Below are 138566 nucleotides of genomic sequence, written 5' to 3' on the forward strand. Positions count from 1 at the left end.
TAACATCCATGCCCATCTTCCTCTATATATGGGATGGCTACCACAGCGTGGCCTGCCAAGTGGTGCCATGTCCACACCCAGAATCTGAACCAGCGAACCCAGGCCACCAAAGGAGAACATGTGAACTTAACTGTGCCACCGGGCCAGGCCCTCATACCTTTTTTAAGAGGTGTTGACAGTGAGGCCCAGAGATCACAGCAAAGGACCTTAGTTGGATAAGAGGACACCATGGGCCAAGGGGAGGATGAGAATTGTTTTTAGGTCATTTAAGCACTTTTACATATATGCAAAGAAAGGATAAATCAATGTAGAGACAAATTGTTTTGCTAAGACAATTAGGAAATACTTGTAAGTGAAGCTTGATTTTATTCCATTGCTCTCATTACCACTTTAGAATAGAACATTTGAATTCAGAAGATCTGGCCAGGTTTCCTGAAGTTGTATTCGGATACTTCTCTCCATCCATGATCGTCATCAGCACACCAAACTCTGAGTTCAACCCCCTGTTTCCATCGGGTAACGCCTTAAGAGACCTAGATCACAAGTTTGAGTGGAACAGAATGCAGTTTCAGACCTGGTGAGTTCTCAATGTTTTTGTTTACAGTCATGCGGCGCTTGACGATGGGGATGCATTCTGAGGAATGAGAGGAAGTGAGGTGAATGATGTAGGGTTAGGCCAGTATTAACCTTTGGTCTTCTACCCAGAAATGTAATGCCTTTCCATCTTAACTAAGCACTGTGGCTGTCACTTTTGCAGTTTGAGGTGGAACAGCAAAACCAGCGTGAAATTTTTTCCTGCTTCACAATTTCTTGCCTAGAAGATTCATTCTTACTGTAGATCTTAGCAACCTCAGCATAGAATTTTTCTTTCCTTAAGTCAGGAAACTGAGTTTTTCACTTAAAGGAAGCACTTTTATGGCTTCTTTGGCATATCCGAATTGCCAGTATCACTGCTCTTGAGCTTTGGGGCCATTATTAAATAAAATAAGGGTTACTTGAACACAGGCACTGAGATACCAAGACAGTTGATCTGATAACCAAGATGGCTGTGTAGACAATGTGAATACCCTAGACAGAGGGATGATTCACATCCTGGGCAGGATGGAGCAGGATGGCATGAATGAGATTTCATCACCAAATTTAAAACTTATGAATTGTTTGTTTCTGGAATTTTCTATTTAGTATTTTTGGACCATGGTTGCCCATGGGTAAATGAAACCATGGGAAGCAAAACTGGATTGGGTCAGGGAGGATGACGCTTAATATATTTAACAGTAGCTCTAAGTTTAGAAATATTATTCCTGTTTTGATTTCAGGGCTTTAGATGTGGCAAATCGCTACAATTACTCTGTGGAGTTTACCGGTGTTGGGGAACCACCAGCAGGAGCTGAGAACGTTGGATATTGTACCCAGATAGGGATCTTCCGGAAAAATGAAGCAAAGGCAACCGAATTGTGCATTTCAGAGCAGGACGATGAACACGTTTATGAACTTGTGAGTATCTTCCTGAAGTAGCTCCCAAGGCAAGAAGTACGTTTATTAGGATGGTGAGGTTTTTTTACGAGTCCCCAGTGGAGAGAGAAGTGTAAATGACCTTATTTTGAGGTTGACTCTAGGAGAATCATTCTTGCCCTACAACCACTGGCAGAATTGGTCTATGGCGGCTCTCGAGACTGCTTGGCCTTTTGCCATGTCTCAAAGCATATTACAGAGAATAATCTGCTGGAGTCTTAGAATGCTTCCAAGGTGTTGTGCCAGCAGCCCGCTTTTGTATTCTGCCAGGATCATCAGAAGGAAGGTGGAAAGCCAGCAGCACTTCCTCTGCAGCTTGGCTAAGGAAATGCCTGTCGGAACTGAGCCTTCATGCTTCTCAGACCCTTTTGGTTTGAGGAGGTATGATGAAGAATAAACACAATTTTCCTGTTTAACAGCATTGTTTTTTTAACTTTTCCCTGTAATATCAAGTAGGAATAATTAAGTTGGTGTGAATTGGTGGAAACCTGGCTGAGAGAGACTTTGCGCCTTAGAATTTTGAAAGCAAATCAGTTAATGTCCATCTGTGTCAATAGTTGACTTCCATTATAATTGGGGCATTTTTGATTCATAGGGTTTGACAATACGTACATATGGTTAATGTGTATATGCAGTTAATTCCTAATTGTGGTAAAATGTTTGGAAAATTTTCCTATATTAAGTGTTTTGTGTTTTTTCCCTTCAGTTTTATACAGAATTGTATCCGAGTTTACAGCAAGAAAAAGTGCGTAAATTTGTAGTGCTTAATGAAGTGTACCGACAAGTCTACCTCATGAGACGCAGATTTATTAAAATTCTGGATCCGCTGGCTGCCTCTATATTTAATTCAGCAGACTGTGACCCTGCAAAAGTGGAGGAGAGACGGCTTCTTGGACCACCAATGTTCACAGATGCCCGATTAGCTGAGATCAGACTCCTTGGACCACCCTTCACAGAAGCTGAAAAAACCGAGTTCATACTCCTTGGACCGGCCTTCACAGAAGCCGAGAAAACGAAGATAGTGAATTCTCCCAAACCTTTTTGTGTTGGAAATGAGTTTTGTGTACCCCTAGAAAGGCTTCTTGCTTATCCCAAGGTGAACCGTATATGTGACAGCATAGACACGCTAAAAATGTACATTGCTGACACAGTAACACTGAGCAGCGATGGTTCTGCAATGAAGGTTGACATACCTGATCATGATGATTACTGAGCCATCCTCATTTCCTATAATTCGGGGTCTTAACAGTAGTTGGGTTCATTTAGAATTTAAACTTTTTGTGTAGTCATAATTCAAGAAACTTTTTTGAAATTTCCTATCTTTTTTTTTTAATATGCTTTTTTAGCAGGTAGGTGTTGATAGTTTACAATGTAATATACTTATGTTTTTTGTGTTAGAGCTATATGTTGAATGTGACAAATAAAACATTTTAAAGAAAAGTGAATTATCAAATTGTTTTAAAACCTTTCCCCATGGGGTAAGAGTCGCTTTAAAAATCTTTCTAGGGTTCTCTACTTTTGGGCTTAATTCTAACCTGTAATACTTAGCCTAAAACATCATACAAAAGAGGAAGGCAGTTGTTTGAAGGGAACGGAAATCTCTTCATGACGCAACCACAGTCCACAGTTTTTGAGCACCCACCCCTTTTGAGAGCTTCCTGGTTGGAATTGGGGTGGTAATAGCAGTGGGAGAGAGAAACGCAGCTTCATACAATGGGGGAAAACAATGGTCTAAAGGAGAGGCATTTCTTTCTGAGGCACAGGAGTACAGAGGTAAGCCAACCATGCATGGCAGCTCTGGTACCACAGGGACCCATATGTCCATCTTGCTGTTCTGTCCGGGGTGTGCTCGTCAGCGACAAAGATGGATGATTGAGCTTTCGCTACCCCTTGCATATTCCAAACCAGCAGAAAGGAAAAAGGGACAAAGGGCATGTGCTGGCTGTCTGGTAAGGTTTTCTGCAAGTTAAACACCACTACTACTTCTTGACCAGATTGAAGTCTCATGGCCACACCTTGCAGCAAAGGAAGCTGGGAGGTGTACTCTTGTTCTGGGAGGCGGTGTGCCCACTTGGTGGCCTTCTGCCAAGGAATAAGGAAAGATAAGACAATGTGGCAACTTGCTACAAGTGGAATAGCCTGATAACTTGAAACAGGCTGAGGCTTCCTGGGTGCGGTAATTCTCAAGCTGAATATTTGGGGTTAATACAGTCATGCACTGCCTAACGATGTTTCGCTCAGTGACGGCCACATACGATAGTGGTCCCATAATAGGACCATATAGCCTGGGTGTATGGTAGACTGTACCATCCAAGTTCATGTCACTATGGGATTTACATAAGGAAACATCCCTAAGAATTTACCCCGTCCCTAAGTGACAGATGACTATAGGAGAAAGTGGATTTGGGGTGTGGGTGGGAAGAGATTCTAGAAGAGAACAGTCTATTAGTCACATGACTCCAGGGAACCAGCTGTTCTCTCCTTAAATTTCCTAGACTGCTCCATCAGATGCCTCCCTGCCACATCCTTACACTGATAATCCCTGCTGAAAGCATATGATCTAGAGATTTACACTTCTTTTCCCACCCCTCCGCACCTCACAAAAGGCCCCCTGCGTGTCCTCAAATTTCTAGGCCTCCCACAACTTTTGTCATAGGGCATCTTTCTTGTTGCTCTTTGTTACAGCTAAGATTTCTAGAGAAGGCTAGCTAGCCCTTTATCTTTGTTTCAAGTTTAATCACCTCCCAGATGCCTTTAAGTGCTCACGGCCACCCTGAGTGATGGAACCATCTCTTCCTCAGGGCCCCACCCAGTCTCTGTAACTCCAGTACCTGCATTCTTGGCATTTGTCTTGACCCCAACCCCCAATTTGATACAGACATTTCTTTGCCCATTGAAAGGTTTATGAATGCTTTAAGCCAGGGGTCAGCAAATGCTCTTGTAGGGTCAGAGTAAATCTTTTCAACTTTGCAACTGTTTCATACTGAGTTAGGGTGGAAAAGCAGCCAATAGATAGTATGTAAAGGTGTGGATGTGGCTGTGTTCCACTAAAATGTTAATTAGAGCTGCCAGATTTTGTCCATAGTTTACAGACCCATCGTATAGCCTTAACTCTTCAGCACTACAGAAATCAAGGCCTAGGGGCCGGCCCGGTGGTGCAGCCATTAAGTTCTCAAGTTCAGCTTCTTGGCGGCCTGGGGTTCACCAGTTGGGATCCTGGGTGCGGACGTGGCACCGCTTGGCACACCATGCTGTGGTAGGTGTCCCACATATAAAGTAGAGCAAGATGGGCACGCATGTTAGCTCAGGGCCAGGCTTCCTCAGCAAAAAAGAGGAGGACTGGCAGTAGTTAGCTCAGGGCTAATCTTCCTCAAAAAAAAAAAAAAAAAAAAAAGAAATCAAGGTCTTTCTAAAGGGAAAAAACATTAGACTATTTCCTATTGCTATAAATGCAGCCACAGTCAGGTTTGCTAAGGGAATTTTTAGCCCACTTGTGTGTATAATGGGGGCCGTAACCACATGGTATTCTTGTAAGCACTAAGAATAGTGTTTGGTCCATAATGTTCTGTCTGAGGTAGCTGTGTTAATCTTAGGAGTGTCAGATAATTTCAGTATCCATTCTGGAGAATAAGGCTCATTCTTGTATCCAGGCAGCCAATTTCCATAGTGAAGCATATTGCAGACCTGGAAAGTGAACACAATCATTCTACAAGGTTCTGAGGCAGCATGGTCAAACACCCAATTAGTTAAAAAAATAAAACTGGCAAACCTACCTCTTGTATGTATAGAATCTTCTCTGCTCTATGAACAGAATGGGTTGCATATTGTTAACCAGATCTCAAGTGTCTCACAGATACCTACAGAGAGCTGCTGAAATGAGTCTAGTCCTCTCCAGCCACTGCCCCTGTGAGACTTGCCATCTGCTGTCTCTTTACCACCCCTCCTGGGGCATCCCCAGCTCATTGGAAACCTGACCCCCAGGGCGCACTGCTGGATGGTCAGTCCTTTATCTCTGCATTTCTGAGCATAATTGTCCCGGAGCTTCTTGAGAAAGAGGACATAAAAGAAATTTTTTATTCTTGAATGTCTGAAAATGTTTATCCTATCTTAATATCTGAAATGTCACAATCATACGCCTTAGTATGAGTGGGCTTTTTCCCTCCATGTGGGGGGATGCATATCAGTAGGCCCATTCTATCTGGAGAAATGCTTTTATATAATTTCTTTAATAAGTCTTCCCTTTGCTCTTTTGTTGGAGAACTCCTTCTGGTTCTAGATTATGCCTTACATGTTGGGTAAAGCTGATTTGCCGTGTCATAAAACCAGGGCTCTGCGCTGCGTTAGGTCCTGTGGTTTGAGCAGCCTTTGGTGGCAGAGCCTCCGGGGGAGGAGGGAAGCAGTCTTAACCGCGGCCTCCGGCTGAAACCTGACCTTAAGAGGTTTGAAACCTTGGTGGGGAAGGTGGTTGCTCCTCCTCCTCCAAAAACAAACAAACAAAAAACAATCCTGCCAATCAAAAACTGCATTTTTTTCTATAATCTAAAAAAATAAAATTTTAAAAGTAATACTGTAAAAATTAACACAATTCAGAACTTTATAGAATTTAAAGGAAACTTTATAATAAAGACTTTAAACTTTTTCCTTAATATCTGGCCTCCATCGCCATCTTGGGAGCCTGCCTCTCAAATTCACTGCTTCTCTTGAAGGGAGCAGCCCTGCCCAGCATTCCTCATAGAATTCCTGTGGATAAAATGTCTATTTTTTGATATCAATTAATTACTTTACATAAGTGGTATTCACTATATATTTTGATGCACCTTTATCATTAGCAATATATTTTATAAATTCATTCCCAATCATTTGTACTCCATTCTTTTTAAAGATTACATGTACCTCTTTACAAAACATTAACAGTCACGCAGGTTCATGCTAAAAAATTCCAGACTGCTCATAAAGATGGAAAGAAGAAATTAAATGTTCCTCAACAGTTCACCTCCCCACCCCCCTCCATTTCATTCCCTAGAAACAACTGTCAAAGGTTTCTTATGTTTCTTCCCAATTAACTACAAGGGGAATCCAGTTTTGCAAGAACCAGTGGGCTTTTCGGGGGGCAGGTTGTTCCTTTTTCTAAGAAAACCACTTGAATGGGCCACATCTTTTTGTAAATATAGAGGCCTCAAGAACAGAAACTTAAGATGCCTTTGCTCCAAGGAATTAAACTGCACTGTACGGCAATGAAAAATGTGGTTCCGTAGGAGGCAGAGTTTTATCTGCAGATTTTCCTTGGAGAGAAAGTTCTCACCACCACCACCGCCATCACCACCACCTACCCCTCTAGCGTCGGTGTGAAATTTGTGTTACCAGATATTAGCTGGAACCTCCTCTGGCCCTTGAGATCGGAGTAAGATTTGTCTCCAAATTCCTATTTCCATGGTCTGGGCGACTCCAAAAGCCTTTTAAAGACTTTTGAAGCCTGTGATTTCCTCGAAGCTTGAGTTCTCACAGCACTCCCAGCCTTCAAGTTCTGTTTCCACATAATTGAGATGTGAAGCGCTGCCCCTCAACATCTCCAGGAGACTCACAAACACTTCCACACAGCAGCAGCCAGTCTCAACATCCCACAGCTTCTTACTCCTCCCCACCCTTTTCTCGCCTCTGTTTTCTTCTTTCCAACCTTCGTTTACTTACAACATACCCAGCAGTTGAGCTCTCTTTAAAATATGGCTCTTAGCCCCTGGGGCTCTCAATTCTGTCAGTGATTATCGGGGAATAACTCCAAATGAAAGTAATTCTCTCAGCTAGAGTTTGGGTGCCAACAAAATCACCTCGCTACACCTGGTCCTGTGGACTGAGCACCGGCATTGGCAAGGTGGGATCTTGATTCTACCTTCATGGAGGATGCTAGGTGTTTACTACGGCCAACGTGGTTTAGCACTGTATATGACACATATCTTTGGGGATATCCTGAAATAGAGAATACTTAGGAGTATTGCTAAGATCTAGCAAACAAGCTGGTAGGAGCTAGAAGTCATAAACTGGTACAGCAAATGTTTATTTCACCTCATTTGCAACTAGTTTTTGAAGCCAGTGTATGCTGGTTATACACCTCTTATGAAAATTGTCAATGTCCTCTTCGCGGTTATCTGCTGGGTTCTTACCGTTCCTGGCAACTTGTATGTACTCTTTGTCTGCACTGCTGCCGTTATCCCAGCCTACTCCATTTCATCCTGCATCCTGTGACGCTAGCTAGAATTAGTCAGATTAAGATCCGATCATTTTATTGGCTTCCCCAGAAACACTGCATTGCTCCATACTTCCACACCTCATCCTTGACTCTATCAGATTCTTTGCTTTCACTGAATAGGCTCTGTGTTTTTCCAGTGCTATGACTTTGTTCTGCCTCGTCCCTGTGGAAGCTCTTCGTCTTGCTGACCACCATGTCCTTTCTAGTAGGGATCCTCATCGAACTGAATTGACAGAATCTATCATAAATCCCATACTAAAGGAAAACAGTCTTACCTTATGTAACCAAAGTATGCAATGCTTCATAATCTTTTCACAAGTATTTCAAATTAGTACTGAAAAAATATGTGTTTTTCCCTTGGTCTTTATTCCACAGAATACAGGGGAAAGAAGAGTAGACACAGCATCACTCACATGCAAGGAGATTTGAACTGAACCACTGAAGTTCAATGCCAGAAGGTGGCACACTCTGCCCACTTAAAGTAAACACACTCATTTGCTGTGAGGACTTCTTGATATAAATAATACACAAAAACATTAGTTATGCCAATTTTCTCTAGAAGTTTAAAATTTTTTGCAATGCATACTGAGGAAAATTGCTGCTGAAATGGTTTAAAGATCTAGTGGTGAAGTCAATTTCTTTATTTTATCAAGGTCATAATAGTTTATAACATTGTGAAATTTCAGTTGTACATTATTATTTGTCAGTCACCATATAAATGTGCCCCTTCACCCCTTGTGCCCACCCGCCAACCCCCTTCCCCTCTGGTAACCACTAAACTCTTCTCTTTGTCCATGTGTTGGTTTGTCTTCCACATATGAGTGAGATCTTATGTTTGCTTGTCTTTCTCTGTCTGGCTTATTTTGCTTCACATAATACCCTCAAGGTCCATCCATGTTGTTGTGAATGGGATGATTTTGTCTTTTTTATGGCTGAGTAATATTCCATTGTATATGTATCACATCTTCGTTATCCAGTCATCAGTTGATGGGCACTTGGGTTGCTTTCACATCTCGGCTATTGTGAGTAAGGCTGCAATGAACACAGGGGTGCATAAATCTCTTTGAATTCTTGATTTCAAGTTTTTTGGATAAATACCCAGTAGTGGATAGCTAGGTTGTATGGTATTTCTACTTTTAATTTTCTGAGAAATCTCTATACTGTTTTCCATAGTGGCTGCACCAGTTTGCCTTCCCACCAGCGGTATATGAGGGTTCCCTTTCCTCCACAACCTCTCCAACATGTGTTATTTTTTGTCTTGGTGATTACAGCCATTCTAACAGTTGTAAGGTCATATTTTAGAGTTGTTTTCATTTGCATTTCCCTGATGATTAGTGATGTTGAGCATCTTTTCATGTGCCTATTGGCTATCTGTATATGTTTTTTTTTTTTGAGGAAGATTAGCCCTGAGCTAACTACTGCCAGTCCTCCTCTTTTTTGCTGAGGAAGCCTGGCCCTGAGCTAACATGCGTGCCCATCTTCCTCTACTTTGTATGTGGGACGCCTACCACAGCATGGTTTGCCAAGCAGTGCCATGTCCACACCTGGGATCCGAACCGGCGAACCCCAGGCCGCGGAGAAGCTGAACGTGTGAACTTAACTGCTGCGTCACCGGGCCGGCTCCATCTGTACATCTTTGGAAAAATGTCTCTTCATATCCTCTGCCCAGTTTTTGATCAACCTGGTTGTCTGTGTTTTTTTGTTGTTGAGTTGTGTGAGTTCTTTATATATTTTGGAGATTAACTGCTGGTTGGATATATGATTTGCAAATATCTTCTCCCACTTGGTGGGTTGTCTTTTTGTTTTATTCCTGGTTTCCTTTTCCTTGCATAAGCTCTGTAGTCTGAGGAAGTTCCGCGTGTTTATTTTTCCTTTTGTTTCCCTTGATCAAGTAGACATCGTGTTTGAAAAGATCCTTCTAAGACTGATGTCAAGGAGTATACTGCCTATATTTTCTTCTGGGAGTTTCATGGTTTCAGGTCTTACCTTCAAGTCTTTAATCCATTTTGAGTTAATTTTGTATATGGCAAAAGATAATGGTTTACTTTCCTTCTTTACATGTGGCTGTCCAGTTTTCCCAACATCATTTATTGAAGAGAGTCCTTTCTCCTTGTATGTTCTCAGCTCCTTTGTTGAAGATTAGCTGTCCATAGATGTGTGGTTTTATTTCTGGGCTTTCAATTCTATTCCATTGATCTGTGTGTCTGTTTTTGTACCAGTACCATGCTGTTTTAGTTACTGTAGCTTTGTAGTATATTTTGGAGTGAGGGATTGTGATGCCTCCAGCTTTGTTCTTTTTTCTCAGGATTGCTTTACTTATTTGGGGGTCTCTTTTTTTTTGAGGAACATTAGCCCTGAGCTAACATCTGCTGCCAATCCTCCTCTTTTTGCTGAGGAAGACTGGCCCTGAGCTAACATCCATGCCCATCTTCCTCTACTTTCTATGTGGGACGCCTACCACAGCATGGCTTTTGCCAAGTGGTGCCATGTCCGCACCTGGGACCTTAACCGGCGAACCCTGGGCTGCAGAAGTGGAACGTGTGAACTTAACCACTGCACCGCCAGGCTTGCCCCTTATTCGATGTCTTTAGTTGCCCCATATGAATTTTAGAATTCTTTGTTCTATTTCTGTGGAGAATATCATTGTGATTCTGATTGGGATTGCATTGAATTTGTAGATTGCTTTAGGTAGTATGGTAAATATTTAGGTAAATATTTTAACTATATTTATTCTTCCAATCCATTTGCATGGAATAACTTTGCATTTCTTTATATCATCCTCGATTTCTTCCAATAATGTCTTAAAGTTTTCATTGTATAGGTCTTTTGCTTCCTTGGTTAAATTTATTCCTAGATATTTTATTCTTTTTGTTGAGACTGTAAATGGAATTGAATTCTTGAGTTCTCTTTCTGTTCATTATTAGAATATAGAAATGCAACTGATTTTTGTAAGTTGATTTTGTACCCTGCAACTTTGCTGTAGTTGTTGATTATTTCTAATAGTTTTCTGATGGGTTCTTTAGGGTTTTCTCTTTATAGCATCATGTCATCTGCAAACAGTGAGAGTTTCACTTCCTCGTTGCCTATTTGGATTCCTTTTCTTTCTTTTTCTTGCCTGATTGCTCTGGTCAAAACCTCCAGTACTATGTTGAATAAGAGTGGTGATAGCGGGTGTCCTTGTCTTGTTTGTATTTTCAGAGGGATGGCATTCAGTTTTTCCCCATTGAGTATGATGTTTGCTGTGCTTTTGTCATGTATTGCTTTATTATGTTGAGGTACTTTCCTTTTATACCCATTTTATTGAGAGTTTTTATCATAAATGGATGTTGGATCTTGTCAAATCCTTTCTCTGTGTCTATTGAGATGATCATGTGGTTTTTATTTCTCCTTTTGTTAATGAGGTGTATCACACTGATTGATTTGTGGATGTTGAACCATCCCTGCATCCCTGGTATAAATCCCACTTGATCATGGTGTATGATTTTTTTAATGTATTGTATTCAGTTAGCCAATATTTTGTTGAGGATTTTTGCATCTATATTCATCAGCGATATTGACCTGTAATTTTCCTTCTTTGTGTTGTCCTTGTCTAGCTTTGGGATCAGGGTGATGCTGGGCTTGTAAAATACGTTAGGAAGTGTTGTGTCTTCTTCAACTTTTTGGAATAGTTTGAGAAGGGTAGCTATTAAATCTTCGAATGTTCAGTTGAATTCTCCAGAGAAGCTATCTGGTCCTGGGCTTTTATTTTTTGGGAGGTTTTTGTTTCAATCTCTTTACTTGTGATTGGTCTATTCGGATTCTCTATTTCTTCTTGATTCAGTTTTGGGAAGTTGTATGAGTCTAAGAATTTATCCATTTCTTCTAGGTTATCCAATTTGTTGGCATACGGTTTTTCATAGTATCCTCTTATATTCTTTTCCATTTCTCTGGTATCTGTTGTAATTTCTCCTCTTTCATTTCTAATTTTATTTATTTGAGCCTTCTCTCTTTTTTTCTTAGTGAGTCTGGCTAAGGGTTTCTCAATTTTGTTTATCTTCTCAAAGAACCAGGTCTTTGTTTATTGATCCTTTCTACTGTTTTTTTATTTCAAATTAATTTACTTCTGCTCTAATTTTTATTATTTCCTTCCTTCTGCTGACTTTGGGCTTTGTTCTTTTTCTAACTCAGTTAGGTGTAGTTTGAGATTACTTATTTGGGATTTTTCTTGTTTGTTAAGGTGGGCCTGTATTGCTATGAATTTTCCTCTCAGGACTGCTTTTGCTGCATCCCATAAGAGTTGGTATGGTGTATTTTCATTTTCATTTGTGTCTAGATATTTTTTGATTTCTCCTTTAATTTCTTCAATAATCCATTGATTGTTCAGTAGCATGTTGTTCCGTCCCACATATTTGTCCCTATCCCAGCTTTTTTCTTGTAGTTCATTTCTAGTTTTGTAGTATTATGGCTAGAAAAGATGCTTGATATGAATTCAATCTTCTTAAATTTATTGATGCTCCCCTTGTTTCCCAAAATATAGTTTATCCTTGAGAATGTTCCATGTGCACTTGAGAAGAATGTGTATTCTGCTGTTTTTGGATGGAGTGTTCTATATATTTCTATTAAGTCTATCTAGTTTAGTTTTTCATTTAAATCCACTATTTCCTTGTTGACTTTCTGTCTGGAGGATCTATGCATTGATGTAAGTGGTGAAGTCAATTTCTTAAGGTAAATGGTTGAGGAGACATCTCAACTTAGCTTAGTTGTAATTGCACAGGAATGGGGTCTAAACTAATTCATACAGGAAAGTCTCTGACACTCCTTATTATGTAGGTCCATATGGGATAGAGATCACTGACTCTGGGGATGTCTAAATTTTAGCCTTTCCTGTTTATATGTTTCCTAAATTTTTGTTACTCCACCAGATTTTTTTTTTTGGAGGAAGACTAGCCCAGCCCTGAGCTAACATCCACTACCAATCCTCCTCTTTTTGCTGAGGAAGACTGGCCCTGAGCTAACATCCGTGCCCATCTTTCTCTACTTTCTATGTGGGATGCCTACCACAGCATGGCTTGCCAAGTGATGCCATGTCCACACCCTGGATCCGAACTGGAGAACCTCAGGCTGCCAAACCGGAATGTGCAAACTTAACTGCTGCGCCACCAGGCTGGCCCCTCTACCAGATTTCATATCATGCAATTGGAAAGAGTTCATTTCCTTTCTTCTGTGTGCTGCTACCAGGTATATGATATGGAGATACAAGAAGGAAAAGGTAAAATAAGGTGAAAGAGAAAGAGAGTAGGATAGAGGGAGAAAGGGAGAGAAAAACTAGGTGTTGAGGAAAGGTGGTGTAAGTCATAACAAGAAGGCTGGGCCTGGGAACTCCACGCCTGAGATGTGAGCAGGGAGGTCTAGGGGGCAGATCCTCTGTGCTGGGGAGGAGGTTTGAGGGCTTCCCTAGAGTGCTCATACCCCACCCACTCTGCCAGCCAGTAGGGTGCTTTCTCCTTAACTCACATAACCGTTCATAATCAGCACTGTCCAGGGTAGCCATGAAAATCTGCAGAGAAAGATCTGGGTTCAAACTCATACTGAACCTAAAGTTCTTTATTAACTTTAAATTGCTATTTTAATTCGAACATCAGCAGAGGGAGTGTGTTGGCATTGTTTTTCTTCTCTGAGAGGACTTCTAGTCAAAGGGAAGAACAGTCTGTACAAAGGTGTGGTGACATGAATATTATTTAAGTGATGATCTTAACCTCTAATAGTGGCTCATTTATTGACCATCTTCTATGTGACTAACATTAGAATTAAGATATGTATGTAGGTGCTACACAAAGGCACATTTTGGTTTGATAAAACAGTTTGATAAAAGCGGCATATTTTTAACACTAGCTCATGTGTTCTTCATCACAACCTAAAAGCCTTAGTGGTTTAATCTCCACCCTAGATTAGAAAACAGGTTCAGAGGGGAGTTTGAATTCAGACTCTGGTCTGTCTGATTCCAAAGTCCATGCTCATTTCCATGCCCATGCCAGGGTTGCTTCAGGGTTCAAAGAAATGTCTTTCCCTGGAGGCAGCCAAGTCTGTGCCGTGCTCCCTGGTAGGAAAGAAAGGGAAACTCGCACGAAAAAGTTCTACTGGTCCTTTCACTTCTGTTTTTTGATCTGGGCAAGAATCTGACAGAATCTTAACTAAAATTTTAGAGTATAAACAACATTCTAAACTTAAGATAATTTTTATTGAACATGTATAAGATTCACCTTTACATTATTACAAATACTTTACAATAAAAAATTATTTTTTGTAAAAAAAAAGGGAAACATTTCCTGTATTTATAGTTGTACAGTTAAAACAAAGAAATATATAAATATGAAGGTCATTCTCCAAGTATCAGCACAGAATACTAATGGAATCACTTCAGTCAAGATTTTTTTCTTAAACATTTACATGATTACTACAACTGTATCAGCTTTCAGAGGATCAAGTAAATGCATCAGAGGAAGGTGATCCCAAAAATCAGACGAATTTCCAAAAAACAATCAAACTGAATATACCCTAAATGTCTTCCTCCGCATGAGATTTGGTCAATGAATATCAGGAATAGAATTTTCTTTGTTATATCCATAAGATGAAAATAAACATTTGTAAATGCAGAGTATGATGTCCATGTAAATTAAAAATTTTGCCAAGTTTGTCATACAGGGAGTAGCTAGAGACCACCCACACAACCATTTAAAATATACTGTGTATATATTATCCTATGAAAAGTCACATATATAAGGGAATAATAAGGCCTTTATTTCCAGAGCAGTCTTAAAATAGGGTTAATATAGGCATATTTCATCCTTTACATTTTTAGACTTCATATTCTTTAACATCTCAGCTATTAAAATTATGCACAGTACCTAAGCCAACATATGAGTAGTGGCATAACACAATTTCAACTACAGCACTTGATGATATTCACATGACGTACCATCTAGGAGAACTGACCAAGCATAACTTCTGAACTGCCCTAGTTAAAGACCTGTTCAAATATAATGCAACCCCATCATATGAGCCCAGTCTCTTTCAGAGCATTATTATATATACTGGAAGCCTAACACTTCAGAGTACTTCAATGAAGTATTTAATAGTACTGTCAGCTTGAGCTTGCAAAGCGGTCTAGTTAGCATGAAATCTCAAAGTCTAAAATTACTTCTGGATGTTTTCATTTATTAAAACTCATTGCTATCTGAATATGTTTTGACTGGAGGCTAGTAGGAGACTTATTTCCTTTTGCAACAAATGGACTAAGTGGTGGACCTCTGTGGCTCACAGTTTTCATGAAAAAAAAAAGCACATACAGAAGAATCTACTTTGGATATCACTACTCTGACAGTATTTTACTGGAATGGGATGGTGTACTTTAGGATTCTTGGTCAAGACTTTCTCAGATTATAAGTACTAATCCACATTAGTTGTTTGTATACAGGAGCCTTCAACACCACACAAAGAGGAGTTAACCAGCAAAGGGTAACCCGATGGCCCAGGGCCTTCTCTGCCCTTTGCACCCTTCACATCCTCTCTGGTCTCGGACAGCAGCATAAGTCACAGGAAGTGGGCTCCTGACCAGCCTCTGTATTTCCCCCAAACAAGGTATTTAAGACTCCTCCTTATCTGATCATAAATATATAGCTTTAAAATACCATTAATCTTTTTCTCTGGAACAGGATTAGAAAAAGAAAATGTTATACATCTGCAAATTCTCCGAGACTGGGTAATTTGAAATTTGAGTTAAATACTTAAAAGTCAATTTACTGAGATCTAATGTTTTAAATTTGAATTTCTAAACTCAAACTGGAACCAAAAGTGGATTTGGTATTTAATAAGCAGATTTTTTTCAATAGCTATATGGTTAAGATCTTAACAGCACATGCTCTAAAAAAAGAAAAACTAGAAAGTAAGGTGACACGTAGGCAACCTTTAACAAATATTTTGAAGGACTGTAATGAAATATGATTGTGAAGTATGCTGATGGAACACAAAATAGGGTAGAATAAATCCAGACTTTCACTGACTACACAGGATGTTGCCATCTTTTCTCTTCCTAATCAATGTTTCTATTTATTAAAATGTTTGTTATATACCGCATAAATCAAGATGTATCTGGTGGCTGCTAAAATTATAAAGGTATGATTTTTATGCTTTTCAAAAATCTCTCCACATTTTGTTTTTAAATAATAATTCTATATCATTTTCAATACCGACAGCTAGTCTTGTATAAAAGTATTGGGCCAGGAGCAGCCAAGGATGAGTAAGAAGGGCAGTGCCCGGATGACAGCACCTTTGACACATCTGAAGAATGTCCTCACTGAACCTCCTTACAACCTATTTCTATTATCATTTTCAAAACTGCAAAATCATTTGCAGAAGCGCCAATAAAAAATATAGCCTAGAAATAATATTTAAAATAGAAAAATATGTTTTTAAAACATGTCGTAATAAATATCTCTCTAAACAATATCTTCGTATCTCTATTAAAAACTTTGATTTTTTTCCCCCATAATACATAATGAATAGATCACTTGTTTATTCAGACAGCAAGTCTTTACCATTTAAGATAACATTTTTCTTGGGTAGAATAAAATGTTCGGGTCAATTTTATTTTCTTTAAAACAAATCTTAAATAAAGTGTAATGCATGACTCAAAAAACCTTCTCTCTCAACATTCAAATATTCTAAACTAGAGTGTCATCTCTTTAAAAATCTCAGAATCTGTTTGTTGTAAAAGTAGTGTTGGATTAATTTGGAATACCTGATCCTTGACATATTAAAAAACAAAAGCCCTAACCTGAACTATGGAAAATTTTCCATATCTCTAAATTTGGATATTAAAATAATATTTTCTTAAAAATAATATATTTTTCCCCTTATGTTGCCAACATGAAAATACCTAGACCAAAGCAATTCTATTCTAACATATTACCTTTCTTGGACATGGTGAAAGGAAGGACTGGGTATTACTGGTTCTGTACAATCTACATTTTTCTTCAGGGACCAAGTGATTCCAAGATGGCTGAGATTGTTGCACACAGAAACTGTGATGTAAGACCAGAAAAACTCCTAAGGTTCCTCTGCTGGGCTGTAAATCCTGATCCAGATCAGACACTGTTTTAAAAGCTCTATGTGATGCATGTTATACTCCGTTCTTACCTCAAAACAATGAACTTCTGACATAGTAAAGAAGGGAAAAGAGCATCTGATCAAGGGGCGCTAAAACAGAAAACCACAGGTCCACGGCAGAGACATCATGCAGCTGTCCTGTCTTCTATCCACCACCTCCTTGGAATAAGTTTCAGTTTCAGATAAGTCTCAGCTTACAGGGAAAAGGCTGCTCTGTTTCTGCCCACATCACAGTTTTCCTCCTGTTGTTCTAAATTTTGACTCTGAAATCAGCGGACGTTACTCAGTTAGATAAAACGGCTCTTATGTTAGGGTGCCTTCTGGTAGCCTAACATATCAATTATTAGACTTGTCTTGAATCTCTTATATAGTCTAGTGGGAGTCCTGCAATAAGTAACAATACAGACTGCATAATGATGGCATTATACCCATTCATGTATCTCCGACTTAAACATACTTGTTATTCGATCTATGACTGATACGTTTAGAATTATTAAGCATTCTACACATTTAAATTGTAGTATAACATTTTCCAAAAGCATGAACACCCACACTTTATATCAATTATTACATCAGAAAGAGTTAATGAACTTAGTACAATACTTTAGGCAGAATAATATGGAAGGTTTCCTTCACAGGAATTATAACTATCTTGACAGAATTTACAGGGTTTAAATTACTTTCACTTATTATCTCTCAAACACAAAATTAAATAATGAGAGCCCAAATCTGTTGAGCGTCTCTATCATAGGTTTTACACTTCAACACTGTCAGATGTACAGAGCTGTTTTCCCCACCAGGATGTTTTGAAAGAAAAAGGGGGCTTTTTGATACCCTGTGCAGCGACCACAGAAGCCATGTCCCTGCAGACACATGGCACGCTGCCTTGATGCTACCACGGGATGCTCCCTTTTGGTGGCAGAGAAAGGACAGCGGTGGGCACTTTCAGAGAAGAGCTCAGTGTTGGCTTTCCTCTTTTTTTTCTTTTTTTCTTTTAAAGATTGGCACCTGAGCTAACATCTGTTGCCAATCACTTTTTTTCTTCTTCTTCTCCCCAAAGCCCCCCAGTACACAGTTGTATATTCTAGTTGCAGCTCCTTCTGGTTGTGCTATGTGGGATGCCGCCTCAGCATGGCTTGATGAGTGGTGCTAAGTCCGTGCCCAGGATCCGAACCAGCGAAACCCTGAGCTGCCAAAGCAGAATGCAGGAACTTAACCACTTGGCCAGGGGGCCAGCCCCTTGGCTTTCCTCCTGATAGAAGAACGTGCTTCATTTTTTTTAATAGGTTCATTTTCTCATAAGTACTTGAGTAAAGTGCCTTGATTACTGAATTGCCCACATCTTAAACCCACAGGGAGGCTTCAGTTCACCAGCTTGACTTCTAGCGTTTGATCACAACTTGTTCATAAGCTCCAGACCCCATCCTAAAATAGGAGAAAAAAACCTTCAGAATTTTGAGCTGTAGTGTTTGAAACAGTTCTACTTAACCTCGTCTCTAAAGAGATAGTGCATTAGGTATTTCACTTCCACAACGTTTAAAGACATCACAGATAGAAAATGCTTGAAATCTTAAATGTTTATAATTAATACATTGGATTAGTCTAGTCCCTGATCCTCTCATACTTATTCCCACAATAAGCTAGGAATGTTTCCAAATTCTTACCCTAACAACATACCGGCAAACATGTTTATACATAAATCCTAACCCAGTCTCATCCCAGAGCAGCTCTTACACTGAGTTAATGGATGATAGTTTTCAGTTGCATTAGCAGTATGGTGTCTTAATGCATTTTCCTAGAAAATGCGAGAATTCTTTCAATCAATATGCAAATGCCTTTATGTGGTCAGTAATGTAAATTATACCTGTGCAATGTAGATTTGAAGGGAAAACGATCTTGAGAAGGCGTGTACTGCTTCACTGGCTTGGTCTGGCAGACAGCTGGTTGTCCCCCCAAATCTACTCTCCCCTTCTTCATAGTTTTAGCTAGGTACAGGCTGCTTGGCTAGAGGCCATATTTTCTAAATTCCTTTGTAGATAGGTGTGGCCACGTGACTAAGTTTTCCCTCAGGGAATGTGAATGGAGACCAACAAGTTCTGTCTCACTTGCTTAAAGGGAATTCCTTGCCTCGGACTGGTAGCAATCCAATTTTGACAACACAGGTATGGAGGATGGTGAAGAACAAAATGGAGGGTACCTGGGTCGACTTCTGAGGCAAAGCTGTCCTATTGGCCTGGCCACTGTATTTTTGGGTCTCTTTCTTATAGCAACTTTGTCTTTGACCTAATATGCCAGGTACTAACTGACCTCTATGAATGAAATATGGGGAATACTTAAAGACTTAAAATTTCCAAGCTTTGTGAATAAAGTACCTAGAGATATTTAAATTAAGTAGTGGCCTCATCAATAGAAGGGTTTTTGTTAATGTTGACACATCTAGTACCTTGGGCTTATGTTATAATGGAATGAACAGACATGCACCCTCTACTGTTTCTTGGTCTGGGAAGATAAAGGTTTTCTACCTGTAAAAACACAGGTAAAAAGCCTGTAAAAACACAGTTTTTTGACAGCAGTTGGATTTATTTTTGCATGAAGATCATTCTACCCTTTCCTTGTTCCCTCTTGAGTGATTAGGAGGAGAGTTGAAGTGGTGTTGCATGGAGAGTGGGTGTTATTGCTTACAAAGTTATCCCCAGGTACTCTTCTTCTTATCTGTCGAGATGTTACTCTGAGTATGCCAAAGATCAGTAAGACCAGAAGCAACCATCATGACTGGTCTCTACCCTTAATGGAATTTTAAGAGGAAATTCTAAAAAATGGGAGTAAAGTAGTGGTTACTAGTCTACCATGGACTTCTCAGCTGATTGCTCAGAGACTCCTGTTCATTCTGATTCATTCTAGAGAAGAAATAGGAAAATCTGCAACAGAACGCCAGTGACACCTACTCATAGCTATAGATAATCAGAACTCGAAGGAACCTTGGTGAGCACCATTGCATGCTGGCTTTTAGATGCCCTAAAAGGGTCTGCTTCTGGCAATGGTGGAGCAATGGGAATCAGACTTTCCCTCCTGCTTTAAATAACTAAAAAACTGGATAAAACATAGGAAATGACAGTTTCACACACTGGACAACAGGCAGCACAGAACTGGTCCTGAGAGAAGGGAAATCAATGAAGAAAGCTAGACAGCTGCCCCAGCTTGCTGCCCGAGGTCGCATACTCCCAGCCTGTGGCACAGGGAGGGAGAGCCCAACACAGCTAGGTGGTCTCTCTGAGTGGAGCGGTCAGAGCTCAGGGATGCTGGGGGCTAGAATTTGTAGGTCTGGATATCAGAAGAAGTGGGGCGGGGGAGGAGGAAATAATGGCTGGAGAATTTCCAAATTTGATAAAAATTGTAAACCCACAGATCCAAGAAGCTCAAAGAACCCCAAGCAGAAAAAAACACAAAGAAAATCACTTCAAGGGACACCATAACCAAACTAGTAAAAACCAGAGATAATGAAAAAAGCTTAAAAGCAGCCAGAGATGAAAGACAAATCAGAGGCATAAAAACAGAAACAAAAGCAGACTTCTTGTCAGGAATTCAATGTCCCAAAGGCAAGCAAAGAGTCACATGCAGAGCTCTGTCAGCAACCCTGGGCTGGCCAGGTGCAGTCACTAGACTGAAGCCGGGTTACTGCGGATAGTCCTCACAGAGCCTCTATCACTGGTCGCTCTGGTCCCTTCGTTCTCATGGGTTCCCTTTCTGAACTATGTTCTTGTGCCTCTTCTGTGCCCTATATAAATGGTTCTGGTTTCATTGTTGTTACCAGTTTATCTCACAGATTAGATCTAATGCCAACACATCAGCTTCTCTGATGAATACCCACTAGTTGTAGAGCCCTGTGTATACGAGTGTGGTGGGCAGTTCAAATAGATTAATCCCCAGAGTAACTCTGCAAGACAGATCTTTAATTAGCAAATATAAAGTACTTGAGTGTTTACTGCAGGCCAGATTTTGTTCAAGCATTTACATGTCTTCCCTCATTAAATTTAAACTGTGTAACTCTGATGAGGAGGGTTCTATTATCATCACTATTTTACAGGTTAGGAAACTGAGGCAGAGAGAAGTGAAGTAACTTATCAAAGACACACAGCTAATAAGTGGTGGAGGTTGGGACTGAATCCAGGCAGCCCAACTCCAGTAATGCAGTTGTCTTTTTGGTAGCAAGTGACAGAGGCAATTTGCCAAGATCATGGCTAAGATGGGTCATTATGGCTAAGCCAGGAATAAAACCCATGTCTGACTCCATGGCCCATTCTCTTTTCACTATGACACATTGTCTCTGACATTCCCCAGCCTTTCTGTGGCATGTAATATTAATTATCTACTTGAACCCCTAATTATCACGTTAGGCTTTCGTGTATTGGGTGATTATTCTAACCTTTAGTTGGGAAGGGAGTGGGAGCCAGAATTCTTAACTACATAAATGCCTTTATATCCTAGGTTCCAGATAGAAATTATCTTTCTTTCCTCTAAATTACACCACCACAAATAGCTAGCATATATTGAGAGCTTTCTATGTACCAGGCACTGTGTTAAATACTTTACGTAAATTATCTAACTTAACCTTCACAAAAATTCTCTGAGTTAGGTAACTTTTCATCACTCCCATTTTACAGGTGAGGAAAATGAGGCTTATAGAGGTTAGCAACATCAGTGAAGTCAACGGGGAAGAGTACGACTTGACTCCGAGCAGTCTGCTGAGACAGCCCATGCTTTCGTACATTTGCTATTTTGGTCCCTCTTGGTTGGAACTGTATCTTTTGCTGTTCCTCTTCCTAAACCAGTAACAGCTAGGGCTTACTGAGTATATCATGTCATCTATCCTTTATTATTTATTTATTTATTTATTTGAGGAAGATTAGCCCTGAGCTAACTACTGCCAGTCCTCCTCTTTTTGCTGAGGAAGACTGGCCCTGAGCTCACATCTGTGCCCATCTTCCTCTACTTTATACATGGGGCGCCTACCACAGCATGGCATGCCAAGCGGTGCCGTGTCCGCACCCGGGATCCAAACCAGCGAACCCTGGGCCGCCGAGAAGTGTAACGTGCGAACTTAACTGCTGCGCCACCAGGCCGGCCCCCCATCTATGCTTTAAAACAACCCCATGACGTTGGCATATGACCACCCTTTTCAATAGAGGTAAGTTCAATTTAAGTTAAATTATTTACCCCAAAAATGGTCTGGCTAGGATGTGAACCCAAGTCTCTTTAACTCAAAAACACATGTTCTCTCTACCATACATATCACTGTCCCCATAAATGTTACTTTTCTACTGGTCTCCTGCTACTAGTCTCTCCTTGCTCCAATCTAGCCTCCAAATTATGGCCCATTACTTTTCTAAAATACCAATCTGACAGTTCACTTCCCTGCCAAAGAACGACCACAAGCTCCCCAAAATACACATGATAAAAGGTAAATATTTTGTCATGGTGACAGAGGCCTTTTACAAGATGGCTTCAAGACCCCTGCCAACCTCATGTCCTACAACTCCATTTCACATGCCACTCTCCTTAGAAGAACTTGTTTATTGGCAATTCTCTAAGTAGGTTATATAATTCATAAGCCAGTAAGGTATAATGGTTAAGTACAATGAATGGGCTTTGGACTCAGAGACATGAGTTTGAACCTTAGTTATACCCCTTACTAGTTTTTTGCTTTTTTGGTGAGGAAGATTGGCCCTGAGCTAACATCTGCTGCCAATCTTCCTCTTTTAGCTTGAGCAAGACTGTTCCTGAGCTAACATCTGTGCCAATATTCCTCTATTTTTCTATGTGGGACAACGTCACAGCATGGCTTGATGAGTGGTGTGTAGGTCCAGGCCTGAGATCTGAAGACACGAACCTGGGCTGCCAAAGCAGTGTGTGAGAGCTTATCCACTATGCCACCAGGCCGGCCCTACCCTTTACTAGTTTTAAGGCCTTGCATAAATTACCTTAACCTCTTTGCATCTTTGTTCCCACTTTTTAAAAATTAATAATGTTACGTTGTGAGTATTGAAAGAGATAATGTAAAATTTGAATTAAACATATATCTGGTGCTTGCTATGTAACTAAGAAATGCTCAGTAAGTGTTATCTACAATTATTATATATTTTATTATTATTTAATTATATATTATAATTATTATGCCTGTAAGTTTCTTCTATTTGTTCCTACTACTAGGAATATCCGTCTCCCTCCTACCCACCTGGGAACCCCTCACTTATCTTTTATTCTCCCAAAGACTCTCTTCAAGTGTCAACTCTTCCAGGAAGTTTTCTCTGTCTGAGTGAGGACCCATCTCTGTTCTCTCAGAGTTTCTTCTACTTCTCTTATTACAGTACTTATCAGACTGTTATAAATTTTAGTGTATTTGTCTATCTCACCTGCCAGAAGGGGTCAGATAATAAATATTTTAGGCTTGGTGGGCCACGTGGTCTCTGTTGCACTACTCAACCCTGCTATTGTAGCATAAAACAGCCATAGACAATAAACAGGTGTGGTTGTATTCCAATAAAACTTTATTTACAAAAACAAGCAGGGGGCCAACTGGGCCCACAGGCTATAGTTTGTCAACCTCATGTACTAGACCATATGCTAGCTGAGGGTAAGAGCCGGATTTTTCCTCATTGCACCATCACCCATGAGTTGGCCCAATAAACAGTTACTGAATTTAATGAGTAGATAAGTCAACGAAAGTTATGAAAGGTCTAAATTGTGTTACATCCTCTATAAACCTCTTTTCAAACTAACTACTCCTCCATAGCATCTTTTTATGTCCCTCTCTTACCTACCTATCACGCCTGATTGTAGTTCGTTGTTGATTGTTGATGTAGGTGTTTGCTGTACCCTTTGGGCCCTGCAACGTGCTGGACACATAGGAGGTACTCAGTAAAATGAGTATTGGTAGAAAAAAGCAATTAGAAATTCTTCCAGGTTTTGAGCATTAGAGAATAAAATAACTGTCTTGGACCAAAGGGGCTCCCTCCCCCGGTAACTCTGATTTACTCTGCAGATGCGCTGGAACTCTACAGGAGTATTACGTGGGAACAGTGAGTATCAGGGTCTCACAGAAGGCCAAGAATCAGGCTGTGGAGTGACCAGAATTCCTAAGGTGTCCTCAGTATCTGTGCTAACTATCATTTGCTGCAGTGTTGGGAATGAGAATGGTAAGTTTGGCAGGTGCCTTTTCTTCATCTGAATCTGAATAACTATCCAAATGATATAGTTTTCTGAACTTTTCTTAATATGTATGTTAGACTCTAGTGGGGTGGAGAAAAGGAGAGCACAGGAATGGTTAACATCAGTGTATCTTGCTGAGTGGCTGCGTAACTGCTCATAACAGAGAAGACCACTGACTGAAAATGTAATTTTGCTTTGCTCTTTCCAAAATATCAGAGTAAGAACTCCTTTCTAAATGTCCTTTTTATATTGCACCTTGCCCAATGCTTTACTGGTCCTCTTAACACAATCTAAAAATACATCTAAGGAAATCAACAAATAAACTTACAAAATATAATTTCAAACATGCTCAGAATAAGGAAAACTGAGAGCCTCACTAAGAACTGCAATTCTTCTCATGAAACTACTAATACTTGTTTTCTAGCCTCCGTCTAACATAAACTTTGTAACCTTCATCTTCTACTTGTGAACATTTAAAAGAAAAAGTCAGTCTATTCTCTATTTTAATAAGCTACGTTTTGGACTACATACCTGTTTGGAAGATGCCGACTGCCGAAGGTTGCACGCCCCCCAGGACCCACAAATAACCTCAGTCCTTCTTCTGCAACACACATTTAAAATATTTATTGTAGGTATAACTATTATTGTCAAATATTGTTCATATTGTGACAAACTCATTTTTTACATTTCAGTTTTATTAAAGAAATAAAAACTTTAAAAAAAGCTACACGTTTTAAAACAATTTACAAGATACCCTAATAGCTATTTCTCATCAACTTCCCTAAAGCTATTTTTCTTAAAACTGAGTAAAGAAGACAGCTCTTCCTATAAATTTCTACAAGTAAGGTTTAATTATTTCTCTTTACAACCACTTAGATAATGAAGCTAAGTCCATTGCTAACTGCTCTCTATTTACACCAGCGTGAATAATTATACCTTTCAAATTGGTGGCATGTAAATTTTCAGTTTCAGTAAAAATGCTAAGGAGGGAATGAAGGCTTCTGTTAGTCACTATCATTTCAAGATCACCACTCAACCCTCCAAATTACAATAGTGACTGGAAGTACTTATGTCCAGTTATGATAAAGCAGATGTAGATCCTTGTTATAAGGTATATAAACATGGTAGACATTGATGCATTATTTAAAAATACAATAAATCTTTTTTTAAAATTGATCTTTTAAAACTAAAGCTCTTTCCTTTCTAAATTTAATATCCTTTCTTAGAAACAGATAAACCACAAATTAATCTTCTGATTTTTATGGGCATGAGATTTATTTCACAAACGTGCAACAGACAGTGTCACGTCCTGCCTCTTTACTACTGAGCACATGGATTACACAAACTCGGACTACATACATCTATATGTACTTAAGGGTTATCTACTCACCTTCTGCACTGGAATCTAGGCTAAAGTCTTGACTTTGTAGTATTTTCTCCACAATATCATCTGCATCCACTCTGGTGTCATCAACTCGCTTCAGCTGAGACTCTACAGAATCTTGTTTCACTGGGCATCTTTGAAAAGAACAAAAAAATTTTTCTTCCTTTTTATTATGTTATGAAAACAAAGTGTTTTTTCTTTTTTTTCCCATTTAAACTGAAACCAAAAGGATACCTGTTGAGTATTTCTGAAGCTGTATCCTCTTTATCAGCTGTATCGACAGTTGGTTCAGCTATTTTTTGTTCAATTTCATCACACGGTTCTAGAATACTTTCAACTCCTGTTGACGTACTTCCCACGGAGGTATTTCTCCTGTGGCAGAGCTCAGAGAAGCTGGATGACCGGGAGTGGCATGTGCTGTACCCTGTCAGAGAAAATCATTTGGATATAACACTAATATCAAACACAGCGCCATCGAACATTCTTCTCCCACACCATAGCAATTTTTTCTTCATTTTTTTTTTGGAGAGGAAGATGGTCCCTGAGCTAACATCTGCACCTATCTTCCTCTATGTCGTATGTGGGATGCCTGCCACAGCACGGCTTGAAGAGGGGTGCACAGGTCTGCGCCCGGGATCCGGACTGGCAAACCCTGGGCCACTGAAGCGGAGTGTGCGAACTTAACAGCTACACTTCCGGGCTGGCCCCACCACAGCAATTTCAAGTCCCGTTAGAGCAATAAATGGCTAAGGAATTCAACTCCACTTTAGCCTCTACCTGATACTTTTGACTGCTGGCTCGCATAGCTTGATGTTCTAGAATGTCCACAGGCACCAAGTTCGTCTGGAACAGAGGCACTCTTTGCTGACAGATCTGCAATGCGTCACAACACAATGTTACTATTACTGCCAACAAGTCAAGGGTAAACAACTAAAATTGTATTCTAATCTGCGAATTTTATAATCTGCCAACTTCATTATCAAGAAAAATAAGTTACAAAGTGAAAGAGATCCCCTAAATCAGTACAATGGAAACAGCCATACTGCAGGAAATACAAAGAACTCAAATACCTTAGTTTACTGAAGAACTATAGTATTTTTTGTAAGATGTAACAGGACTCTATCTTAAACAAAACTATTTCAGTTTTTATGTTCAGTATTCCTCTAATAAAAATGAGTCAGATGTATTCTTATAAATTCTCAAAAAAGTGCCAGGTTTTTGTGTGCTTTTTCAGGAAATCTCGCTCTCAAAAACCCATCACAGCAGTAAACTAAAGAGCACTTTGTTACTTTAACATTAGTGTTGCTAGTGCTAGGCTTCAATTTGGGCAAATGTCTGTGGTTTAAAATCAACACAGCATGGAATGTAATACTCAGAATAAAAGTTCTTAAGAAATTGATCATAGTATTCAGTTTCAAAGTAAATGTACAAAAAACGGAGTGTCAGAGCCATTTCTAGTACTTTGATAATGTGCATATTCCAGGTGCCAATTACATATTTCTAGAACCAGGCTTCTTCTACAGAATGCAGAACTGTGACCATTTGCATTAGAGTGAAACATTTGGAAACTAGAACTGTTTTTCACTTACATACAGAAGGAAGCCAACTGAGTCATACAGCAATTATAGCAGCAGTTCTATAAACGATATTGAACACAGTTGGATCAACAAACGCTGCCAAACAAGCAAGCTCAGAGCGACGTGGCCCTTCTGCAAAGGTTTCTCCTTTCTGGACAGACTGCAGGATACAGATCCAAACCAGCATGCCTACTCCTCCTAAACCCTAGTGCTCCTAAACCCAAAGGACAGCTATAACAAAATCTGAACTCAAAGAATTGGTTCATATCAAGAATTATTGAGGACTAACCCTTTACTCCCAGGTTAGCTCAGATCTTAATTCACCCATTTATCTATTGGTTTTCAAAATTTATTCATTCAATAAATATTTATTAAGCTCTTACCAAGTCAGGTGCCAAATAGTATATAAGATATAGAGAGTACAAAACAAATAAGACAAAATGTATGCTCAGAGTTTAGAGGTAGAAGCTGTTCTAATACAATGTGGCAAGTACTAAAATATGAGAGGCAGAAGGAGGCTGCCAAGAGCTCCAAAGCACAAATGCATCAAGCACTGCCTGGCACTGGGGGAAGACCTCCCAGAAGAGGTCAACTCCAGGTCTTTATCAATGTACAGGAATTCCTCAGCTTGACCAGGTGGGGAAAAGCATAGGGGAGAGCACGCCTTGTTTGTAGAAAAGCAAGTAGTCTGGTCCACTTGGCATACAGGGTGGGTAGAGGTGTAGACGACTGATGGGAAAAGAGATGAGCAGATGCCTAATCCAATGACCTTAAGCAAGGGTGTGACATGACCAGATCTACATTTTGGGAAGATCCACTTGGCAACAGGATGAACAGGGAGTGAAGGTTTTCATGGTAATCCAGCTGAGAGTGAGAGATGTTTAGCAGGCACAGATGACAGGACTCAATTACTGAGCAGAAGTGTGTGTCAGGATAACTGAAAGAAAATACAGGAGGAAGAGTTAGGAAGACTTGTGCCGGATATGTGGAATTTGAGACACCCGAGGACATCCATTCCTTAGTCACTGAATTTTTACTGTGTCCCTGGCCTTAGGCTGGAGATACAAAGACAGGTAAGACCTGATCATGAAGAACTTAGAGTCTAGCTGGGGAGAAAGATAAACAGATGGATTTCAGTATAACATGTGACATGAAGCGGATCTTTCCCAAAAGCATTTGGAAATATGTACCTGGAGTTCAGGAGGGAGGTCAGGAGGCAACACAAATTTGTAAATCAAAAGTATTTAACTCATATTTACATGATCATATTTACATTTATGTGATAGTTAAATCCAAGGGTCTAGATGACATGGACCAGGGAGAGTAGGTAGAGGGAACCAAACCCTGTGAAACGTCGATATTTAAGAGGAAGGTGGAAGAAGATAAAGAATCCTCCAAGAAGCCAGAAAAGGAAAGGTCAGAGAGGTAGGAGCCCAGGGAAGAGAAAGCTTCAAGAAAGAATAAATGGCCAAGGCAAACGAGAGCAGAAAAAATGCCCCCAGGATTTGGCAATCATGTTACTGGAGACATTTCAAGAGAAGGCAGAAGGTAGAAGCCAGATTGCACATATGTTTAGGAATCAATGGGTAGTATAGTCTTTCTAGAAGTTTGGCTACAAAAAGTGTGAGAGAAAGAGGGAGGGGGAGAGGGTGTGAGAACATGGAAGAGAAGTAGCTAGAGAAGGATGTAGGGCTAATGAGTTTTTGTTTTTATTCAATATGAGAAAGAATACAGAATATGTAAATACTGAAAAGGAGGAGGCAACGGAATGGTAAAAAGTACACAAAGCATTCACTGATCCTAAATCTGGAAATTTCATTGTCCTCATTATCTATAAGAAACCTTATCTTTGCATATCTGAAAAGGTGGTAAAAATGTTATTCGTGTCACTATACTTTTCTTTTCATTCTTTCAAACAACAACCCTGCTCACATAACAGGGGAGGAGAAAGGAAGCTTCTAACTCCTTTTTCTCCAGCCAACTTGACATTTTCCTCACCCTGCTGGAGGAGGTTCTGACTGTGGCTGGAATTTGCCTGGAGAAGTGGCTGTCAAGGTGTGGCCTGGGGCTCAGCAGCATCAGCATCACCTGGGAACTTGGTAATGCAATTTTCTAGCCCCAATCCAGGTCTACCTAATCCCAAAACTCTGGCTCCCGTGTCGGCAATCTATGGTCTGACAAGCCCAGCAGGGGATTCTTATGTACACTAATGTTTGGGAACCACTGACGAGGGACCGTGATTCATGGAAGAGAAGAACACCTGAGAGATGACCAGCAGAAGCTGCTGTGCACATGGAATGGGAAAAATCCTGCAGTATCCTGTTCTATCTGTGGGGAGTGGAAGCATCTGATGTTGGTGGTAAGTCACTGATAGCTCTTAACTTGTCAGAGCATAACACTTTAGACAAAATGAAACATTGACTTAACCAAAAACTGCATAATTAAAACTCTGCTAATATTTATTGGCCCATTTTTCAAGTCATATACCCATAGAATTTTAAATCTGGGAGGGAATTTGGGAATCTTTTAGGATATCAAAGAGTACTGTCCTACACAAATTAAAAAACCAGTAAGCTACACATTCATACCTGCTATTCCAAGATGGATTTTGAGAGTCTCTCCACCTTTTCTATCTTCTTCCAGAGATTCAGATTCACCAGCAATCGGTATAGACATTGATGTAGAAGGAGGCCTGTAAATAAACATTTCTAAGGATCAGAACTTGATTTATGCGTGAATCTGACAGTTTGAAATGCTATTAGAGATTGGTTGTATAGTCAATACACAGCCTTAGTAAGGTGCCTTGTAATGTTACCTCTCTGAGGGTGAAAGTAATAGAAATCAACAAATGACATAAGAGCATCCTCAAAACTTGAATAAAATTCATGGGAGAAAAAAAGGTGTTTTCTTTTTCTGGAGAGGAAGACTGTCCCTGAGCTAACATCTGTCACCAATCTTCCTCCTTTTACTTGAGGAAGGTTGGCCCTGAGCTAACATCTGTGCCAATCTTCCTCTATTTTATATGTGGGACACCGCCACAGCATGGTGAGATGAGCGGTGTGTAGGTCCACGCCTGGGATCTGGGCCACCGAAGCTGAGCATGTGAACTTAACCACTATGCCACCAGGCCATCCCCCCAAAAACGGTTTTCTACACAACAGAAATGTGAGACCAGAAAGGGCACTGCCTTCCCAGAGTCTGGAAAAGAGAGAAGGAGTCTGTCAGTGTGTTCCCAGCACTATGGGTGGAGGGTGCCCCTCCGTATCTCAGGTTGGAGGGGAAGACCTCATGCCTCCTGCTTCAGCGCCTGAGCTCTCCTGCTGACTCCACTAACTTCTTCAATAGTATCCATGGCTTTATCTTCCACCTTCTTCTCTGTAAACAGTTCACCTGCCCCAGGGAGTCTATAAAGAGCCCTGGTTGTTCAGATTTGCTTTTTGGGCTGGATTCTCTGGGAGTAGGTGATGGATATATTTTTATTGGCTAATTCAAGGCTCCTGTCTCCATGTGGAAGCTGTGAAGCAGAGAGGGGCAAGTTTAAATTCTAACAAGATTCTTTTTTTATTTTATTTTTTCCTTTTTCTCCCCAAAGCCCCCCGGTACATAGTTGTATATTCTTCGTTGTGGGTCCTTCTAGTTGTGGCATGTGGGACGCTGCCTCAGCGTGGTTTGATGAGCAGTGCCATGTCCGCGCCCAGGATTCGAACCAATGAAACACTGGGCCGCCTGCAGCGGAGCGCATGAACTTAACCACTCGGCCACGGGGCCAGGCCCCTAACAAGATTTTTTTTTTTAAATTTTTTTTTTTTTTAAAGATTTTATTATTTCCTTTTTCTCCCCAACACCCCCCGGTACATAGTTGTATATTCTTCGTTGTGGATTCTTCTAGTTGTGGCATGTGGGACGCTGCCTCAGCGTGGTTTGATGAGCAGTGCCATGTCCGCGCCCAGGATTCGAACCAACGAAACACTGGGCCGCCTGCAGCGGAGCACGCGAACTTAACCACTCGGCCATGGGGCCAGCCCCCCTAACAAGATTTTTTTTAAAAATAAAATATCCCTAAGCTTTTGAGGTTGATATTCTAGAGGAAAACCACATCTTCCTAGAGACTGTCTCTTGGTGTCCTGAGATAAAATAGGAAGGCAGCTGAAGGGATCATGAAGCTGACCCACTATGTGGCAATTCTTAAATTCTTACCGTATTATCTCAACAGAATCCTCAGGCTAGTCAGATCCTTGGGGACACAGACATTTAAGACTGCCATTAAACCTACTTAATTTAGAGATTATTTCTATCTCAAGACCTCCTAAATCCCAAAATTGCATATCCTACTGGGATATTTTCAAGTAATTGTCCTCTAAGTACATGTAGGTCAATATATCCCCAACTAAGCATGTTTTCCCCACCTCTGTTTTCTTCTTGTCTCCACCATCACACCCCTCAAAGTCACCCACACTAGAATCCTAGGTATTGTCTCTGCTGCCATCCTACTCACATTTCTCCATATCCAATTAATTTCCAAATCCACAGGTTCTCTCTTAATATTTCTCCTATTTATCATCTCTTATCTGCTAATTACTTTAGTTTGGCCTTTGTACCTTTTCCTGCAGGACTGCAAGAGTCTCCTAGCTAGTCTGCCTACCTGTATTCCACTCTCTGTGGTCTTTCTGAAATGTGCAAAATGAACATGTCACTCTCTAGTTTAAAACACTTCAATAGTTCCTTCGGGATAAAGCTCAAACTCTTTAGAATGGCAACACAAGGCCCTCTGCAGTCTGGCCCGGACCTATCTCTTCAATTACTAAAAGCTACATTTTAAAATAATGTAAAACAGCTTGGTGAAAAAAACTCTGCATTCAATAGTCTATAAGAAAAAGTAAAATGTAAAAGAAATACACTTACTAAGAATGGAGTCTACAGTCACAGCCATTAATCATTGATGGTGACTCATGCCTGCCTGTCTAAATTCTTATCTTCTTTTTGTTTTTTTAGGTATGCTTTTTGGTGAGGAAGATTGGCCCTGAGCTAACATCTGTTGTCAATCTTCCTCTTTATTGTTTTTCCTCCCCAAAGCCCCAGTACACAGTTGTATATCCTAGTTATAAGTCCTTCAAGTTCTTCTATGTGAGATGCCACCACAGCACAGCTCGATGAGCGGTATGTAGGTCCATGCCCAGGATCCGAACTGGTGACCCGAGGCCATCAAAGCGGAGCATGTAAATGTAGCCACTATGCCACTGGGCCAGCCCCTGAATTCTTGTTTTTCTAATGTCAGTTCCTTTCTTAGGAATGTCAGGTCACAGGTGGCTTGATTACAGCGTCTCCATCCCTCTACCTCTTAGACCTGTCTTCCAGCCCTTCAGAGCTCCCAGCCTGTGGCCTCTTCCCTTTCTCCCTCTCTATCAGTCTCCCTCTGGCTCCTCTCTTTCCTGCCCAGCCTGACTTCACAGCCACAACATTTTTAGCAGTACCTTCAACTTGGCATCCCTTGTTCTCAAAAAACCTGAAGAACCTCAACCCTCGATCATTTCAGCCATGTGTATTAACTACTCTCATAGTGGGGCAACTCAGCCTTAAGGGGAAAATTCATCAACCACGGCGATTGATATTAAGGCAAAGTTAGAATCTAAAATCTTAGCTGGGCCTTGGCAGCTCTCCTCAGTCTCCATAGACAACTCAGCCATGCTGAATAAATAATCACGGAGTGCCCATCGTGCGCCAGTTTTTATTCTATCACTCTTTTTGTTCTGAAAATATTTTAATATCCCTTATCAGAAACTGTTTAATATAGCTCAATTACAGAATGAAAGAGATGGGATTATTTTATTTTAATTTCACAGTAATCTTTAGAGTATGTGAAAAATGACCTCCTAAAATGACAATACTATCTACCTGGTATTCCATAAATATTCCATGCCCTATAACAATGCCATAAAACTTGTGCAAGCTGTTTTCTCTTCCTAGAATGTCTCTATCCACTGCCTCTGCTTAGTAATTTTCTATTTGTCCTTTAAAAATTAGCTCAGTGTCACCCCCTCAGTGAAGACTTTCCTGGCCTTCAAGGAAAAGCAGGTAGGGACTCTCTCTTCTAAGCCTCCGGAACATCACACGTTGGGTGTCCGTCTCCCATATGAACAGTGAATCCTTCGAGCGGGGGGCTGCTCTTATTTAGTCTGGTAAATGTTAGCACACGGTAGGCAATCAATGCATGTGTACTGAATAGACGAGTGATTCCTGGGACCCTGGATAAATTGGTTCCTTAACCTCTGAGCTTCACTGCCCCCACTTAAAAATACGGAAATACTCACAGGGTTGTTTCAAGAATTAAACCGGAAGAGAGTAACATCCATTAAATCATTCTGACAAATGGTAGTTTCCTTCCTTCTAGAATATGAATGCTGCACAGCCCTAGCCATTCGGGAGGATTACACCATCCCTAGATCCACTTTACCAGCAAATGACCAAATACCAGTATTTTCAGAGTCAGTTTCACTCTTTTACAAGAGTTGGTGGATGTTTGATGAGTTGTACAGAACTACAACACGGAGTTGAGGGCAGGTGGTTACAGGCTGACTGACCAGCTGTCTTATTCATAAATACCGGCCTCATGGTACAAAATTTGTATTTCCAAAAAATTATACAATGTATCCCACAGATCTTCTGCTCATAAAATATCAAAACTAGAATTTAAATCTGAGAATGCTAAGGATCTGCTGTACTCTCGTTAGTTTCTCTAGTAGGCTTTCAAAAACCTTATATCATGAAAAATTCACAGACAGACAAAAGCAGAGAGAATAGTAGAATGAACCTCTCCGGAAGTTATTTACGTCTACATTGTACAGACAAATACTCAATCAAGTCACTCAATTGCTCTGTGCCTTGGTGTCCTCACCTGTAAGACAAGAACTTGGATTATACCAAGACTTTTTAAACAGGCTCCATGAAGCTCCCTAGGGACTTCAGTGGGTAGCAGCATACCATACCTTTTCACCCTTCAACAGAAAGATGTTATATACTGGGATTCATAATACATTTCAGCAAAGGATTTTGTGGCTAAATATTCTGGAAAAAAAAATCACTGGACTAGACAACTTCCAACATTCTTTTTAGCTCTAAAGTACTGTGATTATACATATTTAATATATATTGAAATATAATGATAAAAATAATTTACTTTTTATATCAGTAGTTCAAACATTTTTCTATTCAATTCATACTCAGTATGTGAGGGGCATGAATGTGTTAGAGTTGCCCTTTCTCCACTGACAGTTGCGAAATTTCAGATATTGAAAGAAAAGAGAAAACAAATAGGCACGTGCTGCATAATGACTTGAATTGGTCACTGATGGACCGCATGTACGACAGTGGTCCCATAAGATTAGTACCATATAGCCTTGGTGTGCAGTAGGCTATCCTGTCTAGGTTTGTGTAAGTGCACTCTATGATGTTCACACAGCGAAGAAATTGCCTAACAACACATTTCTCAGAACATATCCCTGTCGTTAAGTGACACACGTCTGTACTAGGGCTTTGAGTCTCCTGAGAAATACTTTCATGTATCTTGGGATTAGGTAAGGTCTGTTTATTCTAATGAATTATAAAGTCTTTTTCTATAAATATAAACTCTAGATGGTCAGAATTACATTTGTGGAGATAATACAGAACATAAAGATGATTTATTTTTGAGCTCTTCCATATTTGAATTTCACAAGTAGAGAGAGAAAACGGCAGAGAAAGGGCCAGAAAGGGAACAGTCGTAAAAAGTTCATGAGAAGGAATGATGAACTCACTTTCTTCTACTAAGTTTTGCTGCTCATTTTCTCATTTCATCCTAAATTGATTCCACTAGAAAAACATATTGTTACCTAAGAAACCAAAAAATAGCATAGCACAAACTGTTTAGTTCCAAGAAAACAGGAAATAAAGAAAGAAGCTAGGAAATTATGGTTTGAGAGAAGACAGCACAGGAAGGCAAAGTTATAGGAAAATCCATAGTTTTAATCATTTAATGATTTGTATTAAAATACATATTTTCATCTCTGCAAAACAGCTTGTAAGTAGAGAACTATATGGATGTGGCTATTAAAAACACGAAGCTGATGTATAGGGAAGTAATTAATGTTTTCTTTACTTTTCTAAATATATTTGTCTCAGATATTTAAATAATATTTAATTAACTTTCATTTTTAATATTAAGTGCCTTCAAGATAGCTCAGGCAATCCTACTGCCTTTTCCCATTCAGTTCACCTCCACTCTCCGAGGAGACTTTCACATCTTTTCCTCTTTCCTCAACACCCCTGCCTGCATCTTTCCCATCCTCAATCTTCAATGAACACCTTGTTTCCTATTTCACTGAGAAATTAGGAGAAATTTGAAAATAACTTGTATATACTTCCTCTTCTCATCTATCTGCATCTGGAGCCATATTCTCTACCTCCATGCCTCTTGACAATCCAAGGACACCATTCCAGCAACTGTCTCTCTTCTCTTCTGACTACATTTCTCCCTCTCTATTGGATCATTCCTATCAGTATACAATATGCTGTACTATCTCCCATCTTAAAAGAAAAACCTGTCCTTGACTTCATATTCTCTTTTTATTTATGACTCCGTTTTTCTGTTCCTTTTTCACAGCAAAATTCCTCATAAGAATTGTTTATACTAAACGTCCCCAATTTTCCTCCTTCAAAATTCTCTTTAACCCTCTCCAATAAGTCTGCAGTCTAAGAGCATTCTACCACAGTGTTTGTCAGTCACCAATGGTCTCTAGACTGCAGATTCCAAAGGTCAATTCTCAGTCTTCATCCTCCGTGATTACTTCAGTGGTGGGTGGCACAGTCGATTACTCCCTCCTTTTTGAAACATGTTTTCACTTGGTTCTCAGGCCAGTACTTTCCTTTGGCTCCTTCCTCCTATCTCACTGGTTCTCAGGCCAGTACTTTCCTTTGGCACCTTCCTCCTGTCTCACTGGTTGTTCCTTTGCTGGTTCTTCCCTATCTCCCCAACCTCTAACACACTGGAGTGTCCCATACCTTAGTCTGTGGTTCTTTTCTTTATTTATATTCTCTCCCTCTAGGACATTTAATCAAATCTCATGGCTTCAACTAGTATCTATGTGCTGATGACATCATGATTTCCAAATTTATATCTCCAGGCTGAGCCCTCCCCACTGAACTTGTAGTGATATATCCAACTGCCTCTTGACACGTCTGGCTGGATGTTAAACAGGGATCTCAAATCTAACACGTCCAATGCCCAAGCTCCCAACCTGTTCCTCTATTAGGCTCTCTCATTTCAACAAACGGAAATATCATTCTTCCAGTTACTCAGGCCCCAAACCCTGAAACAGCCTCCTAACTCATCTACTATTTCTGCCCTTGCCACCTTCACTGCTCCCACAAATTGTCTATTCTCTACCTAGTGGCCATAAGTCAGATGATTTTACTCCTCTGCTCTAAACCCTCCAGTAGCTTTTTATCTCACTCAGATTATAAGTGGCCCACAAGACTATTATTATAATGGCCTACAAGACTGTTTATCATCTGATTTCATCTCCTGTTACCCTCCTCCTCATTCACTCTGGTCTAGACATACTGGTGTCCTGGGAGCGACTTGAATATGTCAAACACACTCCTCTCTCAAGGCCTTTGTCCTTGTTCCCTCTACCTCAGATGCTCTTTCCCCAAACATCTGCAGGGCCTGCTTCTCCGCTCCTTCAGGTCTCTGCTGAAATATTATCTTTACCAGGGAGGACTTCCCTGACTGCTCTCTGTAAAACAGCCACACTTCTCCCCACCATGGCCCTCCTACCCTGCTTTATTTTTCTCCAAAGCACTTATTGCCATCTTTATATTATATATGTACTGACTAGTTTGTTGTTTGTTTTCCTCTTACAATGCAAGCTCCAAGACATCATGGACTTGGCCTATTTTTTTCACTGCTGTTTTTCTAGCATCTAGAGTAGGGCCTAGCACACTGTAAGGCATTTAACAGATATTTGTTGAAGAAATGAGTAAGTCCACAGAGGTCAAATTAAAAATTTTACTTTGTATAATTTCACCCAAAACCTGAAGATGACAAAAGACCTATAGCTTAAATAATTTAGAGAGGTTGTTTGGTAATAGGTAATAATAACTTCTATGAGGGTCGGGTCAGTTTCCCAGGAAAGGAGATATTAGTATTTATAAAAGGTATTAGCCTATAAACACTACAAAATATTAAGGTAAAAATTTAAACAAATAAATCATTATTACACTTTCAGATAAACAGCTCCTCTATTGAGCATCAACTTACGTTTTAAAGCATGGGTCCCCAGACATCAGCTGCATACTGATCAAAACCTAAACACAAGAAAAATAAAGGCTGTGATTATAAAAGATGTGTTGAGAGGAGAAGCCCTGTTCTGCTAAGCTATGCGATCTCCACAGCACCTCGTCCAGTGTTTTCTATTTGGAAAGTATTAAATAAAATGATTGTTGAATTAAATTGCTGCTTTGTATAGACATAGATTAAAAATCATTTTTAACATTCAAAACTCTGTAATTGTAAAAATCAGAGTGGAAAAGACAGAAACAGAAAGCTAGTGCTTCACAGGTAACAATCCTGTGGGTGTGGCTGAGCTGGTCTGGTTTATCTGTCTCTCCTCCCAGGTTCCCATGGTGCTTGAGCGTCTGGAATGTTTCCCTCCGAGCTGCCCTGCGGATGCTTCAAGGGGTGCCTGCTGGTGGCTTGTAAAGCAGAATGCTTCAGGCTTTTCTTCCAGCTTTAGATCAGAATTTAAAGCTTTGCTAATGCTTTCTGAAATGCTGCTGTTCTCTAGTTGCTGAGTGCCTTTTAAGAATCAGCCATAGGATCTTATTATGTTCTGGGAATAATAATAATAACAATAATACCATTAACAACAATCATGATTCAAGAATTTATGATGTGCCAGGCATAAGCTAAGTGTTTTATATGCATTATTTAATCCTCACCACTCTTGTGACAGATTGATACTTTCATTTTAAGCCCAGGTGATTAAGCGATATTTTCAAGATGAGGGTAGAGCTGAGATCTGAACCCAGGACTGCATAATACTAAAATTCACGGTCTTAATGAATAACTGGATATATATATATATTATTGCATGTTTCCCACCTAATGGCTGACATGTATTTTTTTTTTAAAGATTGGCACCTGACCTAACATCTGTTGCCAATCTTCTTTTTATTTTTTTCCTGCTTCTCCCCAAAGCCCCCCAGTACATAGTTGTATATTCTAGTTGTGAGGGCCTCTGGTTGTGCTACGCGGGATACTACCTCAGCATGGCCTGACAAGCGGTGCCACGTCCATGCCCATGATCCAAACCAGCGAAACCCTGGGCTGCAGTAGTGGAGTGCGTGAACTTAACCACTCGGCCACAGTCCCGGCCCCCAAGTATTCTTACATAACCTCATTTCCTTATCTCTTCAGCCCAGTGCCTCCACTACTATTCTTTTTCTCTTTAAATGTTAAACTTATCAAAAGCACGACCTACACCTGCTATGCTGGTTTCCTCATCACCTCTTCTTTCAAAGAGCTCTACAACCTGGTTTCCAATTCCATTCAAACAGCACTCTTGAATATCCCGAATGTCTCAAGAAGGAGATGGAGATGGCACCTACAGCCTTTAAGAAATTGTGTAGGGAAGTAGAATAGAGAAGTGGGACAGTGGTTGAAGGGGATGAGAAGTTGTTTTTTTTTTTTTTAGGAAGATTAGCCCTGAGCTAACATCTGCTGCCAATCCTCCTCTTTTTGCTGAGGAAGACTGGCCCTGAGCTAACATCTGTGCCCATCTTCCTCTACTTTATATGTGGGATGCCTGCCACAGCATGGCTTGACAAGCAGTGCATAGGTCAACACCCAGGATCCAAACCAGTGAACCCTGGGCCTCTGAAGCAGTGTGTGCGAACTCAACTGCTGTGCTACCAGGCAGCCCCAATAAGTTGGTTTTTGTTTTTTGTTAAATATAGGAGATACAGAGCTGTTTCTTTATATGTTAATGAGGACGGTTCCTTGGAAGGAGAGACGATTAATAGAAGGGATAATCTATTGGCCAAAGCTCTTGCTTAGGCAAGCTTTGGATTCTAGAACCTAAGAGGAAGGACTGACTTCTAACAGGAAGAGGGACACTTCCTTCATTGTAACAGGAGACAAAAAGAGTAATAGGGCTGGAGAGACAGGAAGAACTGTAAATTCTGTGATGGGAAGATGAGGGAATTTGAGTTTAAAGCTTCTATTTTCTCAATAAAGGATAAAGCAAGACCATTAGCTGAGAGCAAGAGCAGTGTATGGACATATAAGGAGAGGAAAAGTATGAAACAGAATATCTGGGAAACTGGGAAAGGAAGCTCACAAAGGAAGGAGAGCACAATTACTTGATGGTGGTGAGCATGACTTCAGCAATGTCAGCTCTGCTGACTGTGGGATCTTTCTAGCAATGTTGGGCAGCTAGGATGCAGACCCAGAGAGGAGAGTTGAGTTTGATTAGGGTTGGGGATTACTCAGGCGAGAGGAATGGAGGGAGATGGGGGCAAAGGAGCAAGGAGTATTCTTAAGGGTATAATAATCATGGGCCATGGAATCCAAGCTGGATAAAGAGGGAAGTGAAAGGAAGTGGAGGCTAACAGAGAGTGAGAAGCAGTAAGGTTAAGGATAGCTAAGTGAGTAGCAGACCAAGAGGACTGGAACCATAAGCGTTAGTGGTAGGAGAGAGGAAAACTTTAAATTGAAATTGTGGAGGTGGTGAAGTTTCTTTTTATTTTATTATTGAGGTAACACTAGCTTATAACATTATGTGAATTTCACGTGTACATCATTATACTTCGATTTCTGTGTAGATTACATCATGTTCACCACCCAAAGACTAATTACCGCCATCACCATACACATGTGCCCAGTCACCCTTTTGGCCCTCCTGCCTCTCCCTTCCCCTCTAGTAAGGTGGGGAAATTTCTAGTGGTAAGAAAGTGAAGAGTGTGACCATGGGAGCAGGAATTGAGATGAAGAAAAAGAAAAGGTTGCTGGAAATGAGGAGTTTAAGGACCTGCGAGGCCTTAGGCACATATAAGACTAGCTAGACGGAGAGATTATAGAAAGAAGACAGTCCACAAGGATAGATCACCCTCACAGATGGTGAAGCCACCAAAAAAATGATAATAGAAGGGATGGAGAGAAAAACTGGGAGCCAGGAGCTAAGTCATCACTGAGTAGGAGAGAGAAGGTGAGAGAGAGAGAGAGTTAAGTGGCCGGGAGATGACAGAGATTGGGAGGGGAGAGAGTGAGAGCTGAACAGTGTGATCTATAAAGAGTATGGTTTTTGTAGACAAAGTGGGAGAAATGGTGTGAAAGGACCAATGGGGAGCCAGAAGGACACTACTCCATGAGCTGGCCCTAAGGAATGTGGGGGTCTGAAATTAAAAAGTTATTTCAATTTCCAATGAAAATACTGTAATTCAGAGAGTAATTATCCATTTTCTTACACGAGAGATATGAAGAAACTGAATTTAGCAGCTTGTTCAGGATCAGTCCAAGAATGAATAGTGTAGTCTGCATCTTGAGTCTGGTGCTTAGACAGCATGGTAACATGAAAAGACCATCGACCGGTGGCAGAAGATATGCATTCTGGTCTCAGCTCTGCCACCGACTACTTAACCTTCTGAGTCTCAGCTTCTTCATCTACAAAATGGAGATAATCTATCCCCATCTATCCAACCCTGTCTATCTCACAGAGGTAACTGCAAGTTCTTTGAAAATTTTTTATTTATACAGAGACAACCATAAAACCACAAAATCAGCATAACGTGCAATGAAGTTTATATTATGTTATTTTTCTAACTTCCTCCTTGTCTTCTTTTACCATGTCCTCCCCACCTCAACTATACATTCCTTGTTCTTTACAGCTGCTAAACTTGTGCAAGGAATGAACTGGCTATAATAACCATGTCATACATTTTCACATTTTCAGAGTTGTAGTTGTGTTTATCATTCCCTGAATGTTCACAACAACAGAGAGAAACACCTTAGGATCGCTAAGGTAAACATCTGTTACTTTTCACTGCTTCTGCGATTTGGATAGTTCTTTTCCCTAGGCAGTGAGTACTTCAGGGGTGCGGTCAGTGTATGATGTCAGTGTTGATCTCATCTCGCCCTTGACAGTATATACCTGTGCTTATTTAAAGGCAGAGAACCTCATGTGTTGCCAGGGAAATCCTGAATCGTGCTTACTTTAAGAATGGAGTTATCCTGTCTTGTATTTTTGGTATCATAGCCTTCCAGTAAACAGCGACGCGTGGTATTTCCTGATCCAGCAAACTCTGCCAGGTTTAGATCTGCAAAGCCCAGCTATGAAAAGAAAGAGAATTATATTAATAGAATATCTACTAGGCTTCTATCATATTCTTCTTAAAATAAACATTCAAGCCATGCTCTAGACTAGTTTTCTCAAACTTCAGTCATTCCAATTTTTCCCTTCTTAACAATACCCGTTCTATTATTGGCTTAATATGTGTCTTTAAACTGGCTCATTTTTTGCAAAAACTTATTACCTATTCTACTCTTGTCTTAAACAATAGAATCTTTTATTTTTTTTAAAGATTTCATTTTTCCTTTTTCTCCCCAAAGCCCCCCAGTACATAGTTGTATTATTTTTGGTTGTGGGTGCTTCTAGTTGTGGCATGTGGGATACTGCCTCAGCGTGGACTGATGAGCGGTGTCACGTCCGCGCCCAGGATCAAACCGGAGAAACCCTGGGCCGTCGAAGCGGAGTGTGCGAACTTAACCACTCGGCCATGGGGCCGGCCCCGCTAACAATACAATCTTTGAAATCACAGATTTAATGTGCTAAAAATATATTTTTTCTGTACACATTAAAATATATAACTCTTGAAGTAAAAATAATGCATATCAAACAACTAAAATCATTGCGAGCAGCAGTGCCACTCACATCACACTATGGGACACACTAGCAGACCAATCACGTGCATTTGGCATACACACAGAAAACTGATCAGACTTTTTTCTCCCTTTTCTGGTTCTGGCTCTATTCCCAGTTAACCACTGGTCACGGCAGATAGTTGCAGGTTATTAAATTCTCATTCTCCACAGAAGAACTAGAATGATTTAGGTGTATGACACACTTTCTTTGGTACAAGCCCCTTCTCCTTCATCTCCCTTGAGCTGAATCTCTATTTATGAACCCTACTTTCTCTCTTCCCCACACCAACCCTCTCTGCTGCTATCCAGGAGTTCAGCTCAAACCTGTTCCTCCCTCTTATTACTACCCAGGTTCGGTCCCCGATTTCTACAGCTACCAGAGATTGCCCGACAGTCTTTCCTCTGATGTTGCTCAACCCTACTTCTTGTTTCCAAGTGGTACAACAAATCAACCCCATTATATCATTATTTATTTATTTATTATTTACAAACTAAGTCTGTTCTACATGACTAAGTGTATATAGAGTCTTTTATTAACCAAAAACATATTCTGAGTTTGCAGTTAACTAAGCATATCTCTCTGAATACATAATAAAAAGTATTAACTACTGCAAACACTGCCGTGATTCTAAGTTGCCTGCTTTAAGATTTTAAAACACACATTGGGCACATATGAATGGCATTCAAAGATGAAGATTTTAATTGCAGGCGGAAGCATTTTTTTAGTAGTTTTTAACTGGTACAAAAAGAACGAAGAATAAGAACTTCGAGATCAGTTGAAAGGCCACAAGCCCCAAAAGCAGTAAGTCAGAACACATCAAGCCATAGGGAACATCTACCTAATTTTCACAGTTACTCTGGTCTTATTGACTTTTAGGGGTCTGACAGATCAGCACAAAAGCCTGGATGTGTCCAGGGCAAAGCCACATCCAAATGAGCATGTGAAGACTCACATGCCTATCCGATCACACATCATCCACATGCCCTATTTTGTACATTATCCTTTCTCTTTAAACCTCCAACACTTCCTTTCTATCTGTACTCTGCTGATGCCTTGCTTCCTATTTCATTCAGAGATAAAAGCAATCAAAAGAGCACTTCACTTACCTTCCACAAGCTCTTCTCGCCAGCCACAGCCACTCACCTACCTGCATCTGTGCCTTTGTACTCACCTTCCCACTTACTGTAAGTGAACTGGCTGTGCTCTGATCTGAGGTCAAGTGCCCTCCTCTTGCCTATTCAAGTTCATTGCTTCCGGAATTCCTCCCTCTCTTTTGCATTCTAAAATTTCCCTTCTCTACTGGATCATTTCCATCAGCACAAAATATGCTGTATTTTCTCCCATCTTAAGGAACAAAAGAAAACAAAACCTCACTCCACATGTTTCTCCAGTCTTTTGGACTATTTTTCTGCTCTCCTTTATAGCAAAACTTCTTCAAAGAGTTGTCTGTGTTGACCGCCTCTGATCCTGTGCCCTTGGCCACCTCATCAACTTCATTTCCCCCCTCTCCTCCTTATTTACTCTTCTAGCCACAATGTCCTTTTCTCTGAAAATGCCCAACCACCTTAAGGCCTTTAAGGCTTACTGTTCTTTTGCTTGACACAGTCCCTCTTAGATCTTCTTGTAGCTTTCTTCCTCACTCCATTCAGGCCTATGTTCAAATGCCATCTCTCTAAAGGGGCCTTCCCTGACCATCCTAGAACACGCCCTGCCTCCTCCCTCCCCTCCCCTCCCCTGTAGTTGTTGCCCTCTACCCCTTATCTGCTTCATTTTTCTCCTTAGCAGTTGTCATCACATCATCTACATACACATTTCATATTTATTTTGTGTAGTCTCTGTCCCCCAATCCTCCATTAGAATGTAAGCTCCACAAAGGCAGGGGTTTCAGTCTGTTTTATTCATTGCCATCCTCAGTGCTTAGAACACGGCCAGGAACAGTGCTTTGCACATGGTAGGCAGTTAATACATATTTGAGGAATAAAAAACAGCCCACTGGCTTACCATCCACTGTTGGAATGCTGTATTACAGTGTCACTAAGACTAATGCAAGTTAAAAAACAAAGAAGCTGGTCAGCTCCCATTAAGAAAGTATATTAAAAGCTGGGTATCTCAGTGTGATGTTTACCAATGAAGGCTGTGAGGTTTCGGGCTGAAAGTCCACATTCACTGAGCACCTTTTATATGCCAGGCCCTGTTCTAGACAGTGGAAAGCAGTGATGAACAGGAAAGACAAAGACTGTCTTGAAAGAACTTACATTCTAGTGAGGTACCAGAGAGGCCATATTTCCTTATGATTTTCTCTTTGGCTTCACTGAGATAACTATCTCATTAAAATGGCATATATATGTAAATATTAGCTAGATCTGAGGTAGATACTACTTCATTTGGCAAATAATTTCAAGCATCTACATTCCAGGTAATGTCAGGCATTAGGAATGTAAATCATCCCTATTCTCAAGGAGCTCAAAGTTTAATAAGCGAAGATAGAAAAGAAATTCCTATAAAAAAGTGTAAGTGCTATGATAGAGGAAGGCACGCTTACAAGAAGAGAGGAAAAGAAAATTTCTCCATGGGGAGGGATGACTAAGCTGAGTTTTTAATGATACATGAGTCGACATGACAAGAGGAGGGAGAAGCACACGCATGGCAGGGAAAACATCAAGTTTGAAGGCAGAGAGGCTAAAATAGCATGTACACTCCAGGAGGTTTATGACGGCAGTGTGTCTGAAGCCTAAGGATGAGTGAGAATGTGTGTGAGTGCATGCACGTGTGCAGAGAGATGATTTGCAAACCATGATGGGTCTACTATGCTGGGTTAAAGACTTTTCCTTTCATTTTCCCTTACAGGCCATAGACAGCTGCTGAAGGACTAAAAGTCGGGGAAAGATACAATCATGTTTGAACCTTAGAACAATCACTCTGGTGATATAGAGGATGGACTGAAGGGAGACAACAGAGGCAGAGAACAAAGGAAAGGAGCCCAAGGCAGGTTTTAAATAAGAACTAATGAAGGCATAACCTAAGGCTGTAGCTTGGGAATGGGGAGAAGGGATGGTTTCAAAAGCTTTTTAGAAGGGAGAAATCAAGAAGATTTGTCAATCACAGCAGATCCTGTTGTTTGCCTGCCCACCATTCAATGCCCTAATATTCTTTGCTAGCAGAGCCCTGATTTTACTCAAGCATCCACTCTTAGTCATCCACGTGCACAAGAAAAGTAACCCAACCTCTAGCTCATTGTTAAATTGTGATTAGTCTAAGCTAACCATGGCAATCATTCTAATTGTCTGTGACGGATTTAGGAGTAAGCATATGATCCAGTTGTGGCCAATGAAAGGTATGCGGAAGTCCTCTGAGGGCCAAACTAGGCAAAGTTTTCTCACTCAAAAAAAGTCATACATGGAGAAACAGCTGGATTTTGTCATATGTGAATGGGTTAACTAAAACTTGAGCAGCCAGCCACCTGGTGACCATGAGGGGAGCTAGCCAAGGACAAAGTCATCATATAGAGAATGAAACAGTGGAAAGAGAAAAGTAATAGTGGTTCTTGATGATCTTCTTCAGCCAGTGGATTAACCAATCCTGGAGCAGCTCTATCTCACGTCTACTTGTTTTGTGAGACTAGAAAAAATCTCTAGGTGAGGAGGGTTTTCTGTTACTTGTAGCAAAGAGCATCCTAACAGATGTTGCAGTTAACTAGTTTTAGGGAGTTAGGTAGATCTGATGGTTGAAACTAGCGCCCTGGTCCTTGGCTCAGATGAGTGAACGGATGGAGATACCATCACAGAAACTGGAAATAAAAGAGGAGTATGTGGGCTTCTGGCAGTATTACTAATTACTAATTCCTCCCATTCAGCAAAAGGGTGAGCACGTTCATTCATAATTCCATATTGCTAAAAAACATAAAGGACAGTATGATCACGTACATACAGCGTGCTAAGAGAGCACAGAGGAGGGATCCTATTTCACTGGGGGGAGGTGGGACTGGGAATCCTTCCCAGAGGAGATTGAATTAACAGATGCTATGGCTTAATGCAAACCAGAGATCATCTTCTAGTAGGGAAGCTGAAATTTAATAGCATCCCATAATCAGCATATAGAAAGAAAAGGCCTGTAATTTATCGCTGGATCCAACTGTTCAATCTCCAACTTGCTTTGTTTAAAAACAGCCAACTTGAACAGCAATTAAAAGAGCAAACCATTTAATTTTTAAGCTTATAAACAGCAATGAGTGATATTACAAATTTCAAAAAAGTTAAAAAACATGTACCTACCTTTGCATAAGCTTTTCCACCTTTTAATTCCTGTCAAAGACAGAAAACATGATAAGATTAGCATACAATTAAAGATTTAAAATTAAATATATGTCAAATAATTCTGAAGTACACATTTACATGCTGGCAAATACAGACAGTAAAATTCTGAAGATCTGAAATCCAACTATTTGGATGCCCACCCCTCCACCTGAATGACCAGAATTTTTATTCAGAATTTAACTTAAATCTGAAAGGGACAAATGGTGAGAAGACAAGCTAATATTTTATCTATTTGCTGAATAAGAAATTGCCAATAAGTGTTCTAGACACATTGCAAGAACCTGAATCACCAAAGAAAGGTTAAATTACTTAGCTAAGCATATTAACACATTGCAGAAAGATTTTAACAATAGTTGAAACCCCACAGAGACAACCACTGTGATCAATTTTTAGGAATTGTTCAAAGGATGCTCTATGCATTTACATATACATGTGTGTATATACATACATACACACACACACACTATATATATATATATGTGCCCTGGACTCCAGTTTCTGTCCCTTTAGTCTTATAAAATTGCTGGAATCTCAGCTCAGCTTCTTAGCCTTAGTCATTGTTTTCAGCTCAGCTTCTTAAATTACTGCTTGCAAATTAGCACCTGCTTTGAGGGTAAAAGCAATGCTAAATGTCAGGCTGATCTCTTTACACTTCCCTTGTCTATAATTCTATGCCTCTCAAGTCCTTACTAACTTGGCAGCCTGTGATGCCTTCAAACATCTATTTTTCTTTTTTGAGGAAGATTAGCCCTGAGCTAACATCTGACATCAATCCTCCTCTTTTTGCTGAGGAAGACTGGCCCTGAGCTAACATCCATGCCCATCTTCCTCTACTTTATATGTGGGATGCCTACCACAGCATGGCTTGATAAGTGGTGCCATGTCCGCACCCAGGATCTGAACTAGTGAACCCCAAGCTGCCGAAGCAGAGCGTGCAAATTTACCTGTTACGCCACTAGGCCAGCCCCTCAAACAGCTATTTTTAATATTTTCTAGCTTTTCTGGTTATTCTCAGATGGAGGGGTAGCCTGTAACAAGCTAGTCCCTTAATTTCAGAAGCATAAGTCCCCAGGTTTATTATAATCTTAGGGCCTGTTATGGATTGAATTGTTTCCTCCCTCCAAAAAAGATATGTTGAAATCCTAACCCTCGGTACCTCAAAATGTGATCCTGTTTGGAAATAGAGTCTTTACATATGCAATCTAGTTAGAATGAGGTCCTAATCCCATATGATCGGTGTTCTTATAAAAAAGGGGAAATTTGAACACAGACACAGATATAGAGGGAAAGTGACGTGAAGACACAAATGGAGAAGAGTCGTGTAACTGGAGCGGTGCGTGTACAAGCCAAGGAACGCTTGAGGCATGCAACATCTTCTTCCCTAGTGCCTTCAGAAGAAGCACGGGCTGTGTGCGACACCTTGGTTTTGACTTCTGGTCTTCAGAACTGGAAGACAATAAATTCCTGTTGTTTTAAGCCACACAGTTTGTTACAGTAGCTAGGAAACTAACACAAGGCCTTTTTACTTTCAGGTCTGTGATGGCTGATTTTATGTGTCCACTTGACTAGGTCATGGGGTGCCCAGATGTCAGGTTAAACATTATTTCTGGGTGTGTCTGTGAGGGTCTTTCTGGATGAGATTAACATTTTAACCTGCTGACTGAGTAAAGCAGACTGCCCTCCCCAGTGTGAGTGGGCATCATCCAGTTTGTTGAGGGCGTGGACAGAAGAAACAGATTGAATTCTCTCTCTCTGGCTGGCTGAGCTGGGACATCGGTCTTCTCCTGTCCTCGGACTAGGATTTACACCATCAGCACTCCTGGTTCTCAGGCCTCAGGACTCGGATGTACACCACTGCCTCTCCAGTTCTCAGGCCTCTGGACTCAGGCTGGAACTACACCACCAGCTTTCCAGGGTCTCCAGCTTGCAGACGGCAGGTTGTGGGACTTCTCAGCCTCCATAATTGTGTAAGTCAATTCCTTATAATAAATCTCTTTTGTATCTATAGCTATCGCTATAGCTATAGCTATCTCCACTTTATTGGTTCTATTTCTCTGGGGAACCCTGACTAAGACAAGGTCCCACTCCTTCAGAATGGTCTTTCTCTGCATCTTTATATGGGTGCCTCTTCTTCAAATGTTACCCTTCAGAGAAGTCTCCACTGACCCCTCCCCAATTTTCTAAAATGATCTCCTCTCCCTAAGTTGTTCTCTATTACCTCATTGTATTTTATACATAACACTTATCATATCTAAAATAATCTTATTTGGTTACCTGCTTACTGTCTGTCTTTCCTACCACCCTTCCCCCACTCCAACCAGAGGGTCAAGTCCTTGAGGACAGGAATTCATTCCAGTTCATCACTGTCCTTTCAGTGTCTACAATAGTATCCAGCACATTGTAGGAACTCACATATTTGTTGACTGATGATTGACTGCTTCCCTGCATCCTACGCAACAGAGTACATTATCAAACTTTTTGATCTTCATCAAATTTACAGGTAAAAAATGATATCTTACTTGTAGTTTTAATGCATGTGAATGAGACTGAGTAACTTCTTGCATGTTTAAAAGCTATTTATATTCTCCTCTTTGTGAAATGTATATTCTGTCCCTTGCCTATTTTTCTAAGGGGTTGTTGATCTTTCTCTACTGATTTATTTGAAGATGCTCTTTCCATACTAAGGAAATTAGTCCTTTGACATGATTTGCAGATATTTTCCCCTAATTTATGACTTTGCTTAAGGTATTTTTCTGCAATGCAGAAAATGTTCATAAAGTTGAGTTTACTCATTTTCCTTTAGGGGTTCTTACTTTTATTCTCATGAGGTTTTTTATCCTTTCTCACTGGTTGAGAGAGAAGAAGACTGGAGTGCTCCCCTGGATCTAAAGATGGCCCCACATGGGGAAGATGGCAGAGCTGCACTACCAGCCCTGGATTCCTTGGCTCTTAACCAAGAGGGACATAAACCTCTATCTTGTTTAAGTCATTGTGTATTTGGGTATTTGCTTCAGAAGGTTATCATACATACCCTAACTAATATATCAAACCATCATAATCTGAGGAACTGGTTTATTTCAGATGAACAAGTCCTATCTTAGCAAAAAAAATATTACTTCTTTTAAAAATAGACTCTGAGTTTCTTTAATTAGCAGTTATGCTTTACTCTAAACTGGTTATATGTTTTCTTTTTCTTAAAATTCAAAAACTGAATGATCGTCTCTCAATAATCATGATTAGAACTCCATTTAGAAAAGTTTTAATGAAAGAACAGCAGCAGCAATTAAGTGAGAAAGGGAAAAAACGTAGGATGTTTTACTTAGATCTCAGTTAATCTTTACAATTTCATGAGGAAGCAATTATTATACCCTTATTTGGATGAGGAAACCGATTTTTAAAAAGTCAGGAGAAGGGGCTGGCCCTGTGGCCAAGCAGTTAAGTTTGTGCGGTCTACTTTGGTTGCCCGGGGTTTCACTGGTTCAGATCCTGAGTGCGGACATGGCACCGCTCATCAAGCCATGCTGAAGTGGAGTCCCACACAGCACAACCAGAAGGACCTACAACTAGAATATACAACCACGTACTGGGGGACTTGGGGGAGAAGAAGAAGAAGGGGAAAAAAAAAAAACGGAGAATTGCCTAAGGTCTTACAGTTAGTAAATGGCGTATCTGGGATTCAAACCCAGGTCAGAATGATGCCATATGCACTTGCACTGCACTATGCGTCCTTTAGGAAAGCCTCAACTCAGTTACTGCTGCTCCAAACACGACAATTTTACAAGTCTATTTTCATTAAAGTCTTAAAACCTATAAAATGTATACCTGTAGTTATGTTACATTTTAACTAAGTAGATTGAGCAATATAAAAGAATTTAAAATATATCCCACACATCATAGTGCTATCAGCTTACTCAAAAAGCAGAATCAAAAAGAGAGCTAAAAACACAACTTTTTATCTAATACAGAAGGATGTTAAGGCTGGACTGGAAAAGAACAAGGCAAGGGACTCCTACTTTTCATTTTAAGTCCATCTCTATTTAATTTTTGAACATGTATACGTATTTGGTAATTTAAAAAAATGCACATAAAATGCAAAACAAAGTTTACATTTTAAAGCCAGTAGTTTAATTCACTAGTAGTGGTGATTAATGGAATCCTCTTTTTCACCCAAAAAAGGTAGGATCACATATTTCTATGCGTATTAAGTTGAACCACCTGAGATGGCCATTTTTGTAGATTGGTAATATGCCTCAACCTAACACGTGGAAAGGAAATATATGAAAAAGAAAACATGGACTTGGAATTAGAAAGATTTGTGTTTGAGTCCCTACTTTGCCATTTATTAGCTATATGAATTTGGGCAAGTAGCAAGCTCTCTGAGCCTTGGTTTTCCCGAAAATGGAAAAAATACACTATTTTCAGGGTCGTTATTAGACATAATTTATGTGAAATCCCTAAAACAACGCCTAACAAAGAAGAATTTAAGGAATGGCAGGATATAGACATATACAGCCCCTCAAATAATGCAAATAAGGTTAATACTTATATTAAGTTAATACTGATATGCATATACTTATATGTATGTATAATGATAGTGAGATAAGGTTCTTGAGTAATATTTGAATTTATAACTTCAGATTCTTCATCACATGTGTCTCATAGTAATTTAAATTATTGCTGTAAGTGTGAAGCAAAATTACATACACCAGTTCTAATGATAAAGGAGAGCTAAATAAAGTGAGTCAGTGACTATGGAAATTAATTATGGTCTCTGAAAGGGGAGAGTAATAGGCTATTTTTATACCTTCCTCACAGATACTCTGTAGATGCAAGGATCGAGGATGCCCGTGGTGGCACTGGCACTCATTTTGCACATAAACGAGAACTTCTTCCTCCAGTGAACACAGTTTGCTTGCACCACCTCCCTGAAGGAAAAAAAAAAAGAACCAGTTAATTAACTATTATTGATGGCATGTTAAAAAAGCACACACACCCTTTCACTCAAGTCTATAATGCAAAAGTGATACATTAAAAGCCAGGATTTGGAAACAGTGAAACACCAAGAAGAAGAAAACAAATTCCTGACAAGGTGATCTGAAAATCTTTCGAAAGTTTTAATTATCCCCAGAAACCGAAAAAAAAGTGAATTTACTTATCAGTTTAATCAATATAAATTGAAGGTTCACTATTTATTCATTCAACACACAATACATGTTTATTTTAGGTGTGCTGCGTATATGTTAAGTGTTTAAAATATAGAGATGAGAATGACAGTGTTCCTGACCTTGTAGGGCTCATAGTTAGTATAAGAGACAGAAATATAAACACTTATTCTAAAATGAACTGCTGTCACAGATTTACTCCTATTCCAGTCATAACAACAACAGCAGCTACCATTTATTGACAGCTTAGGACAGACTATTTAATCTCACAACAACCCTAGGAGGTAGCTGGCATCTACTTTATAGCCAAGGAAAATGAAGCACAAGGAGAAAAGTTAACTCAAGGTTATTTAGATAGAAAGCAGCAGCACTAACATTCAAATCAGGCCCATTTAACTCAAAAGCCTACTTGTCCACAAAGGAAAATTTATATTTTCCCAACAATTCTGCTCTTTCAAGTTTCCAGTCCTTTGACCATGCTGTTCCCTCTACTGTTATGTCTAAGGATAGGGAGTTTAGCCTTAGAAAGGAAGGATAATTATTCCTCTAACACAGGAATTAAAGAAAGACAATGGGTGAAAATAAAGAGACAGTTGGAGAGAGCAAAAGGGAAAGGCAAGAGAGCCCACGTTCAACAGTTTTCGATTTTCTGAGGAAAGGAATTGGTGAGGTTACTTCTACAGAATGACAGGGGCTGAGGGGTGAGTTGGAAATTTCAATAAAGGCTGAGGACAGTTAGCAATAACCAACATGGTGAATGTGGTAGGGAGTCAACTTGCAGCTGCTTCAGTGAATAAATGAATCTGTACTGGGACCAATCAGTTTGGTTTTATGGATTTCTCCATCAATACACAGAAATCCAAGAACAGGAATTGTAAAGCAAATATAATTTAAAAAACAAGTATGTGTTTGTGTGTGGTAAGTACATGGATGTTTACTTACATATAAACAGATACACAAATGGGAGAGAAGCACATATATTTCATTTTTTTCATTAGGAACCTTTAGGTGATTTAATGAATGATGAAGTGAAAAAAATGACTATGTGTTCTTAGGGGAGTTTCCCTTGAAATCCAGCAGGGGTGCAATTTATACGGTCACAACACAGGCAGAATGAGAGTTATTTGGCAAAGGATGGATCTGAGGTACTGATCAGGCAACATGAGGTATCCCCAGTAAGATTACCATTAGTTAACCTGTAAACTCAAAAATAAATGAATTTTTTCAAAGAAAATCAGTGAATAATGAAAATAACAAAGAGGAGAAAAATAAAACCAGAATTTATTGTTGCTTCCCTCAACATCTCGTGGTCTCAAGACTTGATGGAGGCATTAGCCATGCCCTCCAGAGCTCCCAAAAGAGGTATGCAGGTATACTGATGTGCTGGACCCTTCAGGAGTAAGCTGGTCTTCAGGGTACTGGGTTGTTCCTGTCACTGAGACCACTGATGTATGATCAGGAATCAGAGACAACATTAAAAAAATTACATAAAAACTCCTAGTTAGAGATGGCAGGTTGAAAGCATGTATTAGCCTCTGCTCCTTCCCCAAAACCTTCTATTTAATTTTTAAGGCATCACCTCACAAGGACAAAGAGAACCAGAGAGAACACAAAAATAAGTGGCCAGGGAGCAACAAGTGGTAACTGATGTAGCAAATCAAAGAAAGCTGAACTGTAAGCTGGTAATGGTAAAAGCTAGGAGCGGGAATCTTAAATTGGTGTTGAAGCAGCATGAAGGAAGGACAAAAGGCAGAAGGACTGATTGAAAACTGTTTTAGAAACAGACTCTCAACAGATTCTCTCCCTGATTCCTGCAGAAGACTGAGATTTATTCTCATGACAAGGTAAAATAGAGGGATCTCTGCACTACCTGACTTGAGGGCAGGCATCGGAAACGGCACGATAGCGTGGCTACATGGGGTCGGGGAGGGGGATGAAAGATGACTTACTGAATGCTCAGAATTGCAACCTTCTTCCCCTAACCTGTCCCTTAAATGCTAGAGCCAGGCATATACTCTTCCAGAAGATGTGGGAGGAAAATTCTCTGGGGAATCCAGTCAGCCTCAAAGAAAAGATCTAATGAGATGGATGTGAAGGTTCCCAACAAAATGGCTCAGCCAGCTCAATCCACAGTAAAAACCTGAGTGAATGAACACTTTCCACATGCACAAAGCTTCTAAGGAACCTTTAGAGCCTCACAGTTACATATGAGCAGAAACTTGAGGAAAGTCTCTTAATATGAAAGACAGAGACCAAAACAAACAGCAAAAGGCAACTTGAACAAAACAGAGTCTATGCTGGAAGAAGAAAAAAGCTTCTCAGAGAGACAGAAATTGCATCTACCCCATAGGAATGGGATGCTATAAAAAAAGAACATACAGGAAACTAAAACGTACTCATAAATATCAAAATTACTGGGCTTAATTGTCTATTTGTTATTCCTGATCCACTCTACCCTTCTCTGTGGCCCCACAGGCTGGCCTTTATGGACTATATCAACCAGGCTCCCTTGCCTCTGCCTCTGAATGTGCTAAAGGGACAAACACCAGAAGGATGGAGGGCAGGAGGGGAGGGAAGTCAGTGTATTTATTCTCCTGGATCCTTTCCTGTCAGGCCATGTGGGAAACAGGTGGGTGGCTGGGGACTGCAGGTTTTCACAATACGCCTTGTAGAACTTAGACTCTAAACTGTGTGCATTTATGACTTTGTTAAAATAAAAACCAAATTAACAAATTCAAAACACTGTCAAATACTGAAGAATCCGAAAATGGGAACAAAAGTATATAACGTTGCAAGCCATTCTTTTCTAATTGCTGTAAAAAAATCTAAGAAATTTCTTTACTGGCAAATATATGAAAATTGAATGGTATCTTAAAATGTTATCCAGTCAATTATTCTAGGAATTAGGTCATAAGTACAAAAAATCTATTAATATTCATTGCAAAACCCTAAAACCTTGCTTTATGTTTTGTTACTTTACATTTGTTTGTGAAATAACAACAACTCCTCAGTAATACTAATTACGGAAACACATTTTTAGATTTTCACCTAGTCTAAAATGTTCTTACAATGTAGCAGGCTTTATATACCAAATAGTATATGCTACCATTTGCATAAATGGAGGGCAGCTTTGGCCTGAGTAACAAAAATAAGAGAAATCAAGTGAACTCTGTATATGAGTGCTTCTCTTAAAAAACAAGCAAGCAGGAACAGAGTATTTACAGAAATATTAATCTAGTTTGGCTAGAGAGTGGAGGAAGGCAACATTAAGTCACGTGGGCTTGGGAAGAAATAAGAGATTAAAAAACTTCAGCATAGCATCATAAATGTGGGCAGATAACTGAAATTATAAATGTAGAACAGAGATGAAGAATAGGTTTTCATAAAAGACATGACACTAAGTCTTAAGGGAAAAAAAATACACCTCCATAACCCCAGGTTCCCATCTACTTACTACCTCTCTCTTTCTCTTCAGAGCCAAACTCCTTGAAGATGATGATACTAATGTTCACGATGGTTAGAGTGTCAAGAGCCATCTTGGACCACAAGGCTACCTTGAGGAAAAGCTATGTGATGGTGAAGCACAGAGACAGAAGGAAGATGGGTCCCAACAACCATGTAGCCCTGGAATAGACGTCTCCTCCCAGACTTCTTCTCCTTTTTTTTTTTATTGAGTTATTGATAGGTTACAATCTTGTGAAATTTCAGTTGTACATTAACGTTTGTCAGTCATGTTGTAGGTGCACCACTTCACCCTTTGTGCCCACCCCCCACCCCACCTTTCCCCTGGTATCCACTAAACTGTTCTTAGTCCATAATTTTAAATTCCTCATATGAGTGGAGTCATACACAGATTATCTTTCTCTTGCTGGCTTATTTCACTTAACATAATTCTCTCAAGGTCCATCCATGTTATTGCAAATGGAATGATTTTGTTCTATTTTGCAGCTGAGTAGTATTCCATTGTATATATGTACCACATCTTCTTTATCCATTCGTCTGTTGCTGGGCACTTAGGTTGCTTCCACGTCTTGGCTATTGTGAACAGTCCTGCAATAAACATTGGGGTGCACAGGACTTTTGGGATTGCTGACTTCAAGCTCTTTGGATAAATACCCAGTAGTGGGATGGCTGGATCGTATGGTAGTTCTATTTTTAGTTTTTTGAGGAATCTCCATACTGTTTTCCATAGTGGCTGCACCAGTTTGCATTCCCACCAGCAGTGTATGAGGGTTCCTTTTTCTCCGCAACCTCTCCAACATTTGTTGCTATTAGTTTTAGATATTTTTGTCATTCTAACGGGTGTAAGGTGATATCTTAGTGTAGTTTTGATTTGCATTTCCCTGATGATCAGCGATGATGAGCATCTTATCATGTGTCTATTGGCCATCAGTATATCTTCTTTGGAGAAATGTCTGTTCATGTCTCCAGCCCATTTTTTGATTGGGTTGTTTGATGTTTTGTGGTTGAGTTGCGAGAGTTCTTTATATATTATGGATATTAAGCCTTTGTCAGATATATGACTTACAAATATTTTTTCCCAGTTAGTGGGCTGTTTTTTTGTTTCAATCCTGTTTTCATTTGCCTTGAAGAAGCTCTTTAATCTGATGAAGTCCCATTTGTTTATTCTTTCTATTGTTTCCCTTCTCTGAGAAGGCATGGTGTCCGAAAAGATCCTTTTAATACTGATGTCAAAGAGTGTACTGCCTACGTTTTCTTCCAGAAGCCTTATGGTTTCAGGTCTCACCTTTAGGTCTTTAATCCATTTTGAGTTTATTTTGGTGAATGGTGAAAAAGAATGGTCAATTTTCATTCTTTTACATGTGGCTTTCCAGTTTTGCCAGCACCATTTGTTGAAAAGACTTTCTTTTCTCCATTGTATGCCCTCAGCTCCTTTGTCAAAGATAAGCTGTCCATAGATGTGTGGTTTTATTTCTGGGCTTTCAATTCTGTTCCATTGATCTGTGCACCTGTTTTTGTACCAGTACCATGCTGTTTTGATTACTGTAGCTTTGTAGTATGTTTTGAAGTCAGGGATTGTGATGCCTCCCGTTTGGTTCTTTTTTCTCAGGATTGCTTTAGAAATTCGGGGTCTTTTGTTGCCCCATATGAATTTTAGGATTCTTTGTTCTAATTCTGTAAAGAATGTCATTGGGATTCTGATTGGGATGGCGTTGAATCTGTAGATTGCTTTAGGTAGCATGGACATTTTAACTATGTTTATTCTTCCAATCCATGTACATGGAATGTCTTTCCATCTCCTTATGTCGTCATCCAATTCTCTCAGAAAGGCCTTGTAGTTTTCATTATATAGGTCCTTCACTTCCTTAGTTAAATTTACCCCAAGGTATTTTATTCTTTTTGTTGCGATTGTGAATGGTATTGTATTCTTGAGTTCTTTTTCTGTTGGTTCATTACTGGAGTATAGAAATGCTACTGATTTATGCAAATTGATTTTATACCCCGCAACTTTGCTGTAGTTGTTGATTACTTCTAACAGTTTTCCAATGGATTCTTTGGGGTTTTCTATATATAAGATCATGTTGTCTGCAAACAGTGAGAGTTTCACTTCTTCCCTCCCTATTTGGATTCCTTTTATTCCTTTTTCTTGCCTGATTGCTCCTCCCAGACTTCTTAAACCTTATTATTTAAAATGCTTATTTTGGGTTTTGCAGCTGAACTAAATCTTAACTGATAAAGCCTATGGCCAAACACTCCCAAATAAAGGAATCTGCAGAGTTCAGATATTACTCACATTGTGGTAGGTACTCTAGGAATCCTAGGGTCCTGTTCCCCTCATTTAAATTATTCTATGGAGCAAGATGGTGGAATAAGAGATCCTCAGCCTTCGTTCTCCCACAGTAACAACATTTGACAGACATCCATGGACAAAACTGGCTTTGTGGGAGCTTTGGGTTCTAGGTAGGAGGTTGTGACACCCCAGTGGAGCCCATGACTGACAAGTGCTGCTTTAAGAAGGTAGGCCCGTACCTCAGTTGGTACTGGAGGTTTATTAGTTTCTGTTGGTCATATCATGTTTACCTGGTTCTTCATGATCCTTGCATGGTATCTGTGCATTTGAAAGGGCAGACACCCCTTCCAGTCTTTACAGTCTGGTTTTGGCAGGTAAAGACCTTCTCTTGCCAGGTCCCCGAACTGATGGGACTGCCTCCGGGATTATGGTCAAGTGGGGCTGGAGCTGGACCACATGGCTGCTACCAGGTCCACAGCCAAGGCCAACTGTGGTCCTGTCTGTTGACCTGGAAGCAGCCTGACCCCTGTAGTCTCAGCTCTAGCACCATCAACCAGGGGATGGCAGTCCTGCCACCAGCCCCATCCACCAAAGGATCTGGGAGGAGCCACGTCCATCTGTGCCCTAGTAAAAGGGCCAGTGACCACAGACCCAGAATAGCCTCATGATCTGACTCCAGACCCATGTAACTGTGGTCCTGGAGGTGTCCTGTCTGCCCAGGGACCCAAGAGGAGCCACACCCCTGGTAGCAGGGGCACTGACCACAGAACCTGACTGCATACCCTGAAGCAGCCCCATGCACCTGCTCCAGCCCCACTCCACCATGGTCTAGTGGCAGTCCTGCCTGCCCAGGGACCCAGCAGGAACCATGTCTGTCTGTGCCCTGGATAATAGGCTCGCTGACCTTGAACCAGACTGTGGAATCTGAAGAAGCCCTGTGACTCAGCTCCAGCTCTTCTCTACTGTGGTTCTAGAGGTAGTCATGCCCACCTATGGATCCACCCAGGGACCTAGCAGGAGCTACATCTGTCCATGAGTCTGGTAACAGGTCTGTCAAATGTGGACGTGACTGCAGCCACATGACCTGTTTCTAGCCCAACTTGACCATGGTTTCAGAGGCAGTCCTGTCTGCCTGGGTACCCCATGGGAACCATACCTGCCATGCTCCTGGTAAAAGGCCAGCCAAACAGACCTGACTGCAGACCCAGCAGCAACTATATGATCTGGCTCCAGCCCAGCTTGAGCACTATCCCAGAGGCAGTCCCATCAGTCTGAGGACCCAGAAGGACAAGGTCTTTACCAGCTGAAACTAGTCTGTAAAGGCCAGAAGAAGTGTCTACTTCTTCAAACATACAGACACCAACACAAGGGTACACAGATCATGAAGAATAAGGTAAACATGACACCATCATGAGAAACCAGTAACCAACTCTAAAGAAATTGAAACCCACAAACTGCTTGACAAAAAATTCAAAATAATCATCTTAAAGAAACTCAATGAACTGCAAGAGAACACTGACAGACAACAAAATAAAATCAAGACAACAACACATGAACAAAATTAGAGGTTCAACGAAGAGAAACCATAAAAAAGAACCAAACAGAAATTCTAGAGTTGAAGAACACAATATCTGAACTGAAACATTCAATAGAGAGTTTCAACAAGAGATTCAATCAAGCAAAGAAAGAATCAGCGAGCTTGAAGACAGATCATTTGAAATTACCCAGTTGCGGGAACAAAAGAAAAAAGAATGAAAAACAGTGAAGAAAGCCCATGAACTTATGGGAAAGCATCAAAAGAACCAACATAGCATTATGGGAGTTCCAGAAAAAGAACAGAAAGAGAAAGGGGCAGAAAACTTATTTAAATAAATAATGGCTGAAAACTTCTCAAATATGGGGAAATAAACATTCAGATTCATGAAGCCCAAAAGACCCCAAATAGGTTGAACTTAAAGAGTTCTATAGTAAGCTGCATTATAATTAAATTGTCAAAAGTTAAAGACAAAGAGGGAATTTTAAAGGCAGCAAGAGAAAAGCAACTCATCACATACAAGGGAATCCTCGTAAGACTATCAACAGATTTCTCAGTAGAAACTTTGCAGTCCAGGAAAGAGTGGGATGATACATTCAAAGTGCTGAAAGAAAAAAACTGCCAACCAAGGATACCCACAAAAATCATCCTTTGGAAATGAAGGAGAGATAAAGGCTTTCTTAGACAAATAAAAACTGAGGGAGTTTTCACCACTAGACCTGTCTTACAAAAGGTGCTAAAGGGAGTGCTTCAAGTTGAAACGAAAGAATGCTAAACAGCAACATGAAAGCACTTGAAAGTATAAATCTCACTGGTAAAGGGAAATATACAGACAAATACAGAATAAGGTAGTACTGTAACAGTGGTGCATAAATCACTTTTAATACCAGTACAAAATTTAAAAGGCAAAAGTATTAAGACTAATTATAACCAGAAAAATTTGTTAATGGATACAAAATATAAAAAGAAGTAAGTTCTCACATAAACAACAAAGTGTGTTGGGGAGAGTAAAAGAGTTTTTGTAAACAATTGAAGTTACCTGCTTAAAATAGACTCTTACAAGAAGTTTTATGCAAGCCTCATGGTAACCACAAATAAAAAACCTACAGAAGATACAAAAAAGAAAAGGTAAAAGAATCAAAGTACATTATTACAAAAAATCAGCAAATCATAAAGGAAGACAGTAAGATAGGAAGAGAGGAAAAGAATCATAAAAACAGACAGAAAACAATTAACAGCAATGGCATTAAATGGCAGCAATGGCAATTAAAACAATGGCAACAGCAAGTCTTTACCTATTAACAAATACTTTAAATGTTAGTGGACTAAACTCCCCAACGAAAGTCAGAGAATGGATGAATGGGTAAAAAACACCAAGACCTAAGTATATGCTGTATATAAGAGACTCACTTTAGATTTAAGGAAAGGGAAGGGGTGGAGAAAGACACTCTATGCAAATGGTAACCAAGAGTGCAGCAGTGGCTATAGTTACATCAGACAAAACAGACTTTAAATCAAAAAGAATGACAAGGTCATTATTTAATGATAAAAGGGTCAATTCAACAGGAAGATATAACAATTATAAATACATATGTATCCAACATCAAAGCATCTAAATATATAAAGTAAATATTGACAGACCTGAAGGAAGAACTAGACAACAATATAATAACAGTAGGAGACTTCAATATCCTACTGATTACAATGGATGGATCATCCAGACAAAAAAATCAGTAAGAAAACAGCAGCACTGAACAACATTAGAACCAAATGGACCTAACAGACATATACAGAACTTTCTACCCATCAGCAAAATACTCTTTTTTTCTCAAGTGCACATGGAACATTCTCCAGGATAGATCACGTTAGGTCATAAAACAAGTCAATAAATTTAAGATCTAAATCATTCCAAGTATCTTTCCCAATCGCAACGAAATAATACTAAAAATCAATAAGACGAGAAAATTCACAAATATGTGGAAACTAAAAAACATACTCTTGAATAATCATTGAGTAAAAAAGGAAATCAAAAGAGAATTTTAAAAGTACGTCAAGACAAATGAAAACAAAAACACAACATACCAAAACTCACGGACAGTAGCAAAAGCAGTACTAAGAGGGATGTTTATAGCACTAAACGCCTCCATTACAAAAGAAAGATTTCAAATAAACAACCTACCTTTATACTTCAAAACTAGAAAAATAACAAACTAAGCTCAAAGTTAGCAGAAGGGAGGAAAGAATAAAGATTAGAATGGACATAAATCAGAGATTAGAAAAAATTAACAGAAATAAGAGTTGGCTATTTGAAAAAATAAAACAAAAAAACTCTTAGCTAGACTAAGAAAAAAGAGAGAAGACATATAAAATCAGAAACAAAAGAGGAGATATTACAAAAGATGCTTCAGAAACAAAAAGAATCATAAGGCACTATTATGAACAGTTATACACCAACAAACTGGATAACCCAGAATAAATCAATAAATTCACAGAAACATACAACTTATCAAAACTGGATCATGAAGGAGAAAACTGGAACAGACCAATAACAAATAAGGAGATTGAATCACTAATCAAAAACCTCCCAACAAAATAAAGCCTAGGACCAAATAGCTTCATGGGAGAACTCTACCAAACATTCAAAGAAGAATTCACACCAATCATTCCTAAATTTCCAAGAGGTAGAAGAAGAGGGAACAATTTGAAACTCATTTTATGAGGCCAGCATCACTCTGATATAAAAGCCAAAGATACCACAAGAAAAGAAAACCATAGGCCAATATCTCTGATGAACACAGATGCAAATATCCTCAGTAAAATACTAGCAAGTCAAATTCAACAACACATTAAAAGGATTAACATATGCGAATCAACCAATGTGATACACCACGGTAACATAATGAAAGATAAACCCACATGATGATCTGAAGAGATGTAGAAAAAGGATTTGACAAAATTCAATATTCATGATAAAGACTTTCAACAAAATTGGTATTGCAGGAACTTAGCTTAGCACAATAAATAAATTTCACATATGAAAAGCCCACAGCTAACATCATAATCAATGGGGGAAAAACTGAAAGCTCCTCCTCTAAGATCTAGTACAATATGAGGATGCCCACTCTCAACACTTCTATTCAACATAGTACCAGAAGTCCTAGCCAGAGCAGTTAGTCAAGAAAAAGAAATAGAAGGCATCCAAATCAGAAAGGAAGAAGTAAGATTATCTCTATTTGCAGATGACATGATCATGTATAGAGAAAACTCTAAAGACTCAACAAAAGACAGAACTAATAAATGAATACAGTAAAGTTGCAGGATACAAAATCAACGTAAGAAAAAAATCAGTGGTGTCTCTATGGAAAACAGTATGGAGATTCCTCAAAAAACTAAAAACAGAACTACCATACGACCCAGCTATCCCACTACTGGGTACCTACCCAAACAATTTGAAATCAACAATCCAAAGTAACATATGCACCCTTATGTTCGTTGCAGCACTGTTCACAATAGCCAAGACATAGAAGCAACCCAAGTGCCCATCGACTGATGATTGCATAAAGAAGATGTTGTATATACATACAACAGAATACTACTCAGCCAGAAAAAAAGACAAATTCATCCCATTTGCAATAACATGGAAGGACCTAGAGGGAATTCTGCTAAGCAAAATAAGCCAGTCTGAGAAAGACAAACACCAGATGATTTCACTCATATGTAGAATATAAACAAACACATGGACAAAGAAAACAGTTCAGTGGTTACCAGGGAAAGGAGGGTGAGGGGAGCACAGGGGGTGAAGGGGAGCACTTATGTGGTGACAGTCAAGAAATAATGTACAAACTGAAATCTCACATTGATGTAAACAATTATGGACTCAATGAAAAAAAAAAAGCTCCCCTTCCCCCCATAAAAAGCAGTGGCGTTTCTATACACAAATAATGAACTATCTACAAAGGAAAGTAAGTAAATAATCCCATTCACAATAGCAACAAAAGGAATAAAATACCCAGGAATAAACTTAATGAAAGAAGTAAAAGACTTGTACACTGCAAATTATAAAACACTGACAAAGAAAGTTAATGAAGTTACAAATAAATGGGAAGACACCCCATGTTCATAGATTGGAAGAATTAATATTGTTAAAATGTCCATACTATCTAAAGTGATCTACAGATTCAATGCGAGCCCTATCAAAATTCCAATGGCATGCTTTACAAAAATAGAAAAAACAACCCTAAAATTCACATGGAACCACAGAAGACCCTGATCAGTCAAAGTACTCTTGAGGAAAAAGAACAAAGCTGGAGGCATCACACTTCCTGATTTCAAAATGTATTACAAAGCCACAGAAATCAAAACAGTATGGTATTGGCATAAAGACAGAAATACAGAACAATGGAACAGAATAGAGAGCCCAGAAACAAATCCACCTGTTTATGCGCAGTTGATCTTTGACAAGGGTGCCAACAACACACAATGGAGAAAGGACAGCGGTGCTGGGAAAACTGGTTGTCCACACGTAGAAGAATGAAAGTGGACCCTAATCTCACACCATATATAAAAATCAACTTAAAATGGATTAAAGACTTAAAACATAAGGTCTGAAACAGTAAAACTGTCAGAAGAAAACATAGAGGAAAAAGCTTCTTGACACTGGTCCCGGCAATGATTTTTTGGATACAACACCAAAAGCACAGGCAACAAAAGCAAAAACAGACAAGTGTGATTGCATCAAACTAAAAAGCTTTTGCACAGCAAAGGAAACAATCAATAGAATGAAAAGGATATCTATGGAATGGAAGAAAATATTTGCAAACCATATATCTGATAAGGGGTTAATATCCAAAATATACAAGGAACTCAAACAACTCAATAGCAAAAACCCCCCAAATAACCCAATTATAAAATGGGCCTCCATTTTATAATTGGACATTTAAATGGGCATTTCTCAAGTGAAGATAAAGGCCAACAGATATGTGAAAAGGTGCTCAACATCACTAATCATTAGGGAAATACAAGTCAAAACCACAATGAGATATCACCTCACACCTGTTAGAATGGTTATTATCAAAAAAACAAAAGATAACAAGTGTTAGTGAGAATGTGGAGGAAAAGGAACCCTTGTACACTGTTGGTGGGAATATAAATTGGTATAGTCATTATGCAAAACAGTATGGAGTTTCCTTAAAAATTAAAAATAGAATTACCAAATGATCCAGCAATCCCACTTCCAGGTATATATCCAATAGAAGCGAAACTGGTGTCTTGAAGAGATATCTGCACTCCCATGTTCACTGCAGCATTATTTACAACAGTCAAGATATGGAAACCACCTAAGTGTCTGCCGAGGGATGAATGGGTCAAGAAAATGTGGTGTATATATATATACACACATACACACAGTGGAATACTATTCAGCCATAAAAAAGAAGAAAATGTGATAACATGGACGAACCTGGAGGGCATTATGCTAAGTGAAGTCAGCCAGACATAGAAAGACAAATACTGCATGACGTCACTTAAATGTGGAACCTAAAATAGTCAAACTCATAGAAGTGCAGAGTAGGATCGTGGTTGCCAGGGAGTAGGAAGTGAGGGAAATGGGGGAAATGTTAGTCCAAGGGTACAAAATTCAGTTATACAAGATGAATAAGTTCTGGAGATCTAATGTACAGCATGGTGACCAGAGTTAACAATACTGTATTGTATACTTGAAGTTTGCTAAGAGAGTAGATCTTAAGTGTTCTCACCAGAAAAAAAAAAAAAAGGAACTACGTGAGGTGATGGATATGTTAATTAGCCTGATTATGGTGGTCATTTCACAATGAATGTGTATATCAAAACACCAAATTGTATACTTTAAATATTGATACAATTAATTTGTCAATTGTACATCAACAAGGCTAAAGAAATATACAAAACCATTACTACCAGAGAGCTCCTCCTAAAACGCAAATTTGATAAGGTCATTCCTCTGTCCTCTGTTTAAAATCCTTCACTGCTTCCCCATGTTTTAGAGGATTAGGTCCAACCTCCTGAACACAGTATCTCCACGATTAGGCCCCTATCTTTAGTCTTCTCTCTTAATCCTTTCTGTCTCATACTGTTTGTCTGTTCCCCACTTACTTCACACCATTTCTCATTTATATGCCTTTGTTCATAATGTTTGCTTTCCCTTGCATGCCATCTATTCTCCCTTTCAGCTTCCCACATTCACCAGTTTAATTCTAACTCATTTAGTCATCACCTCCTCTAGGAATCTTTCTTCAACTCAGTCATCAAGTGAAAGCCTAGTGTCCTGTATGGCCTGGTCTGCCTCAGTTCCCTGAATACCTCAGTGTCTGACATTCCCTAGCCAGGAGCACTGCCACCCAGGGGATGGGCTGGCAAGAACAGGCCAAATTGGCTTCCTCCATCACTCCATTTAGTCCACATCCCCCAGGACACGGCCCTAATTTCCTTTTCCCCTGCCTTGTTTCTGGCAGATTCTTCTAAGATTACTTATATTTCAAAGGAACCAAAATTGTAAATGAATTTTAAAAATTTATAAGGTTAAATAATTGCTGACTATAACCTTTCTTAATAGGATCTCAAGTAGAAACCGATATGTTAATTTAAATCATCTTTTAGATTTTGTGATATCAAAATAACAGTCCTGGAGTACTAAACAATTTCTCTAAATAAAAAATATCTTCGCGTGCCTAAGGCAATTACTCAGAATTTTTTGTGGTTATCTTTAACGTGTACACACACACACGCACACACACATACACACAGCTGTCAGAAAGCTGTCCAAATTATACAAACAAAAAAAAGTGGCAAAGTAGTTTGTGAGAGTTTGTTATACTGATGGGTTACCATGGAAACAAACTCAGACTACTTGGCAACTGAGACAAAAGTCACATTAGTAAATGTTTTCCGTTATATGAGTCATTAATTTCCTATGAGTTTTATATGGTTGCTTAACCACTTTCAAGAAACAAAGCAACAGAATATGATTTGTGTTGATACTGTGGAAAGCCAAGTGCTTCTACAAGAAAATGATAAAGCTGCTGATTGTGAAATACACAAGCAGAGGACTTAAAAGAAGACAAATGTTGCTATGGCCACTGTTTATGCTTCAAAAGAGTCAAAGAAAATCTAAAAAGTCTTTAAAAAATAAGAGTGACATAAAATAAAAAAAAAATTATGGATCCATTTTTTGTGACCACTTAGTTACTATACCAGCAAATTGCATTACTTAATATTCTAAAAATAACTTGCATATGTATACTCTAGGCACATATTTAAAATTATGCCATGTCTTAGGAATTCAAAGTATTTTTAACTTTTTAGAAACAGTGGTAAAAAAAAACCTGCTATGAGGAATGCAAGCTGCTTTGCCAGACAATATGACTGCAGGGAGGTTAAGAGCTTGTATCCAGAGCCAGTCGGCTTGGGTTCAAGTCCTGCCTCTGTGACTTGCCAGCTGTCAGACTGGACACATTCCCCTAACCTCTCTGCATTTCGGTTCTTTCCTCCGTGAAACAGGGATGGTTAACAGTACCCACAGCTCATAGGAATTTTGGGAAACCAAGTGAATTATTACATATGGTATTCAGAACAGTGGCTACATTATAGTGCATCTCAATAATAAATGCTAGAAGTTGTTATTATCAAGGATATAAGTAGTTCTAAGCCCACTGACATTTGCCCTCCAGAGAGAAGTAACGGTTAACCTTACAAGTAGAGAATTTTCTTCAACATTAATGGAAATTTCTATTTTATAAAAGATAGAGATTCCTGAGAAAATGAACTTTTGGGAACTGAAGCAAAAACAAGACTCCCAGGATAAATCAGATCTATAAAATTGTGACTTTTAATTACAACACTAAGGATAAATGAATCTCTTATACTCCAGAGGTACTTTTGGACTGAGTAATTGGGTGGACAGTACTATCATTCAGTGGGAAAACTTGAACACAAGATTTTCTCTTATTCATTCGTTCATTCTGCTGGTCGTGTTAGTAATGGAAATGATAATCCCGTTTTGGACATTTTGAGGTTGAGGAGCCTGAGAGCCCCTCGTTTGGAAATGTCCCGTGGGCAGACACACATAGAGACCTAGAAATCAAAGAAGATTGGGTTGAAAATACAAATGTGAAAGTCCTCAGCATGTAAATGGTCACTGAGGCCATGGGAATGGAGGAGGCCATTCAGGAAGAGTGGTAGAGTAGGCAGGAAAGAGTCAGGAACTCTAGGGAACACTGGCACGTATGGTATAGGAGAAGAAAGGGGTCAGGGAAAGGAGACTAAAGGGTCAACAGAGAGAGAAGCAAAGGAAATCATGTTATCACCAAAACCAAAGGAAAAGATTTTTTCCCCCTCTGAGGAAGATTAGCCCTGAGCTAATATCCGCTGCCGATCCTCTTCTTTTGCTGAAGAAGACTGGCCCTGAGCTAACATCTGTGCCCATCTTTCTCGACTGTATATGTGGCACGCCTACTGCAGCATGGCTTGATAAATGGTGGGACCCGAACTGGTGAACCCTGGGCTGCCAAAGCAGAGCGCACAAATTCAACCGCTGCGCCACCAGGCTGGTCCAAAAGGAAAAGATTTTTAAGAGGAATTGCTCAACAGTATCAAATGTGGTAGAGAGGTCAGGTAAGATAAAGATTAGAAAGAAACAATGAAGTCACTGATAACGTTGGCAAGTGGTTTCAGTGAAAAGGTGGGGGTGGAAGGCCGATTACTATGGGAAGTGGAGACAGGGAACAGAGACAATTGATTTCAAATATTTTAGTAATACAGAGGAGAAAATTAGGGCAGCAGCCAGATGGGGATATGGGGTAGAGAAGCATTTCATTTTAACATGCAAGGGACTTAGGCATGCTTTGGTGCTTACAGGAAAGAACCAGTAAACAGAAAAACACAAAGATTTGAGAGGGTATGAATGATGGTGCCAGAGGGGACCCATCCCTGAGAATGTCAGAGGGGATGGGATCCAGACAATAGTTGGGGGATTGGCCCTGCACAGAAGAAGGGGCTCCTCTTACATCATGAAGAGAGGAAGAGACAAGAACAAGCTCTGACACAGGCAAGTGTGTCAAAAGACCACTGTTCGTTGCCCAGTACTGTTCTAATGAGATATTTCATATAAAAAACACAGTACTACTTGGTACACATAGGTCCTCAAATAAATATTTGCTGAATATTTGCTTGTTAGTAATCTGCAGTATATATTACAAGGCAATCTTTGTAGCCTCACGCAGGGAGGATGGCCATTCATTGACTTGGCAGATGTCCTAATGAGAAATTTCATTTAAAAAAAAGTATGCAAAATTATACCCATTTTTATAGTATGATAATTGACTAGTTAATAATTGTTTTATGAGTAAAAATGTTTAAACTCGAAGTACGAATTTATGTTCACCTAAAGAGACACGTATTCTTTAAGTTCCCTCATAAAGAGTCACAGTTCATTCTTTCTATATACTTTTTGATCACATTTCTAAACATTTAATACAAACAATTAGAATAATATAAAAAAAGAAGACAAGCACCCAGTTCACCTGTCAGTTAACACAGAGTTTTCTATTCGTAACTTTTCAGCTTAACAGCCAGTGAAAGGAAAGCAGGACGGTATAATGGAAAGAGCAAAAGACAGAGAATCAAGAAGTTTTCTATTATAAACTACATAAGTGACTTTGGACTAGTCATTCAACCTGCTAGGGTCTTAATTCTCTCATCAAGAAACAAAAGTGTCGAGGGGCTGGCCCCGTGGCCGAGCAGTTAAGTTCGCGCGCTCTGCTGCAGGCGGCCCAGTGTTTCGTTGGTTCGAATCCTGGGCACGGACATGGCGCTGCTCATCAAACCACACTGAGGCAGCGTCCCACATGCCACAACTAGAAGGACCCACAACGAAGAATATACAACTATGTACCGGGGGGCTTTGGGGAGAAAAAGGAAAAAATAAAATCTTTAAAAAAAAAAAGAAACAAAAGTGTTGAATAGATGCTATGTAGCATAAAAGCTTCATGATTCCATGTATCAAAATGAATATTTTTGACAAAAATATTTTATCCAAGAAAATTAACTTATTTTACTGTAACTATACACATCCTACATTGCATCATTTCCCTACTTTCTAGAAAGGCAGTACAGATGAAGAAGACACAATAAAAAATTAAATAATAGAAAAAAAGTCCTAACCTAAGGAAAGATCTCATACTAAAAACCTAAGAAGAATACACATTATGATCTAGGAAAATTTTTTTTTTAAAAAAAATTTTTCCTTTTTCTCCCAAAGCCCCCAGTACATACTTGTGTAGTTTTAGTTGTGGGTCCTTCTAGTTGTGGCATGTGGGACGCCGTCTCAGCATGGCTTGATGAGCGGTCCCATGTCTGTGCCCAGGATTCTAACTGGCGAAACCCTGGGCCACGGAAGCAGAGCACACAGACTCAACCACTCGGCCACGGGGCTGGCCCTGGTCTAGGAAAATTTAATGAAAAGAAAACTACACAAAACTCCCCAATTGCAATAAGATAAAAATCCTTCAAGAATATAGGAAATTAAAATCAGGTATGTGTGTAGGAATGAAAATATGTTCTCCACAGCTCTTAAAAACAAAGGGACAAGTGACTAACTTTACAGAGCTCAGAAGCTGGTGTGAACTATGGATTCTGTCTCTAGCCCAAACGTCGCACTGTGTGTGAAGGAAAGAGAAAGATATTCTCTCAGACATGCAAGGACTGAACCAAACAAAGCAAAGCAAAAAAACTATCACCCAGGTACCCTTTCTGAACAGGACACTTGAATCGTCCTAGAAAAAGAAAAATGAATTAAAAGTTAGATCTTAAGAATCAAAAAAAAGGGCAAGAAAGCAAGTCCGTAAGTTACCTGTTCTTTCAAAAATACTTTACTTTGAACAAAGGACTTTTCTGTCCTTTCTGAATAGTCTAAAAACAAGTGTGAAAGTAACAGCCGGAAACAGTTCCTTCCATCACATATTCAGTCAGCCAGTGTCCAGATAAGAGATATACGGTTCCTTCTTGCCTACAGACTAAAGGCCAAATTCTCCCACTATATATTTAACCCTCCATGGTCTGCCTCAACTTCTCCAATTTGATCCTCTATGATTTACCTTTGCTGACTCTTCACTAACTGAATTACCCACTCTTTTCTACCCAGGCACTACGCCTTTCCACGCCTGCCTTTTTACTGTTCTCTCCCTTTGGGATGCCCTCCCAAATGCCTTCTATCCATTTCCTACCATCCAACCTCCTCCACCTCCTATAATGGAAAGGGAACAAACTTTAGAGTCAGAAGACCTGGGCTCAAGTCTAATTTCAACTCTGAATGATGTTGAACAAATTACTTTCCACTATGTAAGTTTTCTCTTGTACGAAATGTTTTGTAGTCAGCTACAAATTGGTAAACACATGTTGCCTGAATCTATAAAAGAGTATAAAAACTTACTTCAAAGGGCTCTTTGAAGATTAAATGATATAATATGTATATAAAGGACTGTGTAAACCACAGAGTGCTATGAAGCAAGACCTCCCTCAAAAGCTTTTTCTCTGATACATTTCCTGAGTCCCCGACTAAAATGATTCTCTTGTTCCTATAAACTCCTGAGACAGTTTATATGCATGTCTGGAGGTGCCTTGCAAATGAAAGATGCTGAGAGTAGAGAAATAGGACTTCAGTGAAGTTTGGCTGTGTGTTATGCAAGTGCTCCTCCTTGGGTATTTTCACAAGTATAATTCTTGAAAGGGAACTCTATACTATCAGAGAACATTTTCTGCTACAGCAATGTTAAGTAATGAGCTCTAAAGAACACACACAGGCCATCAAGACCTCTTTGGAAATAGAGATAAGGAGCAGAAGAGTGCAGAAGGTTTACCTTCTTGAGCTTGAGCCAGTGACACAGAATGTGACAAAATAGCATAAAGAGTGTTACAAACTGCTGTGAAGGCTCTCCTCCAGCTGTCTTGGTCATCCTTAAAATCAGATAACGATAATGATATGATAATGAGGAAAAACATGCAAATGAAGTAAATTAAAATCAAAGGCATAGTAACATAGTTTAGCTAACTCTACTATGAAGGCAGGTCTGGGGAAGAGACTGGAAGAGATCTGTGCAGTGGTGAAAGGATGAAGTTACGGGGGGGTGGTTGTATATAAAAGAACTGTACTAAGATACACATTGGGATACTTCTTGAGTGGCACAGACCTGCTGTGGTATCTCCTACTGACTTTGATCACAGTGTAAACCTCATGCTTATGCATCATATTGTGTTACTTGACATGTCTGATACCATTCTTCACATGGAAGGAAACCCCAGTGGACGTAGCGTAGGTAAGTTGGAGAAATTGCAAAAACTATTTAAAATAGCTTCTCAATTATTCTGTATGCTGGTTTTATATGGGTTATCTTAGCAAAAACAGCTCTCAGTAAGTCATTTTGACTTACTATCAGTGCTAATTTATATTTTCTCAAATTAAGAAATGGCAATTGCTGATATCAGAGTTATTACTGAGTTCTGGTTGCTTCAGGAAGGCTTACATTTTATTGGTATAATGAGCAAGTTTACGGCTCTCAACTACATATAATTACAAATGCATATTATCTGTATCCCTAACAATGATGGAGTTTCTATTTCTATTAACAGAAATTATAAAGGTAATTTACAGTTGCTTATAAAAGGTTCTTTGCTAATTCAGCCTGCAAGCAAAATTTTGTAACCAATTACCTTCTTTTGCAAAGACTATGAACAATCTTTCCTAACTACTTTCCTGGATTGTTATTTCTAAAACTTTCTGTCTCGTACATAGAGGAAATAGTGATGTCCACAGGACAGTCTAATAAGATATTAATTTGAGCTTTCTGGAAGTCATTCCTTAACCATAAGGAACGACTAAAATGGGGAGACCTTCATGTCCAAGATGGTACACAGAGGTGATACTTTGAAAAATACAAAACCTTGTGGGACTCCAAACTGGCCTCAAAAGGTATTAATAGAAGATACAATGTAAACTTCATGTTTAGACACCAGCACTAGAGAATTCTCAGAAATTGCTTTGAAATGTGTTTGCAGTCTGTGAACAAGGAAACACAAAATTTTAACTGGAAAGAAAATGTCACTAAATGAGTCCATTCTAATGCTATGCTAGTGATGACTCACTAACATGAAATGAAGCAAACACGTGAAGGCCAAAATCAATACTATGGGTAGGTCCTCATTTCATTAGGATAAAATGAGTCTTGGATGTGTAAGCAAGTTTCTAAGCCACAATGCTTGGAAATAGCATTTGATTAGGAAAAGTCTGAGAATTTTTTCTGAAACCAGTAAATAGATTTCAGGACAGAAAAAAAAATATTTTTCTTTAAGATAACAGACAGACTTTCAATCATAGGTTCGTTTTAAATACCTGTAACCTCATTTTCTCTTACACTATTCTTTTGCCTCAACCTATAATCATGCTCAAGTCTCTATCCTGAAAATAAATATATAAAATAAAATTGTTGTTCCTGTTTGCCCCCTTTTACCTAATTCCACTTTTCTCTTTCTCCTCATTAACAAACTTCCCAAAAGAACAACTGCGCTCAACGCTTCTGCGGCTTCCCAACCTGCTCACTCCCTAACCCCTCGAAACCTGGTTCTGCTCCTATGACTCCAGTGAAACTACTCTCTCAAGTTCACCACCGGACAGCCACATGCAAAAGAACGAAACTGGACTATCTTACACCACACACAAAAATGAACTCAAAACGCATTAAAGACTTGAACATGAGATCTGAAACTATAAAACTCCTAGAAGAAAACATAGGGGGTAAGCATCTTGACATTGGTCTTGGTGATGACTTTTTGGATCTGACACCAAAGCAAAGGCAACAAAAGCAAAAATAAACTAGTGAGACTACATCAAACTAAAAAGCATCTGCACAGCAAAGGAAACCATCAACAGAATGAAAAGGCAATCTACTGAATGCGAGAAAATATTTGCAAATCATATATCTGATAAGGGGTTAATATCCAAAATATATAAAGAACTCATACAATTCAGTAGCAAAAAACCAAAAAATCCAATTAAAAAATGGGCAAAGGACCTGAATAGACATTTTCCCAAAGACGATATACAAATGACCAAGAGGTATATGAAAAGATGCTCACATCACTAATCATCAGGGAGATGCATATGAAAATCACAATGAGATATCACCTCACACCTGTTAGGATGGTTATTATCAAAAAGACAAGAAATAACAAGTGTCGGTGAGGATGTGGAGAAAAGGGAACCCTTGTGCACTGCTGGTGGCAATGTAAATTGGTGCAGTGACCACAGAAAACAGTATGGCAGTTCCTCAAAGAATTAAGAATAGAATTACCCTATGATTCAGCAATTCCACTTCTGGGTATTTATCTGAAAAAAGTGAAAACACTAACTCAAAAAGATATATGCACTCCTGTGTTCACTGCAGCATTATTTAAAATGGCCAAGATATGGAAACAATCTAAGTGTCCCTTGATGGATGAATGGATAAAGAAGATGTGGTATATATACAAAATAGAATATTATTCAGGCATAAAAAAGAATGAAACCTTGCCATGTGCCACATAATGGATAGAACTTCAGGGTATTAAGCTAAGTGAAATAACTCAGAGAAATACAAATACTGTATGATCTCAATTATATGTAGAATCTCAAAAAACAACAAACTAAATCAAAACACTGAGCTCACTGATAGAGAGAACAGATTGGTGGCTGCCAGAGGCAGAGGGTGCAGGTTGGGCAAAATGGGTGAAGGGGGTCCAAAGGTCTACACTTCCGGTTATTAAATAAATAAGTCAGGGAATGTGACGCACAGCATGGTGACTACAGTTACCATTATCAGTGCACATTTGAAAGTCGCTAGGAGAGGAGACTTTAAAATTTCTTATCACAAGAAAAAAATTTCTTTTGTAACTACATATGGTGATGGATGTTAACTAGACTTATGGTGGTGATCATTTCACAATACATACAAGCATCGAATCATTATGTTGTACATCTGAAACTGATATAATGTTATATATCAATTATGCCTCAACTATTAAATAAAAAAGTTCACCGAAGACTTGCTGATTGCCAAATAAAGAGAGCAGCTTTCGCATCCCCACACGATGTCAGAGCTGAGCACTCCTCGAAAGCTTCTTCCTCAGCTTCTGCGATGCTTCCTTCCTCATCGATGTTTGGGGCTCATTTTCCTTAATCAGGTCTTTTTCCACCAAGCTTCTATCCTTTGGCCCCTGTGTTTAGTTCTATACACTCTCTCTGGCTTTACCTTGCCCATGTGGATTAGTTTAAAATCTAGGTATGCAATCCTGGCCACTCCGCTCAGTTTCAGACATAAACTCTAAGCTGCCTATCATACATCATCACAGACCTTGCTTACACCTCACAGTCAGATGCTCATGGGAAAAAGCTCAGTATTGGCAAGAGAAGGAATAAATTGGAAACAACAGGAATATCCAAAACAGAAGAACTGTTACTTAATTTACAGTCCATTCATGAAAGAATATTACGTATGGCACTATTAAAATAACATGCTAAAGTATTTAATAATGTGGAAAATGCTTATACCATAATGTTCAGTAAATAAAAAAGCAAGATAAAAATTGTGCACGTAGGGGCCAGCCAGGTGGCACAGCGGTCAAGTTCGCACATTCTGCTTCGGCGGCCCGGGGTTTGCCAGTTTGGATCCTGGGTGCGGACATGGCACTACTTGGCAAGCCATGCTGTGGTAGGCATCCCACATATAAAGCAGAGGAAGATGGGCACAGATGTTAGCTCAGGGCCAGCCTTCTTTAGCAAAAAGAGGAGGACTGGTGACAAAAGTTAGCTCAGGGCTAATCTTCCTCAAAAAAAAAAAAAAAATTGTGCATGTAATTTGGCTTCAGCTGTGTAAAAAATGAATTGGAAGAAACTGGAAAGATATATTTTCAAAATGTTAACAGTGATTATCTATAGCCTGTAACATTTTCATCTTTGTAATTTTAGAATTCTCCAAATTTTCTATACTGATCTTGAATTAACTTTAGAATCAGAAAAAAAAGAGGGTTCAAGGTCATATTGCCTACAGAATAAAATCCAGTCTTCACAGAATGGCATCCAAGGCCTGCCAAAATCCGGCCCCCAAGGCAGTCTTGTCCATTCCACTCTGCTACCTAGCCACCATGTTATCAACGCTGTCCACTTTTGTGGTTCTGTGCTCCTGTTTATCAAGTCTGTTTCTCTCTATCCCAAAGCAGGACATTATGACAATGAAGAGCTTTGTTCCATAAACCATAATACAGAGCTAGAGGGCAATGCTCAAAATTCTCTCTCAGACTAGGTAAGAAAGAAAAATTCTACAAGTCTTTCCAATCCATAGTGAATATTATTGGTAGCAATAATAAATATAAAACTGGCTAAAATAACTCACTGGCTAAAAAGACACATGATAAAGATTGCCACAAAAATTAAGAATTCTTAACAGAATTTCGATATGTAAAATCTGATCCTGAAAAATTGGACTTTATAAAAATAATAGCCACTACACAGATTATGGCAGATTAACACAAATTAGGATATATATTACAATCTTTACATGTATTTTATAATTCATGTTCATGGTAAAATATACATAGAAGAGAATAAACACCAAGGAAAGTAATTTCATAAAATAAAAATTGAAGTGAAAAATAATAGAAATAGTTCAATTGCCTGAAATAATGCCTGGCACATATTAGACACTCAACAGGTATTTGTTAAATGAAAGAATGAACTGTTCTCTATAGAAAATTCTCCAGGGAATTAATTAGATTAGCTTAATGGAGTCTTGTCAGAAAATGCTTTTCTTAACAGCTTTATTATTCATACACTATACAATTCACCCATTTAAAATGTACAATTCAATGGCTTTTAGTATACTCAGAGTGTGAAACAACCACCACAATCACTTTTAGGGAGTTTTCATCACCTCCAAAAGAAACCTCATACCCCATCAGTAGTTACTCCCCATTTTCCACCAACCCCCCAGCCCTGGGCAACCACTAACCTACTTTCTGTCTGTGCAGATTTTGCCTATTCTGGACATTTCTTTCATATAAATTGAATCATACAATATGTGGTCTCTTGTGACTACCATCTTTTACCTAGCATGATGTTTGAAAGTTTCATCCATGTTGTAGCACACTTCATTTCTTTTTATTGCCTAATAATATTCCGCTGTATGGATATCCTACATTTTATTTATCCATCCAGCAGTTGACACTGGGTTGTTTCTACTCTTTGACTATTATGAATAATGCTGCCCTGAAAATTCAGGAACAAGTTTTTGTGTTGCCGTGTTTTCATTTCTTTTGGGTATACCAGTGGAATTCCCAGATCATATGGTAACCGGTTAACATCTGTGGACTTCCCAGTCTGTTTTTCAAAGTGGTTGCACTAGCAAATGCTTTTATGATGAAGATTCAGTATTAATGTACTACTCTTTAAAATGGTTTTTAATAATAAACACAAGTCAAAATGTTATTAGAGTCGAAATGTCTGACATTCTCTCATCCCATTTTCCTCCTACTGGTTAAATCCTACTAAACTTTCGCAGCTGAGCTCACATGCCGCGTCTTCCAAGGAGTCTTCCTACCTTCTCAGTCAGAATTAATAGCTCCCTTCCTCCTATGAACAGCCATACAATTTTATTTGTACATTTACTGTAACCTTTGTCACTCTGCCCTAAACTGCATTTAACAATGACAGTATCTCCCACTAAACTGCAGGCTCCTTGATGCTAAAAAATTATATTTTAGGGGCTGGCCCAGTGGCATAGGGGTTGGGTTCACGCACTCCATTTCAGTGGCCCAGGGTTCGCAGGTTCCGATTCCAGGTGCAGACCTAGCACCCCTCATCAAGCCACACTGTGGTGGCACCCCACATAAAATAGGGGAAGACTGCCACAGATGTTAGCTCAGGGCCAATCTTCCTCACACACAAAAAACAAATAAATTATATTTATACCTATGTTTACAGTAATGACTATTATGAAGAACATATCATTTCAGATGATGAAAAGGGCTCATGTGCAAGATGAAAGTAAATGTCATATGTAGTATTTTCACAGAATAAACTTATCTGCAAGGTAATATATTTAATAAAAGATAAACTTGAAATAATATTATCAATAAATGCTGATATTTGTTGATGAGCAATAAATAAGATATATCTCAAGACTTAAACAACAAGCAAAAATAATGACTTAGATAAGCAGAAACACAAATAGGAAAAAAGAGAGGGAGTTTCCTAAAACTGTTAAATAAAAATTAATTACTGTATAAACCCATGTCTATATTTTATTAAGTCATATTAGTTAGTAGAATAATTGAATGGACTCCACAATGCTATGGCAAAATGAACCTATATTATGAAGTTTAAAAAGGAGAAATCTTTCTTTTTAATGTTAAACCATTTTACTTGAATACACCAATGTGTAAATAATTGGCTTGGCCTAATCAAAATTTGAGGGGATTGAAGTATTTATTTATTTAAAAAATTGTGATAAAATACACATAACATAAAACTTACTATCTTAACCATTTTAACTGTACAGTTCAGTAGTCTTAAGTACATTCATATTGTTCTGCACCAAATCTCCAAGAGCTCTGTTCATCTTCTAAAACTGAAACTCTGTACCATTAAACAACTCCTCATTTCCCCTCCCCCAACCCCTAGCAACTACCATTCCACCTTCTGTCTCTATGAATTTCACCACTCTAGGTACCTCACCTAAGTGGAATCACATAGTGAACGGAAGGTGAATGGATAAATAAACTGTGGTACATTCAGACACCAGAAAACTATTCACAGTGCTAAAAAGAAGTGAGCTATCAAGCCATGAAGGCGTGGAGGAAACTTAAGTCCATATTAGTAAGTGAAAGAAGCCAATCTGAACAAGACTACCTACTGTATGATTCCAACTATATGACATTCTGGAAGAGGCAAAACTACGAAGACAATAAAAAGAGCAGGGGTTGCCTGGGGTTAGGAGAAGGGAGGGATGAATAGGCGGCACACAGATTTTTAGGGCACTGAAACAATTCTGCGTGATATTATAATGATGGATACATGTCATTATACATTTGTCAAAGCTTATAGGATATACAACACAAGAGTGAATCCTAATGCAAACCATGGACTTTGGGTGATAATGATGTGTCAATGTAGGTTCATCAATTGTAACAAATGTACCACTCTGGTGTGGGATGTTGATAAAGGGGGGAAGCTGTGTATGTGTTCAGGCAGGGGGTACATGGAAACTCTCTGTACATTTCATTCAGTTTTGCTGCAAATCGAATATTGCTCTAAAAACAAAGTATGTGTGTATACATACATACACACACACACACACACACACACACACACACATATATATATAAAAGCGGGTGGGCAAAAATGCCCTCAGAGAATTCAGTGAAGGAATCAGAGATGTGGGAGGTTGAAGCAGAGAATAAGGTTTATGGAAGCCAAGATAGTCAAGTTTCAAGAAATAGATCATGCTCACAGAATTCCAAATAGAGCAAAAAGGCACAAATGAGAAAATACTGACTAGAAATGACAATTAGAGATGGCTAATGCTATCAGCAAGGACGGTTTCCACTGAGTGATGGGGTGGAGGTTAGAGCGTCGGGTTGAGGGAAGAGGAGGAATGCTTGAGACAGCAAATGTAGATTATTTTTTCACGAAGTCTGGATCATAATTATATATATATACAGAGAGAAGTTAGATGGAGATGGGTTCAAAGATACAGGGAAATGGGTTGGTGTTGAACAAGAGGAAGAATATTTTGTCCTCTGAAATGGGAGTGAAAAGATTAGTGAAGATGCAGATTAAGTTTGTAGGTAGGGAGGTGTGAGGCAGAAAGAAAGATAGAGACACAGAAAATAAAAGGAGGCAAGGCCTCCTAGGAAGTGGAAGGCAAGACCTAACATGACCTCATTCTTGCACTCCTAGAAGTAGCAGCTGGAGAAACTATCTTGTATTACCTGGGCCTTAGACACGACACTAAATTATTTTACAGCCACGTGCTGCATAACGACATTTCAGTCAATGACAGACCATATATATGATAGTGGTCCTATAACATTAGTGTCATATAGCCTAGGTGTGTAGTAGGCTATACCACCTAGGTTTGTGTAAATCACTCTAGGATGTTCGCATAACAATGAAATCTAACGACGTATTTCTCAGAACATATCCCCATCGTGAAGCAACACATGACTGTATACCATACTGGAAATCCTAAATCCATTCTATGTTCTATGTATACCTCTCATCCCTGTAATCCACAGGAAAGACTAAAATGCAAGTTCTGGTCACCCATTCTCCATAAATCCCCAGTCTGCTCTTTCCTACTGTCCTATTTTTCCTCACGGATTCATTTTCCTGTTGCTGCTCTCTTTCCCAAGCATTCTCCCATCACAGCTGAAACTCTGGTTCCAGGGTTAAACAAGCTCTTACATTCTCAACCTCTTCACTTAACACTCCATTCACTGCCTAACCGAAACCTGCCTATCTCATGAAGACACTACTTGTATTGAAGCCCTGTACGGTAGATGACGTTTATTCTCCACCCTCATCTTCCACAGGAGGCAGAGCCAGCATCTTCCTAACTCCTCAATGCCACTTGTAGGCTGTAACTATTCTACTTTCAAGCTTGAGGCTTAAAAGATTGAAGCACTCGCTATCTGGCTATGTCACACTCTTCCTCTCCTAGTTAACGTCACACTGAAGTACCTGTTTTTCAATCTCTCTCTCTCTTCAGCCCAACACCTGCAATCATACTGACTATTTTAACACCATGCAAACAACCTAACACCCTAGACTCAGAGTTCTTTGCCCGAAGCTTATCATCACACCACTTTATCGACACACACACCCTGGACCTTGCCAACTCTCTAGACTGCTCTACCTAAGGAATCTCAAGCTTTAATATCCCAGTCTCTGAGCACATCTCCTACCCCATCAAATCTGTCACAGCCTCATTCCTTCCATACGTACCTTTCTTTACAGCCACTGAGGGCTTCATCTTCCAACCACTCTATATTTTCCTGACTTATCTTCTTGTACTGGTTTCTCTCCTCATGAAGTGTGGACCCTATAACCACTTCCTTAAATCCCTTTCTCACCAACACTATTAATTCCCTTGCCTCCTTGGCCTTTCCGCATACCTACAAACAAACTTCTAAGCCTGAATCAATGCTATCACCCATTTTCTCCTATCTGAAACCTAGGAACACTGCTAGAGAAAAACGCATGAACACGCACATTGCCATCACTAAAATTCATGTTTTAAATTTCAGTTGGGCCTTTTGGTCTTGTTTTTGGTCAGCTTCCTCTCCCATTCCTTACAGAAGCTTTTCTGATCTTTTATCATTATCCTCAAGTCCCTTACTCCACCTTTCTTGGTTGCTACTGAGAAAGCTAAAGTCATCAGATGAGAATTCTCTTAAATTCCAGCCCCAAGCCAAGCTACTAACTTTGTGTAAGTCACTCCCCTGCTCCTGGCTCCCCAGATCCCATAGTATCAAAGCAAGTTGAGACTCCTTGAAATAACCACTCTCTCTCCCTCTCTTTATGTGACAGTAGTAATACATCACTATACCCAGAGTGCTCCCAGCTGTGTAAACTCTTCTCCTTGCTGCTGTGTAAACTCTTCCTTCTTTTATTCCATTCCCTTCTTCAGCTAGACGTTTTTCCAAAACCTTGCTAAGGAATTCTCTTCCATGACATTTCCCCTGACCACCCCTCCCCCCGCAAAAAGACCCCCCACCTAACCACTTCTTCCTACCTTTTCTTGTATCTATTTTTACTACTATAAACTTTACACCACATGGAAATTTCTCATAAAGGTAATTAAAAGAACAAATTCGGGTGAAATGACTAGTAGAAACAAGAACTATGGGAATTGAGTGAGAGGTGAAATCACAGTGGACAGTGAGGAAAAATCTAATTCATTCAACAAATAACTAGCATTTATTAGGGACGTAGGATGTGTAGTAAGTGCTGGAGGGAAGCAGTGGGAGGAGTGCAGGTTGGCACAGGTGTGGACATAAAGCACACGAGACGTTTGATCTAGATCTTGAAGAATGGTTGGAATTTGAATCAACTAAAACAAGGGTGAAGAGGAGATGGGAAAAAGAGGGAGTACTAAGAAGAAAGAAATGCACACACATTGGCTAATTTAAGCTGACCGGCCTGCAGGTTTAGGAAGAGCAGTATTAGGAAACAAAAATGAAAGCTTAATCATACAATCTTGGAGTTAGAAAGTGCCTTAAGAATCATCTAGGTCACCCATCCTTCTAATGAAGGATTACCTTCTAGACAAATGGATGGGGTACTGAGGTAGCCTGTCCACTAATAAACTCTTCTAAATGTTAGGGATTCTTTTTCCTACCATTATACTGAATAGAAACACGCCTTCTTTAACATCTCCCCACTGGTCCTAGTTCTCTCCTCTGAGGCACATAGCATAAGTCTATTCCCTTTCATGGGACAGTCTTTCAAACGTCTTTAACTTAATTGATGTGTGACCTTGAAAAAAACTATGTTCCTTTTCTGAGGATCAACTATCTCATCTCTAAAAGAGAGGTGTGGCAGAGGCTAACTGTCCCCTGATATCTTTCCTTCTCTTTATCATAAATGAATCTTTTGCTGGCACATGGGTGCCCAGCAAAGACTACATTTCTCAGCCTTCCTTGGGGCTGGATGTTGCCTTGTGCTCAACTTCTGGTCAAAGAGCTGTGAGCAACAGGGACTTCCCCATCCTCTTTCCTCCTTCCCAGTGGCTGGAATTCGGATGTGAGGTGAGCCAACTTAGTCCCTGTGGATGAGAACAATACCCTGGGCATGACAGAGCAACAGGATAAAAAGGCAGGGCCCCGACAACTTGACGGAGCAGAGCTATCACATCAGCCTGGACTTTATATGAGAGAGATTAACTTCTATCTTGTTTAAGCCACTTGCTATTTTTTAACACATGTGTTACAGCACCTGACATGTATCCTAACCCAATAGGAGGTAACACCTCTATAAAAGAGATTTTGTAAGAATTAAGTAAAATTAGGAATGTAAAATACACATATATATACAAATTCATTTTTTTAGTATTTAAAGACCATCATTTTCTCTCTAGACTTACCCCAGTCCCATTATGAACATAATTCAAGATTCCTCAGAATCTTAGTATACGTCCCTGGATCTCTATATCATAATGTTCCTCAAAGGCTGATGCCTTAAACCGAACATTAATCCTTTAAAAGCTGTGCACACAGAATAGCATATACTTCTCCATGTGATTTCCCCATATATTTAATTTGGGGATCTTTGTGTATCTGTGATCCTTAGCAAAACTACAACAAATCCTTTCTCCAAATATCTGTACTCTTTCAATAAATATTTATAAACCGCCTACTGTGCAAGGCTTAGTGATAGAACGGTGAATATTAACTTACTGGGGTAAAGTGGCATTAATAACATTTTCACAAGATACAACTATCCAGTAATGAGACTGAATTTTGAGGACTTATTACTGGAAAGTTACACCTGGGGGGAAAAAGTATATACATGAGTACTATGTTTCTTTTCTTATCTTTCATATACAATAACCTTGGGGCAAATCTAAATGGGCCAGGTCTAGTGACCTGTTTGATGGTGTCACATATTGAAACCAGTTTTCTGAGACTGGCATTCAGAAAAAGTCATACTGGGGCCCGCCTGGTGGTGCAGCGGTTAAGTGCGCACGTTCCGCTTTGACCGCCCGAGGTTCACCGGTTCGGATCCCGGGTAGAGACATGGCACTGCTTGGCAGACAATGCTGTGGTAGGCGTCCCACATATAAAGTGTAGGAAGATGGGCATGGATGTTAGCTCAGGGACAGTATTCCTCAGCAAAAAGAGGAGGATTGGCAGCAGATGTTAGCTCAGGGCTAATCTTCCTCAAAAAAAAAAAAAAAGAAGAGGAAGAAGAAAAAGTCATACTATATATTTACCTATTTTGTTAAAATATAAAAATGAGAACACACAACATAAAATCTGAGAGGCAGGAGAGTTTAGTAATTGAGTGTACTCTGGAGCCAGACTGCCTCCCAGTTCTACACTTACTAGCTGTGTAACTTTTGAGAACTCTTTGTGTTTCTGTTTCCTCAGGTATAAAATGAGAGTAGTAACCATAGTAATAATAGTAATAATGTAATAATAGTACCTTCCTCCTAAGATTATTTTGAGTATGTAAAGGCTTAGAAAAGTTCCTGGCACATGGAGAAAATGATCAATAAATGTTAGCTACCATTATTATATTTATTATAACAATGTGAATTGATGACTCCATTTCTGGTCAGGGTATAAAGAATTCTGTGCCATATGGTCAAACAGCATTTTCTAGCACTGATTATTTTTTATATTTGCTAACTATTAGTGATTTTTTCATCTTCAAAAGTCAATCTAATGCACTGAATGGCAAGTTGATTCTAGCAAAAGCCTTAGAAATCTGCATGCCCTTTGACTCAATAATTTCATTTCTAAGACTTAATCCTAAATAAACAATAATGGATGTGCACAAAATTTGGCTATACGGATGCTCATTGTAGCGTGTTTATAAAAGTATCAACAAAAAAGAAAGCAAAGGAGAGACTATTTCAAAAGGGGCTTCGTTCAATACACTATGGAAATCTATACAGTACAATGGTATGTATCTGTCAAAAAATTTTATAAAAAATTTTTTTAAACAAAAAGGTAGATTTAATACAATAACAACATTAATCTGAGGGTAAATAAATCCACAACAGCCTTTAAAGTTTGAAAATTCTTTTCTTTTCTTTGCACAGACAAAGGTTTTCTGAAAGCACATAGGACTGAAGATGTCAAAACAAAATGTGATTTTTAATGTCCAGGTGAAACGGGCCTGGTCCTGTCTGCTGCCCTCCTAACACTTGCCATCGGCCAAGGTGATAGCTTCTCTTGTTAACTCAGGATGGATGTGTGTAACTGGATGGTTTGTTTCCTGAATCCTCCTCTTGTGATCCCCCGCTCTTTTGCATGAACTGGGGGTTCACTGTGATCTCCTGCCTTCAGTGGCTCATCCAACTCCATGGACTTTAGCAGCTCCTGATCAATGTTGAATGATATGGGAAGACACATCAAGTGAAAAAAACATACAAATACAGTATGGTCTCTTTTTTAAAAAGTATTTGCCAAGTGTGTGTTGGGTGGAGATGTGTGTGTGTATATATATATGTATGTGTACAGACCAATAAAGACTCCTGGGTTATACACCAAAACATTAACAGTGATTACCTCTGGGTGGTTTGTTTATATGCAACTTGTGTTCTTTTCTTTTTCCTTTTGTATTTCTTAAGTTTTCCACGTGAACCTATGTTACTTTTGCAATAAGGAAAAAAGTTACGAAAAAGAAGTACACAATATGCAGTGAACCAAAATCTTGAAAACATGAAGACGTACTCTGGCCAAAGAGACAAAATCCCTTCCGCTTGTTTACAAAGTAGCAGATCCAATACACAGATGTGCTCATTAGCTTCCCAGACACTCCCTGAGTTCACGTGGTTTTTTGCCACAAGCGCATGTGAAACTGAAAAGGAAGCATTCAGCTACGAGCACAAAAAAAGATGAACAAATTAAGGCAAATTTGAGAATCCTAAAAAATACAGGAAAAATTTCTCCCTATTATTCCTTTATTAAAGCAGCCCAGGAATTAAACCTGTTCTGACAGTCCTAATAAAACCTCAAAAGTAATTTACATGTTTTTACAAAGGAAGAGTGCTCTGAAAAGATTTAAATAATGAAATGTTCTGTCTTTTTGAAAGGTCTTCAAAAATATTTATTAGGCAGTAATTTGGCTTCAGTTTATTAGATCACTATAATCATACAACGTATTTTCTGAATGTTTTATTAACTATAGTATGTAAAAATCTGACCAGTTAAATAACATCTATTACAAACAGACACCTTTTAGTCTTTATATTTTTTTCTAACCTCTTCACTGGACAAAGTTTCCCGGGAGAAACTGGATCCTTCTAACATTAATTCTCACTAGTAATCCTTAAAAGGGCAAAGCGGTTTAAGGACATTCTAGATGAAAAGTTCAGTAAGCAGGTCTTCTTAGAAAACACCAGAATCTAAGAAATACACAATAAATATGGCTCCAATTGCTTACAGGTTCACTGTCACCTCAATGTAGTATGTTAAACATATAATTGATTTCCTCATGTCCTTCCCCACCATACACTATATTCCTCTCAACAAAATAAAATAAAACAAAGATTCTTCTTGACTTCTTCTATTATGTCATCAAGACATTTGTCATGGCATTATCATTTCATCAGTCACTTATATGAGAAACCTCTGAGTTCAGGTTCTTATTAGCTCCTGCCTGGGTTATTTTAATAGCCTCTTAACTTGTCTCGCCATCTCTAATATATCCCCACTTGGATCCAAAGAGCATCAATCCACTAGCCAGCGTAAATAGCACTTTAATCACATTACGACTAAGTGCAAGAATCTTAGATTGAATTTCATCCCGTCAGGAGTAGAAAGCAAACTCTTCTTAATGGCATTCAAAGTTTGCATCTTCTGTTTCTGTTCAATACGAACTCTCTCTGCAATTAGGCTGATCTTCCATCAACTCCTATTGATGGCTTGCTCAAGCTGTCCTCCCACGCGCACTTCCTTGTCAGTGCAAATTCATCCTCCCAGCACACTCAGCTGAAAAGCTCCCATGGTTTTCAGTAACCATTACAGCTGTAAATAAACTCTTTTCTTCCAGAATTTCAACCACACTCTCCTGTTGTCTGGCCCATTGATTAGGCACTAAATCATACTGTCTCCTACTGTCAAGCGATTATACATCTACGATCTAATTTCATTATCGAGAGGTAATTCCCTCATGGCCTTTATGTTTGTTGTACTTCTCAGAGCCCAGACAGCTAGAAACCCAGTAAATGCTCAATTAGTACTGGGTGAACAATGAATGATCTGCATCTTTAGTTTTTGTACAAAGCCAAATATATTTATAATTTGCTATGTACCTCTAAGTTTTTCTCTAACAAAATGCATATTATTTTACTAAGTAGGTTCATGCATCAGGGGTCCCCAAGACCACCCCCAGGTCCAGCGATCCATTTGGAGGACTCACAGGACTCAGCATACAGTCTCACTCATGGCTAAGATTTATGACAGTGAAAGGATACAAAGCAGAATCAGCAAAGGGAAAAGGTACATGGGGCAAAGTCCTGTGGCAACCAGGCACAAGCTTCCAAGAGTCTTCTCCAAGGGGAGTCACCCAGAACACAATTTCTCCAGCAACAAAGTGTGACCACACATGTTGTCTACCAGGGAAGTCCAGTAGAAATGCAAGCCCAAAGTGTTTTTAGGGCTGGTCACATAAGCACCCTCTGCCTAGCATATGCCAAAATTGCAGACTCCCAGAAAGCATTCTGCATAAATCACACTGTTTGTAGTCTAGGCACAGTGAGCCACTCTTATCACTTAGGTAAAGTTTTACATCAGTGTAGGGGACTGTTGACCATTCAAGTCCCAAGATGCCAGCCAAGGGCCAACATTGTAGGCAGGCCTTTCTAAGGAGAGTAGTCTCAGACCTGTTATGTTAACCCTTTTCTCTGTAGTTCACTTCTTATTTTTTATGGGAGAAATGTTACAGTGTTAACTATACTTGATTTATAAAAGGCACACAAAGTGATTTTTTAAAAATTAAAGTCTAGCATTTAATAAGAGATGCACTGCTCAGACTGGCATCTAAAAATTAAAAGTTATGCAATTTTGAAATGATTCACATCCTTTAGGTATTTCAGGTTTTCTTTCTTTCTTTTTTTCTTTTTTTTTGAGGAAGATTAGCCCTGAGCTAACTACTGCCAATCCTCCTCTTTTTGCTGAGGAAGCCTGGCCCTGAGCTAACATCCGTGCCCATCCTCCTCTACTTTCTATGTGGGACGCCTGCCACAGCATGCGATACCAAGTGGTGCCATGTCCGCACCTGGGATCCGAACCTGCGAACCCCAGGCCGCCAAGAAGCAGAACATGCGAATTTAACCACTGCGCCACCAGGCTGGCCCCATCAGGTTTTCTTTCTTTTTTTTCTAGTAAAATAAGGTACCTTTCTCAAATCAACACTTCCATAACTGTCAGGATGGAGGAATTAAGTATAACATCTAAAGGAAATGAACCCTCTTGGACAAGCTCCTTGTCTTCTCTTTAAAGGTCAACTGAGTGCCAGAACACTGTGTTAGGTACATTATCTTACTAAATCTTCACAACAGCCCTATGTCCAGTGGTGGTTTGCATGTACAGAAGCTTTGAGAGGCTACATAACAACCCCCAGGCGCACCATGGTGGAGCTAGTATTTAGGCTCAGATCTGCCTCATTCCAAACCCTTGCTCTGAGCACTACATCAGCACCTCTACCTAACTTCAAAGGCACAGTCTCCTTATTATGAATCATTTCCCTGCAAACCATTTGGTTTGTTTTTGTTTTTGTTTTTTTGGTTGTTTGGTTATACAGAGCACTGTTCTTAACTTTACTGACTGACCTTGATTAAAATCAAATTTTACTTCAAGGAGAAGGGGGTAAGTTTAACCCAGGATACTCTGCTTTTTCCTTTCCTTTTTCTTTTCCTTGTAAAGTACAAATCAAATTATATCTCTTGCTTGTTAAAACCATTAGGAAGTTTCCTATTCCTAAACTCTTCAGCATGGCACACAATCTTCTCCTTTATCTGGCATCGATCAGCTTGAAATCAGACAGACCTGGATCAGAATCTTGGCTTACTAGATTTCACTTACTAGATGTGGGGACTTCGGGAAAGTCAGTTATGCTTTGTGAGTCTCAGTTTATTCATCCACAAAGTAGGAATTCCCTACCTCACAGGCTTCTTGTTAGAATTAAATAAGATAATATATTTAAAGGGACCAGCCTATACATATCTGCTGAACAAGTGACTGCCTGCAATGCCAGAGTAACTGACTCGTGAGGAGCAAGCCAAATAACAATCTGAGGGAGAAAGGAGGTAGTAGGGAAGTACCCTGACCACCAGGTGTCACCAGTGGCCCAGGAGAGCTACTCTAACTGCCAGAGGCGCAGTGGAGGAAGGGGCACCGCTCCTACTGGACATTCAGGAATTGGCTTTGGCTTTTCAACACCTTAAGAGCTGGTACAATATTTGTGACATTCCTCGAGGTTACACTGTTCTCTTACCAGTGTGTTAAAAATGATTGTAGTATAATTAATTAGTCAAATATCCACAGAAGATTTCTTATCACAGTTTAATTTTAAAAACTAACCTCGGCTGACCGTTTTTTAATTCTGAGAACCAACAGTGGTTCATATATCCTTTGCTTTGGCCAACTAGACATTTACATTTTCTGGCTTCCAAAGGCTTCGCTATTTCCACCGTGCACAATTTTCTGGCCCCAATTCCACAACCCATTGGCATTATTTTCTTTACATTATTAATAAGGATGACAGATAAAAGGAAAGCAGAATATTTTTGGGGTAAAAATAGTCTACGGACAGTATGTTTAGGCAAAATAAGCATTAACTGTTAACCTTTCTCCATGATCTCAGTAACTTAAAAGTTCATTTAAAAAATTCTGTAAATTTTCTATTTTCTTCAGGAAACTTCCCTTAGGGTAAATGTGTCAACCCACCAATAGCCCTGAAATGACTCAAGGAAAACTACCACTCCTGACTTCATTCTGGAACCTGCCAACGACTCTCCCTGAGAGTGCCCAGGGGTTCATTACAAAAGGAGGGCAGGGCCTGGGCCCTCCGCTCCTTCTAAGTCCTCCACGCTGCGAGTCACCAGTGGCCACTTCAAGATGGGTAACCGAGCGAGTGTTAGCGAGTAATTGGAGACGCAGCTTTCTGATGGGGCAGACGGTTGTCCCGTCTATCGGGGAGCACTTGACTCAAGTCAAGCCAGAGCAGGCCTACGCCGGCTGCATCCCAGGCGCCCGAGTCCCGGAGTAACCAACAAGGGAGAAGGAGTTATGCTGAGCACAGGCTTCTGTTCAGAGCGGGCGCTGCTGGAACGTGAGCAGTTTGGGTAATTTTTGTTTTTGTTTTAACAACAGCTCAAGTTCTACTTTGCATTTCACAAATATGGAAACGTCTTAAGAGAAACCAGAAGCATCTTCTCCCTTCTGGCCATCGCTCCCCTCCCATTTCTAGAGAATTTAGGAGGGAAGAGCAGATACCAGGAACCATCTGGAATCAGGAGGGCAGGAGCCAAGCCCAGCCGAGATGAACCCATTTGCGAAGCACTTTGTGCAGATCAATAAATTCCTGACTGATTTCAGCCTGGTCCCCAGAGAAAGAGAGGCTCACGAGGCTGGCCGCCCTCCTGGAGCAAATGGGCCAGGGAAAGAGATGCTGCCCAGCAAACCAGCCCCCGCGGGGCAGGCGAGGGCGCAGCCGCCCGGGAGGAGAGCGCGGCGCGGGGGGCGCGTTACCTGGGGGACTCGGCGGTGAAGCTGCCGCCGTCCAGCAGCCGCATCTTGCAGAAGAGGACCCCGTTGACGAAGGGCACCGAGGAGAGCTCCTCGAGCTCGAAGTCCACCTTAAACTTAAACTTCTTCTTCTTCATCATCATGAGAGCCAGACGCCGGCGGGCGGGGTGCGGGGGCGGCCCCACGGGGCGTGCGGCCCGGCGCCGCCGCCTCAGCTCAGCCGAGCCCCGGGCCCCCGCAGCCCCATGGCCAGGGCCGCGAGCTGCGCGCGGGGGCGCGGCCGGGGGGCGCCGCGCGCCGGCCGGGGCCGGGGCCGCGGCCGCCGCCTCTCGCCGCAGCCCGGGCCGGAGCGCGGCGCGGACCCCGCCCGCCCGCGAGGAGCGGTCGTGCTGCAGCTCGCCCGGGCGGTGGGCGCGCTCTCGGTGCGCAGCTCGCCGCCGCCGCCGCCCGTCTGAGAGCGGGGAGAGGCGCAGCTCGCAGAGCCGCCGCCTCCGCGCCACGCGCCCGGGGCGCCCCCAGCGGCCGCGGCCCGCAGCGCAGCGCCGGGCGGAAGCGGGAGGGCGGGCGAGGAAAGCCGGGGCGTGCGGGCGCCTCCCCGGGAAACGACCCGCGACGGCAGTTAGGGCGTCCCGCCTCTCTGGGGTTAAAAAAAGACAAACCCAACCAAAGAGGAGCTTCCTTCCACGGCTTCCTCTCCGCCTGGCTTTCAGTGTTTGCTCCGCCTCCTTTCTCCCGGTGATTTTTTTTCCCCTTGGTCTGAGAGTCATGGGTTAATGGGGTTAATCAGAATCTCCACGACGTGGTTTCGTCCAACTGAAATTCTAAAACTAAAATTTCCTTTAGGTACTCTAAATTCACTAGCCTTTTAATAGAAAACGAGGACGAGGTAGGAAAAAGGAAAAGGATTAAAAGATGTTGAGGACCTACCAAGTGCCCAGTCACTGTACTACTACAGGCATTTTTTCTCGTTTATACTTTAATTCCTGTCACCAGGATAAAAGAGCGCAGAAGGGGTTAAATAATACCGTCCCTGTTAAAATTTGGCTTGCAAACCGGGAAGTGAAAAGCCTAGAAATGAAGTCTCCCTGGATGCATAGGAATTATCTGCCTTCTATACGCTTGTGTATGTGGTTACAATGTATGTTGCCTACTTGATTACACATTATTCCTTGTTTTCAAACTGTCCTTTTAACTCAAAGATTCCCTCGGAGTAATCTCTGAAAGGGTGTAATTGAAGAGATTCTCGTTTCCAATTCACTCATTTATTCATGCATTCCTTCATATAGAAATATTTTTTAATCGCCTAAAATAGTCACTGGCTAGACCCGATGATCAAAAAAAAAGAGAAAACCTGCCCTCAAGAATTGCACAATCTAGTGAGGGAGACATATGTAAATCAGTCATTAAAAAGTAAAATCTAGCATCAGTGTGTTTGTTCAGAATGAAGAAGCAATTTGTCTAGAACTCAGAAAAGGAAGCAATTAATGGAAGTTAACCAGTGTTCTGAATTTCAAAAAATGAATAGAATTTGGGGCAAAGTAGGGGGGTGGTGGGGGGAAGAAACAGAAGTAGAGACGCAGAGGCAGGGTTTAGGAGTTTGGGGCTGGGTGTTTGGTAGTGGATAAAGCTAGTTGCCCAGCGGGACAAGGAGGGAAAGGCAGTGGGAAGAGTTAACGGGACTTTGAAGTTTGTATCTTGGACAACTGGATGGATGTTAATTCCCTTGACTCAGCTTTGGAAGCAGGAGGAGGACAGGCTGGGAATGGAAGCGGTAATGAGTCTCGGTTTGAACTGCCTTCGAGACATCCAGGGAGAGAAGGGCAGTCATAGTTCAGGTGAAAGGTTAGGATTGAAAATATGCATTTGGGAATTCGAGTATTCCCTGGTGGCTGAAGCCCCAACGGTGGATGAAAATGAGTTACTCTGAAGAAATTTGATGGGTAGTTGGAGGAGGAGGAGTCTGTGAAGGCTCCTGAGAACAGTCAGAGGAAAAAAGGAGATCAAGAAAGAGAGATGGCCTGGAAGCCAAGAAAAAGATTTTGGTTTTTTTTTAAGAGTACCTTGTTGAATTAATTAATTAATTAATTAATTAATTTTGAGGAAGATTAGCCCTGAGCTAGCTACTGCCAGTCCTCCTCTTTTTGCTGAGGAAGCCTGGCCCTGAGCTGACATCCATGCCCATCTTCCTCTACTTTATATGTGGGACGCCTACCACAGCATGGCTTTTTGCCAAGCGGTGCCATGTCCACACCCCGGATCTGGGCCTGTGAACCCCGGGCCACCGAGAAGCGGAGTGTGTGAACTTAACAGGTGCGCCACTGGGCCAGCCCCCAAGAAAAAGTTTTAATCATTTAACATTCATAGTTATTGAGACCTACTGTGTGCCAGGCACTATGCTGGGTACTAGAGACACACATGAACAAGACACACAGGGGCTGAAAAATGAATGGAGGGTAACAAAGATATGCAAACAGGTCAATTAAACAGAGACAGGGGTGGGGGGTGGCGGGGGGATCTCCATGATGCATGGAGAGCAGAGGAGGGAGTTTCCAGAAAGTGCTGCAGAGCAATCCTGGAGGATTTGGACTGAAAAGAAGCTATTAAAATGAAGGTCTGGGAGGTCATTGGTAATCTTGGTGAGAGAAGTCTTCATAAAAGGTGGTGGCAAAGTAAGATGAAAATGGTCTGGGAAGTGAATGGAAGGTAGTAAGGAGGAGTGAGTGACTAAAAATTATTTTTTCTGATTTTTGTCAGTGAATGAAAAGAGAGGACAGTGGCTAGAGGAGGAGGGTTCAAGCTTTTTCAATAACATTCAGGAAGTAGCCAAGATTTATTGAGAGCCTGTTGTGTGCCAAGCACCTTAGTAGGACCTAGAGATCTGAGATGCAGTCCTTGTTCTTTATCTTACCGTTTATTGGAGGACACAGATAAGTAAGCAGACAGTTGCAGTACAATGTAACATTGAGTTCTATCTCTATGTAATGGTGCATAGAGGCTGCTGTGGGAGCAGATAATAACATCTAACTAGGATAAGCGGGTTTATGGAAGGCATTCTGGGCTAAGTGTCATTTGAGCTATGTCTGAATGATGAGAGTGGGGGTGGGGAGTGGTTTCCAGGAAGAGAGATGTGCAAAGGCTCAGAGGAAGAGAGATCACGTTGCAGGAGGAACTGAAAGTGGTTCAGTCTGGCTGTGACTTAGAGTGGGGTGTGGGGACAGGGATGTAACAGGGAGTCACTGAAGTTTTAAAACAGAGGAATGATATGTTCAGATTTGCATTTTATAAAGATCTCCTGCTGCAGTAAAACTGGGGGAAGGCAGAGAATCTAGTACTCTTTTTCTAGACTCACGATTTGAATATTAAACACTTTGTATGAGCCAGGGGCCAGGCAAGAAACAGACCTCACACACAAAGTGTTTAAATGAGGAAGGTTTAACGAAAGGACCCTTTACCAAACTGAGTGTGGGGTAAGGGACCCACAGTCTGGTGGGGAGTTGAAAAGAGGGAGATAAATATCCTGACCTCTCTCACCTCTTGCTTTCTGATCTCCTGCTAGTACCTCCCATTATCCCAAACCAACCGAAGACAGAGGGCAAAGGAACCTGGAAGGTGCAGTTCATTGAGGACGGTCTCCTGGGGTGCAGAAGGCTGGAGAGTGGATGGAGGGAAGGGGACGGAAAGCTACCAGCACCCACCTGATTCAGTCAGGGTTCACTGTAGGAACCCCAAGCCACTTTACAAAACCAAAAGGATATCATTCAGACAATTCAGTGCTTCTGAAACTCTTAGAAGGGCTGGAGGAGTGGAAGTCAACAGATTATTGAAATCAAGGTCACATTATTTGTGGTAAACATTACTAATGTTCATTAATATCTGGTCCTCCTTTACTTCCTGGGCATGTGAGAGTTAACATTTCCCAATTCCCTTGCAATTAGGTGGGGCCGTGTGACTAGCTCTAGCCAATAAAATGTGGGAAGAAGTAATGTGTGTGTCACTTCTGGGATGAGACAGTGAAAAGCCTCTGAGCAATTCTCTAGACCTTCTCTTCCCTGCCACAACAGTCACGGAGGAGACCTTGGGTAGGCACCAGATTGAAGCAGCCCAGATCAATGGGTCAGCACACGGAGAACAACTGCCCCCACCTGCAGTAAACCTTTTTATCCCAGTTTTACTGAGATATAATTGACATATAACATTGCATTAGTCCAAGATGTACAACATAATGATTTGATATGGGCGTATATTGTGAAATGATTGCCATAATAAGTTTAGTTAACATCAATCACCTCACATAGTTACAATTTTTTTCCTCTGGTAACTTTTAAAATCTACTTTCTTAGCAACTTTTAAATGTACGGTACTATTAACTATAGTCACTATGCTGTACATTACATCCCCTGAACTTATTTATCTTATAACTGGAAATTTGTACCTTTTGACCCCCTTTGCCCATTTTGCCCACCACCCCTCAACCCTTGCCTCTGGCAACCACCAATCTGTTCTCTGTGTCTATGAGTTCGTTTTTTTTAGATTCCACAGTAAGTGAGACCATCCAATATTTGTCTTTCTGACTTATTTCACTTAGCATAATGCCCTTGAGGTCCCTCCATATTGTTGCAAATAACATGGCCTTGTTTCTTATGGCTGAGTAATATTTCACCACATTTTCTTTATCCATTCACCCATCAGTGGACACTTAGTTTGTTTCCATGGATTGACTATTGTAAATAATGCTGCAATGAACATGGGGATGCAGCTATATCTTTGGGAAGGTGATTTCATTTCCTTCAGATTTATACCCAGAAGTGGGATTGCTGGATCACATGGTAGTTCTATTCTTAATTTTTTGTGGAACCTCCATACTATTTTCCATAGTTGCACCAATTTACATTCCCACCGACAGTGCACAAGGGTTCCCTTTTCTCCACATCTTTGTCAACACTTGTTATTTCTTGTCTTTTTCATAATAGCCATTCTAACAGGTCTGAGGTGATATCTCATTGTGGTTTTGATTTGCATTTCCCTGATGATTTTAGTATGTTAAGCACCTTTGCATGTGCCTGTTGTCCATTTGTATGTCTTCTTTGAAAAAATGTCTATTCAGTTCCTCTGCCCAATTCTTTTTTTAAAGATTTTATTTTTCCTTTTTCTCCCCAAAGCCCTCCAGTACATAGGTGCGTATTTTTTTTTTTAGTTGTGGGTCCTTCTAGTTGTGACATATGAGATGCCACCTCAGCATGGCTTGATGAGCGGTGCCATGTCCATGCCCAGGATCTGAACCGGTGAAACCCCGGGCTGCCAAAGCAGAGTATGCAAACTTAATCACTCGGCCACAGGACTGGCCCCCCTCTGCCCATTTTTTAATTAGACTGTTTTTTTTTTGTTTTTTTTTTTTACTGTTGAGTTGTATGAGTTCTTTATATATTTTGGATATTAACTCCTTATCAGATATATGATTTGTAAATGTTTTCTCCCGCTCCATAGGTTGCCTTTTCATTTTGTTGATGGTTTCCTTTGCTGGGCATGCAGTAAACTTTTTGTTGGTAAGAAGGAAACTTGTTGTATTATGCCACTGAGATTTTAGGGATTACTTGTTACTACAGCATAAGGCTAGTCTATTCTGACCAATAGTCAATATAGCTGGGATGGGAAACTGACAATAGGACACTGTTATTGCCATTGCCACATATGAAGAGTCTGGATGCCACAAACATGTCATCACCCCTTGCTTGCAAGTGGCCACAGCAGCAGGAAGAAAGCCTCCATTTCACTTGCACCTGTTTTTTCATAAGTGCGTCTATTTGGCAGGCATTATTTGCAACTAGAATTAAAGTGGCAAGGGAGTCTGAGGAATGCAATTTTTAGCTTTCCAACTTCTTCAGATAGAATGATGGAATGGAAATTGAGGCAGCAGATCTAAGTATCTACCCTGATACCTATCAGAAAGTTCCTCAAAGCCAGGATGGTTTGCTAATCATCTTTGTACCTCTTGTATCTAGCCTAGTACCTGGCATTAGTGGGTATTCAATAAATGTTTCCTGAAATGATCTGAATTTGCGGACCAATACTGAGAGTTTTACCTCTCAGGTGAAATCATAAAGGTGCTAGACATGTGCTAAGACTGCTTGTCAGAGATTTGACAGCTCTTCTAGTACCCTCCACTATGAGAAGGGAGTATCAGAGGTCTCCAACTAAAGGGAGAGGAAAGAAGAAAAAGTAACCATACCAAACAACTGGAGAATAATTATGTAGGTTAAAGTTAGATTTAGCTGCAAATAAAAGAAAACTCAAAACAACAGTGGCTTAAATACGGCAGAAGCTCATTTCTCTCTTAAATAAAGTCAGGAGGTAAACAGTCCAGAGCCCGTATGAGAGCTCCATGATAATCAGAGATCTAAGCTCTGTTGCTTCATCATCTTGAACATGAGGTTTTCACCCTATGGTCTAAGATAGCTGCTAGAGCTCCAGCTACCATTTCTCAATTCCAGCCAGCAAGAAGAGAGAAGGAAGAAAGCCATGCTCAAAAGGAAGAAAGGTATGCCCCCTTCCCTCAAGGACACTTCTTGGAAGATGCACACTCTGCTTTTACTTAAATCCCATTGGCCAATGCAATGCGAACAAAAGTGATGGTGCCAATTCCAGGTCTGGCCCATAGAAACTGGCACAAGTGATCCGTCCTCTCTGCTAGCATGTGCTGGTTGGATTTTGATGTCAAGGGAAACTTTGAAAGTTACATGTTGAAAATGACAGAACCTCCGAGATAAGCCTGGGTCCCTAGGTGACTGTGTGGCAAAGGGTTACTGCCTCACCCCTCCACCCTGACAAGGAACACTTACTTTGAACTGTTATGTAAGCAGGAAATGAACTTTTACTGTGACCTTTTGAGGAATGCCTGTCACAACAGCCAGCATTACCTTAACTAGTACAGCAATTGTTACAGAGGTATGGTGCTTTCATAAAAATCTAAAACTCATCAGGCAGGCAGTAGACAACAAGTAAACTATTATTAGGGGCTGGAAAATGGAAACCTATGGCAAGACATTTGGTAAAAGAGTTACCTGCAATAATTTGGAAGGCAAATAAGGTGTCTACAAAGTCCATGACTGTAGAAGAGGTTGGAAGATGGAATGTGGGTAGGTGATGTTTATGGGCAGCATTTAGCAAGATATTGGAAAAATAATAAGCAGATTTTCCAGGATAATCAAAAAGGAATATAGAAAGTATAGAAATTTGGAGTCTCAAGAGGTTGGAAACACTGACTGCTCTATACTTCAAAGAATAGGAAATAAGATTGAAAAAGCTTTTGAGCAACAAGGGCCCATTAAAACTCAGCCATGCAGCACAGATTAGATTTAGGGTGTGGCCTTCACATTTAAGTCTGATGGCCCTTTATCTTGCGAGGAAGAGAAGCACAGGGATGAAAAAGCAAAGAAATGAATTAGGATCGGGAATTATCTCTAGGAAAGAACTTTAGTGTTACTGGCATATAGAACTGACTGGAAGCAAATAGATCACAAGTTGCTCAGTTACTGAGGGACTGTATTGCTAACGAAATCATGAGCCTGTATGAAAAGCTGTACTCTCCAAGAGGCAGGCATGCTTCCCAACACCCACTTTATATGTGGGCTTAGAGCAAAAACTTCCAGAGGGCAATGCCAGTGACCACACAGGATCATGGACAAGGGGGTTCCTTGCAGAGAGTGGAAACAAGGTCTAGCCTGGGAACTTCCCCCACAGCAGTTCAGCACCATCAAAACACCAACATGCTGAATTTCATCTTTGCAGTGGGCCAATGTCTCCCTTTCTCCCTTGGAAATATTTACTGCAATACATTTGCTCTGTCATTATATATGGGGTGTAACTGGGGAAGATATCTTATTAATTCATAGGTCACAGTGAGTTTCTCATCCTTGGCACTATTGACATGTTGGACTGGACAATGCTTTGTTGTGGGGAGCTGTCCTGTGCATTGTACAATGTTTAGCAGCATCCCTGGCCTCTACCCATTAGATGCCAGTAGCATCCCCTTCCTTCTCAATTGCGACAATCAAAAATGTCTCTAGACTTTGCCTAAGATTTCCTGGGCGACAAAATCACTCCTGGTTGAGAATCATTGGGTCACAAGATGATGTGGAATTATATCCAGACCTGACAGAGAATCCTGTGCAGTTACCTGGGGATCCTGTACTTTGAACTTGATGAAGTGACTATATGAGATTTTAGGCTATCTCACTTGCAGGGGGAGTAAGCGTATTATATGTCTGGGGAAAAGCGTGAAATGGGTATTTGATGACCAAATGGATGGACTATGGCATAGAGTGCTAAGTCATTATCAAACCTCTTTTCTCTTCTTCCTGAATACACAGTTAGATTAGACTTTTCAGTCTCCCTTGCAATTAGGTGTTGCAGCAAGACTGAGTTCCAGCGAATGGAAGGTATGCAACTTCCAGGGCTGGTCCATAAAAACTTCCCGCATGTGATTCTTTTACTCCTCCCCCATCTACTGGCTGGATGTTGATGTCAAAATGGCCTTGGAAGCCAGATGTTGAAGGTGAGAAAGGCTCTGTCAGCCTGGGTCTTTCTATTGGCAGCTTATGGCAGAGCCCTTCACTCACTATCCCAAACCCACTGACCAGAATATTGGTCTGTGAGGTGAATGAGAAATTAGCATTTAATTTTTGTGTGTGATTTTTAAAAGTTGTGGTAAAATACATATAACATATGTATAACGTAACATTTACCATCTTAACCATTTTTGTTTTTGTTTTGTTTTTTTGAGGAAGATTAGCCCTCAGCTAACTACTGCCAGTCCTCCCCTTTTTGCTGAGGAAGCCTGGCTCTGAGCTAACATCCGTGCCCGTCTTCCTCTGCTTTATATGTGGGATGCCTACCACAGCATGGCTGCCAAGCGGTGCCATGTCCGCACCCGGGATTCGAACCAGCGAACCCCAGGCCGCGGAGAAGCTGAACGTGCGAACTTAACTGCTGCGCCACCGGGCCGGCCCCCATCTTAACCATTTTTAAGTGTACAGTTCAGTGGTATGAAGTACCTTCACATTGTTGTACAACCATGACCACCATCCATCTACAAAACTTTTCTATCATCCCAGACTGACACTCTGTACCCATAAACAATATATCCCCATTCCCGCCTCCCTCTGTGCCCTGGCCACCACCATTCTACTTTCTGTCTCTATGAATTTGACTACTCTGGGTACCTCATATTAATGGAATCATAGTATTTCTCCTTTTGTGAGTGGCTTATTTCACTTAAGTAATTTTTAAAGCCACTGAAATTTGGGATGTGTTAGTTGTACCAGCTAGAATTACATACTCTATGCCTAGAACAGAATAGATCCTCAAATAAATGTTTGCTGAGTGAATGAACATTCTACTATTGTTGTTAATTTGAAACATTTGTTTAGGACAGTATGTTGCATTTAACTTGTAAATTCATATTGTTTTATAGCTATATAAAAGTTATGAGATATCTAATTTTATATTTAATGTACATTTAGGGAACATTCTAGCTACAATAATTTAAATTAACTTTGGGAGTCTGTAACATTTTTTTCCTATACATCATTCATTTTGGGGAAACACTGCTATACTGAGTCTTTTGAAAAAGCATAAATTCTAAGAATGTTAAATCAAACACTTGCCTTAATTTTCTGTTGTCTTAAACCAAACTAGACTAGAGTTATTGAGGAATGATTATAGAAGAATGACATAGGAGTTTGAATAATATCATACCAGCCAAGCAAAAGCGTTTTAATTTCACATCAAAGGAAAATGGCAGTGAAAACACACCCTCTTTCTTGGGTCCTGTGGTGAAATAGGGCTGTTATTGATACCTAAGTACTGACGTTTAATTGTCTTGAATACTAGTCTGCCTGATAGAAGAGTAAAGGCTTTGAGAAAAGAGCTAGATTATTTTCTGAGGTGCCTCCTTTAAATCTAAAATTTGATCTCATCACTAGTTCTTTTTACCTTTTTCCAAATTTCTATGAAAAGATGGAAAATTGCCTTGGCAGTTCTTAAAAGACAAACACTAGACTGTACACTTTTCTATCAGAAACCATGATGTTTGTTCAACAACTTCGTTCCAGTCAGGACGTAACTAGAGTGGACTACGAAGGGCTCTTTAGCTGAGCCAGTGTGACAGCCTGAGTGCTTAGACTGAGAGCATTAGGGGGTCCTTGAAGTTTGATTTGGGCCTACTTTCCCTCCCTCCTTCAGAGGGTAGCTCTGGGGCAGATCACTTCTCTCCTCTTTATAATTATTCCTCCCAGGCAGAACTAGATTTCTCTTTCCAGAGAACAACAAATACTAATTTCACAAACAAATACATTATGGAAGTTGTAGAAAATAAGACTCTTTCTCTAAGAACATTTTAGAAATTACTGATGCTGGGAAAATCTTTTAAGAATTCATAGCTAACCGACTTTGAATCCAAAATCTGAACAAACCTTATTTGTTGATTTAGACACAAATAATTTTCACAAATTAGCATACCAAAGAGGAATGCTTTAAAGAAGCTAACCACAAAGGAATCATTAAACCAGAACCTGGTTTAGGCATTTTCTAACTAGAGGCACAAGACCAGAATGATATTTTGTTTAGCTGGGCACCTGAAAAGCTTTTTAAACTTCACGTTATTTTCTCCTTTTACACCAGAGGTTCAGAACTTCCAGGTACATTTTTCACCAGTTATATTTTTTGTTTATAAAACAAAAAAATCATGCAAATTCATCAATTACAATAAAAAATAAAATAGCTTCTATGGCAATCACAGACAAAGATCACCCCTCCCATAATATCACTAGCTCTAAGTTAGAGCTGCATACATTTGCAATTCTGAAATGAATCAGAGCTATGACTTAATAACAACAGACGTCAATTTAGGAGTTTCAGTTTTTAATCCCAGTTCTGCTTCTGATGGTTTGATTTTGAGCAAGTGACAACTTCCCTGAGCTCATTCTGTTCTACAAAATGAGGGAAATAGTCTAGACAAGCACCCTCCAAAAGAACTTTCTGCAATGATGGAAATATTCTCTGCTCTATTCAATATGGTAGTCATGATACCAAGCAATGGTCTTGCTCTGCCTGCTGGGATCTGAGCCAATTAATCACAACAAGTTAGAGATCGAGAAAGGAAGTTTAGATTAGCTGGAAAATTGGAAGACAAGTGACTAAAGTCTCAAAAACCCATCTTCAAGGATTATAGAATCTTGAGGCAGTTATATAGGGAACATGGGCAATAAGGAGGGGGTTTCCTTCAGGCTTGGTGCACTCCAGGGTCTTTCATTGTTCCATTCTTCTGTCAGCTGTGACGGATACCTTGTAGGTATGTTTCCCGCCTGTGGTCAGCCTGTTCCTGGAGAGAAACTCATAGAACTAAGTTTTAATTTATCAAGCTATTGGGGAGTACATACATAAGCAGGAGGCAATAAATTAGGAGAGCATGTGACTTTTTTAGAGTACGTGGAGAGTAGTCACACAGAGGAGGGACTGGGGTTATTTAGTGAAACAAGATGGCCTCACTTTTGCTCACTTACAGTCACTAGCTGCATGTGGTTATTGAACAACTGAGATGTGGCTGGTGTGGCTAAGAAATTGAGTTTTAAATTTTATTTAATTCTAATTAATTGAAATAGTCGTATGTGGCTAATGGCTCCTATGTTGGACACCAGAGGTCTAGACTCCCTCTCACTCACTCAGTGAGCATCTGAGTGCTTACAATCTGCCAAGCGTCAGGCTATGTGGGGAAGGTCGATTCTCATAATGTCTTTGCCTTCAAGGAGTTAACATGGAGAAAAGCGCTAACAAATATTTGCTAATACATGTGCTTCACTAAACATATGCAAAGAGCACCGTGTGCACTTAGAGAAAGAGAGCATTTATAGAAGGTGAATCATCTCTGAGATCCTCTCCAGCTCTAAAATTCTATGAACTCAACAAATATTTGTGGAGCACCTACTTTCTGTCCAGTTAATTATTGGCTTGATTTCTGAGTGTGGCATCACTGCTCAGAGACAGTGGCTCACAAATACCATCAGTACTCTTATTTTGTAGGTTCTTTCATTCAATATTTAGTGAGTGTTTTTCTATGTACCAAACATGTTGCTAGGCCAGTATGGGAAAAAATGAAATTGATGATGTTTTAAAGATGATTCACAGCAAAACAAAAACAGACTTTGACTCTATTTTTCAGGAAATAAATTACCAGGTGGTGGGTTTGGTCATATTTAGAATTGATGGTGTTTCATATGTTATTTCAACCACCTAGAACCATCAGCAGCATTGACTAGTGTTAATAATAAAGAAAGTGGAAATGAAAGGATTTGGTATGTTTGTCCGTTAAAAACTACTAATAAGCTTTGCAACAGAATCTGACAGAATAAATACTTTCAGGGGCTATTTCTTGGAAAAGATTCTTTTATATTGTTATATAGATATAAATATTTATTCGTTTTCAATGTTCTTTTTCCTTTCTTATGGGTGTCTAGCTATGGTATCAAGTCAAGTATTTTTCTATGCATTGGATCATTTCTTCTTTTACATAAAACTCTAATTTGCCTTAAATATCTCTTATTTATTGAATATACATATATATATTTCTTCAACTGTTATTTATTTAATTGATAAATCAACAATTATTCAATTAGGGGATACAAAATCAAACAAGGGGGCCAGCCCCACAGCTGAGTGGTTAAAGGCCCACGTGCTCTGCTTTGGTGGTGCAGGTTTACAAGTTCGAATCCCAGACATGGACCTACTCCACTCATCAGCCACGCTGTGGAGGCATCCCACATACAAAATAGAGGAAGACTGGCACAGGTTTTAGCTCAGGGCTAATCTTCTTCAAGCAAAAAAAGAGAGAGAGAAAAGGATTGGCAACAAATGTTAGCTCAGGGCAAATCTTCCTCAACGACAACAACAAAAAAAGAGTTGGCTCTTCCCAAGGAGTTGAGGATAAAGAAAATAAGACATAGAAAAAGTTGAGAAAGAGGTATTTAAATAACTACCAGATACGTCAGAGCAGGAAGCGATTACTTCCACATGAGACAATCAGAGATGACTTTGTGGAGGATGTGGCATTGAGTTAGATTTTGAGCCTTGAAGGAAGCGTAGGATCTGTGAATGCAGAGAAGGAAGGAAAGCCCATTTCCGACTTGAGCCAAGGCAGAGAGGCAGGAAAGCATGAAGTTAGGGAGGAAAAAAGTTTGAGTTGAAACAAAGAAAAAAACAACTATGAAAAGGTGTAGAGAAAAACCAGGCTAGAAATGTAGATTGTGGCCAGAACCTGGTTTGAAATGCTAGGCTGGGAGTCTCGACTGTATTTTATAGATTGTGAGGCATTTGAGCATTAATCTGACATTAGGAACATTAATCTGACAGGAGTATTTAAGATACGTTGGGCTAGGGAGAGGCTAATTCAGGGGCTGCTCATAAGACTAGTTACTACAGCCATGCAGACAAGAGGTTATGAGGCTCCGGATTAGCATACTAGCAGGGTCATTAGAGAGGAGAGGACTCATCAAGGTTATTTTAAAACTAGAGTCAATAGGCCCTGGCAACCAATTGCATATGGTAATGGAATAAGAGGAAGAAGTAAAAAAGTGACTCCAATGTTATAAACCTCCATGACGGAGAGGATGGTGGTACTTCAAGCAAATTTAGGGAATGCAAAAGGAGAAACAGATTAAGATTGATATAGAAAATATGCTCTTGTAAGGAAGAAACATAATTACACCACATTCTGGAAATATATGTGTTCAATTCACTTTAAGCTATGCCAGTGATGAAAACGTGAAGTGTGTTGGGGGACACCTTGAATTTTTGCATTGTGATAATAATGATTGTCCAGGTTGCTTATATTCAATGTTGTTTCCTGTATTACTTAAGTATATTTTCGTCCTCAGACCGATGAGTAGGGGAAAAGCTTCTTGTAACCTTAATGTGACCTTCCTGGTTAGCCAAGTGTCTGAGGTATATAGATTTCTACTGCATTCAAAATCTTTAGCCAAGGAGATTCTTAAAATAGCACAAGAGATCTTTATCGTTAACAATAACAAAAAAAGTGTCCATCCGTGGATGGACTTGATTTAAGATTTTAGCTTACGTGTTCTTTCTGCACTTAAACTCAAGGGCTTTCTAGATTAAATCCGATGTGGTTAATACATTTCAAATAAATAGCTCGTACACAATTAACTGTCATTATGATGACTAATGCAATGAAATATAATTTCCTAGTTGGAAAGCATAATTTTAATTTGTACAATCTTTTTAAGAAGGAATATTCAGGTTTCAGTAGAATTTGTTAAGATAAGGAATTTTGTTTTAAAAGGGTTTAACAGTTGTTTTACTAGAGTACTTCCTAAATAACTGGATTGGGAAGATCTGTTGTTAAAAGTGAGTCCATTTATAACACAAAATGTTTTAAGCAGTACCTTCCTCCATATCTGTGGTTTTTCATTTTCAATCTGAAAAGAATTACAGTAGGAATCTGCAGTAGGCCTGTTTAGTCTGATACTTTTAATGCCATATTTAACTTTACACATTTTAAATTCTCCTTTAAATTTTAAAAGCTATTTTTATAAAAACGTTTTCTTCTTGTTTGAGGGAGAGGAGGGGCAAGACTTAAGGTATGTTGAGACCCCAGTATCATTTCCTTTCTCTGGCATGCTTCAAAATACTAGCTAAGAAAAGATGGGAGCTCACTGTGTGGGGACCGGAAGAGCACCACATGCTTGGCAAGTCAGCTTTGCCAAGGGAGACTGTAGCAAGATCTCACCCTGACGGTTTTAACATAAAGCAAAAACCATAATAATAATGTGGATGATAAAAAAACAAAAGAAGAATCTTTTCCCAGTGACATGTAGGGAAGGAAACTGAGGTAAATGTATAAACAACTGATTTAAAAGCAAGTTCTCTCAAAATTATCCAGTGATTTGCTTTAATTTTTGGCTTTATATTTAGTGCAGACTTGGTTTCTTAACACATATCTTGGCTAGTCAAGCACCTTCGTTTGTGGAACTCTTTTTTGGGGCCAAATATATTGGCCTTGCACTAATATGATAAGCCTGGGCTAGAGCAGAGTGATGTTGCTGCCTCCCAGATGGAAGGTGCAGTAACAGAGGGATATGGTGGTTATGTAATATAGAAGGCAGGGCAAGGGTGGGAGGAAGGGCTCCCATCTGTCTTTGCTGATTAGAGGGGAATTATGCATTAAAGAATACAGATGTGCTTTGACTTACATTGTAGACACATTCCTAAAAAGTTGCATATAAGCTGACTTTTTGTTATTCTTAACCAAAGCTGAATGGCTATGTTATATTTTCAGAATTCCTTTACTTTCATTTCTGCTTGATCTTTAATTGGCAGAGTTTTCTGAGATTTTAATTCTAAATTTCTCTGCTACCTCTTACCTCTCTCATAGTCAAGCCGGGCTTTGTTAATCCTAATACATGCTTATTGATTATGATTTTTTAAATTCCTATATAATGTGAAAAACATGTGTTTCCTCTACCTTATCAATTTAAACCTTGCAAATCTGTATTTCTGTTATTCCATAATAACAATAATTATATTAGCATTTATTGAACACTTACTATGTACTAGGCATTGTTCTAGTCTAAGCACTTTCATGTATTCATTTATTTAAACATTACCATTCAATGAGGTAGATATTATTCTTCCATTTGACAGATTAGAAAACTGAGGCACAGGGAGATTAAGCAACTCGTTCAAGGTTACACAATCAGTAAGTGGCAGAACCCCTTTACATAAGGGTTTCCTAAATGAGGTTCATAACTGTAATTGAGTCAAACTGGGAAGACTTTATGCCTGGAAGTGGTCTTTTCTGCCTATATTCTGTTGGCTAGAACTTAGTTACATGGCTGTGCCTAACTGCAAGGGAGGCTGGGAAATGTAGTCCAATTATGTGCCCAGGAGGAAAATGGAAATGCTTTGGCAAATAGTTAACCAGACTCTATGGCCACAAACTAGTAAACACACAATCATATAACTTGTGATAAATGCCTTAAAGTAAAACAGAGTATATGAGTGAGAATAATGGAGTCAGGATGGGAAGCTATTTCAGGAAAGTCCTTTGTGGTAAGGTAATATTTAAACTGATTCCTGAAAAATGAGAAGACACAGAGTGGTAAGAGAAAGAACATTCTAGGCATGTACGAAGGCTCTGAGGTAGGAAAGGACTTAGAAAATCTAAGGATCTGCAAGACGAATTGGCTGAGCCCAGGAAACAGTGGCATGAGACAAGGCTGGAGAGGTAGCAAGGGCCACATCATGTATCTTCATACAACATATTAAGGAGTTAGCATTCAATCCTAACAGCAATGGAAAGGCATATGATTTAGTGTTTCTAACAGGATGTTAAAATGGGACTCTGACTCACTTTCACCCGAGGGCCCAATTACCGCCACATTCCCAAGTGAAGTGTTGGAGTCAGATGAACAATGGAGAATTACAAAGGAGGTGCTAAAAACCAGTTCGGTGGATCCTTACTCCTCTGCCTAACTTAAGGCCAAATAAATGCTAAAATGACAGGCTGAGGAGTTAGTTGAGATTTGGAAGATTCCCATGGAAAGAATCTTCAATGCGTTGTGAGTCTTCCCTACTACGCATGGGAGACTGGTGGGACAGATGTTTTTGCCTCACCTCAGGCTTAGAGAAGGAGGCTTTTAGAAGACCGCACAGTTTGACTTGTACCTTCTGGATTCCACGGGACACAGAAATACTTGGAAAATAGTTTACTGGCATCAGAATAAGGAACTGCATTTGGAAAGTAACTGTAATCCCTTCACTGGCATCTCAAAGGTGTGAAACCCTTGGTAGAGATTTATGCTGGGGGTCATTTGGAAAGGAATCATGCCCAAAAGGCCTGCCTGAACTGCACAACCTTAGCACAAAGAGGCTGGAGATGTGCCATTAGGTCCAAAAGCTGAAGATAAGGCCGGGGGCAGGTGGTTGTGTAAGTTAAGAAAGCTATAGTCAGAGGAACCCACGTGGGTATATCCAAGGTGCTCATAAAAACAACCCTGAGGCCTAGAGTCAACTTGAAACACCTGCCGTGGCCAGAGTATACCATTGCTAGATTACATCTGCGCCTGTCAAACAAGAGCGTTCCTGCCCCTTCTCTCTCTTCCTTCTCTGGCCCCTCCACCCTGGCTGGTGAAGGCCAGCTGAGAGAACGAAGAAGAGGAGGGCCAGAAGAGAGGAGTTGGACCCTAACACAAATGCCTCCAGCCCAAGCAGGTCAGGTGGGTGGGGGGAGGAAGCATTAACTGTAACAAAGTTCAGAGTTTGAACAACACGCTGGACTGCACATTTTTATTATTGAACTGAGACTACTTTGTGACTAACAAGAAGAATTTTTATTAACTGAGAGTACCAAGAAACTCAAGGCGTTAGGAAAGAACCTGTCCTTGCAGAACTGGTTCGCTCAGGCTTTTGGGAAGGAAAAAATAAAGTTGTTTTCTGTTCTCACCTTAAGAGAGTTTCTGGATCTGAGTAAAAGTCAATTGTAAACAATCACACTGGCTGCTGACCAGAAATTGGATCAGAGGATGACAGGTGTGAATGCAGAGGGTGAGTTGGGAGGCGATTGCTGGCTTCTTCACTTCCTAGTTGTGTGACTTTGGGCAAGTCACTTCTCTGTGCATCAGCTTCCTCATCTTAAAGTGGTAATGTTTTAGAATGCTTTATAGGGTTGTTGAGGGGACTCAATGAGCTGATATATCTAAAGTACTTAGAGGAGTGCCTGATCCACTTAAGTATTATGAAGTGTTTGTTACTATTTTTGCCTTAAAAATTATTATTGTAGCAGCCCCAATGAGAGAGAGTGGTGACTAGGACTATCTTTAAGTGGAGAACATGAAAAGGTTCATGATGTATTGTAGGATTATAGTCAATAGGACGTCGGGGGAGATGATTGGATATGGAGAGTGAGGTGGAGGGAGAGGGCAAGAATTGCTCCTAGGATTCTAGCTTGGATGTCTGTATGGAATTGAGATTATTGTGATTGAGGACAACAGGAATTGTATATAGGCTTAACAGAGATTCCTGGTTACTCATGCTTTAAAAAAGTCTTCATTTTAATAGCATTGAAAGATTTGGGCATCACAGGAATGGTTTCTGAAATTTAAAGTGCTCTAAAACAAAGCCACCTTCTGACCCTTTGCCCCACTATTTTAGAAAATAGGGGTGGGGATAGGTAATTATGTGATAATATGGCTTTTCTTTCAAGAATCAAGAATGACCTCAACAGGCAATCAATCCTCGTATAATAAATGTTGTCAGAAAAAATGCATAATATTAACAATTCTAAAATAGCATTGTCGTCTTTGATAGGTGCTCTCCAAAATTTAGTTGTTATATGTTTGATAAACTTAATAAACTACATGATAAATTTACCCAGTGGGGGCTGCAATATGGTGTTCAGATCTTTTTTTCGAAAGCATGCACACAAACATGCAGATAAAATTTTAGCACTTATTAGTTTAAATGGCTTGAATGGCTTAGCACCTTACCTTTGTTGTACTAAGTTGATCTTTGTCACCAAGGTATCAGCAGGACTCCCTTCCTGAAGATATACTGTGGAGATAAAGGAACCCTTTGTTCTTTGGTAATAACTCCCTGTTTTCTTCCCTACCCTCTGATGACGCAATCAGTGTTGAGAACCAGAATTTCTCTTTTGCCTGCTTTCTTGCCAAAAGACACCTTTATAGCCCCCTCTGGGCTTGCTAGGGATTGGAAAAGCATTGGTGTCAGATGCTAGGGCTGACCAATGAATACGTAGCAAGGCGCCATTTTTTGTCTCAGCCCTTGAGTTTCGTAGAAACTATAAAAGTGATTCAAAGAACTCTGTGTAGATATGCATATCCCCTCATGATCAGAACTTTCCTCCCAGCTCTCTTTCTTGACAGCGCTCCAGAAGAAGAAGTTGTGTCCTTCAGGGCTCTGTGAGAAAAGGAAGAAGCACGTTGTTCCCTGAGACCTTGGTGTCTAAGGTTACACGGTCCATCAGGGCTGGGGCCTCATCTTGGTTTAATGATTACAGTATTCCTGTTGTAACAAACATTCTTTTAGGTAAAAATAATAAATCTCCTGCTGTTTAGTGACAGATGTTTGGTTTGGCATGTTACTTTTGCTTTTGGCAAACTCATAAACAGGCAAAGCCAACCCACGTGATCCAGAAAGGAGAAAATAAGGTCAAATGTTGGACTAATTTTCTAGCAGCTGACCATGGATAGGAAAGGAGGCCTTTGCTTTCAAATAGAGACTCTTTTAGATAATAGAGGAACATTTTAAAATCCATACAGGTATATATCAGGAAATTAAAGTGTTTAAAACCAAATGCTTAACGTTATTTCTTCTCATTTTCTTTTTTATAGCCATGGTGATCAACTCGTAACACCTGCTTTGAAAATTTCCGAGGCTGGTGTCATCTTGGCCACGGTGTTGTGAGATGCATATTTGTTTATGTGCTAGAGTGAACCTAGAACTATTTATTCTTTTCTTCTTTTTGAAGTTCTTTTCTTCTTTCAATTTTTATCAAAGTAATACATGTGCATGGTAAAAATAAAATTGTAATGAAGAATTTATACTGAAAAACAACAGCTCTCTGCTGCACTTCTCAGTCCCACTTTCCAGAGGCACATGACCCTCTTTTATTTGGTAAAAGTTTTAAATAATTTTTAATAATTACTGATTTTTACCCTTTTATTCTTTCAAACCATTTCCCGAGGAGTTACAATTGCAAGTAATCTGGTATGTATCCTTCAAGTCTTTGTTCCTATGCTTATAGCAAACATATAAGCATACACACGTGGAGGTAGCAGCCACTTTTTAATAACTTTTTCTTTTTGGTATTCCAGTAATTACCTCCAAACTTTCAATCCTATGCTGTTGCTGCCATTTCTTATTTCACAGTTTAAAAGATGTTGTCTATTCACTGCCTATAATAAAAACAAGGAGTAAGATATACTTTCCTGGATTTTGATAGTTATTATTATAGTTTTTACTTGGTTGTTTTTATATTTCTAAATAATATACTTAAACCTCTTGGTTTTGTCCCATCGGTCTTATATAATCTCTCTTGACTTCTAAGTTATATTTATTCACTTAAAAATTATTTAGCGAGCACCTACAATGGTGATAGGCACTATTCTAAGTGCTCAATGAACAAACAAAGATCCCAGCCTCACTGGCACTTACATGTTGTGGGGAGGGATGTTGAGACATGTAAATCATATTGTAGATGTTGATGGTTCAATGGAAAAAAAAACTAGAACAAGGTAAGAGGGATCAGGAGTCTGGGAGGTGGGAGCAACAATTTTAACCTGCGTCATCAGATCTGGCCTCATTGGGAGGTGATATTCGAGCCAAGACTTAAAGGCAGGGAAGGAGGAACTTATCCACGTGGACATCTTGGGGAAGAACGTTCCCGGCAGAGGGAATGGCAAAGATCCCAAAGCAGGAGTATGCCCAGAATGTTCAAGGATTGGCAAAGAGGCTAGTATGACTGGAATGGAGCGAGCAAAGGGCCGTGTGGTGAACGATGAGGTCAGAGAGATAATAGTGGGTGAGGTGATGCAGGTCCGTATGGACCAATAGAAAGATTTTTCGCCTTTACTCTGCGGGCAATGGGAAGCCATTGTAAAGTTTTGAGCAGAGAAGTGACATGGTCTGACTTGTATTTAGAAGGATTTGTGTAGCTTCCATGTTGACAATAATTGCAGGAAGGCATTGGTGGAAGCAAGGGGACAAGTTGGGAGGCTGTTACAGTAACCCAGACAGAGATGATGGTAGTTCTGAGCAGGGAGTGCTCATGGAGTTGGCGAGAAGTAGTCACATTCTGGATATACTTTGATGAGACTTATTAGCTCTTTTCTCCTTTCTTCCACCTTCCACCCTTTTACCTACCATATTCTGTCAACCGTACTTTTGTTTTTACATTTTCGAGGTTAATGCCAAGTTCATTCTTTATTGTTACCCATCTTTCATGTGTTGTTTATAGGTTGATTCTGAAAGTTAAAAATCAACCCTTTCTCCAGTTTATATTATTACGACTATTTAATTATTGTTTATTGCATAGCCAAATAATGTACAAAAATTACATTTCTTTTTTTTATAGGTCCAAGGTAATGACCTCTGGGATCCTTGAAAAAGAATGTTCTAGTGTTCAAATTAAATAAATTCTCTTCTATAATTTCAGAAATTGCTTAAAATTATGCCACATTTTAGCTGGCTTCGTATTTGTATCATGAGTTTTTTTAAATGCAATTCTTTGTTGTTTGTTTCTCCTAGAATCTCCAATAGTCTGTCTTTTATCTTGCTGAGAAAAAAAAAATACATGTTTTCTTTACCATATCACTGATGTCACCCATTTCCATAGTCATTCTATCTTTTGCAATGACTACATTTTATTGTCTTCTTGAAGACATTGCATTTGGGGCACACTGACTTCCTATTCTGATTTAGATTGTTTTGTGAACCCTATGCATAGCCTCGCCCTGGAATTGTTTCTCATTAACTCCTGGGTTAGTTCCACTCTTTTTTATCTTCCATATCATCCTCTCTGTTGGTGTGCACCGCATTTCTTTGGAATATATCCAAAATAATCTTCATCAGAAAAAACAGATGGGAGATGAACTTTCTGAGTACAGGCAAATCTGAAAATGTCTTTAGTATGCCTTCACATTGATTTATAGTTTGGCAGAACACAGAATTCTATATTCAAACATTTTCCCCCCTTAGAACTATGAAGGTATTGTTCCACTCTCTTCTAGCACAGGGAATTACTGATGAGAAGTTTGATGTTAGCCGAGTATTGTTCTTTGGTAAGTGACATTTTTTTTCTCTTCTTCTCTAAACGCTTTAAAAAATCTTCTCTTCCCATGTTCATTGCAGTGTTGTTCACAATAGCCAAGATATAGAAACAACCTAAATATCTATTGGTGAATGAATGGATTTAAAAGATGTGATATATACATACAATGGAATATTATTCAGCCATAATAAAGAAGTTAAGTCCTGCCGTATGTGACAGCATTGATGAACCTTGAGGACATTATGCTAAGGGAAATAAGCCAGTCACAGAAGGACAAATATTACATGATTCCACTTATATTAAGTATCTAAAATAGTTAAACTCATAGAAGCAGAAAGCAGAATGGTGGTTACCAGGGGCTGAAGGGAGAGGAAAATGGGGAATTGATGTTCAACAGGTATAAAGTTTCAGATATTCAAGATGAATAAATTCTAGAGATCTGTTGTACAACATCATGCCTATAGTTAACAATACTGTACTCTACATTTAAAACTTTGCTTAGAAGGTAGATCTCACGTTATGTGTTCTTACCACAGATAAAAAAATAATTAATTCAAAAAATCTCAGTATGGTGGTGTTCTAAAATTTCGTGATGTTGTGTCTAGATGATCTTTTTTTCATTCAGTTTGCTTGGTACTCATTTATCCCCTTTACTAGGAGTACTTATGTCTTTCTTTAACTCTGGAAGATATATATATATACACACATCTTCCTTGACTTATGATGGTGTTACATTCCAAAAAACCCATTGTAAGTTGAAAAATACCATAAACCAAAAATGCATTTGATACACCTAACCTACCAAACATCATAGCTTAGCCTCACCTACCTTATACCTGCTCAGAACACTTGCATTAGCATGTAGTTGGGCAAAATCATTGAACACAAAGTCTATTTTATAATAAAGTGTTGAATACCTTGTGTAACTTATTGAATACTGTGCTGAAAGTGTAAAACAAAATAGTTGTATAGGTACAGAATGGTTGTAAGTGTATGGGTTGTTTACCCTCATGATCACGTGGCTGACTGGGGGCTTTGAGAATATCCTACTGCATATCGGTAGCCCAGGACAAGATCAAAATTCAAAATCTGAAGTATGGTTTCTACTGAAAGTGTACTGCTTTTGCACCATCATAAAGCTGAAAAATCATAAATTGAGCTGTGGTAAGTTGGGAACGGTCTATATATCTTCTTTCCATATACATTTGGAAGCAAAACCTTAATTTTATATGATATGTGCTATAGAGAGCTAAGAAAATTTAAAGATTACTTGTTTTCTATTTTTTCTTAAAATGGAATTTACTGTGTTGATGTCTCTTGATATTATGTGATTGTCTAACCATTTTTTATAAATTAGAATAAAATCTAGTGTGATCACGTTAATTGACTTGATTTGTTTAGAAAGTTACAATTTGTGAATTTTTTTTTAAAGATTGGCACCTGAGCTAACAACTGTTGCCAATCTTCTTTTTTTTTTTTTTTCCCCAAATCCCCCCAGTGCATAGTTGTATATTTTAGTTGTGAGTCCTTCTGGTTGTGCTATGTGGGACGCTGCCTCAGCATGGCCTACCGAGTGGTGCCACGTCTGCGCCCAGGATCCAAACCAGCGGAACCCTGGGCTGCCAAAGTGGAGCGGGCGAACTTAACCACTTGGCCACAGGGCCATCCCCCTGAAATTTTTTTTTTTTTAAATCAGGGTAACTATAAACTTGAGTGGTTTATTCAACTTTTCATTATGTTGTAATGGATATATCTTAGCTATAATACTTGTGACCCATGGACAATTACAGAGACTAACACGATAACCTCCACATGCATTTTATTTCCCAGTGAATTGTGTAAACTTAATTTTTGTCAAAGATTGTATATTAAATCATTGTTATGGCTTCATATCACTTCTTGAGAAGGAAGTTCCGATTTGAAATTGTATCATTTCCTTCAAAATGAAGGGCAGTATTTAAATAAAATATTGACGACATCTTTTAAACTATTTCCTCTTCATTACGTTTTATTAAAATAAAGTCTGTCAAGTCCTTCGGAAAAATGCTGAGGGTTTTTAATAAACCATCTATTAGAGTTAACTGAATTTATATATTTTTTCCACTTTATACCTTTTTCGGCCATTTTTGATCCAAATCCAAGCTACTCAGCTTAGCTGCAATATTTTTTGAGAATATTAGTGTGTATTATTTTTACATTGCTCAGTAAATATTTGATGACTTCATTTAGTGACTGAAAGCCCTCCCTGCATTTACTGTGTGAGAATTAATCACGCATTGCTTCTAGGCAAAAATAAATAAATAAAATAATAAAAAATAAATATTATATATATTATTTTAAAAAGCAGTTTCATTCTCCCTGTTTTTTCTTTTTGGAACTTCTATTTGCAGGATATTGGAACTTCTGGATTTTGTTTCATATTTTCTCCAAAGTTTTCTCTCGTTTTACCTTTTGCTTTGTGTTCTAAGAGAGGTCCTAGACTTTGTCCTTCAGCTCTTCAGTTGGTTTTTTAAAAAAAATCTCAGCAATCATGTACTGAGTTTCCAAGAACTCTTTCTTGTTTGGGATTTTTTTTTTTTTTTGAGGAGGGTTAGCCCTGAGCTAACATCTGATGCCAATCCTCCTCTTTCTGCTGAGGAAGACTGGCCCTGAGCTAACATCCGCGCCCATCTTCCTCCACTTTATATGTGGGACGCCTACCACAGCATGGCTTGCCAAACAGTGCCATGTCCGCACCCGGGATCCGAACTGGCGAACCTCAGGCCGCTGAAGCAGAATGTGCACACTTAACTGCTGAGCCACCAGGCCGGCCCCTTGTTTTGGATTTTTATTTTAGTGTGTGAGGGGTGGTCAGGGTGAGAGGTAGAAGCATCAGTTCTAACTTTGTGGAAGAGCTATTTTTTCAAATCTCTCTGGGAATGTTAATTAAAAAAATTTTAAATTTCTTTTTCTGTTCCATAGATAATCTTTGCTCTTTCCTAAGATTAGTACTATTTATCTCAGTTTTTCTCTGTTATGTTACTTGTTTTCTTTCTTGTGATCTTTAGTTCCCCATCGTTTTTAAGAATGAGACTGTTCTAGACAGCTTTTAGGAGTTTCTTACTGTAGTATATATAGGTCTGTCTTCCTGTGGGATAGCTCTGTGTATATGGGAAGGCTAATCAATTATGGAAATGCTGCTTACCCAAATAAACCTTCAAGCTGCAATGGCTTTAGACAATAGATGTTCGTTTCTCATCTGTATCATAGTCCAATGTGAATGCTCCTGATTCACAGGTGGCTTTCTTGCAAGTGATGATTCAGAGGCCCAGGCTCCTTCCACTGTGCTGCTAGCATCTCCTTGGGCCTTGGTGCCTTCTGCTTCTGGCTGCCAGAAGGGTAAACAAGAAAGTGAAAAGGCACACCTACTTTCTCAAAAGCCCTGGCCTGGAGGTGACACATCACTTCTATTCACATTCCACTAGTTAGATGACTATCCCTGGATGTAAGAGAGGCTGGAAAATGAAGTCCCTGGCTGGGCAGCCCGCTCCCGGAAGAAGCATCACACTAAGAAACGAGTTCTTGGTGGACAGCCAGCCACCGTTTCTATAAATAGACTTATCCACTGGCTGTCTTCATTTTAAGGTAAGAATGCTGGAAGCTTTGAATTTTTGTGGGGGAGATTTGGCACTCCAAAATGCAAGAATGGAGAGAGCTTTGCTGGGGCACTGGCATCCAGCCTTAGCATTCCTAATTCTCTTCAGTCAGTTTATTCAATTTTTCAAGACAAGACACTTTTTTTTTGGAAGCCAGGAGTCAAATGCTAGTTGGTATTCCACATATTTAGGAATGGGAGAGGAGGGTAGGGAGTGGAGGCAGGTATCTGGTGCAGTCACATACTGGACACGCACCCAATTAATCCTTCTCTTTTAGTGCCCCCTCTGCCTCCTGCCCTCTGAGGCACCTGCCAATTCTGTCTGAAGCTCCTGTGGGTTTCTGCCATGGATATTGATCCTCTCCTATTCCTGCACGTTCTGGGCTGCCCATTCTCTTTTATCTAACCACAGGTTTCTAGTCTCTTTCCATTTTCCATATACTAGTTTTAATTCCTCATCCACTGGCAACTCTCCTTCTGTTCTCTTGACCAGTCTGGGTTTGTTCCTGGGTCGTCATTAGGTCTCAGAAGGTAGGGAGGTAGGGAAGACAAAGCTTTTTGCTGGGCTTACTGCAATGAACTTGAAGCCCCCAGAACTGCTTCTTGAGGAAAAGCCTGAATTTCCTTGTGGAAACCATTAGAGTATTTGTCCAGAGTTCTATTTAGATTCTTTAATTTTCTTAAAAAGTGTAACCTTACCATCTGCTCCCTTGATTTTAAAGCATGTATAGATCTGGCAGCTCAGAATATTAGCTTTCTGGATTCTCATCAGTGAGCACAAACTGGGAGAGTCTACCATCCAGTACCCACCAAAAGGCCAGGTGGGAGGGGGATGTCTGGGGAGGGGTGTTTGAAGGAGATTTGCTTCAGTGACTCTTTCAGTTACTTGAACTTCTGTCCTTGGAATAAGCTAGAACAATCAGTGAGGTTATCTTAGCTCCTCCATAATTGCCTTGGCTGAGTTGTGTTTTAGCATTACAGCTTCCTCTTTAACAAAACGATTGACGTGAAGCAGACTTTCCTGTCATTGCAGTACCTTAGGAATTTTTAAAGGACATTATCTTCTCCTTTCATCATTCAGAGAGACATTTTTTCTTTTTCTTTTTTTTAAAGATTGGCACCTGAGCTAACTACTGTTGCCAATCTTCTTCTTTTTTTTCTGCTTTTTCTCCCCAAGTCCCCCCAGTACATAGTTGTATATTTTAGTTGTAGGTCCGTCTAGTTGTGGCATGTGGGACGCCGCCTCAACATGGCCTGATGAGCAGTGCCATGTACTTTGCCCAGGATCCGAACCAGCAAAACCCTGGCCCGCCAAAGTGGAGTGCACGAACTGAACCACTCGGCCATGGGGCCAGCCCCAAAGAGACAGTTTTTAAACAACTCATTGCTCAAAAAATTTGGGTTCTCCTGAGGAACTGACATGTTTCCTCCTTTCTGATAGTGAGAATTGTGGAACTGACCATATTTCCCTTTATAATCTGTATTTTAGCATTCTCTGGTCTTGACTTTCCACTCGATCTTAAAAATGTGATAATGGCTCTGAGATAATGTAAACTCAGACAGAACCCACTTGGCAATTGGCTCCATCCTCTACCTGGCTGCAATTCTCAACTAGGTTCCAGTTAAAGGTAGTCTCTTCTGCAGGGTCAAGGGTCAGAAAATGACTACTTTGTGATTATTTGGGGCTTTGTCAGTTCAGAGTATGGTGCACATTTTGTAATAATTGGTCTATTTCTTACATAAATGAAAACAAATAAATTAAAACACATAGTAACTGAAAGACATTGAAAAGGGATGGTTTCAATAATTTGAATTGTAAGTGATAAAACTTTTTGGATTCCACTTAGAGAGAGAGTTTTACTAAATCTTTCTTTACTACTAAATCTCTTATATACTGGGTCTCAATAAAAGGTATACACTGCTTATTGACAGTGAACCACATACATTTAACGTTATGCACATTACTATATTAAATGCTTTTATTGTAAGACACCTCAAAACTATTATAGAACAAAGCAAGGTATAAACATATGAATATGAAAATAAGAAGACTCAGTTTAGGATATGTACGTTGGGATATGTCTATTCTGAATATAATATATTCACTTTCTATATTATTTCCATAAAGGAAAATCATATTATTTTTTTCTCTTTTACGATTTCTTTGAAGACATACAAAATAGCATTACTACTTGTACTGGGTTGAGTAGCGTCTTCTCAAAATTCATGTCCACCCAGAACCTCAGTATGTGATCTTATTGGAAACAGTGTCTTTGCAGATGTAATTTGTTAAAATGAGGTTGTACTGGATTAGGGTGGGCCCTAAATCTAGTGACTGGTGTCCTTGTAAGAAGGCCATGTGAAGACACAGAGAAACACATGCAAGAGAAGGCCAGGTGAGGACAGAGGCAGAGATTGGAGCAATGCAGCTACAAGCCAAGGCTTGCTGGCAACCACCAGAAACTAGGAGGGAGGCAAGGAAAAGATTCTCCATCAGAACTTCCAGAAGGAGCCAAGCTTGTTTACGCCTTGATTTCAGACTTCTGGCCTCCTGAGATGTGAGAGAGTAAATTTCTGTTGTTTTCAGTCACCCAGTTTTTGGTAATTTGATAATTTGTTATGGCACATAAATTGAGCATCTAGTGGGTGCTTCATAAATAACTGCCAATTGAAACCCCTCAAAAGGGAGAATTAATTGTCTATAATAACATAAACAAGAGAGGCACTTCTATAGTAAATCTAAACAAAACACATTCTGATGAAGAAAAGCCTATTTTTTTCTTTTTGTAAGTATGCTTTTTGGTGAGGAAGATTGGCCCTGCACTAACATCTGTTGCCAACTCTTCTCTCTCTCTTTTTTCTTTTTCTCCCCAAAGCCTCAGTACATAGTTGTATATCCTAGTTGAAGGTCATTCTAGTTCTTCTATGTGGGATGCTTCCATAGCGTAGCTTGATGATTGGTGTGTAGGTCTGCACCCAGGATCTGAACTGGTGAACCCTGGGCCACCGAAGCAGATTGTGCAAACTTGACCACTCAGCCATGGGGCTGGGCCCCTTCTTTTCTTTTCTTTTTTTGGGGCGGGGGGGAGAAAACACACTGTGGTTTAATATAAAATGCTTTACTATAGTTATATTTTGAAAAGTTTTGATCTTATTAATATTACATATATGAATTACAGCCAAAGAAACTGACATAAATGAGAGGGATCAAATTTCAATGCTTCAAAATGATGCTACTCACAGATAATATAATGATTTTATCATTTATCTTCTGTCAATAGCCACAGCTGGCTCCATGCACCAATTACACTGGGTCTCATTAACTTGACCACTCTTGGAAAGATCTCAGACAGATAAGCTGTAGTTGCAACTCTTATGAGAAAAAAGCTGATGTAATGTATTTCTTTGGTTGATGAGCTTTTACGATATTGTAGGACATAGGGGAAAAACGGTAAAAAAGAATGATAAAACAGGAATAAGTGAAAATTATTTTTTTCACTGTATTTTTTGCAAATCACGAATGTATTTTACTTAGAATGGATTTACATACTCTGTATATTCATAGCTAAATGTGTCACTGAGTCTGGGGAAAAGTATTAATTGAATGAATTGTATTTATAGAAAAGTGTCTACAACATAGTCCATAAAGGCATTCTTAAGCTGTCATTCTGATGTTCTATCACCCTCTGCTGATCAGCCAGCCAAATTACATTTAGCCTTTTTCCCCTCCTCCAAAATAGATTTCTTTTATTTCCCCCATTGTGGAGTATTTTGTTAAGCAAATTAGCCAAACTGCTTTATAGCAGGTTTTTAAAAATTGTTTTATTGGGGTCAAATTGGTTTATAACATTGTGTAAATTTCAGGTATATGTTATTATATTTCAGCTTCTGTATAGATTGCATTGTGTTCACCACCAAAAGTCTAGTTTCCGTCCATCACCATACATATGTGCTCCTTTGCCCTCCCTGCACCCCCTACCCCTCTGGTAACCACTAATCTGTTCTCCTTATCTATGTGTTTGTTTAGCTCCCACATATGGGTGAAATTGTACGGTATTTGTCTTTCTCTGTCTGACTTATTTCACTTAGCATAATACCCTCAAGGTCAAAGTGGATTTGTTTTCTAAAGATTTAAAATTTTTTTTGTCCATTTGCTAAATCTACAAAACCTGTTCATAAATAATAATTAAAAAATCATACTGGGAATAAGTATATCAAATCATCCATTTCTCTCTCTCTACGATTAGTCTGTGAGTTCCTCAATGGAAATTAGAGACTGTTTCACTCATCTTCGTATCCCTAGCAGCCCGCATACTGCTAGGCACAGTGTACATACTCAGTAAATGCTGGATAAATGAAATGTTGGAGCAGTTTGTGCAGTTATAGCAATCTTCATATATCACTATTTTACAAGGTTCTTAGTTTCATAAATATCACTCCTATATGGATTTATATAATTAGTAAAACAGATATTTCCAACATATTGATTTCACTTAAAATGCTAAAGTTATTTTAACTTCAATATATTTTAACAGTTTCAAACGTATGTTCATAGTCATTTTGTCTGTGATTTAACCTGGGCATTTTCCTGGCTACATGTTATTCTGATGAGTTGTGCATTATTAATTGAGGATTTTTATTGGTTAGATTAGGATCAGCTGTGGTGGGCAGAACACCTACAATAATGGTGGCTGAAGGTCTGATTTTCCTTCTGTTTCACATAAATATAGATAGTCCAGGGCTGACATGAAGGCTCCCGGATCCTGGCTCCTTCTGTCTTACTGCTCTATCATGCATAAGCTGTGTATTCTAAGGGCAATAAATAGGTACAGATCGAGAGAGGAGACTAGGATAAATTCCATGTCATAGTAGAGTGGAAGCTCTCTTGGAAGCCATTCATGGGCCCCCTTCATCTTTCCACCATTGTACCTACAATTCTCTCAACACAATTTGCACCCATTTTTTGGTTGCATTGGAGGAAGAGTGTCTATACTGCAGTCAGCCAATAGAGAGAAGTTGCAGAGAACATGGTGAGTTGGATTCACTCCAGGCTATGGTTTTGCCAAACGAATAAGGCAAAGAAAGATGGAGCAAAGGTGTAAAGGGATACGGAAGGTATTGATCATGATGATGGGTTGTGGAATCTAAGTGGAAGTAAAGAGAGAAATGAGAACATGATGAGGTGAGGACAGTGACGATGTGGAAACATTAATAGATTGCAGGCCCTGGTGAGATCCCTGTTAATATTCTTTGCCTATTTGATCATCTATCTTTTTCTTAGTGATTTACACGATTCCTTACATGTTCTGAATACTATTTTTTGTTGGTTGTAAGGTTGTATTTTCTTTCTCTCTTTGACTTTTCTTTCTCATCTTTTTTAATGATGTATTTTGATGCTCAGATGTTTTCAATTTTATCAACTTTGTACTTTATGGCTTATGATTTTTATGTCTTGTTTTGGAACTCCTTTTCTACACTGAGGTTGCAAAAGTATTCTCTTAGATTTTCTTCATAACATTGCAAGGTTTCACATTTTACATTTGGGTCTCTACTTCACCTGGAGTTTATTTTTATGCACAGTATGAAGGAGGGACCTATTTAGTCTTTAACTCTCCCCCACTGGTTTCTGCCCCACCAATTCACTGAAAATCCTGGTACATTTCTTGCCAAATGCAAAAGAACCTTTTTACTCCTAGCTTTTAATTTTATTTAATCTTTCAGTAGCGTTTGTCACTTTTGGCGGCTCTCTTTTTCTAAAAACAGCCTCTTCTCATGGTTTCTTTCACAATGCACTTTCCTGTTTTCTCCTACTTCTCGGAAGGCTCTTTCTCAGTCTCCTTTAATAAAAATAGAAATAACAATAACTATCATTTATGAGTGCTTTCTATATGCCAGGCCCTGTGTTAAGCATTTTTTCTATGGAATCTTCACAACAGACTGTTGAGACAACTGATACTGATGGGGAAACTGAGGCTCAGAGAAATTATGTAACTTGCTCACGATTATTCAAATGCAGACAGCTTGAATTTGAGCCTGAGCTCTTTACCATTACACCATGCTGGCTCTGTTGCCTGCATTTGACATCTACATTTTAGAATTTTCCAGAGTTTGGTCTAGGGCCTTCTTCTTACTCCATACTTTCTAAGTGCTGTTCTTCTCTCCTATAGCTTTAAAGCTGTCTGTATGCCAATGACTTGCAAATTGATGTTTCTAGCCCAGATCTCTTCTCTGAGCTGTGCATGCAATTTTGCCACTTGCTTGACTCACAGGCATCTTTAACTTCACATGTCTAAAAATGAACTCTTGATCTCATCTCCGATCAATCTCCTTCACCTCAGAGACTGGCAACTCCATGTATACAGTGTCTCATGCCAGAAACCTAAAAGTTATTTTTGGTACTGTCTTAGTCTGTTCACGGTGCTATAAGAGAATACCGCAGACTGGGTACCTGATAAACCACAGAAATTTAGTTCTCACAGTCTGGAGAACTGGAGGCTGGGAAGTCCAAGATGAAGGCATCAACAGATTCAGCATCGGGTGAAGGCCTGCTTCCTGGTTCACAGACGCTGTCTTCTCACTGCGTCCTCACATGAAGGAAGAGGCAAGGGGTCTCTTATAAGGGCAATAATCCCATTCACAAGGTTTCCCTTCACGACCTAATCACCTCCCCAAAGCCCCACTTTCTAACACCATCACACTGGGAGTTAGGATCTCAACATATGAATTTTGGGGGCACACAAACATTCAGTCTGCAGCTGATATCATTCTCTCCCTTGTATACCGTCTCCAATCCTCCACAAAGTTCTTTCAACCCTACCTCTCAAATGTATCATGATCTGTCTCCTCTGTCCTTCTCCACTGCTACTACCTTAGTTCCAACTGACAGTTTCAAGACTCTCATAATCGATCTCTTTGCACCAGCTCTCGCCTTTCCCCATTCTCTACACAGTAGCTAGAGGGATATTTACACTGGGAATTAAGCCATGTTATTCTGCTGCCAAAAACTCTTAAATAGTTCCTGAGTTAGACTGTAATATTGTTCACCAATACTCAGCATCCTTCTCTGCAGGAGGACATGAAGTCAGGAGAGCATGTTACTTGCTTTGGCCAATGGAATGTACACAGAAATTGAATATGTCACCTACAGGTAGAAGCTTTAAGAGTCACAGCACGCTTCTCCATTTTCTCTTCTCCCTTTGCATGGCTACCAGTGATGTTCCAGATAGTGGCGGCCTTGTTCCCAGAGTAAGCACAACAACATCCCAGGAGCAGGGCCCACTGCTGACCTACGATGGATATATGTACAAATGAGATAGGTCAGCCTTGTAGGTCACCGAGATTCCGGAGTTGTTTGTTTTCACAGCATAACCAGTTCATCCTGACTGATATAGCTCTATGTTGCTCTTGGGATAAAAGCAGGATTTTTAACATGGTCTGTGTTTTTACTCTCAGCTTGTGCCACTCTTTCTGTTGTTCATTCTTCTCCAGGAACAGTGACTTTCCTGTAGTCCTCTGAACTTTTCGAGTTCTTTATCTTCTCAGGAATGTTAAATGTGCAAGGAATGCTATTTTCCTCATTCTTCACTGGCCAACTCCTACTTATCTTTCAGTTCTTAGGTTAGATATCACCTAAACTTCAGGAGGCCTTCCTTCATCCCCCAGTATCTACTGGGGTCCCTGTTATGTCTCATAGAATAATTACAAACTGAGATGAGTGTGATGAAGGAGAATTGCACTTACCTCAGGTTGAGGTTATTCTACGAGTTATAATTTTTCTATGAGTTATACTTTCAGCTGTGACAGAACACCCAACAAAAAGTGCTTTAAATAACAGAGGTTTAGTTTGTTTCCTGTCCAAAGAGGTCCAGTGGAAGCTGGTTCCGGAATCGGTTTACTGGCTCAGTGATGCAATCAAGAATTTGGACTCCTTCCATTCTTTTGCTCTGCCATCCTTAGGAGCAGGCTTTCACCTTCAGTCTTTTTTTTTTTTTTTTTTTAAGGAAGATGAGCCCTGAGCTAACATCTGCTGCCAATCCTCCTCTTTTTGCTGAGGAAGACTGGCCCTGAGCTAAGATCTGTGCCCATTCTCCTCTACGTTATATGTGGGATGCCTGCCACAGCACAACTTGCCAAGCAGTGACATGTCCACACCCAGGATCTGAATGAGCGAACCCTGGGCCCCGGAAGCAGAACGTGCACACTTAACCGCTGCACCACCTGGCTGGCCCCCTTTTTTTTTTCTTAAAGATTTTATTTTTCCTCTTTCTCTCCAAAGCCCCCAGTACATAGTTGTATATATTTTTTTAGTTGTGGGTCCTTCTAGTTGTGGCATGTGGGTCGCTGCCCCAGCATGGCTTGATGAGTGGTGCCACGTCCGCGCCCAGGATCTGAACCAGCGAAATCTGGGTCCCCCAAAGCAGAGTGCATGAACCCAACCACGTGGCCATGGGGCCGGCCCCCTCCTTCAGTCTTGTTGCCCCAACATTGGTAGAGATCATAAAGAAACACTCAGCAGTATCAGTTCACAGAGAGAGATTTAAAAACATGGGTCTAGAATAACACTAATGGGACAAAGGCTCCTAAATCTCAGCTCACACTAAAATTCAGTTATGTACAGAAAATGTACTTTATTTGCTTAAACTGGTCTTTCTCCTGAGCCCCACCTGTTAGATAATAGCAAAACAAACAAAAAAAACCAACAAAAGTTAACCAAATATCTAATTTGTTTTAAAGCTTAGACTGTCTGTCTGGGACCTGAATCAGCCTCGTTAGATAATATTTACTTCCTTTTGGATAAAAAGTGCTCCCTCACTAATTCTCTCCCTAAGACAGATCCAGGTGGCCAAGGGTGGGACGTGCCTTACTTGTGACTTCTGCAGCATTGGGGCTAAGGGACAAACTTCCTGTGAAGACCCTTGGAGAGTACTGGTTGGCATCAGCTGGTCCTTTGTCTATGTGTTCAGTGCTGGTTTCCATTGCTCCCCTGCTGTGGCTGGTCTGTTCTCCAGGCTTGAGCAGTGCTTCTGGTGGCTCCCCTTGGTGGCTGCTGAATACAGACTCCTGAATTTCTCACCAAATCGTTCAACCAGCCCACTGCCCAGGGGGTCACTCCCATTATACAAGAGCAAGGGGCTCCAGATTTCTTTGTTCATCACCCTCAATTTGTGTACACTTATTTAAATATTATATGAGTGCAACTGTCAATTCAGGTTAAATATTAGAAAGCTTATTTTTTCCCCTTACTTTTATAATTATAAAGAGAAGTCCTAATATATTCTCCCTTGGTTACTAAGGAGTTTGGATTCTAACAACTCCATGGGAATGAGAGATGAAGCCTTGGCCTGCTAAGGGGAAGAGAGACAACTGGCCCTGGACGGCCCCATGGAGGCTGATCTCTACCAACCTTGGCTCTGAGCACAAAACTAAAAACAAATCTCCCCTACAAATGCATAACTATGGGACTGCCCTCAGCAAGTTTGGAGTTTGAATTAAGACTGTGCTGTCTGGGAATCCCCAGCCAAACATTAACCTGAAAAAAAAAAATGTGGTCCCAAGCATCTAAGCCCGCAGCCAAGACTGGCAGAAACACATCTGGAACCAGGGATGTTGCCCAGCAGGTGGGGACCGTCCTCGCCGGCCGGCTGGAACCCAGAGGCACGGGAGCCCGCGCAGGCCCGGGGCGGTTGCTAGACCAGGGCAGCGCCGCTCCCTAGGAGGCTCCCGGCGCTGGTTCCCGGCTGCGGCTCACCTGCAGGGAGGGCTCTCCCACTTTTCAGGGTCCCTTGGCGCTCCGTGACCATGCTGCGTCGGACATGGGGCTTCCTGCTGCCCACCGTGGCTGGCCAGGAATACGAATCCGACCGTCTTTTTGAAGAACTTTTCCAGAAGATAGACCACCACGGGGACGGGATGGTGGACATCATCGAACTGCAGAAAGGACTGGAAGCTATGGGCATCCTTCTGGGCCAGGACGAGGAGGTGGGCCGCGGTGCGGTCAGGCCGTAGGGAGGTGCGAGCCTGGAGGCCCCGCTGGAGGCCCCACCGGAGCGATAGGGGGTGGAGGTGGGAGCAGGGAAGACCCCTCAGCCCCTCCCGAGTCCCCCTCAGGTCTCAGACGTTCTTTCCATGAGAGCTGCTTCACTCAAAATTACCCGGTGTTGGAACACTTTCTGCACGTGTGTCCTATGAGTGAGCTGCTGTGGTGAAACATATTGAAGACTTGACCATCTTGCTAAGTGGGGCCCAAGCCATCGAAACGCGTTGAAGTCCTGCTGGCATTGTTGCAACGGTAATGAAACGCCCCCAGTGAGCCAGCTGCCTATGGCCTGTGTCCATATTCCGCTAGGTCTTGGGAACTTGGGAACTCCAGGGGTCTGCTGTGATGGCCAGTGCCGGCTCATCCTGAGCTCTCCCCATGGGCATCCCACAGTTTCGGAACTGCGGCCTGCACAGCTGCTTGCTCCGGAGCGCTCCCGACTCAGGGCGAGTGCTCCCCGGAGCTGCAGCTTGGGTTTGGGGCTTTCCCGTGTGTGCACTTGCTGCTCCTGAGGCAGGAGAGGGCCGTGCTCTGATACCAACACACTAATTACAACCATATATTTTCAGTTTAGCCTAACGCTATTGAAATATCTGTACTATACTTTAACGCTATACCATACACTCTAGTGAGGAAGTATCAGTAAGCTTAACAAATGATGTACCAATACTCACTGTTGTATTTTCAGAGGATCCTCACTTCCACAGCTGTACGTTTAACCAGTTGACCCACCAGAGTAAAAGAAAAAGTCTGTATTTCACTTTAAGCTTCTCTAAGAGACCATCAGGCCCAGCAGCATGGGAGCACATGTGCATGTGTGTGTGTGTGAAATGAGGAAGGGGATGGCAGGTTTTGTAGAAATCATTTTCTTGTGAGGAGATTGAATTAAATTCAATAAGAGAAAATAATGATATTTAACACGTTTGCATCTGGTAGGCTTGAACTGAATAACGGATGTGAGGCCTCAGAACACTGAGTCCCTCAAAACATACGATCAGTGCGGTAACATTTAGTGTTAAGCCCACAAGTCTTAGGATTTATAAAGTGCATGCCAGAGAAATGGGGGATAACTACACACCCTGGATAATGCCATATCACATTTTTGTTATGGAAATTGATGATTTGTTCCCTGAGGCCTAACCAACCACAGATGCCAGTCTTAATTATATACAATGTGTATTGATTTCACTGGATTCTGTGTGTCCAAGGCTTTTTGCTGCATTTACTTTGCGTTATACAGAAAACTAACTGATGATTTTATGCTTTCCTTTTGAATGAAGCCCTAGAATCTTGTTATTCCATTTCTCTTCTCAATAAAGAGCTGGGTCCTCTGTTTCATCACTGTCCAGAGCCAGCTCTGTCTTCATTCCGTTTACCCCAGTGGTTCTCAACTAGATGTAATTTTGCACCTCAGGGCAAATGTCCTCGGGGACATTTGGCATTTTTGACATTTTTGATGGTTGTGACAGTGGGAGATGTGTGTGTGATACCAGCATCTAGTGGGTGAAGGCCAAGGGTGCTGCTACTCCAATGGAGAGGATGACAAAGAATTGTCTGGTCCCAAATGTAAATAGTGTTGAGGTTGAGAAACCCTGATTTATCCCAACCCCAAGCCCCTATCATTCCTTGCTTCTCTCTTCCCGTGGCTGGACTGCCCTTCACTTCAATGAGTAAGCAGAGGTGAACTGCCTGGAACGCCTTCAGACTTCTGGCCCTCTCATAAAGCTTCCTCAGCTGTAAAATGGGGATAGTAGTAGTGCATATCTCATAGGATTGTTACAATGATTAATGAGCAAATAAATGAAAAATGCTTACAATTGTTTACTGAGCTTAAAGCAGTTAGTAAGCCTCCATAAATGTAATACATTGACTATAACCTTACCATTATTTACACCCATATTTACTTTCTTTCCTCAGTCTCAGGGAATGAGGTGTTTCTTCTCATTTTCTAAGTTGGTTTTTCTAGTAACATTACTGACCTCATATCGTCCGTCTCCTTTAAAATAGGAAAAGTACAACTTCTATTATTCCCTTTCTTTGTTCTGTGTTTTCAAGCTTTTTCTCTCTAATAACAGTGATCCTCCTGTGGCTCTGGCCCCCTATCTAGATATTGGCCTATCTCTCCTCTGTGCAGTCAAGGTCTTTGACAGCTAAGTCTATGCTTTCTGCCTTGACTTCTCTTACTCTTCTCTTGTCTGTGATGAGGCTTCTGCCTCGATTCTTCCCCTCTGTGAAAGGTCACCAAAGACTTCTGCATTGCTGCACCCAGGGCCTCTTTCCAGTTATTCGTTCAGCCTATCTGCAATGTGGAACACTGACGATGACTCCCATATCTCCTCTCTTGGCCCTCTCTCTCTGCCTTCCGACTATTGCTTTTCAGATCCCTTTATGGACTCTTTTTTGGTTCACTCCTCAATGTGAACCAATGTGAATGAGCTCCAAGGTGACTTTTCAAGGCTCCAGCTAGCATCTTAGTGGGGTGACTTCTGAGTCTCTCCACTTCCTCTGTGATCATGGTTTTGGTTAAGTGTTCCACCGCCAAGTCACTCTAGATTCCTCCTTTTCCTTACCCCAACGTCCAGTTAATCACAGAGTCCTGTGTAATTCCTTAATATGTCTCATAACCAGTTCCCTTCCTCTCCATACCCGTTGCTCCTGATAAGCCCATGCTCCCACTCTCTCTCACCTAAGTTACTGTGACTGTCTTAGAAGCAGTCTTCCTCCCCTTCCTCTCACCATTTCTTCCTCCACACTGACACTATATGACCCTTCTAAAAGGTACATCTGATTGTTTCATGATCCTGCTGAAAATTCTTCCGGGGCTTGACAATGTCAGTGGGAAAAGTCCTAGCCTCTTAGCATGGTATATATATACCGCTCTTAATGATTTCTCGGTAGGTGTTGAGGTTGGTGGGGCAGTTCCCTGCCTTGCAGTTGTTTGGGGATCCAGGTTCCCTCCCTCTTGTGGCTCTAACATTCTCAAGGGTTTCATGTCATTTGCATTCAGCTGGTGAAAGTGGAATGAGCATGAAGGAGTACATGTGAGAGGATTTTATTAGCTTGGCCTAGAAGTGATACACATTTCTTTCACTCATATTTCACTGGAGAGATCTTCATCACATACCATGCTTAACTGCAAAGGGAGACAGGGAAATGTAATCTAGCTGTGTGCCCAAAGAAGGCGAGAAGGAATTTTGGTGGCTAGCTAGTGGTCTCTGCTACATCCCTCACATCCTTGCTTCTTCATTTGCTCACGTTTTGCTATTCATTTTTACCCTCGATCTTAGCCAAAAAGCTGAGAAGCGATTGCTATTCATTTTTAAAATATTCCACTCGAGTCACTTCTATGAAGATTTCTCTCATCCCCATCCCTCCTTCAGAGCACTCGCATCTTTGTGAAGCTTAAACATTTTCTATCATAGTGGCTTTAGTATCTTCCCTATTAGCCTATGCTTCTCCAGGGCAGGAACTATAGCTGATTCTGTTTCTCAAGCATTTAGAGCAGCTCCTTACACATTTACTGAGCGAATGAGTAAATGCATGAGTAAAAGGGCATTCTGACCTTTCTGCCTCTGCTCCCCTGAAAGCAGGAAATAAACCTCCCCTGTGAAGGGTGCTCTCCCTGCGTCCTCATCAGCAGAGCTAGGGGATTCAGGGCCCAGAAGGCTGTGTAAACAAACCTTGCCCATTGACCACCTCAAGCCTAAACTCTGCTGAAATTCCTCACTAATTACATCCCTCAGATCTAAGTTTCTTTGCCCTGTCAATTCTTCACAAATTTACTGTTTCTTTGTCTAACAGATATATACACTGCCTGCTTTGTTCACTCTCTGAGCATCATTTCTTTATGATCCCCAATAGGTACGTATTAAACTGGTTTTTCCCATCAATCTGGTCTTGTGTCAGTTTTACTGTTAGTCCAGCCATAAGAGCACAACAAGGGAAGAAAGGAGATTTTTCCCCACCCCAAGAGTTTAAATGTTTAAACACTATAATTTGTAATCTAGCTTGTCTGAATCTGTGTCTCTAATATAATTTTTCTCTCTTATAGATAATTTTAAAATCTATTGATATTAACACACGTAATCTGCTGAGCTTTGGCACATTTATCCAGTACCTTAAAGATAATGAGAAAAAAATGAAGTTGACTTTTAGGAGTTTGGACACAAGTAATGATGGTTTGTTTTTATACGTTTTCAAATAAATATATCCAAGAATTAACTATGCTGTAGTAAAAGTTTATTATTATATATTTGGCTTCCCTGAAAGGTTATTAAAAACTCATTTATTTAGTTCTGTCATTTGTTTTACTGTTATTACTTCTAAGGTATAATTTTAAATGTTGTAGTTTTTATTTACATACTATTTTTCAAAAATAAAAACTACCAACAAAAAAGGCTGTACCCTCTGAACAATATGCTTTTTAGCTAAGGGTCTGAGGGATATTTATAACATTTTGATAAGGTTTTTACGTGAAGCTCCAAGTGGCAGTGGTGGTTAAGCTGAAAAGATCTTTTATTCATCTTTCAGCTAAGTGAAGAGTGGGGAAGAGTGTTCCCGGCAGAGGAAAGAGTTTATTAGGAGGCTGTGGTCACCCCAGGGAGCAGGTCATGTCTGAGGAACTGGAGGAGGACCAGTGAGTCTGAAGCCGAGAGCCAGGGGAAGTGCCAGAGATGAGGCTAGGAGGCTGGCACGGGCACCGTCTTGGAGGGCCTTGAGGCCTGTGAAGGTTTTTGGACTAGATCCTAAAGGGGAATGAAGTGGGAAGCCACTGAAGAGTTTTCAGCAGGGGGAGTAACACCATGATATTTGTGTGGAGCAGGGATTGGCAGATGTGAACTCCGATGGGACTGTGGTGATGAGAATAAACGAGTTGGGAGATATTTAGGAATAGAACAGATCACATTTGCTGATTGAATGTGTGGGGTGAGGGAAAGGAAAGAGGCAAGAATAACTGGTTTGAGCAATGTTGGAGCAATGTCTCCAGTCTCTTCTTCTTGTCTTGGCAAGTAAAGAAAAAATTGAGATATTGGTGTTTTATGAAATGTTGCAATAATGCACTAAATACTGCTTGACTATGTGCCTCTGCATCTGTTCACACCTTCTAGTTAATCCTTATTTTCTTCATTGCTTTAAAGGACTGATTGATACTTCAGAAATTATAGATGCTCTCAACTTAATACGTACATATATTTCTGAAAAAAGAGGCCGTGAAGATTCGTGAAAGGTCAGTCTGTATATATGTATATACATTTTGAAGTTATTTTTTATTTTCTTTAAAACCCTTTTCATTATAAAAGTGACAGCTATGGAAACTTTAGGGAAATGTGAATAATAGCTTATAATTATTGAGCACCTGTTTGCTAGCACTCTTCTAAGTACTTCACGTATTTTTTGTTGTTGTTAAAGATTGGCAGCTGAGCTAACAACTGTTGGCAATCTTCTTTTTTTTCTGCTTTTTCTCCCCATATCCCCCCAGTACATAGTTGTATATTTTAGTTGTGGGTCCTTCTAGTTGTGGCATGTGGGATGCTGCCTGAGCATGGCCTGACGAGTGGTGCCATGTCCATGCCCAGGATTGGAACCAGCGAAACCCTGGGCCGCTGAAGTAGAGTGCGCAAACTTAATCACACGGCCACGGGGCAGGCCCCAAAGCACCTCACATATTTTATCTCTTTTAATCCTCACAAGATTTTAGAGGCAAAGTCTACTATTTTCCCCATTTCACAGATGAGGAAATTGTTGAATAGTAGAGTTAAGTAACTTGCCCAAGATCACCATAATCCACTACCCATATGTTAACCTACTGATATAATTTTAGTGCATATATTTCTTGCTTTTTGTAAGATCATATACTTTTATATTATTAGTCAGTCAGTCAGTCAACCAATCAATCAAGTTATCTATCAATCAAATATTGACTGATCGTTTTTGCCAGGCACGTGGAAGCCAATGAGGATTCAATGGTAAACAAGATGGTCCTGGTGCCTGCCTTTGCAGAACCAACAGTCCACGGTTGGGGATTGGGGGAGTACAAACAGTAAGTGGGCAGTTGCAGTGTGGCAAAGGTTATGATAAGGATGTATAAGAAAACAACAAGGAAAGCTATCTTTTATCCAGAAAGAGTACTGAATTTTATCAAACTGTACTGCTTTTTTCATCTGACCTATTTATATAATGAATTATAATAATAGATTTTCTGACATCAAACATTCCTGGGATAAGGCTAACTTGTTGTGAACTTATGAATTACAGCAAAACATACAGAACAATAGAGAATAACATAACAAACAACAATACCATCCCTGGGTTTGTCATATTTAACGTTTTGTCATATTCGGTTCAGATTTTTTCAAATGAATAAAATATTATAGACAGCTGACATTTTCAGTTTATTCTTTAAACCCATTTCCTTCCTCCTGCCAGAAGTAACTACTATCCTGAATTTATCATTCCCATACAGATTTTTATCTTTGTGCATATTTTACTATATACAGACTCTTAAAATATGTGTTATAGTTTCTCATGTTTTGAGACCTTATGTAAGTAGTGGCACACTGCATATTTTTTAAAATTACTTTTTTCTAAACCTTCTATTTTTGAGATTTGTTGATGTTGATGCATGTAGCTCTAGTTCAATCATTTTAGCCACTGTATGGGTTCTATTTAATAAATATAATTCAATTAATTTACTTATGAGTTCTCCTGATGATGGTTATTTAGGTTTTGAAAAAATTTTGTTACTAGTACAAAACAATGTTGCCATGAATATTCTTGTGTATATTTCCTTGTATATTACTTGCCCTGGAGTTGCTTATAGGGTATAGGGTATGCAAATAATTGACTTGAATTGGATATTCCAAATTGTTCTTCAAAGTGATTGCACCAATTCAGTGCAATACTTTCCAATACTTGATACTGTAGTATTCTAATATTTTAATGTTTTCCAAACCTGTGGGTCGGAAATGTTGTCCTGCTGTTTTAACTTAGTTTGATTTAACTTAGTATATTACTCATTTCTAGTGAGTCTGAGTATCTTCATATATTTCTTGGCCACTTGGATATTATTTTCCTATGAATTATCTAGTAATGTCTTTAGCCTACTTTTTAGCTAGATTGGTTCTTTTTCTTAATGTCTTGTAGGTGTTCTTTCTAAATTCTGGCTATTAATCCTATGTTGGTTATATACATTGCAAATGTATTTTCCCAGCTTGTTTCTTATTTTTAAATTGATTTTTAGGTTTTTTCTTGTCATTGTGCAGAAGCTTTAAATTTTAATTTAGTCATGTTTGTCCGTCTTTTTCTTTTACAGATAGGCTTTTAACATCTTGAGAAACTCTTCCTTGGGACATAAAGATATTAATCTCTGTCTCATTTAAAAAATTTTGTATTTTGCATTTACTTCTTTAATTCATCTGTAATTGATGTTTGTGTATGGTGTGAAATAGGGGTCCAATTTCACTTTTTTCCGTGTAGCCAGCTGTTCTATCACCATTTACTAACTGGTCCATTCTTTTCCCACAGATTTGAAATGCTTATTTCTGTCATATATTAAGTTTCCATATGTGTATAGGTGTGTTTCTGGTCTCTTTGTTCTATTACATTAGTTGTTGTATATTATGCACCATGACCAATGTCTTAATTACTATCACTTTAGAATACATCTTTGCTATCTGGTCTTACTTTCTTCATCTTCAACAGTGTCAATGCTATTCTTGGCCGTTTGCTCTTCTATATGAATTTTAGAGTCAGCTTAATTAGTTATGTACACACATGTGCACATGCACACACATACCCACACCCACACACTCACATAACCCTTTTGGAATTTTGATTGCAATTGGATTGAATTTATAGATTACTTGGCGGGGGGAGAGAACTGATATATTTATAATGCTAAATCTTTTGTTCCATGGACATTATATATGTCTTCACTTATTTAGATCCTCCTTTATGTCTTTTAATAAAGTTTTATATATTCTCTATAAAGGTCTTGTATAACTTTCATTGGATTTATTCATAGAAACATGGTTTTGTGGCTATTATATGTATATTGATGAATTTGATTTGCTATAATTTCATTTAGAGCTTTTGTATTCATATTAATAAGTCATGCTAAACCAAGGGTTCAGATGGAGCACTGAAACCTTTCCGTGGTCTACAGGGCTCTGCGTGGTCTGGTCCGTGCCTACCTCACTAGCCTCATCATCTCTACAACTCTCTTTCCACTCTGTGCTCCAGGCCAACTGGGCTTCTTTCAGTCTTTAAAAAACTGTGGTGTCTCTTTCCTCCAGGCCTTGTACAAACTGTTCTCTCTGCCTGAAAGACCCTTCCCAGCTTCTTCATTGACTATCTTCTACCTATTTCTTAGTCTCAGTTTAGATGTGACTTTAATCTCTGGAACTTCTTTATTCTTGCTGGCGTTTGCTTTTACAACAATTTTACACAGGCTTGTTTGTCATGCTCCGTGTTCCCACCAGACTGTAAGCTTCATGAAGACAGAGACCAAGAAATATCCCTTGTTTTACACTCGGTGCCTAACACAATGTGTGGCACATACTGACAGATCAGTATGTACATGTTTTCTGATTGATTTAATGTTGTCACAAAAGCCAAGGATGGAGAGTCTCAAATTTAACAGAGAGGACCAGCAACATAAATAGTGAAAAATATCCATTGGATCTGGCATTTGGAAGATTTCCGGGGATCTCAGTGAAAGCAGTTGCAGTAGGATGATAAAGGGTTAAGTCAGATTGCATAGGGCTATTGAATGAGTGAGAGGGGAGGATATGGGGACTGTGAATGTGGTTTGCTGATTAGGGAAATTTAGATAAGAAGGAGAAGACAACTAAGCAAGTCTTTAAAAAATTTCTTTGTATTATTTTTTTAAGGATAGGACAGATTTGTGGAAAAGTGGCCATCAGAGAGGGACCTGTTGGATGTGTTGTAGAGAGAGGAGATACTGATTGGGAGGGAATGAGACCAACAGCTAAGAGAGAGAGTTAGAGAGAGAGAGAGAGAGAGAGAGGGAGTCCTTGAATAGGAGTCAACATTTCATCCTCTAAATCTAGAGCACAGGAGGTAAGGATGAAAGTGGGTAGAGAGAAATTTATTCATTCACTCAACGAATATTTACTGAGTGCTCGACATTCATCTAGCTGCTAGGGATATAGTAGAGAAGAAAACAGGCAAAAATCCCTGCGCTGTGAAGCTCATAATAAATAGGAGGAGAAAACAATAAACTAGATAAACAAACTATGTTAGATGGTGATAAGTGATAAGGGGAAAAATAAAGCAGGGGAGGGAAACAGTATGTGTATGTGAGTGGTAGGGGGCTGCAATTTTAAATACGGTGATTAGGAAAGGCCTTAAAAGTGACATTTGAGTGGAGATCTGAAAGAGGTGTGAGAAAGAGCCATGATGATCTTTGGGAGAAGAGCCTTCCAGGCAAAGGAAATAGCAAGAGCAAAGGCCCAAGGTGGGCAGTGGATCTGACAGGGTTAGGGCATTGAGAGGAGGCCAGCCTGTTTGGAATGTAGTGAAGGAGGAAGAGGGTAGGAGCAGATGAACTCTAAGAGGTAACGGGAGTCAAATCACATAGGATCTTGTGGCAAATTGTAAGGACTTTGGTTTTTACTGTGGTAAATCATTGGATGGTTTTAAACAGAGGTGTAACATGATCTATCTTAGGTTTCAGCAGTCTCGTTCTGGCTGATGTGTTGAGTGTAGTTTGTAGGGGACAAGGGCGAAAGCAGGGAGACCAGTCAGGACAGTTTTGCAATAATACAACATTTGAGGGTGGCTTGTACCAGGATGGAAGAGGTAAGCAGTGATTGGAGTCTGGATGCATTTTGAAATGCCAACAGGATTTACTTCTGGATCACGTGTGGGGTGTAAAAGAAAGAGAGTAGTTCAAGGATAATGCCAAGATTTCTGACCTGAGCATCTAGAAGAATGGAGTTACCATGTATCGAGATGGGTAAGACTGAGAAAAGCAGATTTGGGATGGGGTGGGTATCAGAGTCCAGGCCTGTTTTTGTTAGTTTCAGATCGTAATCAGACATCTAAGTAGAGATGTCAGGTAGGCAACTTGAAGTAGGAGTTTGGAGTTCAGAGGAATGCTCAGGCTAGAGATTTGGGGGTCTAAAGCCATGAGACTGGAAGAGATGACCAAGGGGAGAGCGTAGTACATGGAGTCCTGGTATTCTCTAATGTGAAGAGGCAGGGGATATGAGCGGAAACTAGTAAAGGAGACTGAGAAGGAGCAGGCAGAGTGAAAGGAGGAGAACGAGGAGAAAGCTGTTCTGGAAGCCAAATGAAGAAAATGTTTCAAGGAGGAGACAATTATCTTTGTCAAATGCTGCTGATAGACTAAACAAAAGGAGGACAGAGAATGGACCAGTTATTTAGCACCTTTGAGGCCACTGATGGAGTAATGGTGTTGAGAGCCTGATAGGAGTGGATTCAAGGGAGAAGGAGCAGGAGAAATTGGAGACAGAAAAGCAAAGAGAGATAAACGGTGATAGTGGAGAGCTTCAGGTCAGGAGATTTTTTTTAAAGATGGGAATGCTTGAACACTCATGTTTTGGGGAGAAATAGAGGACAACATGGCCTGAGAGTATCAGGAATTGATTTGGTGGCTTGAGGAGTTGTAAGAAGGTTAGCAATAGTCGTTGAGGAAAACGAGAAAGGGAGCTGGCTGAGACAAGAACTTGAAATTTTGGGAAGCTCACACTTAGCAAGCAATATATTTCGCTATCTTTCTTCAAATCCTTAATTTCATTCAGGGATTTGAAAAATTCTTCGATAAGAATTCTTAAAATTCTTTAAAATTATTAAAATTTGCTTGATTACTATTATTTCATATCAATGGAAATTATATTTCCATGGATACTTGGATTTCTTATGATATTTTTGGTGTTGGATATTTCATATCTATAAGAATGGAAATTGTCCTTTAAGATCCATAACCAAAAAGGGTAATTGTCAGTCATCATTCTATTGCTAGAGGAGTTACAAGATGAGGTTACAGGATAGGAAGAAGGGGAACTGTTTAAGAGGAAATACTAGAAGATTGGGATGCAGTAATACTGACGCACAGTTTTTTAGTTCTTTATAATTTACAATGCCAGTGTACATGTAATTTCATTTAATACTCAAATAGCTCTGTGTTGTAGAAATTATTCCCAATAAATTGAAGTTTAAAGATGTAAGAGGCAATCCCTCCATCTCAAAAGTATCAATGAGCAGAGCTCAACTGTAACCCAAATTTTCTGACTTTAAGAATAGAAGGTGTCATTTTGATAATGCTTTTTGAAATTTATGAATCATAATTTATATTTGAGTATATTCTTTTTTAAATATACAGTATGGATACTGATGCCTCAATGACAGTAGACTGGGACAAATGGAGGAAGTATTTTTTATTTAAACCTGCAAAAAATGTTGAGGAAATTGCCCGTTACTGGAACCATTTTACTGTAAGGGGTCTATTTTTAAATATTTGTATATTTTATGCCATGAGTCATGGGGATAAAATGTAATCCATTATAAACTGTTAGAAATTATGGGGCCAAAAAGTTAGCTAGTGAGGTTTTGTTGATTAAATAAGTGATATTATAGAAGGCTCTTTCCTCAGAAATTTGTATGATGTCAAATGTCAGAAATGGCATATAATATCTACTTTAACCAAAGTATTAACTTGCTAAAGGCACCCATGTGTTGAGAATAACTGTATGCTTAAGCTCCTGCTCAGCACCATCATTCTGCATTATAGCTGCTTATTTTCTTGCCTGAGAGTGGGGACTGTGAATTGCTGATTGCTGTGTCATACAGTACTTTCCTGATAAATATTTGTTGAGTGAATGAATAAAGTATAACCGGAATTCTTTTGAAAGAATGCCAAGGTTCTAGTTTTTCTCATATTCAAATATATATCTCATAGTTTGCATAGCTCTTTTCTACCAGTGTACTTAGAAATCTGTGCTTCATAGTTTTTTAAAATTCTCAAAATTTCTTGCAATTTTTGTTTAGTAACTCCAAATTATAATCTACGCTGTTCTACAACTCTTTGAGGTAGGGATTATCTTTCCTACATTATGGATAGGAGAGGTTAAGTAATTGACTTTCTTAGAGGTAAGGAGGCTAGTGTAACATTTAAAGATCATGAGCTCTAGAATCATATTATCTTGGTGTGCTTCCTAGGGCCCCACCTTATTAGCCCTGTGACTTTTGGGAACATCATTTAACCTTCCTAAGCCTCATTTTTTCAGCTATAAAGTAAGGATGGTAATCATATTACGTACCACATACAGTTGATGTGAGGATTAATGAGACAATCCATGTAAAATACTGATCACAATGCCTGGCAAATAGGAGGTCATCAATGAATGCTGGTAGCTGGTCAAGAATAAGGACTCGAGCTAGTCTGCTTGGGTTCAGAACTTGGCTCCACCCTTACAAGCAAGGTGATCTCTCCACCTTAGTTTCCTAATGTTTGTAAAATGAAGCTAAGGATAGTACGTACTCCTTAGGTTGTTGTGAGGGTTAGACTAGTTAATATACGTAAAGCACTTAGAACAGCATCTGACATATATTAAGCACCGTATGCATTAGCTGTTGTCTTTATTATTGGTAGAAAATAAGGAACTTTGAAACGTGTATTTCAAAGCTTGTGACTTCTATTTTCTTTTTTTTTTTTTAACCAAATCTCTATATTTCTTTCTTTCATTTTTCTTTAACGCTTGGACTTTCTTTTAATAGTTTGTGTGTTTAAGAAAAAAGTTACAGTAAATAGCAATCTGGCCCATTCCCTCTCTCAAAAGCCCCTCAATCCCAAAATGCCAAAATGAAATGTACAAAAGCTAAGTCTAATCTAACTGCTTTCACCTGCCTTCTAAGGAAGTTGAACTAAGTGAAAGAGTTTTGTATGAGGCTCTGCAGCTTTTCCTGTGTCTATAAGATTCCTAAGTGAATAATACACATTATGATTGTTACGCCATCTTGATGACTCAACTCTCCAAACATTATAAAATGTCTTCCTGGTCTTGAAGTCTACCCCGGCTAACGTTAATTTGGCTATTCTTGTGTGTGTGTGTGAGGAAGATTAGCCCTGAGCTGACATCTGCCACCAATCCTCCTCTTTTTGCTGAGGAAGATTGGCCCTGAGCTAACTAACATCTGTGCCCATCTTCCTCTATTTTATCTATGGGACACCTGCCACAGCATGGCTTGATAAGCGGTGCATAGGTCTGCACCCAGGATCCAAACCTGCAAATCCTGGGCCACCAAAGCAGAGCACACAAACTTAACCATTATGCCACCAGGCCAGCCCCATCTTTATCTATTCTTTTACTTTTAACATATTATGTATCTTTATATAGTCATGTGTCACTTAATGATGGGGAAACACTCTGAGAAATATGTCAGGCGATTTTGTCATCATGCAAACATCATAGGGTGTATGTACACATACCTAGATGGTATAGCCTACTACATTCCTAGGCTATATGGTACTAATCTACTGGGACCACCGTCATATATGCTGTCTGTAGTTGACTGAAAAGTCATTGTGGAGCACACGACTGTATTTTATTTTTATAAAAAGTATATAGTTGGGTCTTCTCTGTTTTGTCTTTGAATTGGAGTGTACAGAATATTGTATTTAATGTAATTATCAATATGGTTAGCTTTAAGTCTAACATCTTATTTGTTTTGTTTGT

The 138566-nt window shown here is 39.8% G+C and overlaps 2 protein-coding genes across 3 annotated transcripts in view; one reads left to right on the forward strand and one right to left on the reverse strand.

Annotated features, from left to right (window-relative positions):
• Window positions 1-2952, forward strand: part of HENMT1 (HEN methyltransferase 1) — a 13109-nt gene extending 10157 nt beyond the window's left edge. For both annotated transcript variants that reach the window (XM_070608123.1, XM_070608122.1), the window contains 3 exons: window positions 395-577; window positions 1317-1494; window positions 2219-2952. In XM_070608123.1, coding sequence (XP_070464224.1) covers window positions 395-577; window positions 1317-1494; window positions 2219-2725 — 868 coding nt within the window. In that variant the 3' untranslated portion in view covers window positions 2726-2952. The remainder of the gene's footprint in view (window positions 1-394; window positions 578-1316; window positions 1495-2218) is intronic.
• Window positions 2953-14512: 11560 nt separating this feature from the next.
• On the reverse strand, window positions 14513-89790 carry EEIG2 (EEIG family member 2). The gene is made up of 11 exons (XM_008535280.2): window positions 89323-89790; window positions 51139-51259; window positions 46293-46322; window positions 41313-41429; window positions 37362-37408; window positions 29656-29759; window positions 26268-26363; window positions 25725-25914; window positions 25497-25624; window positions 24638-24707; window positions 14513-18325 (listed from the first exon to the last, which is right to left on the reverse strand). Exons 1-11 carry the CDS (start codon window positions 89460-89462, stop codon window positions 18283-18285), a joined length of 1086 nt encoding a protein of 361 aa, XP_008533502.1. The 5' UTR covers window positions 89463-89790; the 3' UTR covers window positions 14513-18282.
• Window positions 89791-138566: the final 48776 nt, after the last annotated feature.

Source organism: Equus przewalskii, unplaced genomic scaffold (genome assembly GCF_037783145.1).
Source record: "Equus przewalskii isolate Varuska unplaced genomic scaffold, EquPr2 ChrUn-13, whole genome shotgun sequence".
Classification (NCBI taxonomy): domain Eukaryota; kingdom Metazoa; phylum Chordata; class Mammalia; order Perissodactyla; family Equidae; genus Equus; species Equus przewalskii.

Excerpts from the sequence above, each read along its gene's own strand:
- EEIG2 (XM_008535280.2), bottom strand. The coding sequence starts at position 89,462 with ATGATGATGAAGAAGAAGAAGTTTAAGTTTAAGGTGGACTTCGAGCTC. Across the intron at positions 25,915-26,267 it reads CCAGCAGTCAAAAGTATCAG|GGTACAGCACATGCCACTCC; the intron begins GTAGAGGCTAAA and ends TTTCTCTGACAG. Across the intron at positions 18,326-24,637 it reads AGTCGGCATCTTCCAAACAG|GATGGGGTCTGGAGCTTATG; the intron begins GTATGTAGTCCA and ends CTCCTATTTTAG.